This window comes from Pelobates fuscus, chromosome 13 (genome assembly GCF_036172605.1).
Source record: "Pelobates fuscus isolate aPelFus1 chromosome 13, aPelFus1.pri, whole genome shotgun sequence".
Taxonomy (NCBI): domain Eukaryota; kingdom Metazoa; phylum Chordata; class Amphibia; order Anura; family Pelobatidae; genus Pelobates; species Pelobates fuscus.
The window spans coordinates 2,919,432-3,045,489 of NC_086329.1; the positions used below are offsets into that span (position 1 = coordinate 2,919,432).

The 126,058-nt window shown below is 43.9% G+C and overlaps 3 protein-coding genes and 1 non-coding gene across 4 annotated transcripts; 1 reads left to right on the forward strand and 3 right to left on the reverse strand.

The window, feature by feature from the left end:
• Positions 1–35,902: 35,902 nt before the first annotated feature.
• On the reverse strand, positions 35,903–38,135 carry LOC134583429 (cytochrome P450 1B1-like). Its single transcript, XM_063440341.1, has one exon. It carries the CDS (start codon positions 38,054–38,056, stop codon positions 36,488–36,490), a length of 1,569 nt encoding a protein of 522 aa, XP_063296411.1. The 5' UTR covers positions 38,057–38,135; the 3' UTR covers positions 35,903–36,487.
• A 29,588-nt stretch (positions 38,136–67,723) lies between these two features.
• On the reverse strand, positions 67,724–85,355 carry RAD51 (RAD51 recombinase). Its single transcript, XM_063440196.1, has 10 exons — positions 85,168–85,355; positions 76,069–76,169; positions 74,946–75,083; positions 74,614–74,731; positions 73,875–73,966; positions 73,673–73,767; positions 72,485–72,598; positions 71,955–72,084; positions 70,214–70,335; positions 67,724–68,789 (listed from the first exon to the last, which is right to left on the reverse strand). The coding sequence occupies exons 2-10, from the start codon at positions 76,144–76,146 to the stop codon at positions 68,666–68,668; spliced, it is 1,011 nt and encodes a 336-aa protein (XP_063296266.1). The 5' UTR covers positions 76,147–76,169; positions 85,168–85,355; the 3' UTR covers positions 67,724–68,665.
• Positions 85,356–87,959: 2,604 nt separating this feature from the next.
• On the reverse strand, positions 87,960–121,374 carry KNL1 (kinetochore scaffold 1). Its single transcript, XM_063439991.1, has 24 exons — positions 121,345–121,374; positions 121,134–121,193; positions 120,340–120,401; positions 119,867–119,922; positions 119,754–119,787; positions 119,539–119,576; positions 117,347–117,399; positions 110,147–115,273; positions 108,920–108,983; positions 108,772–108,839; positions 107,645–107,743; positions 105,305–105,420; positions 104,780–104,870; positions 104,584–104,700; positions 104,417–104,504; positions 103,787–103,864; positions 95,875–95,914; positions 95,319–95,420; positions 92,466–92,566; positions 91,194–91,262; positions 90,781–90,890; positions 90,105–90,223; positions 89,213–89,335; positions 87,960–88,451 (listed from the first exon to the last, which is right to left on the reverse strand). The coding sequence occupies exons 1-24, from the start codon at positions 121,372–121,374 to the stop codon at positions 88,325–88,327; spliced, it is 6,972 nt and encodes a 2,323-aa protein (XP_063296061.1). The 3' UTR covers positions 87,960–88,324.
• Positions 121,375–125,348: 3,974 nt separating this feature from the next.
• On the forward strand, positions 125,349–125,430 carry TRNAS-GCU (transfer RNA serine (anticodon GCU)). The gene has a single exon. It is a non-coding gene; the product is annotated as a tRNA-Ser (tRNA).
• Positions 125,431–126,058: the final 628 nt, after the last annotated feature.

Sequence of the window (126,058 nt, forward strand, 5' to 3'; positions counted from 1 at the left end):
TTACTCGACAGCGCTCCATAGCACCCTGATCGCGTGCGCACTTCCAATAGTTCCTGGAAACTATTCCTGACCATATTAGGCAAATTTTCGGAAAAAGTACTCGCAAGCGCGCCAAGTCTCGCCTGATCAGCTCCCCTAAGCCCCACGCAGGCAGCGAACCTAAATCGTTCCCTCCCAGATGCACCACCAAGATATCCGGGATTCCTAATAACGTGGATAACTGCACGACCTCAGGCAACAGCTGACCCCATTTCATGCCCCGGAACCCGAACCACCGGACCTCCGCCAGTTCCCGAGGTATTCCAAGCCTTGTCCCACCCGGGCGAACCCCAGCCCGCAGGTGGGCCCAGTAGATGTAGGAATGACCGATTATCCAGATCCGTCGGCCGGGCCCTGTGGAGAAAACACAAGGGGGATACCGATCAGACGTGTGGGCCGAACATAGGACCGAAACCTCCCCGATTCCCATCTACCAATCCTTTGAATGGCCTGGTCCGAGAAACCTAAACGAGAGGCTTCCGTAGCGGCCCCAATCCGAAAAGAGTGACCCCCAAAGTCTGTGCTCGAAATACCCAGTTGGTCGAGTGCCAAACGGAAAACCCGGAGAAATTGGAAGCGAGAAAGAAAAGACCCATCCCCATGGATTAACAATGGGCCTACCACATCCGGGCGACACAGAAGGTAAGATTGAAAAGCTGCGACGGGACAGACAGCCGAGCCGGGAATGGCGCGAAGGGAAACCCATGCCCCCCTACCAAAAATGTCAGTTTTCGACTTTCGCACCAAAAAACGCACCGTATCATCCACGACAGACACATCATGGAACAACAAGCCGCCTGGAATCCGCTTGCTAGGGCTCACAAGCTCCCCAATCCGCAGAGCACCAAAGAAGGCGAAAGAGAAAGCCACCCGAAACAAACGCGCTTCGAAATCGGACAAACAGACCCTGGATAAGACCGACGCGATACCAAGTAGCAGTGCGCCAGAAACCGGTCTCCTGGAATCCCGAGGCTGCGGACCTCTACGCCAGCCACGCATTGCAAGCCGGACCATGAAGTCTTTGGTCACATCCGGCACGCGAGTCAGGTTGAACCAGAAGCTCAGACCTGACAGCTTCCCCGCTACCGTGGCTGGGGAACAACCACTAGCCTCCCAAAACCAGAGCAACCGTAAAACCCCCTGAACCCTCTCCGCAGATGAAGAAAACCCACCTTGGTCCTGCTCCAGAGCGACCCAGTCACTCCATGCCTTACCGTACCGGGCCCAAGTAGCATCCGACACTGAAGACCGAATCCATTCCCTTATTCGCTCAGGCCAAGGGACCATAGCTCTCTGGGACAGGGAAGGCCCTTCGTATCTGCTTCGGGCGCGATCAGACGAAACACCTGCCATTGGAAACGAGAAAGGGCGTCAGCCGTGGTATTCTCTACACTGGGAATATGCACAGCGCGACATGTAACGTTCAAAGACAGGCAACGCAGTACCAAGCTCCGCAGGAGCCTGACCACCGGAGGAGAGGAGGCTGTCAACCGATTAATGGCCTGGACAACGCCCAAATTGTCACAGTGGAACACGACACGCCTGTCCTTGATCTCCGGCCCCCAAAGATGGAGAGCCACCACAATGGGAAAAAGCTCCAAGAACGCCATGTTCTTGGTCAGGCCTGAGTCGAACCACGATCTTGGCCAAGGTTCTGCGCACCATTGTTTTCCCATGATAGCCCCAAAACCCGACGAACCCGCGGCATCCGTAAACAGGTGCAGCACTGAGTTCGCTACCTCGGGCTGCTGCCAGTAAGACCTACCATTGTACTCTTCCAGAAAAACCGCCCAAACCGCTAAATCCTCCCTGAGCGGCTTGGTCAAGCGGACGAAGTGGAACGGCTTCAGTATCCCTGACGTGGCAGCCGCCAGGCGTCGGTTAAATACTCTACCCATGGGCATAATCCGACAGGCAAAGTTTAATTTGCCCAACAAGGATTGAAGTCGTTGCAGCGTGATCTTCCGCAAGGAGCTCGCCTCCTGGACCACCCCACGTAGATCAGCCAACTTGTCCAACGGAAGCCGACATTCCCCGACGACCGAATCAATCTCGATCCCGAGAAAGCACAAGCACGTGGAAGGGCCAATCGTTTTGTCAGGTGCCAGCGGCACGCCGAACATACAGGCCAAATCCGACACTGCTTGTAAGATCCGGGAGCATATCGGGGAATGCGCGGGGCCCACACACAGAAAGTCATCTAAGTAGTGAAGCAGGGAATCGTAACCGGACTCCATTCTCACTACCCATTCTAGAAAAGAGCTGAAGCATTCAAAATAAAAACAGGATATTGCACAACCCATGGGGAGACACATATCCACGTAATAATGACCTTCAAATGCACAACCCAAGAGATGATGACACTCTGGGTGAACTGGTAGGAGGCGAAAAGCAGACTCGATATCAGTTTTTGCCATGAGTGCTCCGGGGCCAGCGGCCCTTACTATGCCCACAGCAGCGTCAAAGGACGCATAGGAAACGCGGCATAATTCAGCTGCAATGTCATCGTTTACCGAGCACCCATGAGGGTGCGACAGGTGATGAATCAGCCGGAACTTTCCCGGTTCCCGTTTGGGCACCACGCCCAACGGTGAAACCCTTAGATCGGGGAGTGGCGATTCCCGAAATGGGCCCGCCATGCGGCCCAGCGCTACTTCCTTCGCCAGTTTTTCCCTGACCACCCCTGGATATTCAGAAACAGATCTCAGGTTTCTGCAAAAACCGGAGACCTGCCGAGGCCGGTGAGGGATCCAAAACCCCTGCCCAAATCCCTCCAGTAATAAGGCAGCCGCCTTCTTATTCTTATAACGATTTAGCCATGGGCGCATCGCGTCGACGTCCACCGGCGTCTTCGCCCTTAGCGCCCACGGAGTCCCCTTTGTCGCCAGTTTTGGCTCGTTTGAAGCATTTTGAAGCGGGGTGGGACCCACCGCACCCCGAACATTCATGCTTGAAGCGACAACTAGACCCGAATTTGCATTGGCCATCGTTATATTGCCAACAGCAGCCTGTTTTACGTTGACCGGCCGACGCTGCGGTTGAAGAACCCGCGCCGGCCCCCCCAAGAAAGGACGACAGGCCCCCTTGATGTGAGGCTGGGCGGGTCATGATAGCTAACCACAAGCCAATGTCCATTTGATCCCAGCCCATGGAAGGCCGAACCGCTAAACGTTGGCGGAACTGCTCATCATACCGCCACCACCCTAACCCGCCGTACACCCGACAAGCGGTCCATATCACGTCCTGGTAGCAGAATAGGGAAGAACATTTGGCGGGAGTCTTCTCACCTATCACGCTGGCTAAGATCGAAAAGGCTCGGATCCAGTTTCCGAAAGTTTTCGGAATCTTCCGGTACCGAAACTTTTCTTTGTCCTTTTCGGACTCTTTAGCGTCAGCGTCAACCCGGGGAAGATCTTCCATAGGGAGGAGAGAAAAGATTTCAACAAATTCCCCCTTGTCTATTTTTGCGCGCAATTCCGGCGTTAGATGGAGGCCCAGAGGACCTGACCAGCACATGTACGCCGCACCGTGCGCGGCCGGAGCAACCCCCAAACCCGAGAGAGCAGCGGCGTCCCCGGCCGTGCCCCCTGCAGTTTCCAGCGTCACCGTCAGTAACGCCGAGGTTGAGGGGCTGGGGGCCTGTGTTATATTGGCGGGCATTGACGCAGCGACTGCTGAAAGATCAGACCCTGCGGAACCTGCCCAACCCGCCCGAAGTTGGTTATCTAAAGCCACCGGGGGGGAAGCCCCGGGGCGATATCCCCGCTCAAGGGTTAGCAAAACCTGCTTCATAGCCTGGAGTACAGAACCCCATTCTTGCACTTCCCCTGCGCCAGCGCCCCCCAAACCCGACCCCGTTATACCGGAGTACTCACCTGCAGGAGCTGAATTGGCAGGTAGCAGCGGGACTTCAACATGCCCACCAGGCTGCAACGGCCCCAAGGGAACTGCGACCGCAGGAAGCACTGCACCAGTCACAGCATCAGGGAACCGACTTGTCAGCCGACCAGGGGTGACCTGCGAAGACAGGTGAAAAAGAACCCTGCCCACCCAACCCAGGTAATTGGGGACCCGCAGAAGTGGTAAAAACTGTGTGTGAAACTGGCATGGCAGAAAGAGCCCCAGAGGGGGCAGCATGGACCGTAGTTAACGGAGGGGCAGATGCAGAGGGCATCAGACCCATAGGGAGGGGTCCAAGGGGGGTAGGATGGGCAGGAGATAGTGTTGGGAGAGCTTGATGGGCGGCTGAGGATGATGAGAATGCAGGATGGACGGATGAGGTTGATGGAAGTGCATGCTGTCCGGATGAGGTTGATGGGAGTGCATGCTGGCCGGATGAAGCTGATGGGAGTGCCTGTTGGACGGATGAGGCTGATGGGAGTGTGGTAGTGGCCGGGCCAGGGGAGACAGAGCGGGGAGGATGAGAAGGGGGGGGGCTGTGCCCACGAGTAGCCGGACCTGGCTCCATACCCCGACCCCCCGAACCCCCCAACCCCCTACTGGTTGCCCTGCCGCCTCGCGGCCTACTCACCACTCCTGAAGAAGAGCCGGCCGCCGACCTCACTTGCTCGCGCTCCGCCTGAGATCCACCATGAGCCGAGCGCCTGTCAGGTGCCCGGGTCGTCGCCAACGTTGTGCTGAAAAGTGATCTCGCGGACGACCTCCTGGAGGCCCGCGAGATCACAGGAGCAGGAACCGGCGCGGGACGGCCATCACCTCCCCGAGAAGCGGCAGCCGCACGTGTAGCTCTAGACCGCCTCGGGGAGGAGGCGACAGGCTGCACTGACTCGCTGCCGCCCGCGGCCGCGGGGGACCTGGCGCGCGGGCCGGCAACGGGGCTCCTGCTCCTACCCCTCACCCGACCCTCCCGCGAGGGGCTGTAACGGGTAGGGGGACGCGCCCGGCGGCGCGGAGTACCCTGGCTGCCGACAGAGGGAGCAGCTACCAAGGAGGCACCCTGCAGCCTTACCAGCTGGGCCTGCAGGTGCCGGCCACCGTCCTGGAGGGCCTCAGCCCGAAGAGCAGCAAGGATTCCATCGATATCCATGCTTCTGGCCGTGGGGTAAGCAAAAGCAACACAATGATAGGAAACAGGGGGAGAGATTGTCACCTTGCCGTTATTTTTAAGATGGCTGAGGTGAAGGGGACAAAATGTCCGTTATTTATACAACCCCACCCAAACCCTTAACCTAAATGCCACACCCATTTTTACACCCACACCCACCACACCCACACATGCCTCCTATCCGGCTAGCTTTCAGCCCGCCTCCTCTGGGCCTGAGCGGCTGCACTTCAGCCAAATAATGCATTGCCCAGGTGTGGGACGCTGCCGACTTTACATCCAACCCTTCCATGACTGGCCAACAAATGACACAATATGAAGAAATGTCCAGCTCGGTTTACATTTGAAATAATTTGGTCCAGTGGAACTTGGTTTAGCTCAGATAAATATTATTTAATTAGGCCAAAACCTCTCTTCATTCCTGCGCAGAATAACTTCCCTTCCACCCGCTCCATGGGTTGTACCCCTCGGGCTCTGCTTCACACAGACACATCGTATCCACACGTGGCTGGCTGGCTGGCTGATTTAATATCCAGTTTAGTTGCAGTTAATGATTTTATTGGAGTGATACTAAAAGCCTCCAGTTATTTTAATGTTCATACGGATTTGGGATAGAGCGCAGGTAACCCTCTCCTTTGGTTTTTACTGTATGTATTGGGGCTGATGTGTACTATAATCATTTCTGCCGGCCAGGAGTAGTGAGGGTTTGAGTGCAATGTTTTTATTGTTTTTTGTATCTCACAGCCATGTTACAATTAAGGGTTAATAAGTATGTAGGGGCTTAGAAAAATACCCCTCTCTGTCTCATTAGAGATTTATTAGCTGAAAACAAGGAGAATTGTTAGTGTATGACTCACCCAAGAAATTTTACCTTGACGTGGCAGGTGAGCTTACACTCTATTGGCCATTGGAGTGATATTAAAAAAACCTCCGGTTATAAAAGTACATAGGGAATTGGAAACGTGCGCAGGTAACTTTTTCCTTTTGGACGTTTTCTTACCCTATTTCTTTGGCAAACTATTCTAGAAACAAATAATGAAGAAAAACTAGATTTTTTTGTGTAAGCTAAATGCACATTTTCAATACCTGTGAGTTAGGTCCACAGAATAGCTGATTGCAGGAAACTAAACTATTTTGTGAATTAATGAGCAGTGAAAATTGCTGTTTTAGACCTGCTTTGTTTTACAGTCATTAAGTTTGGGGGATTCACATTTCACGTTTAGTCGCTGCTAGAACCCACCACGGGACTCGTTCGGACGATGTTCATTCTGCGGAGAGTCGATTGCGTGATATTCGTGCAGAGGGTATTTGGTTGCATGTTAGCCTGAACAGGACCCTCCCTGATGACTTCCGTGCTTCGTAGGAGGAGAATAAGTGTCCTGTTAGATTAATGCTGAAATTATTTCCTCACCGTCTTTTGTTTCTGAATTGTGTGACTCGAACGTTATCTTTTAGTGCGATACCGAAAATCTGGAGTTGCTGGTAAATGTAGGAATAGAATTCAGTTTGTAACGAGGTGATTAAGGTCAGAATGCATGAGAACTGAGCCTTGAAAATACAGTATTCTTTCTACGATAGTCAAAGTGTTTTATTGACCAAGAATCAACAAGGGAATTGCAAATCATGTGCAATACAGGGACCTCCGTCTCACAAGACCAAAATAGAACTTTTTAGTTTTATCTCAAAGAAAGTTCTGCTTCTGGCTATAATTGCGCCACGCTCAGGGTGACGCACACTAATGATATCATCATGCTTCTGGCTATAATTGCGCCATGCTCAGGGTGACGCACACTAATGATATCATCATGCTTCTGGCTATAATTGCGCCACGCTTGGGGTGATGAGCGCTGATGATATCATCATGTTTCTGGCTATAATTGCATCACGCTCGGGGTGACACATGTTGATGATATCATCATGTTTCTGGCTATAATTGCGCCACGCTCGGGGTGACGCACACTAATGATATCATCATGCTTCTGGCTATAATTGCATCACGCTTGGGGTGATGAGCGCTGATGAAATCATCCTGTTTCTGGCTATAATTGCATCACACTTGGGGTGATGCACGCTGATGATATCATCATGTTTCCGGCTATAATTGCGCCACGCTCGGGGTGACACAGATTGATGATATCATCATGCTTCTGGCTATAATTGCATTACGATCAGGGTGATGCGCGCTGATGATATCATCATGCTTCTGGCTATAATTGCGCCACGCTCAGGGTGACGCACGCTGATGATATCATCATGCTTCTGGCTATAATTGCGCCACGCTCAGGGTGACGCACGCTGATGATATCATCATGCTTCAGGCTATAATTGCATCACGCTTGGGGTGATGAGCGCTGATGATATCATCTCAGTTTCTGGCTATAATTGTGCCACCCTCTGGGTGATGCACGCTGATGATTTTATGGGTGGGTTCTCTTTATCCGCAGAGACTGAGAAACTGCTCCAAATTGGGGAAAGTTGGATGGAGACCCACACAGGACAATTCCAGAGGACTGGGGGTAAATAACCCTTCAAGCCGGATAATAACCCAGAGCTGTGCCAGAGGGACCCACAATATCTTAGTAGGTTAGAATGGCCAGTCCTTTATTCTATCTAGCAGGTTATAGCGATAGAACGAGAAATCACTTCCATTGTTCCATAGCCGCGATCTGTAGTGGTTATAGTGTTATCAGTGTTCCTTTAATTATGACATCCCTGCAAACGTTCCTATTTACTGCACTCATTCGGTCTACCTCCTTGGGTTAGCGATTTACTTAAAGGGACACTCCCGACCCCCAAAGCAGTTTAGCTTGCTTTATGTGTGAAACATTAGAAGAGGAGGACTTACAAGAGATCTGCAGCTTTTGCACACGGTTCCTAGATATACCAATTAAGGAAAAATGCTTAATTAACTGTATACACTATTATCTACTAACCAGTGATTGTATATTTTGGTGGTTGGGGGCCGTGGAGTGTTCTTTTAAAACCAGAAACTTTATATTAAAAAACAAATAACAGCACATCGTCTCCATTTCTAAGTTCCTGATGAGATTTCGCCTATTTTCTGTAAGTTTGTGGTTTGACAGACATTGGAATGATGTCTATTGCAGAACATTGCAGTCACCATGTGTGATAGTCCGAGGGCCAGAGGTTTAAACGATTCATTCCACAGACTAGAATGAGAGGCTTCTAATTGGTGCAGCCGCTTCCTAGTGGAGAAGGGCTCGGCCTATAGCAGCAGTTGTCTCTCTTTCAAATAATTCTTGATGACATTTTCGCATCATTTTTAAATATATCACAATAAAAATAGGGGTTCATTTTGGATCATTATTTGCGCTCGGTCTAATTCTCGATCTCTTGTTTCTGTAGTTTAAGATTTCATGAACATGACACTTTACTGACGGCCATTATTAATGACCGGTCCTGCCATTAGATGAGACATGCTGGAGCAACACACGTAAATATAGCAGAAAGCGTTAACGTTCCAAAACGAGAAATAGGGTCACCTTAAATCTTCCCATCATGCTTCAGGTGGCTACAGTCACATTAGACCAGCGATGAAGAACATTTATTTTACTTCTGAATTGTTTGTCTGAAAGGTCAATAAAAATGTAAACTTGTAGTGGGGGAGACGGGGGGGGGGGGGGGGGGGGCTAATAAAAAGGTTATAGGAGATTGGTTCTAATCAAGAAAGTTTGTCACTTATTGATTAATAAATATTAATCCATTGGTAGGACTAGAATACAACATATTGCAGGGTAGGACATGAATTCTGCATACTGCACGGTAGGACATGAATTCTGCATTCTGCAGGGTAGGACATGAATTCTGCATTCTGCAGGGTAGGACATGAATTCTGCATACTGCAGGGTAGGACTTGAATTCTACATACTGCAGGGTATGACATGAATTCTGCATACTGCAGGGTAGGACATGAATTCGGCATACTGCAGGGTAGGACATGAATGCGGCATACTGCAGAGTAGGACATGAATGCGGCATACTGCAAGGTAGGACATGAATTCTATATACTGCAGGGTAGGACATGAATTCTGCATACTGCAGGGTAGGACATGGATTCTGCATACTGCAGGGTAGGACATGAATTCTGCATACTGCAGGGTATGACATGAATTCCGCATACTGCAGGGTAGGACATGAATTCCGCATACTGCAGGGTAGGACATGAATTCGGCATACTGCAGGGTAGGACATGAATTCGGCATACTGCAGGGTAGGACATGAATTCGGCATACTGCAGGGTAGGACATGAATTCGGCATACTGCAGGGTAGGACATGAATTCTGCATACTGCAGGGTAGGACATGAATTCTGCATACTGCAGGGTAGGACATGAATTCTGCATACTGCAGGGTAGGACATGAATTCTGCATACTGCAGGGTAGGACATGAATTCGGCATACTGCAGGGTAGGACTTGAATTCTACATACTGCAGGGTAGGACATGAATTCTGCATACTGCAGGGTAGGACATGAATTCTGCATACTGCAGGGTAGGACATGAATTCTGCATACTGCAGGGTAGGACATGAATTCTGCATACTGCAGGGTAGGACATGAATTCTGCATACTGCAGGGTAGGACTTGAATTCTACATACTGCAGGGTAGGACATGAATTCTGCATACTGCAGGGTAGGACATGAATTCTGCATACTGCAGGGTAGGACATGAATTCGGCATACTGCAGGGTAGGACATGAATTCGGCATACTGCAGGGTAGGACATGAATTCGGCATACTGCAGGGTAGGACATGAATTCTGCATACTGCAGGGTAGGACATGAATTCTGCATACTGCAGGGTAGGACATGAATTCTGCATACTGCAGGGTAGGACATGAATTCTGCATACTGCAGGGTAGGACATGAATTTGGCATACTGAGGGCATTACTTTTCATTCGCTGACTATCAATGTGTTTGGTAGTTCTGTCTAGAAACGATGACTCTGTGCCAGGCTGCAGCGGTTTTATTTAATAAGTACTAGTTTGTTCTATTCCTGATCAGAAAAGGAGAACTCAGACTTTAAAATGTTCAGGGTCTCGGCCTCCCTGGACGCGAAGATAACCGGCAGATTGTTTATTCGCGCGCCCCGTGGAGAGGAAAAACATGTATGGTGCATGTTCTGCCTCTGACCGCGTCCGGCACCCACATGCGGAGACTATTTGTTCAGCTGTACGAGAGCGTGAGAATGGGCCGTATTATCTCAGATTGGGGGCTCAACGCATCCTTCCCAAATGCGAAGAACCGCACTCTGCGTTAAATGGCGTAGTTGCTGTGACACAGGGCGCAGTTGAGGAGATAAGGAGTGTCACAACAAACAGTTTGACTTTTGGCAGAGTCTGGAGTCAATCTGCAAGAATCCATCTTTATTTGCCTGAACGGTGGTTGAATCCCATTTCCTTTCCGTGAGGCTCCTATCTATCCTCAGCTGTGAACAAAAACGTTTTGTGAGCCGGACAATTCCCGGGAGGCCGCGTCTCTCGCACACATCTGCTCGACCTAATCATTCAGTACCTTTCATTCATTCTCAATGATTCGAGTCCGGAAGATAAAAGAAGAACTGCCTGGGGAGAGATACCACAGGGGGCCTATTCAATAAACAGTGAATTGAAGACTAAAATAGTCAAAATGGAAAAACTCTGCTCTAGTCGCAATTCAACTACTTTAGCCTGAATATAGAAGCTTTCAGTTCACTAGATTCCCTTTATGGTGAACGTGTTTCCATTAGAAAAGTGGACGATTGTCCTATAAACCAAGACGTGGAGAAGGGGGTTCAAAGAGGAAATTATGGGAACAAACACATTCATCAATATAAATGTTTCTTCATGAAACCTGCATCCCAGGGGCACTCACAAGGTAGATAACCACATATCTACGACTCCCATAATGCTTTGCTATTCTAAAAGATTGGCAAAGCATGATGGGAGCTGTAGTTGTAAAATATCTGGTCTTTTAGGAGCACTTGCTGTAATCGAATACGTCAAACTGCTCTCAGTCAGGAATTTCAGTTAAACCAGATTCAATTTGAAACGTTCCTATTAACATGGCTTCACACCAAAGGCAGGCAAGCTACAATACACAGTGCGTGATTATTAACTCTGCCAAGTCTGGACCTCACAAGCATGCTGAAAATATGTAACATGGTTCCTGATTAGAGCTGAGAGACTTTGTGAATGTACCCATTAAAGGACCACCATATAGTCACTCAGACCACCATCTCAATGATGTATCTGAATCAAATGGTCTGGGCGCAGTGTTCCTCAACTTCTATTTAAAATTCCAAAATGGGGACAAAGAAGGGTGAAGAGCAGGGACGTATAGTCCTAAATGAAGGATTCGTATCAGGACTATAGATTCCCTTTCAATGTATCGGTCACGTAACAGGTAGCGATCGCTCTCCAGGAACATACAGTTACTTAGCAATATGTGTCAGATATGTATCAGTGATAACATTATATTAGCCAATGACAATCAGTTCTGAATATTTTATCATGTATAAAGGACGAGTGGCCGCCCCTAGCGCTGAGTACTTTGCTGTTCTTCCAGATAATCGCAGCCAATAAGTAACATTATGAATACGGCAGTTACATTGTAATGTCCGTATCCCTTTAGTGTAAAAGATATTGGGGGGTTTGGTTAATTGCCCCCCTCCAGTGTGAGCTGCTGTGTTCCCTGAGTATTCTACAGACAGCAGTTACATTGTAATGTCCGTATCCCTTTAGTGTAAAATATATTGGGGGGTTTGGTTAATTGCCCCCTCCAGTGTGAGCTGCTGTGTTCCCTGAGTATTCTACAGACAGCAGTTACAGTGTAATGTCCGTATCCCTTTAGTGTAAAATATATTGGGGTATTTTGGTTAATTGCCCCCTCCAGTGTGAGCTGCTGGGATCCCTGAGTATTCTACAGACAGCAGTTACATTGTAATGTCCGTATCCCTTTAGTGTAAAAGATATTGGGGGGTTTTAGTTAATTGCCCCCTCCAGTGTGAGCTGCTGGGATCCCTGAGTATTCTACAGACAGCAGTTACATTGTAATGTCTGTATCCCTTTAGTGTAAAAGATATTGGGGAGTTTGGTTAATTGCCCCCCTCCAGTGTGAGCTGCTGTGTTCCCTGAGTATTCTACAGACAGCAGTTACATTGTAATGTCCGTATCCCTTTAGTGTAAAAGATATTGGGGGGTTTGGTTAATTGCCCCCTCCAGTGTGAGCTGCTGTGTTCCCTGAGTATTCTACAGACAGCAGTTACATTGTAATGTCCGTATCCCTTTAGTGTAAAAGATATTGGGGGGTTTGGTTAATTCCCCCCTCCAGTGTGAGCTGCTGCGTTCCCTGAGTATTCTACAGACAGCAGTTACATTGTAATGTCCGTATCCCTTTAGTGTAAAAGATATTGGGGGGTTTGGTTAATTGCCCCCCTCCAGTGTGAGCTGCTGGGTTCCCTGAGTATCCTACAGACAGCAGTTACATTGTAATGTCCGTATCCCTTTAGTGTAAAAGATATTGGGGGGTTTGGTTAATTTCCCCCTCCAGTGTGAGCTGCTGTGTTCCCTGAGTATTCTACAGACAGCAGTTACATTGTAATGTCCGTATCCCTTTAGTGTAAAAGATATTGGGGGGTTTGGTTAATTGCCCCCTCCAGTGTGAGCTGCTGTGTTCCCTGAGTATTCTACAGACAGCAGTTACATTGTAATGTCCGTATCCCTTTAGTGTAAAAGATATTGGGGGGGTTTGGTTAATTGCCCCCTCCAGTGTGAGCTGCTGTGTTCCCTGAGTATTCTACAGACAGCAGTTACATTGTAATGTCCGTATCCCTTTAGTGTAAACGATATTGGGGGGTTTGGTTAATTGCCCCCTCCAGTGTGAGCTGCTGTGTTCCCTGAGTATTCTACAGACAGCAGTTACATTGTAATGTCCGTATCCCTTTAGTGTAAAAGATATTGGGGGGTTTGGTTAATTGCCCCCCTCCAGTGTGAGCTGATGTGTTCCCTGAGTATTCTACAGACGGCAGTTACATTGTAATGTCCGTATCCCTTTAGTGTAAAAGATATTGGGGGGTTTGGTTAATTGCCCCCTCCGGTGTGAGCTGCTGTGTTCCCTGAGTATTCTACAGACAGCAGTTACATTGTAATGTCCGTATCCCTTTAGTGTAAAAGATATTGGGGGGTTTGGTTAATTGCCCCCTCCTGTGTGAGCTGCTGTGTTCCCTGAGTATTCTACAGACAGCAGTTACATTGTAATGGCTGTATCCCTTTAGTGTAAAAGATATTGGGGGGGTTTGGTTAATTGCCCCCTCCTGTGTGAGCTGATGTGTTCCCTGAGTATTCTACAGACAGCAGTTACATTGTAATGTCCGTATCCCTTTAGTGTAAAAGATATTGGGGGGTTTGGTTTATTGCCCCCTCCAGTGTGAGCTGCTGTGTTCCCTGAGTATTCTACAGACAGCTGTTACATTGTAATGTCCGTATCCCTTTAGTGTAAAAGATATTGGGGGGTTTGGTTAATTGCCCCCTCCAGTGTGAGCTGCTGTGTTCCCTGAGTATTCTACAGACAGCAGTTACATTGTAATGTCCGTATCCCTTTAGTGTAAAAGATATTGGGGGGTTTGGTTAATTGCCCCCTCCTGTGTGAGCTGCTGTGTTCCCTGAGTATTCTACAGACAGCAGTTACATTGTAATGGCTGTATCCCTTTAGTGTAAAAGATATTGGGGGGGTTTGGTTAATTGCCCCCTCCTGTGTGAGCTGATGTGTTCCCTGAGTATTCTACAGACAGCAGTTACATTGTAATGTCCGTATCCCTTTAGTGTAAAAGATATTGGGGGGTTTGGTTTATTGCCCCCTCCAGTGTGAGCTGCTGTGTTCCCTGAGTATTCTACAGACAGCAGTTACATTGTAATGTCCGTATCCCTTTAGTGTAAAAGATATTGGGGGGTTTGGTTAATTGCCCCCTCCTGTGTGAGCTGATGTGTTCCCTGAGTATTCTACAGACAGCAGTTACATTGTAATGTCCGTATCCCTTTAGTGTAAAAGATATTGGGGGGTTTGGTTAATTGCCCCCCTCCAGTGTGAGCTGCTGTGTTCCCTGAGTATTCTACAGACAGCAGTTACATTGTAATGTCCGTATCCCTTTAGTGTAAAAGATATTGGGGGGTTTGGTTAATTGCCCCCCTCCAGTGTGAGCTGCTGTGTTCCCTGAGTATTCTACAGACAGCAGTTACATTGTAATGTCCGTATCCCTTTAGTGTAAAAGATATTGGGGGGTTTGGTTAATTGCCCCCTCCAGTGTGAGCTGCTGTGTTCCCTGAGTATTCTACAGACAGCAGTTACATTGTAATGTCCGTATCCCTTTAGTGTAAAAGATATTGGGGGGTTTGGTTAATTGCCCCCTCCAGTGTGAGCGGCTGTGTTCCCTGAGTATTCTACAGACAGCAGTTACATTGTAATGTCCGTATCCCTTTAGTGTAAAAGATATTGGGGGTTTTTAGTTAATTGCCCCCTCCAGTGTGAGCTGCTGGGATCCCTGAGTATTCTACAGACAGCAGTTACATTGTAATGTCTGTATCCCTTTAGTGTAAAAGATATTGGGGGTTTTTAGTTAATTGCCCCCTCCAGTGTGAGCTGCTGTGTTCCCTGAGTATTCTACAGACAGCAGTTACATTGTAATGTCCGTATCCCTTTAGTGTAAAAGATATTGGGGGGTTTGGTTAATTGCCCCCTCCAGTGTGAGCTGCTGTGTTCCCTGAGTATTCTACAGACAGCAGTTACATTGTAATGTCCGTATCCCTTTAGTGTAAAAGATATTGGGGGGTTTGGTTAATTCCCCCCTCCAGTGTGAGCTGCTGCGTTCCCTGAGTATTCTACAGACAGCAGTTACATTGTAATGTCCGTATCCCTTTAGTGTAAAAGATATTGGGGGGTTTGGTTAATTGCCCCCTCCAGTGTGAGCTGCTGTGTTCCCTGAGTATTCTACAGACAGCAGTTACATTGTAATGTCCGTATCCCTTTAGTGTAAAAGATATTGGGGGGGTTGGTTAATTGCCCCCTCCTGTGTGAGCTGCTGTGTTCCCTGAGTATTCTACAGACAGCAGTTACATTGTAATGGCTGTATCCCTTTAGTGTAAAAGATATTGGGGGGGTTTGGTTAATTGCCCCCTCCTGTGTGAGCTGATGTGTTCCCTGAGTATTCTACAGACAGCAGTTACATTGTAATGTCCGTATCCCTTTAGTGTAAAAGATATTGGGGGGTTTGGTTTATTGCCCCCTCCAGTGTGAGCTGCTGTGTTCCCTGAGTATTCTACAGACAGCAGTTACATTGTAATGTCCGTATCCCTTTAGTGTAAAAGATATTGGGGGGTTTGGTTAATTCCCCCCCCTCAGTGTGAGCTGCTGTGTTCCCTGAGTATTCTACAGACAGCAGTTACATTGTAATGTCCGTATCCCTTTAGTGTAAAAGATTTTGGGGGGTTTGGTTAATTGCCCCCTCCAGTGTGAGCTGCTGTGTTCCCTGAGTATTCTACAGACAGCAGTTACATTGTAATGTCCGTATCCCTTTAGTGTAAAAGATATTGGGGGGTTTTAGTTAATTGGCCCCCTCCAGTGTGAGCTGCTGGGATCCCTGAGTATTCTACAGACAGCAGTTACATTGTAATGTCCGTATCCCTTTAGTGTAAAAGATATTGGGGGGTTTGGTTAATTGCCCCCTCCAGTGTGAGCTGCTGTGTTCCCTGAGTATTCTACAGACAGCAGTTACATTGTAATGTCCGTATCCCTTTAGTGTAAAAGATATTGGGGGGTTTGGTTAATTGCCCCCTCCAGTGTGAGCTGCTGAGTTCCCCGAGTATTCTACAGACAGCAGTTACATTGTAATGTCCGTATCCCTTTAGTGTAAAAGATATTGGGGGGTTTTAGTTAATTGGCCCCCTCCAGTGTGAGCTGCTGGGATCCCTGAGTATTCTACAGACAGCGGTTACATTGTAATGTCCGTATCCCTTTAGTGTAAAATATATTGGGGTATTTTGGTTAATTGCCCCCTCCAGTGTGAGCTGCTGGGATCCCCGAGTATTTTACAGACAGCAGTTACATTGTAATGTCCGTATCCCTTTAGTGTAAAATATATTGGGGTATTTTGGTTAATTGCCCCCTCCAGTGTGAGCTGCTGTGTTCCCTGAGTATTCTACAGACAGCAGTTACATTGTAATGTCCGTATCCCTTTAGTGTAAAAGATATTGGGGGGTTTTAGTTAATTAGCCCCCTCCAGTGTGAGCTGCTGGGATCCCTGAGTATTCTACAGACAGCAGTTACATTGTAATGTCCGTATCCCTTTAGTGTAAAAGATATTGGGGGGTTTGGTTAATTGCCCCCCTCCAGTGTGAGCTGATGTGTTCCCTGAGTATTCTACAGACGGCAGTTACATTGTAATGTCCGTATCCCTTTAGTGTAAAAGATATTGGGGGGTTTGGTTAATTGCCCCCTCCGGTGTGAGCTGCTGTGTTCCCTGAGTATTCTACAGACAGCAGTTACATTGTAATGTCCGTATCCCTTTAGTGTAAAAGATATTGGGGGGGTTGGTTAATTGCCCCCTCCTGTGTGAGCTGCTGTGTTCCCTGAGTATTCTACAGACAGCAGTTACATTGTAATGGCTGTATCCCTTTAGTGTAAAAGATATTGGGGGGGTTTGGTTAATTGCCCCCTCCTGTGTGAGCTGATGTGTTCCCTGAGTATTCTACAGACAGCAGTTACATTGTAATGTCCGTATCCCTTTAGTGTAAAAGATATTGGGGGGTTTGGTTTATTGCCCCCTCCAGTGTGAGCTGCTGTGTTCCCTGAGTATTCTACAGACAGCAGTTACATTGTAATGTCCGTATCCCTTTAGTGTAAAAGATATTGGGGGGTTTTAGTTAATTGGCCCCCTCCAGTGTGAGCTGCTGGGATCCCTGAGTATTCTACAGACAGCAGTTACATTGTAATGTCCGTATCCCTTTAGTGTAAAAGATATTGGGGGGTTTGGTTAATTGCCCCCTCCAGTGTGAGCTGCTGTGTTCCCTGAGTATTCTACAGACAGCAGTTACATTGTAATGTCCGTATCCCTTTAGTGTAAAAGATATTGGGGGGTTTGGTTAATTGCCCCCTCCAGTGTGAGCTGCTGAGTTCCCCGAGTATTCTACAGACAGCAGTTACATTGTAATGTCCGTATCCCTTTAGTGTAAAAGATATTGGGGGGTTTTAGTTAATTGGCCCCCTCCAGTGTGAGCTGCTGGGATCCCTGAGTATTCTACAGACAGCGGTTACATTGTAATGTCCGTATCCCTTTAATGTAAAATATATTGGGGTATTTTGGTTAATTGCCCCCTCCAGTGTGAGCTGCTGGGATCCCCGAGTATTTTACAGACAGCAGTTACATTGTAATGTCCGTATCCCTTTAGTGTAAAAGATATTGGGGGGTTTGGTTAATTGCCCCCTCCAGTGTGAGCTGCTGTGTTCCCTGAGTATTCTACAGACAGCAGTTACATTGTAATGTCCGTATCCCTTTAGTGTAAAATATATTGGGGGGTTTGGTTAATTGCCCCCTCCAGTGTGAGCTGCTGAGTTCCCCGAGTATTCTACAGACAGCAGTTACATTGTAATGTCCGTATCCCTTTAGTGTAAAAGATATTGGGGGGATTGGTTAATTGCCCCCTCCAGTGTGAGCTGCTGTGTTCCCTGAGTATTCTACAGACAGCAGTTACATTGTAATGTCCGTATCCCTTTAGTGTAAAAGATATTGGGGGGGGGGGGGGGTTTGGTTAATTGCCCCCTCCAGTGTGAGCTGCTGTGTTCCCTGAGTATTCTACAGACAGCAGTTACATTGTAATGTCCGTATCCCTTTAGTGTAAAAGATATTGGGGGGTTTTAGTTAATTGGCCCCCTCCAGTGTGAGCTGCTGGGATCCCTGAGTATTCTACAGACAGCAGTTACATTGTAATGTCCGTATCCCTTTAGTGTAAAATATATTGGGGGGTTTGGTTAATTGCCCCCTCCAGTGTGAGCTGCTGAGTTCCCCGAGTATTCTACAGACAGCAGTTACATTGTAATGTCCGTATCCCTTTAGTGTAAAAGATATTGGGGGGATTGGTTAATTGCCCCCTCCAGTGTGAGCTGCTGTGTTCCCTGAGTATTCTACAGACAGCAGTTACATTGTAATGTCCGTATCCCTTTAGTGTAAAAGATATTGGGGGATTTGGTTAATTGCCCCCTCCAGTGTGAGCTGCTGTGTTCCCTGAGTATTCTACAGACAGCAGTTACATTGTAATGTCCGTATCCCTTTAGTGTAAAAGATATTGGGGGGTTTTAGTTAATTGGCCCCCTCCAGTGTGAGCTGCTGGAATCCCTGAGTATTCTACAGACAGCAGTTACATTGTAATGTCCGTATCCCTTTAGTGTAAAAGATATTGGGGGGTTTGGTTAATTGCCCCCTCCAGTGTGAGCTGCTGTGTTCCCTGAGTATTCTACAGACAGCAGTTACATTGTAATGTCCGTATCCCTTTAGTGTAAAAGATATTGGGGGGTTTTAGTTAATTGGCCCCCTCCAGTGTGAGCTGCTGGGATCCCTGAGTATTCTACAGACAGCAGTTACATTGTAATGTCCGTATCCCTTTAGTGTAAAATATATTGGGGGGTTTGGTTAATTGCCCCCTCCAGTGTGAGCTGCTGAGTTCCCCGAGTATTCTACAGACAGCAGTTACATTGTAATGTCCGTATCCCTTTAGTGTAAAAGATATTGGGGGGATTGGTTAATTGCCCCCTCCAGTGTGAGCTGCTGTGTTCCCTGAGTATTCTACAGACAGCAGTTACATTGTAATGTCCGTATCCCTTTAGTGTAAAAGATATTGGGGGATTTGGTTAATTGCCCCCTCCAGTGTGAGCTGCTGTGTTCCCTGAGTATTCTACAGACAGCAGTTACATTGTAATGTCCGTATCCCTTTAGTGTAAAAGATATTGGGGGGTTTTAGTTAATTGGCCCCCTCCAGTGTGAGCTGCTGGAATCCCTGAGTATTCTACAGACAGCAGTTACATTGTAATGTCCGTATCCCTTTAGTGTAAAAGATATTGGGGGGTTTGGTTAATTGCCCCCCTCCAGTGTGAGCTGCTGGGTTCCCTGAGTATCCTACAGACAGCAGTTACATTGTAATGTCCGTATCCCTTTAGTGTAAAAGATATTGGGGGGTTTGGTTAATTTCCCCCTCCAGTGTGAGCTGCTGTGTTCCCTGAGTATTCTACAGACAGCAGTTACATTGTAATGTCCGTATCCCTTTAGTGTAAAAGATATTGGGGGGTTTGGTTAATTGCCCCCTCCAGTGTGAGCTGCTGTGTTCCCTGAGTATTCTACAGACAGCAGTTACATTGTAATGTCCGTATCCCTTTAGTGTAAAAGATATTGGGGGGTTTGGTTAATTGCCCCCCTCCAGTGTGAGCTGCTGGGTTCCCTGAGTATCCTACAGACAGCAGTTACATTGTAATGTCCGTATCCCTTTAGTGTAAAAGATATTGGGGGGTTTGGCTAATTTCCCCCTCCAGTGTGAGCTGCTGTGTTCCCTGAGTATTCTACAGACAGCAGTTACATTGTAATGTCCGTATCCCTTTAGTGTAAAAGATATTGGGGGGTTTGGTTAATTGCCCCCTCCAGTGTGAGCTGCTGTGTTCCCTGAGTATTCTACAGACAGCAGTTACATTGTAATGTCCGTATCCCTTTAGTGTAAAAGATATTGGGGGGGGTTGGTTAATTGCCCCCTCCAGTGTGAGCTGCTGTGTTCCCTGAGTATTCTACAGACAGCAGTTACATTGTAATGTCCGTATCCCTTTAGTGTAAACGATATTGGGGGGTTTGGTTAATTGCCCCCTCCAGTGTGAGCTGCTGTGTTCCCTGAGTATTCTACAGACAGCAGTTACATTGTAATGTCCGTATCCCTTTAGTGTAAAAGATATTGGGGGGTTTGGTTAATTGCCCCCCTCCAGTGTGTTCCCTGAGTATTCTACAGACGGCAGTTACATTGTAATGTCCGTATCCCTTTAGTGTAAAAGATATTGGGGGGTTTGGTTAATTGCCCCCTCCTGTGTGAGCTGCTGTGTTCCCTGAGTATTCTACAGACAGCAGTTACATTGTAATGGCTGTATCCCTTTAGTGTAAAAGATATTGGGGGGGTTTGGTTAATTGCCCCCTCCTGTGTGAGCTGATGTGTTCCCTGAGTATTCTACAGACAGCAGTTACATTGTAATGTCCGTATCCCTTTAGTGTAAAAGATATTGGGGGGTTTGGTTTATTGCCCCCTCCAGTGTGAGCTGCTGTGTTCCCTGAGTATTCTACAGACAGCTGTTACATTGTAATGTCCGTATCCCTTTAGTGTAAAAGATATTGGGGGGTTTGGTTAATTGCCCCCTCCAGTGTGAGCTGCTGTGTTCCTTGAGTATTCTACAGACAGCAGTTACATTGTAATGTCCGTATCCCTTTAGTGTAAAAGATATTGGGGGGTTTGGTTAATTGCCCCCCTCCAGTGTGAGCTGCTGTGTTCCCTGAGTATTCTACAGACAGCAGTTACATTGTAATGTCCGTATCCCTTTAGTGTAAAAGATATTGGGGGGTTTGGTTAATTGCCCCCCTCCAGTGTGAGCTGCTGTGTTCCCTGAGTATTCTACAGACAGCAGTTACATTGTAATGTCCGTATCCCTTTAGTGTAAAAGATATTGGGGGGTTTGGTTAATTGCCCCCTCCAGTGTGAGCGGCTGTGTTCCCTGAGTATTCTACAGACAGCAGTTACATTGTAATGTCCGTATCCCTTTAGTGTAAAAGATATTGGGGGTTTTTAGTTAATTGCCCCCTCCAGTGTGAGCTGCTGGGATCCCTGAGTATTCTACAGACAGCAGTTACATTGTAATGTCTGTATCCCTTTAGTGTAAAAGATATTGGGGGTTTTTAGTTAATTGCCCCCTCCAGTGTGAGCTGCTGTGTTCCCTGAGTATTCTACAGACAGCAGTTACATTGTAATGTCCGTATCCCTTTAGTGTAAAAGATATTGGGGGGTTTGGTTAATTGCCCCCTCCAGTGTGAGCTGCTGTGTTCCCTGAGTATTCTACAGACAGCAGTTACATTGTAATGTCCGTATCCCTTTAGTGTAAAAGATATTGGGGGGGTTGGTTAATTGCCCCCTCCTGTGTGAGCTGCTGTGTTCCCTGAGTATTCTACAGACAGCAGTTACATTGTAATGGCTGTATCCCTTTAGTGTAAAAGATATTGGGGGGGTTTGGTTAATTGCCCCCTCCTGTGTGAGCTGATGTGTTCCCTGAGTATTCTACAGACAGCAGTTACATTGTAATGTCCGTATCCCTTTAGTGTAAAAGATATTGGGGGGTTTGGTTTATTGCCCCCTCCAGTGTGAGCTGCTGTGTTCCCTGAGTATTCTACAGACAGCAGTTACATTGTAATGTCCGTATCCCTTTAGTGTAAAAGATATTGGGGGGTTTTAGTTAATTGGCCCCCTCCAGTGTGAGCTGCTGGGATCCCTGAGTATTCTACAGACAGCAGTTACATTGTAATGTCCGTATCCCTTTAGTGTAAAAGATATTGGGGGGTTTGGTTAATTGCCCCCTCCAGTGTGAGCTGCTGTGTTCCCTGAGTATTCTACAGACAGCAGTTACATTGTAATGTCCGTATCCCTTTAGTGTAAAATATATTGGGGTATTTTGGTTAATTGCCCCCTCCAGTGTGAGCTGCTGTGTTCCCTGAGTATTCTACAGACAGCAGTTACATTGTAATGTCCGTATCCCTTTAGTGTAAAAGATATTGGGGGGGGGGGGGGTTTGGTTAATTGCCCCCTCCAGTGTGAGCTGCTGTGTTCCCTGAGTATTCTACAGACAGCAGTTACATTGTAATGTCCGTATCCCTTTAGTGTAAAAGATATTGGGGGGTTTTAGTTAATTGGCCCCCTCCAGTGTGAGCTGCTGGGATCCCTGAGTATTCTACAGACAGCAGTTACATTGTAATGTCCGTATCCCTTTAGTGTAAAATATATTGGGGGGTTTGGTTAATTGCCCCCTCCAGTGTGAGCTGCTGAGTTCCCCGAGTATTCTACAGACAGCAGTTACATTGTAATGTCCGTATCCCTTTAGTGTAAAAGATATTGGGGGGATTGGTTAATTGCCCCCTCCAGTGTGAGCTGCTGTGTTCCCTGAGTATTCTACAGACAGCAGTTACATTGTAATGTCCGTATCCCTTTAGTGTAAAAGATATTGGGGGATTTGGTTAATTGCCCCCTCCAGTGTGAGCTGCTGTGTTCCCTGAGTATTCTACAGACAGCAGTTACATTGTAATGTCCGTATCCCTTTAGTGTAAAAGATATTGGGGGGTTTTAGTTAATTGGCCCCCTCCAGTGTGAGCTGCTGGAATCCCTGAGTATTCTACAGACAGCAGTTACATTGTAATGTCCGTATCCCTTTAGTGTAAAAGATATTGGGGGGTTTTAGTTAATTGGCCCCCTCCAGTGTGAGCTGCTGGGATCCCTGAGTATTCTACAGACAGCAGTTACATTGTAATGTCCGTATCCCTTTAGTGTAAAATATATTGGGGGGTTTGGTTAATTGCCCCCTCCAGTGTGAGCTGCTGAGTTCCCCGAGTATTCTACAGACAGCAGTTACATTGTAATGTCCGTATCCCTTTAGTGTAAAAGATATTGGGGGGATTGGTTAATTGCCCCCTCCAGTGTGAGCTGCTGTGTTCCCTGAGTATTCTACAGACAGCAGTTACATTGTAATGTCCGTATCCCTTTAGTGTAAAAGATATTGGGGGATTTGGTTAATTGCCCCCTCCAGTGTGAGCTGCTGTGTTCCCTGAGTATTCTACAGACAGCAGTTACATTGTAATGTCCGTATCCCTTTAGTGTAAAAGATATTGGGGGGTTTTAGTTAATTGGCCCCCTCCAGTGTGAGCTGCTGGAATCCCTGAGTATTCTACAGACAGCAGTTACATTGTAATGTCCGTATCCCTTTAGTGTAAAAGATATTGGGGGGTTTGGTTAATTGCCCCCCTCCAGTGTGAGCTGCTGGGTTCCCTGAGTATCCTACAGACAGCAGTTACATTGTAATGTCCGTATCCCTTTAGTGTAAAAGATATTGGGGGGTTTGGTTAATTTCCCCCTCCAGTGTGAGCTGCTGTGTTCCCTGAGTATTCTACAGACAGCAGTTACATTGTAATGTCCGTATCCCTTTAGTGTAAAAGATATTGGGGGGTTTGGTTAATTGCCCCCTCCAGTGTGAGCTGCTGTGTTCCCTGAGTATTCTACAGACAGCAGTTACATTGTAATGTCCGTATCCCTTTAGTGTAAAAGATATTGGGGGGTTTGGTTAATTGCCCCCCTCCAGTGTGAGCTGCTGGGTTCCCTGAGTATCCTACAGACAGCAGTTACATTGTAATGTCCGTATCCCTTTAGTGTAAAAGATATTGGGGGGTTTGGTTAATTTCCCCCTCCAGTGTGAGCTGCTGTGTTCCCTGAGTATTCTACAGACAGCAGTTACATTGTAATGTCCGTATCCCTTTAGTGTAAAAGATATTGGGGGGTTTGGTTAATTGCCCCCTCCAGTGTGAGCTGCTGTGTTCCCTGAGTATTCTACAGACAGCAGTTACATTGTAATGTCCGTATCCCTTTAGTGTAAAAGATATTGGGGGGGTTTGGTTAATTGCCCCCTCCAGTGTGAGCTGCTGTGTTCCCTGAGTATTCTACAGACAGCAGTTACATTGTAATGTCCGTATCCCTTTAGTGTAAACGATATTGGGGGGTTTGGTTAATTGCCCCCTCCAGTGTGAGCTGCTGTGTTCCCTGAGTATTCTACAGACAGCAGTTACATTGTAATGTCCGTATCCCTTTAGTGTAAAAGATATTGGGGGGTTTGGTTAATTGCCCCCCTCCAGTGTGAGCTGATGTGTTCCCTGAGTATTCTACAGACGGCAGTTACATTGTAATGTCCGTATCCCTTTAGTGTAAAAGATATTGGGGGGTTTGGTTAATTGCCCCCTCCGGTGTGAGCTGCTGTGTTCCCTGAGTATTCTACAGACAGCAGTTACATTGTAATGTCCGTATCCCTTTAGTGTAAAAGATATTGGGGGGTTTGGTTAATTGCCCCCTCCTGTGTGAGCTGCTGTGTTCCCTGAGTATTCTACAGACAGCAGTTACATTGTAATGGCTGTATCCCTTTAGTGTAAAAGATATTGGGGGGGTTTGGTTAATTGCCCCCTCCTGTGTGAGCTGATGTGTTCCCTGAGTATTCTACAGACAGCAGTTACATTGTAATGTCCGTATCCCTTTAGTGTAAAAGATATTGGGGGGTTTGGTTTATTGCCCCCTCCAGTGTGAGCTGCTGTGTTCCCTGAGTATTCTACAGACAGCTGTTACATTGTAATGTCCGTATCCCTTTAGTGTAAAAGATATTGGGGGGTTTGGTTAATTGCCCCCTCCAGTGTGAGCTGCTGTGTTCCCTGAGTATTCTACAGACAGCAGTTACATTGTAATGTCCGTATCCCTTTAGTGTAAAAGATATTGGGGGGTTTGGTTAATTGCCCCCCTCCAGTGTGAGCTGCTGTGTTCCCTGAGTATTCTACAGACAGCAGTTACATTGTAATGTCCGTATCCCTTTAGTGTAAAAGATATTGGGGGGTTTGGTTAATTGCCCCCCTCCAGTGTGAGCTGCTGTGTTCCCTGAGTATTCTACAGACAGCAGTTACATTGTAATGTCCGTATCCCTTTAGTGTAAAAGATATTGGGGGGTTTGGTTAATTGCCCCCTCCAGTGTGAGCTGCTGTGTTCCCTGAGTATTCTACAGACAGCAGTTACATTGTAATGTCCGTATCCCTTTAGTGTAAAAGATATTGGGGGGTTTGGTTAATTGCCCCCTCCAGTGTGAGCGGCTGTGTTCCCTGAGTATTCTACAGACAGCAGTTACATTGTAATGTCCGTATCCCTTTAGTGTAAAAGATATTGGGGGTTTTTAGTTAATTGCCCCCTCCAGTGTGAGCTGCTGGGATCCCTGAGTATTCTACAGACAGCAGTTACATTGTAATGTCTGTATCCCTTTAGTGTAAAAGATATTGGGGGTTTTTAGTTAATTGCCCCCTCCAGTGTGAGCTGCTGTGTTCCCTGAGTATTCTACAGACAGCAGTTACATTGTAATGTCCGTATCCCTTTAGTGTAAAAGATATTGGGGGGTTTGGTTAATTGCCCCCTCCAGTGTGAGCTGCTGTGTTCCCTGAGTATTCTACAGACAGCAGTTACATTGTAATGTCCGTATCCCTTTAGTGTAAAAGATATTGGGGGGTTTGGTTAATTCCCCCCTCCAGTGTGAGCTGCTGCGTTCCCTGAGTATTCTACAGACAGCAGTTACATTGTAATGTCCGTATCCCTTTAGTGTAAAAGATATTGGGGGGTTTGGTTAATTGCCCCCCTCCAGTGTGAGCTGCTGGGTTCCGTGAGTATCCTACAGACAGCAGTTACATTGTAATGTCCGTATCCCTTTAGTGTAAAAGATATTGGGGGGTTTGGTTAATTGCCCCCTCCAGTGTGAGCTGCTGTGTTCCCTGAGTATTCTACAGACAGCAGTTACATTGTAATGTCCGTATCCCTTTAGTGTAAAAGATATTGGGGGGTTTGGTTAATTGCCCCCTCCAGTGTGAGCTGCTGTGTTCCCTGAGTATTCTACAGACAGCAGTTACATTGTAATGTCCGTATCCCTTTAGTGTAAAAGATATTGGGGGGGTTGGTTAATTGCCCCCTCCAGTGTGAGCTGCTGTGTTCCCTGAGTATTCTACAGACAGCAGTTACATTGTAATGGCTGTATCCCTTTAGTGTAAAAGATATTGGGGGGGTTTGGTTAATTGCCCCCTCCTGTGTGAGCTGATGTGTTCCCTGAGTATTCTACAGACAGCAGTTACATTGTAATGTCCGTATCCCTTTAGTGTAAAAGATATTGGGGGGTTTGGTTTATTGCCCCCTCCAGTGTGAGCTGCTGTGTTCCCTGAGTATTCTACAGACAGCAGTTACATTGTAATGTCCGTATCCCTTTAGTGTAAAAGATATTGGGGGGTTTGGTTAATTCCCCCCCCTCAGTGTGAGCTGCTGTGTTCCCTGAGTATTCTACAGACAGCAGTTACATTGTAATGTCCGTATCCCTTTAGTGTAAAAGATTTTGGGGGGTTTGGTTAATTGCCCCCTCCAGTGTGAGCTGCTGTGTTCCCTGAGTATTCTACAGACAGCAGTTACATTGTAATGTCCGTATCCCTTTAGTGTAAAAGATATTGGGGGGTTTGGTTAATTGCCCCCTCCAGTGTGAGCGGCTGTGTTCCCTGAGTATTCTACAGACAGCAGTTACATTGTAATGTCCGTATCCCTTTAGTGTAAAAGATATTGGGGGTTTTTAGTTAATTGCCCCCTCCAGTGTGAGCTGCTGGGATCCCTGAGTATTCTACAGACAGCAGTTACATTGTAATGTCTGTATCCCTTTAGTGTAAAAGATATTGGGGGTTTTTAGTTAATTGCCCCCTCCAGTGTGAGCTGCTGTGTTCCCTGAGTATTCTACAGACAGCAGTTACATTGTAATGTCCGTATCCCTTTAGTGTAAAAGATATTGGGGGGTTTGGTTAATTGCCCCCTCCAGTGTGAGCTGCTGTGTTCCCTGAGTATTCTACAGACAGCAGTTACATTGTAATGTCCGTATCCCTTTAGTGTAAAAGATATTGGGGGGTTTGGTTAATTCCCCCCTCCAGTGTGAGCTGCTGCGTTCCCTGAGTATTCTACAGACAGCAGTTACATTGTAATGTCCGTATCCCTTTAGTGTAAAAGATCTTGGGGGGTTTGGTTAATTGCCCCCCTCCAGTGTGAGCTGCTGGGTTCCGTGAGTATCCTACAGACAGCAGTTACATTGTAATGTCCGTATCCCTTTAGTGTAAAAGATATTGGGGGGTTTGGTTAATTGCCCCCTCCAGTGTGAGCTGCTGTGTTCCCTGAGTATTCTACAGACAGCAGTTACATTGTAATGTCCGTATCCCTTTAGTGTAAAAGATATTGGGGGGTTTGGTTAATTGCCCCCTCCAGTGTGAGCTGCTGTGTTCCCTGAGTATTCTACAGACAGCAGTTACATTGTAATGTCCGTATCCCTTTAGTGTAAAAGATATTGGGGGGGTTGGTTAATTGCCCCCTCCTGTGTGAGCTGCTGTGTTCCCTGAGTATTCTACAGACAGCAGTTACATTGTAATGGCTGTATCCCTTTAGTGTAAAAGATATTGGGGGGGGTTTGGTTAATTGCCCCCTCCTGTGTGAGCTGATGTGTTCCCTGAGTATTCTACAGACAGCAGTTACATTGTAATGTCCGTATCCCTTTAGTGTAAAAGATATTGGGGGGTTTGGTTTATTGCCCCCTCCAGTGTGAGCTGCTGTGTTCCCTGAGTATTCTACAGACAGCAGTTACGTTGTAATGTCCGTATCCCTTTAGTGTAAAAGATATTTGGGGGTTTGGTTAATTCCCCCCCCTCAGTGTGAGCTGCTGTGTTCCCTGAGTATTCTACAGACAGCAGTTACATTGTAATGTCCGTATCCCTTTAGTGTAAAAGATTTTGGGGGGTTTGGTTAATTGCCCCCTCCAGTGTGAGCTGCTGTGTTCCCTGAGTATTCTACAGACAGCAGTTACATTGTAATGTCCGTATCCCTTTAGTGTAAAAGATATTGGGGGGTTTTAGTTAATTGGCCCCCTCCAGTGTGAGCTGCTGGGATCCCTGAGTATTCTACAGACAGCAGTTACATTGTAATGTCCGTATCCCTTTAGTGTAAAAGATATTGGGGGGTTTGGTTAATTGCCCCCTCCAGTGTGAGCTGCTGTGTTCCCTGAGTATTCTACAGACAGCAGTTACATTGTAATGTCCGTATCCCTTTAGTGTAAAAGATATTGGGGGGTTTGGTTAATTGCCCCCTCCAGTGTGAGCTGCTGAGTTCCCCGAGTATTCTACAGACAGCAGTTACATTGTAATGTCCGTATCCCTTTAGTGTAAAATATATTGGGGTATTTTGGTTAATTGCCCCCTCCAGTGTGAGCTGCTGGGATCCCCGAGTATTTTACAGACAGCAGTTACATTGTAATGTCCGTATCCCTTTAGTGTAAAATATATTGGGGTATTTTGGTTAATTGCCCCCTCCAGTGTGAGCTGCTGTGTTCCCTGAGTATTCTACAGACAGCAGTTACATTGTAATGTCCGTATCCCTTTAGTGTAAAAGATATTGGGGGGTTTTAGTTAATTGGCCCCCTCCAGTGTGAGCTGCTGGGATCCCTGAGTATTGTACAGACAGCAGTTACATTGTAATGTCCGTATCCCTTTAGTGTAAAAGATATTGGGGGGTTTGGTTAATTGCCCCCCTGCAGTGTGAGCTGATGTGTTCCCTGAGTATTCTACAGACGGCAGTTACATTGTAATGTCCGTATCCCTTTAGTGTAAAAGATATTGGGGGGTTTGGTTAATTGCCCCCCTCCAGTGTGAGCTGATGTGTTCCCTGAGTATTCTACAGACGGCAGTTACATTGTAATGTCCGTATCCCTTTAGTGTAAAAGATATTGGGGGGGTTGGTTAATTGCCCCCTCCTGTGTGAGCTGCTGTGTTCCCTGAGTATTCTACAGACAGCAGTTACATTGTAATGGCTGTATCCCTTTAGTGTAAAAGATATTGGGGGGGTTTGGTTAATTGCCCCCTCCTGTGTGAGCTGATGTGTTCCCTGAGTATTCTACAGACAGCAGTTACATTGTAATGTCCGTATCCCTTTAGTGTAAAAGATATTGGGGGGTTTGGTTTATTGCCCCCTCCAGTGTGAGCTGCTGTGTTCCCTGAGTATTCTACAGACAGCAGTTACATTGTAATGTCCGTATCCCTTTAGTGTAAAAGATATTGGGGGGTTTTAGTTAATTGGCCCCCTCCAGTGTGAGCTGCTGGGATCCCTGAGTATTCTACAGACAGCAGTTACATTGTAATGTCCGTATCCCTTTAGTGTAAAAGATATTGGGGGGTTTGGTTAATTGCCCCCTCCAGTGTGAGCTGCTGTGTTCCCTGAGTATTCTACAGACAGCAGTTACATTGTAATGTCCGTATCCCTTTAGTGTAAAAGATATTGGGGGGTTTGGTTAATTGCCCCCTCCAGTGTGAGCTGCTGAGTTCCCCGAGTATTCTACAGACAGCAGTTACATTGTAATGTCCGTATCCCTTTAGTGTAAAAGATATTGGGGGGTTTTAGTTAATTGGCCCCCTCCAGTGTGAGCTGCTGGGATCCCTGAGTATTCTACAGACAGCGGTTACATTGTAATGTCCGTATCCCTTTAGTGTAAAATATATTGGGGTATTTTGGTTAATTGCCCCCTCCAGTGTGAGCTGCTGGGATCCCCGAGTATTTTACAGACAGCAGTTACATTGTAATGTCCGTATCCCTTTAGTGTAAAATATATTGGGGTATTTTGGTTAATTGCCCCCTCCAGTGTGAGCTGCTGTGTTCCCTGAGTATTCTACAGACAGCAGTTACATTGTAATGTCCGTATCCCTTTAGTGTAAAAGATATTGGGGGGTTTTAGTTAATTGGCCCCCTCCAGTGTGAGCTGCTGGGATCCCTGAGTATTCTACAGACAGCAGTTACATTGTAATGTCCGTATCCCTTTAGTGTAAAATATATTGGGGGGTTTGGTTAATTGCCCCCTCCAGTGTGAGCTGCTGAGTTCCCCGAGTATTCTACAGACAGCAGTTACATTGTAATGTCCGTATCCCTTTAGTGTAAAAGATATTGGGGGGTTTGGTTAATTGCCCCCTCCAGTGTGAGCTGCTGTGTTCCCTGAGTATTCTACAGACAGCAGTTACATTGTAATGTCCGTATCCCTTTAGTGTAAAAGATATTGGGGGATTTGGTTAATTGCCCCCTCCAGTGTGAGCTGCTGTGTTCCCTGAGTATTCTACAGACAGCAGTTACATTGTAATGTCCGTATCCCTTTAGTGTAAAAGATATTGGGGGGTTTTAGTTAATTGGCCCCCTCCAGTGTGAGCTGCTGGGATCCCTGAGTATTCTACAGACAGCAGTTACATTGTAATGTCCGTATCCCTTTAGTGGGGTTTGGTTAATGCCCCCATTCCAGTGTGAGCTGCTGTGAGTATTCGAGTATTCTTGGGATTAATGGCTGTTTAAAAAGCTCCATTTTTGTCTGCCATCAAATACTGCTACATGCCCTCTCTCCCACTTGACGTCCATCCGTTTAGGTAGCGTTAGTGCGCTGCTCCCAGCCGGAATATATCACCATTTGCATCTAGTTGGAGAATTGTACTGACAGCTATTGCCAAGTTTGTGTAACGGGAAGTAATTGAGATTCTGGCGGTCTGCCAACGAGCGGTGCAGTGCGCGGCGAGTGGTTTTTATTAAGTGGTACATGGGACTCTGTGCTCTGCTAATGAACTGCAACAGACTCCAGTTTGCTCAAACGCAACTCAGTCAAGAAGCGTAAAATCAGGCAGATTTCATAGCAGACCACCTCTGGTTCAAAACAAACCGGCCTCATTTAAACCGGATCTCGGACTGCGTTAGTGTGCGCAATATGCAAGACGCCATCGTTTGTTTAACCACGGGAACTTTACACTAAATTGAGAATGAATTGAATTTATGCAAATTTTAGGCTAAAATTTTCCAGCTACAAAAAAGAGAGAAAGTTGTTGAATTTGTCTCGACAGTAAAAAAAAAAAAACCTCTTAATGCAAATATGAAATATCCTGAAAATCTATACACAAAAGGGCGCACACCTTCAAAAATTAAACAGCTTTATTGTACAATCAAAATATACAAAACAGAAAACAATACAATCTACAGAGATAGAGGCTATAAATAATCAGCTAAGCAAAATAAAACGGCATCAAAACAATCTCTGGATTGTCCCTTGAGAAAGGCACTATGGTAGGTGCCGAAACATTGGGGGTATTTTGATGCACGTCGAGCCCTCTTCAGGCCCTCTTCATATGGGAGTGAGTTTCGATGGTGGATTATTTATAGCCGCTGTCACTGAATATTGGACGGTTTTCGGTTTGGTAAGAGATTTGATTATTAAGGTGTGCACCCTATTGTATCTAGATTTATGGTCGTTTGGCATTAAGGGAAGAGCACCCTTTTAGGAGAGCACCCGGTTAGACTTAGTCTGACAAACGTCAGCAATTATTTTGTTATATTGATAGCCAGAACACATTACACTGGTTGCATAGATTAAAAACATTTACTTACCATAAGATCCCACAATTCCTAGTAGGTACATGTGGCATGTCACACTATCAGCCGCCCGGCTGCAGCCATTACCTCTCGGCAGATTGAAGTATAGAACAAAGTCAGGAGGTCGGAGCTATGGAAACATTCAATTTATAGATTGTGCAACCAAAGTGCTTGTAAACGGATATCATACAGATATTATAGCTCTGCCGAATCTATAATCACCTAGGGGTTCATTCACTAAACAGTAAAGTCAAAGGATATTTTTCAAATCGGTAACTTGCCGAAATGTTTCAGCTCAGTTCCCAGTTATTACAATTCATTGTTTAACAAATCAAGTGACGTTGGCCGTCAGTGATTAATCTGGGCAGATAGCGTCACCTGAATCTTCCGGAATCGGAGTAATCTACACTGTAACAGATTCCATCGGAATTCAGAGAATCGTTATTAGAACACGATGAAAGATATTTGGGAGGCAGCGGGTTCTTGTTTTAGTCTGGGCCGCACAGTTTAAAGCAAACATATATGTGTTCATTATTTCTTTCTTGCTAAAACTAGAGTGGTTACATTACTCATTCTGGGCTCCGATTAGAGAAACATGGAAGTTTAGTTTTGTATTTTGGTTTTTATATTTAGTTTTATGTTTTGTGGTATCGGTTTGTGAAAGTGTTTACTTTGTTTCAATCAGATTTTTTGCTTTCTGCTTTCCAGGAATTATGTAACGCATCTGCTGACAGTTACAGCGAGTTTATAGCTTGAAAAGGATTGTATTACAGAGCGAAAATGGAAACGTGGTCAAAACGTGACGGTGTCTGTGATTCCACGCTGGCGGGAGTGATGAGAATTCTGGGGTGTTCAACAAAAAGAAAAAAAATGTGAAAACTGGGGTAAAGAATTGTATTTGTCGAGAGAGACGTCACTGGCAAAACCAGCGAGTTATTTATCGTCAAGGGCAGTGAGGGTGCAGGATGCCAACATCTCAAAAAGGGGGATGGGGATGCCAATAGGCAGCTTTTTATATGTTCCTATGTACCAGAGGCCCTGCTCCAACTACCAATAAATGTGCATTTGTTCCTTTTTGATGTCTATGGAGATATTTCTGTAACACTCCTCCATAGTAAGATACGTCCTCCAACTCATGGAAGTCTTTCCTTGTAGACTCCCATCAAGCCATCAAAGCCAGACGTTGCAAGAAATCCTGTGACCTCTGGTCTATCAGTTACTTATGGAGCCCTGAAACAGCTGATGGTGAACCACTGCCCTCTGACCTCTCCCTAATCTATACACAATGAGCTGGTTTCAAAGGTATGAGGGAGTGTAAGCGGCAGGATGGGGTGTAAGGGGCAGGAGAGAATGTAAGAGGCAGCGGGGTGTAAGGATTGTGGGGTGTAAGAGGCAGGGGGGTTTTAAGAAACAGGAGGGTGTAGGAGGCGGGGGGTGTAAGTGGTGGATGGTCTTAGGAGCGGGAGGGGTGTAAGGGGCGGGAGGGGTGTAAGGGACGGGAGGGGTGTAAGAGGCCGGGGCTATTAGGGCCAGGAGGGGGTGTTAGAGGTGGGGGATATGAGGCAGGGGGGGTGTAAGGGGCAGGAGGCAGTGTAAGAGGCAAGAGAGGGTGTAAGAGGCGGGAGGGGTGTAAGAGACCGGGGCTATTAGGGCCAGGAGGGGGTGTTAGAGGTGGGGGGTAAGAGGCAGGGGGGGGAGTGTAAGGGGCAGGAGCCAGTGTAAGAGGCAAGAGAGGGTGTAAGAGGCGAGAGGGGTGTAAGAGGCCGGGGCTATTAGGGCCAGGAGGGGGTGTTAGAGGTGGGGGGTAAGAGGCAGTGTAAGAGGCAAGAGAGGGTGTAAGAGGCGGGAGGGGTGTAAGAGGCCGGGGCTATTAGGGCCAGGAGGGGGTGTTAGAGGTGGGATTAGAGGCAGTGTAAGAGGCAAGAGAGGGTGTAAGAGGTGGGATTGGTGCCCCTTCATAGTATCACAGGACGGTATGACAAGAGACAGCTGCACCCTGCCAAGATGATGCATTAGTTCTGAATATTTAGATTTGGGGAACCTTAACAAAACAAAAACCTTCAAATTGTCCATGTTATATGAAGTGCAAGCTCCTGTGGGCAGGATTGGGCCAGTTTAGCAGAGAATTCTACATGTAAATCAGATTCTTTAATTGTCACTACTTCTACAACTCACGGTTTAGTGAATTAGCCCCTCTGTAGATCTTATATTGGTATTGAAAATTAATTGTGAAAATGTAGAGGGTCCCCAGGGCAATAATAGGGGCAGATAGTACGGAGGCAGAAAAAAAACAAACCCCACACCGCTATTATACTTAATAATAAAGTCAGAATTCATGTTACAATATGCAGCTCGTAAGGCACACACCACTTTATATATATATATATATATATATATATATATATATACACACACACACACACACACACACACACACACACACACCTCATCATTATGACACATATTATAAACACATACACATTTTATAATTATTACACACAGTTTATATATTCATTTATTACATATTATATACACACACACACACACACACACACACACAGTTTGTATATATTTATTACATATTATACACACACACACACAGTTTGTATATATTTATTACATATTATACACACACACACACACACAGTTTGTATATATTTATTACATATTATACACACACACAGTTTGTATATATTTATTACATATTATACACACACACACACAGTTTGTATATATTTATTACATATTATACACACACACACACACAGTTTGTATATATTTATTACATATTATACACACACACACACAGTTTATATTTATTACATATTATACACACACACAGTTTGTATATATTTATTACATATTATACACGCACACACAGTTTATATTTATTACATATTATACACACACACAGTTTGTATATATTTATTACATATTATACACGCACACACAGTTTATATTTATTACATATTATACACACACACAGTTTGTATAGATTTATTACATATTACACACACACTGTTTATATTTATTACATATTATACACACATACAGTTTGTATATATTTATTACATATTACGCACACACAGTTTATATTTATTACATATTATACACACACACACAGTTTATATTTATTACATATTATACACACACACACAGTTTATATTTATTACATATTATACACACACAGTTTGTATATATTTATTACATATTACGCACACACAGTTTATATATTTATTACATATTATACACACACACACAGTTTGTATATATTTATTACATATTATACACAGACGTCCGTGAATAGATTAGGACAGAGGGCCACTGATACTGTGAACATGGAGAATTTAATTTATTCAGATTTGTAGGCAGATCTATAATCAGGAATATCTGTTGTATGGTTTTATGGGACCAGTCATTCAAAGGGATTTATTTACGAACAGTGAAACAAACACAATCTCCTAATTTAGCCTTTGCTCCGCACACCGATTCTATTTTATTACAGTTTAGTAAATAGGCCCCTCACACCATGACCTGCGCACCCTTGAGGCTGCAGTGGGTATTAAAATTACAGGAAATATTGTGCCATATGTATGGAGGGCAACTATGGGGCACAGCAAGAATTCCTTTAGATTTAACTGTGAATCACCCACAATGAATACACAGCTCTGGAGTGGAGATTACAATACTAACCCAATAATATCTGGCTTTATTTACTAAACAGCCACTGGGCTACTCACCTGCCCTTAGTAAATAGACCCGCTGAGGGGCAATTGTACAATTTGTAGGTTCCTAATATTTCCCCAAATCCAGAGCTCCCTCCAGCAATATTCCTGGGTTTAGTTAAATCCCTTTATTTACAGAGTTCAGGTAAACAGAAATAGGTTTAAATGGATTGCAGGTGTTCCTAAATTAAATAACTCACACAAAAGATTGGAATATATATATTTATTAAAATAATTCATTAATACGATTGCACATGGTTAAATCAGTACAGACACAAATTGCAGAATGTGACTATTTCCTGTGCTCTGGGTTAAAAGGCTGATAATTCACAATGTAGATTTAAGAAAAGGTTAAAATTAAACAAAGATTCATTTATTTGGGTTTATATTCACTTAAACTTACTTCTACTCTACTGCACATGTTGGTGCTATAAATGAAGTCTCACTATGTGTGTTTATATCTCAGGAATAAGACAGTTTTAACATGAACCATCTCCGTGTCATTAGGCTCAATTAACGTTAAATAGAATATAAACCATTTCAAATTCATTAACAAATATTGAGTTCAAAAACGACATTTGCATTAAAAATAAAACCATATTCAAAATACTCTTATTAATTAATAATATATATATTGTTTCCTCTAACTGACCTACAGTGAGACCACATTGTAATATTTAATGCCAATTATTTGTACTTTATAACAAAAATAGAGAAATGAGACAGGAGAAAATCTGCTCTTATTTTATATGAAAAGAATGGAGTTTTGTTCTACTCCGAGATATAAAACAGTATTTAGTAAAATACTTAATGGTAGGTAGGCTCAGTTAACCCCTTATTGCCCACCCTTCCGCAGAGCCATGAAGTAAAGCAATGTGATTGTAAAGAAAGTGTTTATTACCCTGATCAGACTGGAGTACATCCTGAGCTGCTCCAACACCATGGCCAAAGAAGGCCGGCTTAGCATCATGGGTGTTGTAGTTCATATCAGCTGGCGAACTAGTAGCTCTTACTAATGGAGCCAGGCGTCCCCCCTCATTCAGTCCTGGTTTCAGTTACTCAGAGCTGCCCAGCCTTTGTGGGTTCTCCTAGGATGCCCTCAGCCAGTCTGTACACAGAGTATTGAGGGGGGTCAGTGAGAGCAGGTAAGTTGGTATTTTCTATCTCAATGTAACCTGTTCTGCAGGAGTTAAGGGGAATCTGGTTGTTTTGTATGAAATGTTTAGGTCTTCACTCACATGCACCAAATCCAGTCCCTCCCTCTGCGGCTGTGTAGATTGTGATCCAGGGTTAGTTCAATACTCTACTTTACAGGGCTAAGATAAGGACACCCCTGATTGTCCCCAAGTGAACTTGTTCCTCTGAGCTCAGTTTTGGCTGAAGCGACCCTCGCCATGTCTTGCTATTACAGAGATCCTGTATGGCAGTGGTTTGAGAGACAGGCCATTGATACAGTCCATGCTGAGCTGGTCTCCTGGGTGGGACAGAACCGAACACTGGTGAAGTATAATGGAGGCGAAGAGGAAGATCTGCAGCATGGACAGCTGGTCTCCAATGCATCGCCTCTTGCCCACTGAGAATATCATTACCCCATAAGTCAGGTCTCGGTCAATCTGTCCATTCCCATCGAGAAACCTGCTAGGATCGAAGACCTCTGGGTTGGTCCATTTGTCCGGATCATGGTTCACAGACCACTGGTTGACAAACACCACCGTGTCATTGGGAATGTAGAAGCCATTGATGAGGACATCACTGGTGGTGGAGTGAGGAATAGTTATAGGGACAAAGCTGGTGAAACGCAGGGTTTCATAGATAAATGCTTGGAGATAGGGGAGCCTTGGCTTGTCCTCTACTTTGGGAAGTCTCTCCCGTCCCACCACCAGGTCTACCTCTTCTTGCAGTCTCACCTGGATGTGAGGGTACTTGACGAGGAGGAGAAGGATCCAAGTAAGAGCTGTGGAATTTGTGTCCTGTCCTGCTCCCAGCAGATCTGTCACTGTTCCTTCAACATAGTCCTTGCTCAGTCCATCTCCGGCCCCAGACCCATGCTCTATGTGTCCTATGAAAGCATCACTCATGTCCCTGGTTATGTTGGGACAGTACGTTTGGCGATGTTGAGTTATTTTATCTTTCACAAAATCAAAAAACTCCTGGTTGAGGTCCTTGAAGCTCTTGTAGAGACTGCGGACAGGGTTTGGAAATGCTTGAAGCCAGGGCATGATATCCACAAGGCTCCCAGCTCCAACAGTCTGACCAAATTTGTCATTTCTGCCAACCAGAGCTCTGAACTCCTGATCATCATGGCTATAGCGCTGGCCAAAGCACAGGGCACAGATAACATTGGCCACGGCTACAGTGCACTCATGGTATGGGTCAAAGAATTGGCCATTGGAGCTCAGTTTAAAGAAGATTCTAATCAAGTCCTGGACCTCTGCAGACACATGCTGCTCGAAGAGCCTAGTGGTGTCTGTATTTATGGTGGAGAAAGCTCGAAGGGTTGAGTGTGCTATTCTCTTGTGAGCCTTCCATAGGTTGGTGTACCTACCAAAAGCCATGCTCTTACCCCCAGAGACTACCTGGAAAGAGGTGAAGTTAGGTCTACCTGCAAATTCTGCTCCATACTTGATCAGGGCTTGTTTGATGGTGGACTCTCCATTCAGGACAATGATGTCATGCCTGCCTAGCCGGATCTGGAAGACATTGCCATACTTTTGTGCCATCTTACAGAAAGTGAGGTGTGGCATTTGGCCAAGTTGCATGACATTACCCATCAAAGGCCAGGGAAAAGGTCCAGGGGGAGTATTTTTCTGTCCATGGCTCCTCACCCACATACACGCTTCCAGGCAGATCAGAAATGCAAAGGAGAATATGAGAGCAGGTTGGATCTTCTCCTTCCAGTCCATCCATGGTTCTGAAACCTGGTCAATAGCTTCCATTGGAGTCCACTTTATTTATCCAATGTCTCTGAATGAGTCTTTCAGGAGTCGGGTCGCCCAAATGTCCACACAGGTTGTCTTCACAGAATGTACTTCATCCAGCAACGCAGAGATACTTGTTACTGCTGTTGAAGGCTGCAGACTCTGGGTATTGTTCCTGATTTTTTCCAAGTCTGTAACTGTGTGTGTGCAGGGCTCCTCTGCTTTCTTTATAGCATCCATCAGGGAAGGAGCAGACCTTCTCCCCTCCCATCATAGTAGCCACAGGACCCCCCCTCAGCCCCATCCCACTCAGGATATGGGATACAAAAACACAATTTGCAGCTTCACCAACCTCTCTCAGCCAGTCAGCTAAGGTTGATGGGAATAAGAGTCACCCCAACAGCAGAGAGTGACAGCTTTAAAAAAAAAAAAAAAATGTTTTTATTAAAACTGGAGACTGTCATTCCACGGTTGCTGAAGCAGAATTCTAAAGGTGTTTAATTAAGGAGCAATCGAGGGGTCAGACATCATGAAACATTAATATGTGGGATGATACTATGTATTGCTGGAGGGGAGGGCAGTGGGGTACCCGGCATTAACCCTTCCTGCCTGCTCGAGATTACTGTGCACCGACCCCAGACTGAGCTCTCCATTCCACAAGGGCCTGATTGTAAGCTCTTGGGTACAGAGGTAATGTGGACTGGTTCTCTTGTCCGTATGCAAACAGAGGCATTCATAGAATGAATGGGTGTGTAACATCAATGTCTGATGTGATCCCTGGGCAAACCATTACTATCATAACATTATACACAAATATCTCAACTTTATACACAAACATTACACAAATCTATCACAACTTTATACACAAACATTACACAAATCTATCACAACTTTATACACAAACATTACACAAATATCTCACAACTTTATACACAAACATTACACAAACATCTCAACTTTATACACAAACATTACACAAACATCTCAACTTTATACACAAACATTACACAAATATCTCACAACTTTATACACAAAAAGTTGCGTTAAATGGACACAAATCATTTCCACATATGATGAGAGCAATAACCAGGATTACCATATGGAGCGAGTATCGCTCGGGACCTATGGATTCTGCTTATTGAGGAGCAAGCTTTGCTCCCTGCGACATAAAGTCTGCAGTCGTCCCTGTTTTATAAACTAAATATATAGTTAACAAAAACAGTTGAAAATACAAATTAAAAACAATTTAGGACATTCGCACAACATTTATCCAAAATCCCTGGCTGTACAGCTTCTGCAAAGAATCCTCATCAAACCAAGTATGCCCTTAAAGAAACACTATAACCACAACAACACAGAGTGCCCAATGTAAGTAATCAAAGCCTTTAAAACAGCTTGATGTCTTACCTGGGGTCCCCTGGGGTGCTGCTCCCCAGCTCCTCTCTGCTAGAAGGTCTTCATTGAGCTAGCCGGTGGCACAGGGCTTCGTTCACTGGCTAAGAGTGATTACCCAACACTCTTCAGGGATGGCGCCGACCACAGGTAAGAGATCAAAACGCTTTGACTACTTATACTAAGGTCACCGATGCACTATAACCACTACTGTGTGCTATAGTGGTTATGGTGATTGGAGTGTCCCTTTTACGGTATGTGGCATTACTGAACTTATCCTACAAATATTGATTTATTGGCACAGAAATGGACTCTACTCTATAAACCTGAACTATAACTCCCAGCAGCCATTTATCTACCTCAGTAATATTGTACAGAAAGGCGAAAAACTGGAAAAAACTAATAAACAAACCCACAACATTACAAAATGCTCAGTACAACCTAACCTACACAGTACATCTAACGTGTGTGGGAGCATAGGGTGTCCCTTTAATAATATAAACCCACCCAGTATAACTAACTGTAACCTAACCTGCACAGTGCATCTAACGTGTGTGGGCGCCTGGCGTGTCCCTTTAATAATATAAACCCACCCACCCAGTATAACTGTAACCTAACCTACACAGTGCATCTAACGTGTGTGGGAGCCTGGAGTGTCCCTTTAATAATATAAACCCACCCAGTATAACTAACTGTAACCTAACCTACACAGTGCACCTAACGTGTGTGGGAGCCTGGAGTGTCCCTTTAATAATATAAACCCACCCAGTATAACTGTAACCTAACCTACACAGTGCACCTAACGTGTGTGGGAGCCTGGAGTGTCCCTTTAATAATATAAACCCACCCAGTATAACTAACTGTAACCTAACCTACACAGTGCATCTAATGTGTGTGGGAGCCAGGAGTGTCCCTTTAATAATATAAACCCACCCAGTATAACTAACTGTAACCTAACCTACACAGTGCATCTAACGTGTGTGGGAGCCTGGAGTGTCCCTTTAATAATATAAACCCACCCAGTATAACTAACTGTAACCTAACCTACACAGTGCATCTAACGTGTGTGGGAGCCTGGGGTGTCCCTTTAATAATATAAACCCACCCAGTATAACTAACTGTAACCTAACCTGCACAGTGCATCTAACGTGTGTGGGCGCCTGGCGTGTCCCTTTAATAATATAAACCCACCCACCCAGTATAACTGTAACCTAACCTACACAGTGCATCTAACGTGTGTGGGAGCCTGGAGTGTCCCTTTAATAATATAAACCCACCCAGTATAACTAACTGTAACCTAACCTACACAGTGCATCTAACGTGTGTGGGAGCCTGGAGTGTCCCTTTAATAATATAAACCCACCCAGTATAACTAACTGTAACCTAACCTACACAGTGCACCTAACGTGTGTGGGAGCCTGGAGTGTCCCTTTAATAATATAAACCCACCCAGTATAACTAACTGTAACCTAACCTACACAGTGCATCTAACGTGTGTGGGAGCCTGGGGTGTCCCTTTAATAATATAAACCCACCCAGTATAACTAACTGTAACCTAACCTGCACAGTGCATCTAACGTGTGTGGGAGCCTGGAGTGTCCCTTTAATAATATAAACCCACCCAGTATAACTAACTGTAACCTAACCTACACAGTGCATCTAACGTGTGTGGGAGCCTGGAGTGTCCCTTTAATAATATAAACCCACCCAGTATAACTAACTGTAACCTAACCTACACAGTGCACCTAACGTGTGTGGGAGCCTGGAGTGTCCCTTTAATAATATAAACCCACCCAATATACCTAACTGTAACCTAACCTACACAGTGCATCTAACGTGTGTGGGAGCCTGGAGTATCCCTTTAATAATATAAACCCACCCAGTATAACTAACTGTAACCTAACCTACACAGTGCACCTAACGTGTGTGGGAGCCTGGAGTGTCCCTTTAATAATATAAACCCACCCAGTATAACTGTAACCTAACCTACACAGTGCATCTAACGTGTGTGGGAGCCTGGAGTGTCCCTTTAATAATATAAACCCACCCAGTATAACTAACTGTAACCTAACCTACACAGTGCATCTAACGTGTGTGGGAGCCTGGAGTGTCCCTTTAATAATATAAACCCACCCACGTAGTATAACTGTAACCTAACCTACACAGTGCACCTAACGTGTGTGGGAGCCTGGAGTGTCCCTTTAATAATATAAACCCACCCAGTATAACTGTAACCTAACCTACACAGTGCATCTAACGTGTGTGGGAGCCTGGAGTGTCCCTTTAATAATATAATCCCACCCAGTATAACTAACTGTAACCTAACCTGCACAGTGCATCTAACGTGTGTGGGCGCCTGGCGTGTCCCTTTAATAATATAAACCCACCCACCCAGTATAACTGTAACCTAACCTACACAGTGCATCTAACGTGTGTGGGAGCCTGGAGTGTCCCTTTAATAATATAAACCCACCCAGTATAACTAACTGTAACCTAACCTACACAGTGCATCTAACGTGTGTGGGAGCCTGGAGTGTCCCTTTAATAATATAAACCCACCCAGTATAACTAACTGTAACCTAACCTACACAGTGCACCTAACGTGTGTGGGAGCCTGGAGTGTCCCTTTAATAATATAAACCCACCCAGTATAACTAACTGTAACCTAACCTACACAGTGCATCTAACGTGTGTGGGAGCCTGGGGTGTCCCTTTAATAATATAAACCCACCCAGTATAACTAACTGTAACCTAACCTGCACAGTGCATCTAACGTGTGTGGGAGCCTGGAGTGTCCCTTTAATAATATAAACCCACCCAGTATACCTAACTGTAACCTAACCTACACAGTGCATCTAACGTGTGTGGGAGCCTGGAGTATCCCTTTAATAATATAAACCCACCCAGTATAACTAACTGTAACCTAACCTACACAGTGCACCTAACGTGTGTGGGAGCCTGGAGTGTCCCTTTAATAATATAAACCCACCCAGTATACCTAACTGTAACCTAACCTACACAGTGCATCTAACGTGTGTGGGAGCCTGGAGTATCCCTTTAATAATATAAACCCACCCAGTATAACTAACTGTAACCTAACCTACACAGTGCACCTAACGTGTGTGGGAGCCTGGAGTGTCCCTTTAATAATATAAACCCACCCAGTATAACTGTAACCTAACCTACACAGTGCATCTAACGTGTGTGGGAGCCTGGAGTGTCCCTTCAATAATATAAACCCACCCAGTATAACTAACTGTAACCTAACCTACACAGTGCATCTAACGTGTGTGGGAGCCTGGAGTGTCCCTTTAATAATATAAACCCACCCAGTATAACTAACTGTAACCTAACCTACACAGTGCACCTAACGTGTGTGGGCGCCTGGAGTGTCCCTTTAATAATATAAACCCACCCAGTATAACTAACTGTAACCTAACCTACACAGTGCACCTAACGTGTGTGGGCGCCTGGAGTGTCCCTTTAATAATATAAACCCACCCACGTAGTATAACTGTAACCTAACCTACACAGTGCACCTAACGTGTGTGGGAGCCTGGAGTGTCCCTTTAATAATATAAACCCACCCAGTATAACTGTAACCTAACCTACACAGTGCACCTAACGTGTGTGGGAGCCTGGAGTGTCCCTTTAATAATATAAATCCACCCAGTATAACTGTAACCTAACCTACACAGTGCACCTAACATGTGTGGGAGCCTGGAGTGTCCCTTTAATAATATAAACCCACCCAGTATAACTGTAACCTAACCTACACAGTGCACCTAACGTGTGTGGCAGCCTGGAGTGTCCCTTTAATAATATAAACCCACCCAGTATAGCTAACTGTAACCTAACCTACACAGTGCATCTAACGTGTGTGGGAGCCTGGAGTGTCCCTTTAATAATATACAGAAATCCCACTGGAGTTGGTTTGATTGATATTTTCTGTAGATAGCTGCTCACCAGGATTTGTGTCCAGGAAACGTCAATCTTGGAATCGCCACTGTCAGTTAGCGCCCCCCCCTCTCCCCCCTGACTGCCATCAATTAACCCATTTAATCTGATTGTTAAAGAGACTCTGCTTTTTGTCAGAGTTAATAATAGCTACAGTCAACTCCCAAGATCCCAACATTAATCAACTTTAGCTGAAAAACAGAAAGTGAAATTCAGTGTAAAGCACATTAATAGCTCCAGGGTTATTTATTAAAGAACTGACAAGGACAAATTGCCCACTTTACGCCATGACACATTAAATGCAAAACCTCTGCAACTCAGCCATTTTTTCAGCTCAGGTATTTTGCCCCAAAATCTTAAAATGTATATCTTAATCTGCATGGAACGAGCGCAGGGTCTGCATGGAACGAGCGCAGGGTCTGCATGAAACGAGCGCAGGGTGTGCACGGAACGAGCGCAGGGTGTGCACGGAACGAGCGCAGGGTCTGCACGAAACGAGCGCAGGGTCTGCACGAAACGAGCGCAGGGTCTGCACGAAACGAGCGCAGGGTCTGCACGAAACGAGCGCAGGGTCTGCACGAAACGAGCGCCCGGTCTGCACGAAACGAGCGCAGGGTCTGCACGAAACGAGCGCAGGGTCTGCATGGAACGAGCTTGTCAGCACACTTTTTCTATTCGATGAATTTATATTCCGGAGACGGGTTTCTTCTGCAGTTTTTTTCCCCTTAAATATTATATAAAATGACAAAAGCAGTCGCAGCTTGTCACTATTGAAAAAAATATTCCACAAACTCTTGTAGAGCTGTGTTTAAAAACCCCTTTTCCCTCTCCAATCTGAGCTTTGTCCCAGCGGAGAACAGTCACCAAAACCTGATATTCCAGCTGTGTGTCACGAGAACGTGTGGGAACGTGGGCTGAATAAAATCCTTAGCAAAAGTTTTTATTTATTGTTTGAAATAACACTAGAAGGCGGTTTGCAGCAGAGATTCCCCCAAGTGGACGTTTCAGCTCAGCAGAGTAAATCATTTTTAAATTACTCACACATTTCTGTAAAACATGGCAAGTCTAACTCCAAACAGCCAGTCTCACTGTGCGGCAGCCCAGGGCTTCTTGTTGGGTTCCATATAAATCACAAAGTGTAAAAAGAAAGCATCGTAGACATAAATAATCCCCAACTCCCCGTAAATCGGATAGATTTTACACACACTCGGGGGGGGATAAAAACAAAACACCGTAATAAATCTACCCCAGAGTTTCCACCAATCAGAAATAAGCGGTGTATTATATTATTCACAATATCGCGATTTTACTTTGTGGATATTTTAAACCGTTATCGTTATATTCCATCTCTATCACTTCTTTCTAACATTTCCAAAGTTGGATCTCGCCAGTTACAAGTTTCATTGTTACGTTAAAGACTGAGGTTTGTACCCACACTGTCAGTTGTGAAGGGGGCCAATATTTATTTCAAACAAGTGGAATCCTTAACGAGCCAATAATGACCCCGCTTTAAGCGTATTCTTACGAGACACTTGGCTGAACGTTGGTTTTGAGTCCGATATCCTTTAAACAGTATTACGGCTTGAATGCACGGTTTGCTCCTTTAACATTAATGCTTTTGGGTTTTTTCTTGTAGATCTGATCAGAAAGCGCTAAGTCTGTGATTGTTGTATCTGTTTAAAAAAACACGTTGAGCGTCGGTTTATTTTGGGAACGTTCTGCAGTGTAAACCATACGGCAGTGATTCTTTATTTACATTTTCAATCTGTTTAATCCGATTCATACACAATAAGGCCGCACGCACCCAGTCCGCGCAGAGAAACATGTGTAAGTTGGCAGCGGTAACATGAATCTACAACCTGGTTCTTAGCCAGAGCGATCTACATCGAATAGCAATCAGATTATTGAACAGGTTACAGGAAGCTAGAGAATAGAAAGTGAGCATGGTCAGCCACATATCAGGTCAAAGCTAGATCACGGACTGAAAAGAAATAAAATGAATTCAGAGAACGCCGTGTGATCCTTTAAACAATATTTAATCCACTAGAATAGGAAAAATAAAGACCTTCAATGAAATACCCCCATCCCCTTGTGTAATGAGAGCTCACAAGTCCTTTGCTGTCAAGATCTGCTGCCCACACAGCAATATCAGCTTAATTCACCCACAAATCTGAGGATTCAACTCCCAAGAGCTTACAATCTACAAGACCACAAGGAACAGGACATTATTTGCGGGGTTATAGTGATTTGTCATTAGTATAAAATCATTCAGAATTATTTCAATCTGTGAATATATCACTGTTTATGTTCCGTGTTTGACTCTGTAAGAACTCGCTGACAGATGGACCATGAATTACGTTTAAATACACAGACAGTGATAATGTCATTTTATAGGGATTTATTTAATCTATGCACACTGCTCACAGACAGCCAGCGTACGTACAGTGCACAGTTATTACTAGAAAAGTTTGTTTTGTCACCATCGTGGTAGTTACTGCGATCCCATCCGCAGAGACCCACATGTGGCTGTGACCGTAAGTGTCCTGAGCCAAATAATGTGTCGGCTTATTATAAAACTTACTGTGCACCCCTAGGAATTGTGGGAAGGTGCATTCATTATTTGGATCCGAGCTACTACATGTGCAGCGCCCCCGCGTGTCCCAGTGAGATGCTCAGGATAAGTTCTGTATAACCATTACGTTTATACCAGCACAAAGATGGACTCCTCAATGGCACCGTTCGTAATGATAGAGCCAACCGCAGTAAAAAGCCACTTACTGATATTTTGAGTAAAAACATATGGACTTTATTCACTAAATAGCCAACTACAACGCACTAAAAAGGAATTTTAAAATCAAATTGAAAACTGGTCAGACACAAAAAAAATAAATTTATATTCACACATAACAATAAAATAAGCAGTTTTTGCACAGATTTTCATTCAGTAATGAATTCACCATTCAGTGAGAGACCCGGATCCCAAAACCACGAGCTGGTACGTGACGTCCGAGACCGCCTGCGCGGGTGCAGACTGTCGGGTAAAAGATCAGATGTGTCACTGTTAAACTGTATTCTGCTTCTATTTATCCAGTCTATAATAAATAGCCAAGATACTCGTGAGATCTGTTGTCATCATTCCAGGACCCCCGTCTCCATTATATTATTATTATTTCATCGTTCCACACGGCTACAATTCATTGAGAAAAAGCACCATGCGATGTGAGCTCGCACAGGATACCAAGTTACTACGAAATAACTTTGCGTAACTTAATCCAACTAAAGAGTCCATTCATAATCACTGCCAGTGTGTGTTTGCCATTATATATACTTTTTGTGTAATGTAACACAAAGCTCCCCCAGCCGCCCGTACTCGTGTATTTTGGGAATTGCTAGCCAGTTCTGACAGTTTGTATCCCCCCTCCCTATCCCCCCATTGAAGCAGGCCAGGTTCTCAAATGATATTTGCGTGTTAGAGTATTGGCAGTTTAAGAGAAGAGGGTCTCGCAGTCACGAAGAGCTTGGCCGTGTGCTCTCTGTTTATTGCACTCACTTCCCCTCACTCAGCTCCTGTCACGCACAGCGAGGGTGGGTAGCAAACGGGGCTTCGATGGGGGGGACTCGCAGGATGGCAAAGAGTTGGGGCTTCAGGAAGGAAATTATCCGGACTATAATCAACTCATTTCCACCCAACTGGGTCACAGGCAGATTCTATACGTGTTTTACATTCTACCAGGACTGCTCGCTTAACCCTTTAGCATGATTTGAGCAATATAAAATAATCACAGACTGTCCCAGGTCTCTCGAAATATAGAAATAATCAGTAACAGCCTGACAGTACGAGAACACAGAGAATTCACAAAACACTACTGGGGTAGAATGAAAACAAGTCAAACTGTAGCAACAACTGGTTGGGAAAAATCCCTCAATTCAGCTAAATTTATAGTTGGACTATTTAACCCTTTACAAGGATAGAAGCTGTTTTTTTGCTATGTTTTTGTTTGGCCAGAATGTCCCCCTTTTTCATGTAATTTACCCGCTTCTTATTGTAAGGCAGTTTAGATACCCCCCCAGCGTTATTTAGTCTGAGTATTATAGACACACTTGGCAGCTTTATATTCAGTTATACACAACACAGGCAGCTAAAGAAAAATCAAAATCATGTTTTTACAATTACAAATAAGATGGCGACGCAAAACGCATCTCATAGCGTGCATGTAGGTTTAATGACTGCTGCGTAAACACTGTGTAATCCGAGAATTGGCGCAGAATACTTGGTTACACTAAGGTATCACACCTTTCAGGCAATCAGTATTTGGTCTTGCAGAGGAGACACACAATATGCAGAATATCCCCCATGTCTGATAGACGTCTTCACACAAAGTATAGGCCTGGCTTTCTCCACTTTCTGGGGAGGTCAGATACACAGATTTGGCAACTAACTAGAAAATGTACTACGGTTCAATGAATGTTAGCACATACAGAATGGATACAGAACTGGTCCTTCGGTACTTCCTCTGCCCTTGTTTATGGTAACAGGCACCAAGGGGTTAATATGCTCTATATTCAGCTTTTACATGAATCCAGTTTGCTGTTGGAAAGGGGAGGGAGGTGGGACCAGATAAACCAATTTCTACGTTAAAAAGAATTGGAACAAATTGCCATTTTATGTCATTTTCTTTAAGGACTATTTTAATAATTTTAACCATTTCTGGACACAAATGCCTCTCACACGCTGGGAATATGCAGAGCTGGGGTTACATCAATAAATATTAAAATAATCTCTCAAGACAATATGAATCAGCATGGAGATAGCATTGCCATGACGCTAAATCTCTCAAATCTACAATTTGTCAACTGGATTCAACAATAAACGAAAGGAAAGGTCTGGTTATCCTTTCATTATATGAATAAAATGCTGCACTTGTACTGACCACGTACCCGGCACATGGTGAAGGTGGTCTCAGCCCCCCTTACTTATACGGGACCTCTCGTGGTTTCCTAGGGAGATACACAGCAGGTTACAGTGTATCTTATCTAATCACCATTAATGCTCGTCTTTACAAGCTCTTCCCAGTCTCGCTGTCAGAATCATTTATTCAGCACAGGATTGTGAGGAGGTCCCTCTCGTGACTATTGCCCCCACTGTGAACATTTTACGCTCCATTGAGAGTCAGATTGTTCAGAACTTGCAGCAAAGTGAGACGCGCGAGGGTTCACTGAGAGGTTGCGGACTTTCCCTTCACCTTTTTACCTTCGGTTCTAAGGTGCGTGTCTAGAGTTTCTCAACCAGCGCTGGAGAAACTGATCTAATACCAAGGCAGCCACCATCAAACAAGCACGTCACCAACGTTCCCCATATTAACACGACTGGAGGGATCTGGGGAAGACACCACAAGGGATTGAAGACAAAGAGAAATACTGAACAAAGTAGAGACATTGCACGCCATAAACACCAATAAAAGTCTTAGATTATCCATCTGGTGATTCCCAACTCACTGAATACTCAGACAAGGGTCAAGATTGGTATGAAGACGGTAGGTTACCGAGACACACTGCAGGTCGATATTGGACTTCGAAAGATATCAGAGCTATTAGTAGGGAGTGAAATGTGGTGATGGTCACTATGGCACGGGTCCCACCAGTGGCACTCCGATAAAAGGACAGAACGGTCTCCCCAGCAGGACCCACAGTAAACAGGTCCACGCTCATTCTATTGGATTGTAAGCTTGTATGATCAGGGCATTGTCAGCTCGTGCCTGTGAATTACGTATTGTTAACTGACAAGGCCCGCTTACTGACGAGGCCCAAAGAAGGCTGAAACGATTGTCTGGGGATGCCGAATCTCTCATGCAGATGGAACATGATGATATTTCAGTTTTGAGGATGAGAATTGCCATTAATTCCGAGTGAATCCAGATTTAAAGCAGTTACAGAATTGGAAGGACAGACTTGTAGAATGTTACCAGTTCGGTTATTTTGTTGTTAAATTTGAAATTCACTTTGACTTCCTGACAATTCTCCCTTTAGTGAAGAGCCCTGACACAGATCCTCTGTTTGCTGTTGGATCCCGTTTTTTCAGGATTCTCCATCACAATGCGTGTTCGGGTCAGGCACAGTCACACTCCTCGCTGCCTCTGATTGCTGGAAGTGGCCATCAGACGTGCCCTCTGCAATGCTGTAAGCAGATTGTCTGAGCTCTTTACCAGAACCCAACGGCTTGAGGCTCCCACACGGGAAGGGTACCAGCGCAGACTCCTTGCTGGGCTCCATCACACTCCTTAATGACACACGATAGGCCCAAGGAACAGCAATGATTGTTGGGAACGGCCACACGTACTGCTCCATTATCAGATTATTTAGATTGGGAGCAGAGAATATTCCATTACCCCTTACCTGGCACAGGTTTGAAGGGTTTGTATTTAAAAGCTTTGCAACATTTTCATTCAACACATTTGTGAAGAAAAGAGACCCCAGCTACCTTTTTCTTCTATGTTTTGTGTTTAATTCCCTTTTTCTGCCAACAATAGCTTATCCGTTCGGCAGTTTGCATCACCGACAATTGAGTGTTCCCTGGGTGGCCGTTGTTTGTATAGCCGCCCGCCACGAGGAAAAGAAAACGGCGGCCATCTTGTCCACACGAGGCGAGTCAGCGGGACTTGGTCGTCGAGTGTCCGGAACTAAAATCGGACACTCGACCGTGCGAGGTACCGCTGAAAACTACCGGACGGCCGGTTCTCCAACTTGCCGAACACCCAGAAGAGCGGCATTCGGTAGTTATCCCCGTATGGACCAGGGGAACAATCGCTCCTATGAGCCAGGAGAGTATTTTCGGGACTTTTGACAGTTTGCGCCCTTTTTCCCAAGCGACCGACCCCACACACGGAATTCGTGGAACCATTTTGGGCAGGAGCCTCGTGTGTGGTCGGTAAACTAAGACTTCCACACTTTTTAAAAACCCCTGAACCGATCTGGGCGAAATTTGGATATGTTTGCCTCCCAGATCGGGGCTATCAGGGGATATGTATTTTGTGGGGATACCTTGTGGGGAAAGGGGTGTTCCAATGTTGGGGTAAAATGTGTGCCCTCTGCCTGGAGATAATTGATTTAACCTTTAACTTATCTCACTATCTTCCAGGCAGAGGAAGGGGCGTGTAGTACGAAAATACTGTACAGTGATTGGTAATATGTTTGTTTGTTTTGGGAGGTCCTCTTGCATGAGGACCCCCATAAAAGCCAGCCTGTTTCAATAAAGCTTTAGTTCTGTTACACCCTTCATGAAGTCTTGGCTCATGTTTGGGGAAAGGATACTCTAACTACTGGGAAGGATTGTCGTGAAGCTGTATTCATCTCTACCCCCTTCTGGAGTTATGGTCACTTATACTCAGCAGCTGGAAAAGGAACAAGGGACTGCAGTAACATCTTCCCTGCAGGTCCTAACAACTGGTGGCAGCGGTGGGATTGAATGGAACGCAGAAAGACAACTGATGAATGGCCCAGCAGTACGAGAAACTAAAAAAGACAACGCTACAAGATCTACTGGAAGCCCGAGGCCAGGTGGCAAGCAACAAAAGAAAAGCTACCCTCATAGCCGAACTAATGGAGGGCGACCAAACCAGCAGCGTGACGGACGTCAGCCGAGAGGAAGCGGAGTTCCAGCGGAAGGTGATGTGGAGGCTAAATTTATATGGGCCGAACCCACCACCGGAGGCAATAACGCAAATCCTGGCACAGGTGAATGCGGAACGCAGTGCCCTACAGGCCAGCTTGATCCAAGCAGACAACGCATCACTAACAGGATCTATAAATGGAGGACAGCGAAAGAAAATTAACTATGCTGCATTTAAAAGCTTTGCGGACGGAGAAACAGAGATTGACGCATATCTGCAGGATTTCGAACGTCAATGCGCTTTGGAGGGTCTGGAATCAGAGCAATGGGCATCGATCCTAAGCAGCAAGCTCACGGGCCGTGCAGCCGAGGCCTACAGAGCAGTTCCTGACACAGCCATACATGACTATGCCAAGGTAAAGGAAATTTTGCTTGCTAGATATGCTGTGACCCCAGAGACTTACAGAAAGAAATTTCGGGCCTTACGGAAAGGTGGCCGAGACTCCTACACTGAGTGGGCTTTTAGGCTATATCGAGCGGCCCAAAACTGGATACAAGGCTGCCTAGCCACCACATTGGAAGAGGTACTACAGCTCTTCTTACTTGAACATTTTTTCGAGCACACCCCGGCAGACACCAGGGATTGGGTCAGAGACCGAAAGCCGGCTACCATCGAAGCCGCAGCCAAGCTGGCGGACGAGCATCACGAAGGCCGAAAGGGGGAAGCTAGTGGGAACCGTCCTCTGGTAAAGTCCAGTGCTCCACCACCAGGACCTGTGACCAACCCCAGACCACCCACACCCCAACCTGGTTTTGTACGGAAACCTCCACCGGTATGTCACCAGTGCAATCAGCCCGGGCACTTCAAGATCCACTGTCCTCAGCGGAGCCGAACCAGCTGGGAACGGCCCCCACAAACGCCGAGGGCGGCCGCTCACCACTATCAGCACACCCCGGTGGGCGAGCCAACACCCGACTCCGAACAGTGGGCTGTCCTACATGAGGTAGACCTAGCCCAAGCTGAAATAGACAATCGAGTCCACCACCGACAGTTGGTCACCGTAGACGGTCAAGAAGCCGAGGGGCTCCGAGACACGGGCGCCACCCTTACGCTGGTACAGCCGCATACCGTAGCTGCCAAGGCTCGCACCAACAAGACTGTAGCAGTACGGGTGGCCGGGGGCGCCATCCACAAGATACCCACTGCTCGGGTACAGCTGAATTGGGGACATGGTGACAGGCCGATGGAAGTAGGCATTATGGCGGGACTACCAGCCGACGTTTTGTTGGGGAATGATTTAGGCTGCCTAACTTCAAAGCTGATACAATCCGAACCTGCCGGAGCCTGCGCAGTGACCACTAGGGCGCAAGCCCGCCGAGCTGGACCAACACACTCCGAGGAACCACAGGTAGGAACCGAAAACCCCCTAGTCGCCCCTAACCCTATCCCCTTCTGGGGTACCCCCCAAGATTTTGGCCAAACCCAACAAACAGACCCCACCTTAGCCGGTTACAGGAAGGCAGTAGGGACACCCAGAGAAGGGAATAACCACGAGGGATTCCAATGGGATAAGGGGTTGCTGTACAGGGTTACCGGGGGAGTGGGGAGGGGGGCAGCACAAGTGATAAAGAGGCAGCTGGTAGTACCCCGGAAATACAGGGCGGAGCTTCTAAGGCTCAGCCATGATATCCCGCTAGCCGGACATCTGGGTATCAAGAAAACTAAGGACCGCCTTACCCAGACGTTCTTCTGGCCAGGAATATCCACCGATGTGCAGTCTTACTGTAGAACCTGTGATACCTGTCAACGAGTAGGAAAAAGGGGGGATCACCCTAGGGCCAAATTAAGACCCCTACCTATCATTGACGAGCCATTCTACCGGGTAGCAGTAGACCTGGTGGGGCCTCTCAACAAACCCAGCTCCTCCGGAAAACGCTACATACTCACGGTGGTGGACTATGCCACCAGATACCCTGAGGCGGTGGCGCTCTCCAACATTGAGGCGGAGACGGTGGCAGAGGCCCTAGTTAAGATCTTTTCCCGAGTAGGGTTTCCCCGGGAAATACTTTCCGACCAAGGGACCCAGTTCACGGCAACTGTAACGCAACAGTTGTGGCAGAGCTGTGGGGTTAAACCTTTATTCAGCTCCCCCTATCACCCACAGACCAATGGCCTCTGTGAACGATTTAACGGCACGCTTAAGCAAATGCTCACGGCGTTCACAGAGTCCTACGGTCAATGGGAGAAGTTTCTACCTCACCTCCTGTTTGCCTACCGGGAAGTGCCTCAGGCGTCCACTGGGTTCTCCCCCTTCGAACTCCTCTACGGGAGAAAAGTCCGGGGACCCCTGAACCTCATACGAGAGCACTGGGAGGGCAACACAGGAGAGGAGGGAGTCCCAGTCCTGCCATACGTGCTGGAGTTTCGGGACCGCCTACAAGCTCTCACCGAGTCCGTTCGGGAGAACTTGCGGGCGGCCCAGAAACGCCAGAAACAATGGTATGACCACGGGGCCAGAGATAGGAACCTGGACATAGGGCAAAGGGTGTTAGCCCTCAGACCATCCAAAAAGAACAAGCTCCAGGCAGCCTGGCAAGGGCTATTTAAAATAGTCGAGCGGATTAGTGACACCACGTATATCGTGGCCAAATGTTCAGATGAAAGAGTAAGACGGGCCTTTCATGTCAACATGTTGAAGCCCTATCACGGACGCTCGGAAGATGTGGCTGCCATATGCGCCCCATCTACAGACGATAGTGAGGGACTCCCCTTACCAGACCTACTAGCGGCTAACCCCGGGACGGTAGAACAAGTGGGATTAGGAGACAAGCTAGACCCCCCTCAACAGGCCGACGCTAAGCACCTGCTCCAGGAATACGGTGGGCTGTTCTCCTCTCTACCCGGATACACGTCCGCCGCAGTACACCGAGTAGAGACCCAGGGGGAAAACCCCTTGAGACAACAGCCCTATCGTATACCAGCAGCAGTACGCACGAGCATGTGGAAGGAACTCCAGGAAATGCTCGAACTAGGGGTTATTGAGGCTTCCCAGAGTCCCTGGGCGTCTCCGGTAGTGTTAGTACCGAAGCGAGACGGCACCACTCGCTTCTGTATTGACTATCGGAAACTAAATGACAGGACAATCACAGATGCCTACCCTATGCCGCGGATCGACGAATTGCTCGATCGCATGGCTAGTGGACACTTCCTGACTACTTTAGATCTGTGTAAAGGCTATTGGCAAATTCCCCTAGACCCGGCTGCCATCCCTAAGTCAGCCTTCGTCACCCCATTCGGGCTATACCAATTTAAGGTTATGCCGTTTGGGATGAAGAATGCCCCGGCTACATTTCAGCGGATGGCGGACCGACTTCTGGAAGGAATGCAGGACTTCGCATGTGCTTACTTGGATGACATCGCCATCTACAGCGGCACATGGGAAGCTCACCTGGGGCACTTGGCTTTGGTATTCCACAAATTACAGGAAGCCGGCCTTACCCTGAAACCCGAGAAGTGCCATGTGGGCATGGCAGAAGTCCAGTATTTGGGGCATCGGGTAGGTTCGGGTAAACAGAGGCCCGAGCCCGCCAAAATAGAGGCCATAGCAAATTGGCCCCAACCCCGCACTAAGACTCAGGTCCTAGCTTTCTTAGGCACAGCAGGGTACTATCGCAAGTTTGTCCCCGAGTATAGCACCCTAGCCAAGCCCCTCACCGATCTAACCAAAAAAGCCCTACCCAAGCAGGTATCGTGGTCCCCGGAGTGTGCAGCAGCGTTTCAAAGTCTCAAAGCAGCTCTGAGCAAAGCTCCAGTATTGGCGGCCCCAGACCCTAATAAGACCTTTCTCGTTCACACAGATGCCTCCATGTTTGGGCTGGGAGCCGTGCTGAGCCAGGTGGGGGAAGATGGCATGGAACACCCGGTGGCATACCTCAGTCGGAAGTTACTACCTCGGGAGGTTAGCTATGCCACCGTAGAAAAGGAATGCTTGGCGTTGGTATGGGCCTTAAAGAAGCTTCAACCCTACCTCTACGGCCGAGCTTTTACGCTACTAACTGATCACAACCCTCTTATTTGGCTCAACCGAGTCTCGGGAGACAATCCCCGGTTGTTACGCTGGAGTTTAGCGTTGCAACCATACAATTTTACACTGCAGTACCGTCCGGGCAAACAGAACGGTAATGCGGATGGACTTTCCCGTCAGACAGACTCGGACTCTTAATGCTACCACCCGGACATCCCCTAGCCAACCCGGCAGGGTCTAGGCGGGTATGCCGACCCATGGAACTAAGGGGGAGTAATGTGAAGAAAAGAGACCCCAGCTACCTTTTTCTTCTATGTTTTGTGTTTAATTCCCTTTTTCTGCCAACAATAGCTTATCCGTTCGGCAGTTTGCATCACCGACAATTGAGTGTTCCCTGGGTGGCCGTTGTTTGTATAGCCGCCCGCCACGAGGAAAAGAAAACGGCGGCCATCTTGTCCACACGAGGCGAGTCAGCGGGACTTGGTCGTCGAGTGTCCGGAACTAAAATCGGACACTCGACCGTGCGAGGTACCGCTGAAAACTACCGGACGGCCGGTTCTCCAACTTGCCGAACACCCAGAAGAGCGGCATTCGGTAGTTATCCCCGTATGGACCAGGGGAACAATCGCTCCTATGAGCCAGGAGAGTATTTTCGGGACTTTTGACAGTTTGCGCCCTTTTTCCCAAGCGACCGACCCCACACACGGAATTCGTGGAACCATTTTGGGCAGGAGCCTCGTGTGTGGTCGGTAAACTAAGACTTCCACACTTTTTAAAAACCCCTGAACCGATCTGGGCGAAATTTGGATATGTTTGCCTCCCAGATCGGGGCTATCAGGGGATATGTATTTTGTGGGGATACCTTGTGGGGAAAGGGGTGTTCCAATGTTGGGGTAAAATGTGTGCCCTCTGCCTGGAGATAATTGATTTAACCTTTAACTTATCTCACTATCTTCCAGGCAGAGGAAGGGGCGTGTAGTACGAAAATACTGTACAGTGATTGGTAATATGTTTGTTTGTTTTGGGAGGTCCTCTTGCATGAGGACCCCCATAAAAGCCAGCCTGTTTCAATAAAGCTTTAGTTCTGTTACACCCTTCATGAAGTCTTGGCTCATGTTTGGGGAAAGGATACTCTAACTACTGGGAAGGATTGTCGTGAAGCTGTATTCATCTCTACCCCCTTCTGGAGTTATGGTCACTTATACTCAGCAGCTGGAAAAGGAACAAGGGACTGCAGTAACATCTTCCCTGCAGGTCCTAACAACATTATAAAAAACTTCTGCCTAAACTGTAAGCAGCCGCCATCAGCTCCAGTCAGTTTATGTATGGAGACCTCAGATGCAATTGTGCGACTGCTAAGTAGTATAGGAGGTAGAGTAGATTGGGACTTTTATATCCCACCCTGAAAGGTGCATGGACAGGCAAGTATAACTAGTATAATATCTGTGATTTCTCTTGGAGAGGAGTGCGGTACTAGTTGTGTTTGTTTGTTAACTGCAGCCATTATAATACACTGTGTGCAGGGAGACAGGGGACCTCCTTACACCATAACCTTATAGCTGCAGTTATAATACACTGTGTGGGGGGAGACAGGGGACCTCCTTACACCATAACCTTATAGCTGCAGTTATAATACACTGTGTGCGGGGAGACAGGGGGCCTCCTTACACCATAACCTTATAGCTGCAGTTATAATACACTGTGTGCAGGGAGACAGGGGACCTCCTTACACCATAACCTTATAGCTGCAGTTATAATACACTGTGTGCGGGGAGACAGGGGACCTCCTTACACCATAACCTTATAGCTGCAGTTATAATACACTGTGTGCAGGGAGACAGGGGACCTCCTTACACCATAACCTTATAGCTGCAGTTATAATACACTGTGTGCAGGGAGACAGGGGACCTCCTTACACCATAACCTTATAGCTGCAGTTATAATACACTGTGTACGGGGAGACAGGGGACCTCCTTACACCATAACCTTATAGCTGCAGTTATAATACACTGTGTGCGGGGAGACAGGGGACCTCCTTACACCATAACCTTATAGCTGCAGTTATAATACACTGTGTGCGGGGAGACAGGGGACCTCCTTACACCATAACCTTATAGCTGCAGTTATAATACACTGTGTGCGGGGAGACAGGGGGCCTCCTTACACCATAACCTTATAGCTGCAGTTATAATACACTGTGTGCGGGGAGACAGGGGACCTCCTTACACCATAACCTTATAGCTGCAGTTATAATACACTGTGTGCGGGGAGACAGGAGACCTCCTTACACCATAACCTTATAGCTGCAGTTATAATACACTGTGTGCGGGGAGACAGGGGACCTCCTTACACCATAACCTTATAGCTGCAGTTATAATACACTGTGTGCAGGGAGACAGGGGACCTCCTTACACCATAACCTTATAGCTGCAGTTATAATACACTGTGTGCAGGGAGACAGGGGACCTCCTTACACCATAACCTTATAGCTGCAGTTATAACACACTGTGTGCGGGGAGACAGGGGACCTCCTTACACCATAACCTTATAGCTGCAGTTATAATACACTGTGTGCAGGGAGACAGGGATCTCCTTACACCATAACCTTATAGCTGCAGTTATAATACACTGTGTGCAGGGAGACAGGGAACTCCTTACACCATAACCTTATAGCTGCAGTTATAATACACTGTGTGCGGGGAGACAGGGGACCTCCTTACACCATAACCTTATAGCTGCAGTTATAATACACTGTGTGCGGGGAGACAGGGGACCTCCTTACACCATAACCTTATAGCTGCAGTTATAATACACTGTGTGCGGGGAGACAGGGGACCTCCTTACACCATAACCTTATAGCTGCAGTTATAATACACTGTGTGCGGGGAGACACCATAATAATAATACATTATATTATTGCATGGAGGATGAAAAAACACCACAAAAAATAAACACTATTTCAATTCTTATATTTGGTTAGATGTATATAAACAGCCAAACTTATTTTAAAAGGAGGTAAAAAGGAAGCCAGTTATATTTTGGTTTTTGCGTGTGGCTCCCCTGGAATAAAGATTGGGTTGGGTCACACAGAAGCGGTTTCCCAGGCTGGCTCAGGTTGGTATCGGGGTTCTGGAGGTCCAGGACTGATAGAAATGAGAGATGGCTGGAGCTGGTGGCAGATTCTGGCCGCCCATTGCCGGTGCGTGAGGATGTTGGACGAGCTCTGTTTTTGTTGCGTGACTGCAGCTTCCTCCTCCAAACAGGCAATTCTTATCTCAAGTAACCCCTTTCCTTCCAACAATCCCAATCAGCGCAGACCCTTACAGTTAACCTGTCGGTGGCCGCTGGCCAGCAGGCAATTACAAGCAGTGCACCAAGTCAGTGGTTTTGGAGGTAGAAGTTTAAAATAAAAAAGTAAATACATAACATCCATAGACACATTCAGAATAATTAGAAAGCAGTTGATTACTGAATCCAAGGTGCGCATTTGAGTAGAATCCCAGCTTCTCTGTTGGATTCAGAAATTGTTAAACACACAGAACCAAAGATGCCGTCACGGCTGCGTAACGTGCTGACATCACATACTGTGTCATATAGGAATGGTGATATAATTCATGTTATATAACAGAATTTATTACAGTTTTTAAAAGATACATTTAAGCCAGTTGTCAGATTTCTGAATATCTCAGTAATGTACGCGATCGTTTTTTTGATTTATTAGAGCAATACATGGGATAATCTGTTTATATTCTGAGAGGCAATAAACAGAGGAGATATTTAAACACAGGGACTGTGTGTGTGTCTCGTTCCCCTGCTCCCCGAATTTGGGCTACCGTACAATCCATGTGTATCGACATGATGTAAATGCTTTGTACTGTAACTAGAGTTCACAACATCTAAAACACAAACAATAGCCACTGCTTGGCCGCAACCATAATGAACCCGTACATATAAAGCATAGAATGCCGTAAATGGAAGTTTTAATGCAGCGCGTGGTATTCCCAGCCCTGAGATCCACTCTAGGCAGTCTCATTGTATCCAGTGATTGTCTAGGAGAAGCACCTGAGGACGTTCGATGTCTTTGTGTAACAGAATGAGAACGTCAAAAGGTCTCATAGCGGAGTCTGACTGTTATAGCAGCAGGGGCGCCCTCTAGTGGCAAAATAACAAAACAAAAAACCCTCAGTCTCAAGAGCTGTGTTTAACCCCGTAAGGACCAAACTTCTGGAATAAAAGGAAATCATGACATATCACACATGCCATGTGTCCTTAAGGGGTTAACCCCGCAATGTGAGCTTCGCTGACAGAAAGGAAATGTTGTACATTGAATGGTTAAAATGACAGGACCACGGCATTGGGGTAAGGTGTTCTGGCTGCCTATCAGTCCCTTAAAGAAGGGATTTCTCTTGTGCGGCATGTGAAAGCTCCACGGCAGCACTTTTCATGTGGAAACAAAACACAGAAGCACAACACTAGCAGAGAATACAGTTTGTATTATCTATCTCGCGTTAAAACAGCAGCAGGGGCCGGGTCGGACTGCCATGTGACTCCGTATTCCAGCTAGATTGCAGCCATCTGCCCTCCTATTGAGATCCAGTGCCGCCCCCATTAATCTGCTATCCCAATAGATTGTCAGCATGGTTCTCTATATACGCTGAAATGTTGCTATTGGACTAACTGTACATAACAAATAACAGCAAAACATAGAGAAATAGAACGAACCAGCAATACAGCACCAATCCAACGCTGCAGCTAAAACACTGCGATCCTCCTGAACCACTCACTAGTAAACAATCTGTATTTAGTGAGATTTACACACAGAGCCGCAGCAAGCAATACAGGTGGGAGAGCAGATACACGGCGAAGACAGACCCCCAACATTTCCAACATTCCTTCCTCTGGGGTCCACTAGGCATTGCCCAGCTACAAACTACAAAATAGGGGTGACAGGCGTGAACAAGGCCAGAACCCAGAGTACAAAACCCAGTACAGATCCAGGAACCCAGAGTACAGAACCCAGTACAGATCCAGGACCACCATGTACAAAACCCAGTACAGATCCAGGACCCCCAAGTGCAGACCCAGGACCCCGAGTACAAAACCCAGCACAGATCCAGGACCCCCAAGTGCAGACCCAGGACCCCGAGTACAAAACCCAGTACAGATCCAGGACCCCCAAGTGCAGACCCAGGACCCCGAGTACAGAACCCAGTACAGATCCAGGACCCTGAGTACAAAACCCAGCACAGATCCAGGACCCCCGAGTACAGAACCCAGTACAGATCCAGGACCACCATGTACAAAACCCAGTACAGATCCAGGACCCCTAAGTGCAGACCCAGGACCCCGAGTACAAAACCCAGCACAGATCCAGGACCCCCGAGTACAAAACCCAGTACAGAACCCAGTACAGATCCAGAACCCCCAAGTGCAGACCCAGGACCCCGAGTACAAAACCCAGCACAGATCCAGGACCCCCGAGTACAGAACCCAGTACAGATCCAGGACCCCCATGTACAAAACCCAGTACAGATCCAGGACCCACAAGTGCAGACCCAGGACCCCCGAGTACAGATCCAGGACCCCCGAGTACAGAACCCAGTACAGATCCAGGACCCTGAGTACAAAACCCAGTACAGATCCAGGACCCCCGAGTACAGAACCCAGTACAGATCCAGGACCCCCGAGTACAAAACCGAGTACAGATCCAGGACCCCCGAGTGCAGAACCCAGTACCCCCAAGTACAGAACCCAGTACAGATCCAGGACCCCCAAGTACAGAACCCAGTGCAGATCCAGGACCCCCGAGTACAGAACCCAGTGCAGACCCAGGACCCTGAGTACAGAACCCAGTACAAAACCCAGTACAGATCCAGGACCCTCGAGTACAAAACCCAGTACAGATCCAGGACCCCCGAGTACAGAACCCAGTACAGATCCAGGACCCCCGAGTACAGAACCCAGTACAGATCCAGGACCCCCGAGTACAGAACCCAGTACAGATCCAGGACCCCCGAGTACAGAACCCAGTACAGATCCAGGACCCCCGAGTACAGAACCCAGTACAGATCCAGGACCCCCGAGTACAGAACCCAGTACAGATCCAGGACCCCCGAGTGCAGAACCCAGTACCCCCAAGTACAGAACCCAGTACAGATCCAGGACCCCCGAGTACAGAACCCAGTACAGATCGAGGACCCCCGAGTATAGAACCCAGTACAGATCCAGTACCCCCGAGTACAGAACCCAGTACCCCCAAGTACAGAACCCAGCACAGATCCAGGACCCCCGAGTACAGAACCCAGTACAGATCCAGGACCCCCGAGTACAGAACCCAGTACAGATCCAGGACCCCCGAGTACAGAACCCAGTACAGATCCAGGACCCCCGAGTGCAGAACCCAGTACCCCCAAGTACAGAACCCAGTACAGATCCAGGACCCCCAAGTACAGAACCCAGTACAGATCCAGGACCCCCGAGTACAGAACCCAGTACAGATCGAGGACCCCTGAGTATAGAACCCAGTACAGATCCAGTACCCCCAAGTACAGAACCCAGTACCCCCAAGTACAGAACCCAGCACAGATCCAGGACCCCCGAGTACAGAACCCAGTACAGATCCAGGACCCCCGAGTACAGAACCCAAGTTATTGATAGATTTTTTTCTTTTAAAGAAATTTTATTTGAAACTTATTTTAGCTCTGTTTTATTTTAATAAATAATTAATCTACGTTCAAGCTTTGTTTAGATTTCAAAAAATACCTTTTCCTGTGTTCCCCTGTGATATTAGCCCGGCCATATTACCCTGCAGGTAAGAAACATTGAGAGTCGAGTGCCTTCACACCGCTCTAACCGATTATTATTCACAGTTATTATAAAAAGCAGTAACTGTGAAATCACCCAGTACATGGCTACATACCAGCATTCCAATACATGAATAGTGCTGCCCTGTGTATGGTTTGTGGGAGGCTCTCTCTGGGGGCCCTGTTTGAATAAGCAAGCATCTGAATGCTGCATACACTTTTCATGTACTGCCCCACAGGATGCAGAATGTTAGAGGGCCCAGGGTAATCAGACATTGTACTGTGTAGGCAGGTAATATGGTAATCATCAAGTCCAGTTAGAAGCCATGATTGCCCTAATTAAACTAATGTGTAATAAAGATCAGGGAATGCAAGGAGGGAGATGGAAGGTTTAAAACTGACCTTTTCATTGCGTCACAGGCTCTGCTTCCCATTTCCAGGTCTCCTATTGGCTGTCCTTGTCTAAGCTGCTCCGCAGGGGCTGGCACCCAGCACTGACTTTCTGTTACTGTTTCTTACAGAGCTGTGAAAAATGGAGTAAACATCAGCCAATCACAGAGCAGCAGGAAGTGTGACATTGTAGCAGTTTCAGTTTGGTATGAGACAGCCAATGAAAGTGTGCAACTCAATGACTGATTGACAACCCAACCAATAGTAGGCCAGGGGGAGGGGGTAGACGTATGATTGACCAGGTGAGGTCAAACATGGTAAAATAGACATATTGAGATCAGTGATGTAAACAGAACCTGTGACATCATGCGTAATGTCGGTAACCTTGAATTCCTGACAAGTCGCACTTTGCTGAATAACGCGGTTACCTTGAATTCCTGACAAGTCGCACTTTGCTGAATAACGCGGTTACCTTGAATTCCTGACAAGTCGCACTTTGCTGAATAACGCGGTAACCTTGAATTCCCGACAAGTCGCAATTTGCTGAATAACGCGGTTACCTTGAATTCCCGACAAGTCGCACTTTGCTGAATAACGCGGTTACCTTGAATTCCCAACGAGTCGCACTTTGCTGAATAACGCGGTTACCTTGAATTCCGACAAGTCGCACTTTGCTGAATAACGCGGTTACCTTGAATTCCTGACAAGTCGCACTTTGCTGAATAACGCGGTTACCTTGAATTCCTGACAAGTCGCACTTTGCTGAATAACGCGGTTACCTTGAATTCCTGACAAGTCGCACTTTGCTGAATAACGCGGTAACCTTGAATTCCCGACAAGTCGCAATTTGCTGAATAACGCGGTTACCTTGAATTCCCGACAAGTCGCACTTTGCTGAATAACGCGGTTACCTTGAATTCCCAACGAGTCGCACTTTGCTGAATAACGCGGTTACCTTGAATTCCGACAAGTCGCACTTTGCTGAATAACGCGGTTACCTTGTATTCCTGACAAGTCGCACTTTGCTGAATAACGCGGTTACCTTGAATTCCTGACAAGTCGCACTTTGCTGAATAACGCGGTTACCTTAAATTCCCATCAAGTCGCACTTTGCTGAATAACGCGGTTACCTTGAATTCCTGACAAGTCGCACTTTGCTGAACAACGCGGTTACCTTGAATTCCCAACAAGTCGCAATTTGCTGAATAACGCGGTTACCTTGAATTCCTGACAAGTCGCACTTTGCTGAATAACGCGGTTACCTTGAATTCCTGACAAGTCGCACTTTGCTGAATAACGCGGTTACCTTGAATTCCTGACAAGTCGCAATTTGCTGAATAACGCGGTTACCTTGAATTCCTGACAAGTCGCACTTTGCTGAATAACGCGGTTACCTTGAATTCCCAACAAGTCGCAATTTGCTGAATAACGCGGTTACCTTGAATTCCCAACGAGTCGCACTTTGCTGAATAACGCGGTTACCTTGAATTCCGACAAGTCGCACTTTGCTGAATAACGCGGTTACCTTGAATTCCCAACGAGTCGCACTTTGCTGAATAACGCGGTTACCTTGAATTCCGACAAGTCGCACTTTGCTGAATAACGCGGTTACCTTGAATTCCTGACAAGTCGCACTTTGCTGAATAACGCGGTTACCTTAAATTCCCAACAAGTCGCACTTTGCTGAATAACGCGGTTACCTTGAATTCCTGACAAGTCGCACTTTGCTGAATAACGCGGTTACCTTGAATTCCCAACAAGTCGCAATTTGCTGAATAACGCGGTTACCTTGAATTCCTGACAAGTCGCAATTTGCTGAATAACGCGGTTACCTTGAATTCCCAACAAGTCGCACTTTGCTGAATAACGCGGTTACCTTGAATTCCCAACAAGTCGCAATTTGCTGAATAACGCGGTTACCTTGAATTCCCAACGAGTCGCACTTTGCTGAATAACGCGGTTACCTTGAATTCCTGACAAGTCGCACTTTGCTGAATAACGCGGTTACCTTGAATTCCCAACAAGTCGCACTTTGCTGAATAACGCGGTTACCTTGAATTCCTGACAAGTCGCACTTTGCTGAATAACGCGGTTACCTTGAATTCCCAACAAGTCGTAATTTGCTGAATAACGCGGTTACCTTGAATTCCTGACAAGTTGCACTTTGCTGAATAACGCGGTTACCTTGAATTCCTGACAAGTCACACTTTGCTGAATAACGCGGTTACCTTGAATTCCCAACAAGTCGCACTTTGCTGAATAACGCGGTTACCTTGAATTCCCAACAAGTCGCAATTTGCTGAATAACGCGGTTACCTTGAATTCCTGACAAGTCGCAATTTGCTGAATAACGCGGTTACCTTGAATTCCTGACAAGTCGCACTTTGCTGAATAACGCGGTTACCTTGAATTCCCAACAAGTCGTAATTTGCTGAATAACGCGGTTACCTTGAATTCCTGACAAGTTGCACTTTGCTGAATAACGCGGTTACCTTGAATTCCTGACAAGTCACACTTTGCTGAATAACGCGGTTACCTTGAATTCCCAACAAGTCGCACTTTGCTGAATAACGCGGTTACCTTGAATTCCCAACAAGTCGCAATTTGCTGAATAACGCGGTTACCTTGAATTCCTGACAAGTCGTAATTTGCTGAATAACGCGGTTACCTTGAATTCCTGACAAGTCGTAATTTGCTGAATAACGCGGTTACCTTGAATTCCTGACAAGTCGCACTTTGCTGAATAACGCGGTTACCTTGAATTCCTGACAAGTCGCACTTTGCTGAATAACGCGGTTACCTTGAATTCCTGACAAGTTGTACTTTGGTGAATAACTCGTCTTAGAACAGGAAATTATAGAAGGAGCTTTGCTGATGGGCGTCTTTATACTTGACATCTCTTACGTAACGAAATGAACCCATTTCTTTAAATAAATAAATAAAAAGACGGTCCTAGTTTTGCGGTTTTATAATGGGCTAACCGTTACCCACAGGGTGAATTCCACGTTTAAGACCAAAACAGGCAAAATGAAAGCATAGCTGACCAACTTGGCCCTAAATTTCAATCCAGTAGAAATTCCTGACAATACTCACTTTAACAAATAATCTAGGTTGCAATAAAACAAAACTATTCTCTAGAAACCTTCATACATTTGTGCCCGTCTTTCATTTAAAAAAAAAAAATAAAAAAAAAATGCAATCCCTTGTCTGTCTGCAGGTTCCTAAAGGGACACTCCACTGCCCAAATCCAAAATAAATAACCATTTAGTATATATACCCCAAATTAAAACTTCCAAACATTTAATTATGCATGTTTTCATTAGAGTATCTAAAAACAGCTTGTAAAACCTGTAGATCTCTTGTCCCCTCCCCCCCCCCCCCTACTTTGTGTCTGTCCAATCACAGGCTTCCCAATGCAGCTCAATGAGAAGTCTCTGGGCAATTGCTGTCTCTTGAGTTGATCTCCACCGAGCAAAACGAACCAGGAAGTAACAGGACTGTGTGTCTGATTGACAGCCAGAGGGGTGTAAAAAGGGTAAATTATAAAAGTACCAATTTATATCAAAATCTGTACTTTTTGTAAAATGAAGTAAAGAGGACATTTCACACAAGGCTTTTCGGTAAGTTAAAGAGATTTACCGGTCTGTAGTGTCCCTTTAAAGGAAAACCCCACCTCCATATAACTTGAGCTCATTTAAAAGAGAAACTGTCACTGCTGTTTTAACATAACCGAATAGCTCACTATACTATAGATCATGCAATTTATTCTAAAATGATCTGTTGTTTATTTTCATTACCTCTCACAGAGAACGTGTTTGTAGATCACTGCTGGAGTGAATGAAAGGTGTGCATGAACCTGTCAGATATTTCTCATAGAGATGCCCAGGGCACGATGTGATGGTGATCTCACCACATTAGTGCAGCACAGTTTAAACGTACCTATTCACCGCAGTAAATGCTGAAAGTGTTTTTCTGATCAGTTCTCTAGATGTAACCGCCTGTAAGTTATACAGGTGCCTTCTTACCTTCAGGGCAACGGTTTAACTCCGAAGTTGGGGCTCGGGTGTCGAGTGAATGCTCCCAGGTGAATTCAGACTTTACAATGATGTAGTGCTAATATTTTCCCAGATATAAGGACTATTTCGTCCCTGTGGGGGACATCAGGCACGATCTGTAAGCCATTACCCGAGTTATGGGCGTATTGCTAAATAATGACATCTGAGATTACATTTATTTTGAAAGATTTTCTATTTTCTGTGCGGACATCGAATAAAGAACTAAAACGCCTCTTCCTGAGCAGGAATTCTGTAATGATTTGTTTTCTAAGCTGGGTAACATTAGAAACCAGTTAGCAGGTTGGAATATAGTGACAAGGATTGAATAAATTCCCTACACACAATAGATATTTACTGAGCTCTTACACGCTAGATTTATTACAATGAGCTGTCCGGATAAATCAGAGCCTCACCATCCTTTAGATTAATGCATATGAGCTATTTATCGGCCCAGATTCATTCAAAGTAATGTTGTGCCGTTGTGGATATGGTGCCAGGAGCATTCACCCCCCATTTAAGTAATCAAACTGCTTTAGAATTGTTTGAGGTCTTACCTGACCACCAGGCGCAGTTGCCCACCTCCATTACGTCTGTGAGAGAGTCAGAAGGTCCCAAGCAGGAGCATCATCAGATCGCACTTAGCCAATGATCCTATCCCTGCAGTATCACCAGGCTTGGCTCAGACAGAGCTTTGGGTTCTCCGGCAGAGACCAAGTCCGATCAGACACAGGTAAGTGGGAACATTCTAAAATGGTTTGATCACTTATAATGGGTGGAACTCGGCACTCCTGGCATCAGAACTATGGCAGCTGTAGTGTGTATGGTGCTTGGAGTGTTCCTTTAACCCCTTAAGGACACATGACATGTGTGACATGTCATGATTCCCTTTTATTCCAGAAGTTTGGTCCTTAAGGGGTTAAGATGATCCCAAAGAGTAAATGGCAACAGACTGAATGGCAGGGCATTTAAAGCCATTTCCAAAGCTGAATGAACAGGCCATGGTACCCAGCAACCCCTGGGGTATGGTACCAGTGTATCTCAGTCACTGCATCTTATGGACTGAGGAGGAAAATAAAGCGTAATTTGGTGGGAAGAAATGCATCTAACAGCTTCTGCTCCCTTGATAAGAGTATTGTTTTTAAGGGGATGGAATGCTGCAAGACAGCTGTCACTACTACGACCACAAACAGAATGCATTGGGTTAAACTATAGATCTAACCTTCCAGTTCTCCTACCTCAGGTAGACATGGACTAATCAGGAGTAGGTTTCATCTAATCAACTGTTTGTAGCTCAATGTCTGTTTAACTTGTACCAATGATCAAAAAGAACAATTTTAATCTCCAAGGAAATGAACGAAGAAAAAAGAAATAAATCCCATGGTAAAAGATTTCAAGTGATTATACAATTTATTTAAACATTTAAATCTATACATTTATATACATGAAAGTGTTAACTAAAATGAAAACCATAACAGCCTGTTATAGAGCAAAATAAATCATTTAACACGGACTAGCAGGGTGTGAAATGTACGACACACACAGCATTATATAGGCTGGGTCTCCCCGTCACGCCGTTTCTCAGAAGTTCAAGTTCTCACAACTGTTAACAGCATTCACGTAAAGGGAACTCTAAGCACCATAACCACTACAACTGACACTCCGCTAATTAGTGTCAACTAAATTTGGATGAAATGGGAATTCTACGAGTTATCCGATGAGTAAGGGGCCGGCGTTTGTAGCCTGCAGCAGTCTTCCTTCCATGTACTTGGATACTTGTTTTGAGGCTGACTAGGGAGGTAATGCTGTCATTTCCCAATTCCTGAGTGAGCAGTCAGCACGGGCCTTTAAAGCTGGGAAACCAGCCACACGTGTATTCCTGTATTCACAGGCAGGAAACTAAAGCTTTGAGGTTAGAAGAATCTTTATCGTACCCACTCCCGGACAGAAAAAGGGCAAAAATGTTTTAGGCGAAGATATCAGAAAGACAACAACTATTTATTCTGCTGCTGTCAGTTGGTAAACAAAAAAAATTAAATCTACAAAATACATGAACGTTTGTGTATTTAGCATTAAAGATAAATTTAATAAAATATTTTTTAGCTACCCCTTGTGGAAGGGGAGGGAGGGAGGATCAGCTGTAGAAATTCTTTCACAGGAACATGTATTGCTTGCAGTGGGAGAAACCGGGTTTAAATCCTGGTTCACAGCCTTAACGGTGTTATAACTAGTCTTCATGTTTCCATTACTGGCAATCTGAAGGAACTCCAGCTTCAGTATCCGCATGCTGTCTATAAAGTGACAGAGCCTCCACAGCTCCAGCATGGGAGTTTGTCACCCCCGAGAGGAACAATTCAGTAGTCTTTACCGCAGCATTTCACGTGAGAACAAATAGATCACGTTCAGTCTTTGGCATCTCCAACTCCATCTGCATTTATAGCGAACATAGCCTCCGCCTCCGGAAGGCAAGGAGAGTCATAGATTTTACAGATTCGGGTTTCACCCCGTCCCTTTCTTAAGTACAACCTGAAAGAGAAGAAGACATTATTTAATTCACAGTAATGCTGAAAATGACCTTAATTGGATAGCAATAACACTAGTTAAAAAAAACAAAACCAAAAAAAACCAACACAACCCACAAACATTGGTAAATACAGCATTCTGATGCCAGAAGTACCCGGCAGCCTCCCAGAGTTAGTAACATTACCCGTGTCCTACCACTGCACCTGGAAAGTCCTGTAGAAGCGGCACTGCAGTGGTGGCTTAGTGACTGACAGCATTTCAGAGGCAATGGCGGCAGAATTCAAGTAATTTGACTACGTACTCTGAGAGGATGCCAGGACCATGTAATGGGTTAGACATTCCCTCTCAGATGGAAAGCACATCCTACAAAGTTTCTTTAGCACTAGATTAATTCCAACACAGGAAGCTTTACACACTACCTATGGGGGAATGGTGGGGGCCCTAATAGGTTTCCCTAAATAATTAGAAAAAGGGGGGGTGGATATGCCATTGTCCGCCCTCCCCCCCTCCGGCAGCTAGGTGTCCTCTATCCCCTAGTCACCCCCTAAAATACTTGCCTCCTCCATTTTGAAGACAGTCAGTCCCATAAAAGGCAAAATAAATACATAAACAGACACCACGAAGTAAAATAAAAGACCCAATGACAAATAAAATAAAAGTGCTGCAATAAAATAATCCATTTTGGCGCAAAGAGGGCTCGCTGCACAATCAGCACGGAATGTCCATACATCAGCTTTCTAAAACTATACCAGCTATCTCAAAGCTGGGAGTGTTTTCTACACTTTGCAGTATGACCAAGAGTGCTCTGATTGGTTGGCTAGTAAACCAACCAGAGAGCTCCGACATCCAAGTCTCGAGAGAAGTGAGACATCTGGCTGGGGGCCAGGGGAGGTGACAATCGCCCCCCCCCCCCCCCCCCCCTCCATTTATATATTAGGGACCCCACTCATGGGTAAAGGGCCTATAGGCAAGTCACCCACTTTTTACAACCTCCACCCATAGCCCAAGGCCAGGAGGACACTAGGTCCTCCACCATTAATAGTTAAATTAGCTCCTGGTGCCCACAGGTGGGGGCAATGTCCTCACTCGTATTCTCACAGGCCCAATCCCTATATGATGAGCCTTCTCTGGCCACTCAGCAGCAATGGCTGGCTAGTCGCGCAATGTTTACAATCTCCATTATAGTAATATCCTAATGAACCCCATAGATGTGGAGGCGGGTTTGCACGGCCAACAGGCAAATAGTTCTTCAAACTAGCAATTCACTTTAAAAAAACAACTGAATGATAAACTGCAAACATGGATTCCTGCTGGATGCATCCAGTTATCGATGAATCACAGATTCCTGTGCTGTATATTCATTTATTTTATCAATATGCATTTTCTTTCCTGAATTTTGTAAAACAAACACTGTGGTAGCAGCTCACCTTGTAGTGGATGCATGAGCGATGATATTTCCTCCAATCGGTTTCTTGGGATCAGCAGCAAACATGGCCGCTCCATCTACTTGCGCCACCACCTGGTTTGTGATCACAACCGCTACACCGAACTACAAGATAACAGTTTATTTGGGTATATATCTCAGACTTATCCCTTTACTTTCTGCCAGACACAATCAGGAGAGTTGTAACAACATAATTTGGACGGGATTAGGAAGACTGCCGCTATAGAGGAATACATCACTAGTCGTTATGAAGAGGATGAAACTGAAGAGGGGAAGCCTGCAGTCCTTAAGGTGTCCTAATTGTTTGCCATTTCTTTTCGATTAACGTCTAGTGGTTATTGTTTAAGTTGTCTGAATACACAATGCAAGCAGTCTTACAGCTGTAACAATCTGTTTAGCGGTAATCACCTGCTTTAATACAAATGCGTGGTCATAACTTTCCAATGCTGCAGGACACCCCTGCTGTAAGACCAATCCTTTGATAATCACTTAAAGGACCACTCTAGGCACCCAGACCACTTCAGCTTAATGAAGTGTTCTGGGTGCCAGGTCCAGCTAGGGTTAACCCATTTTTTATATAAACATAGCAGTTTCTGAGAAACAGGTTAATCCAGACTCCAAATCCTCTAGTGGCTGTCTCACTGACAGCCGCTAGAGGCGCTTGCGTGATTCTCACTGTGAAAAATCACAGTGAGAGCACGCAAGCGTCCATAGGAAAGCATTGTAAATGCTTTCCTATGCGACCGGCTGAATGCGCGCGCAGCTCTTGCCGCGCGTGCGCATTCAGCCGAATGGGAAGAGAGAAGGAGGATCGGAGGAGGAGAGCTCCCCGCCCGGCGCAGGAGAAAGATACGTTTTAACCCTTTACTCTCCCCAGAGCCCAGCGGGAGAGGGTCCCTGAGAGTGGGGGCACCCTCAGGGCACTATAGTGCCAGGAAAACGAGTATGTTTTCCTGGCACTATAGTAGTCCTTTAAATATAAAACCAACTAATTGGGAAAAATATAAAGAGTTTGAAACACGCAAGAGTTAGAAGCCAAGAAAGCCCCTCTATTGAATGTGAAATCGAGGGTTATTACAAAACCGCGAGGAAGAACCTGTCATGGTATTGGACATTTTAAACCGGGGAGAGCGGGGGGGAGGTGGCAGAAATGTCAGCGATAGATATTTTGAACAAAGGATTAAAAATAAAGACCCTCTCCCTCACATATTGGTATGCGAGTTACAGTGGAGAGCCCTCCTATAGTCTGTCTGAAACGGTGAGTACAGCACGTGAACTTTTAGTATCTGTGAATCATGGAGTATAGGAATAGAGTAACCAATGTCACTATGTAGTGAAGCCAGCACAGCGATGTCAAGGGGTAAGGATTGCACTAACGGAGTAAAAAGGGGGGTTTGGAGGTACAAGGATCCCTCTGTCACGGCAGCACTAACAATGCTGGGGGGAGGTATTAATAGAACTGCTCTTCCATTTTGATAAATGATGTATTTACTCTCCTTGGCGCCGTTATCAGTTAATGAGAACTTGCCGTGATATCATGATGGCTTCACTTCAAACAGCCCCTTGTGTGATGGAGCCGTTATTACATTTGCTTGTAAGGTTTAATCTCTGGCTGGATTTCCACAGACATCAATCTGAATTTAAAGCAAAGTTTAGTATCCAGGGAAATTAGCTGATAGAGCAACTTCTGTTAATTACATTTCATGAAGTCACTAAGCTTTTACCTCATCTGCGAGCCGCAGCAACATACGCAAAAAGCGAGCCAAGTGCATCTGTCGCGCGGAGAGTTCCCCTCTTCCAGAGTAATCTGTCCTGTAAAGCGCTGTTGCACTGTCCACGATGAGAAGTGCGTACCTGTAAGAAGTGGCATCTTTAATGGAGTAGACAGTCAGCTTTAAACATGACATGTCATACAGATTGGAGGAAAAAATGCTGCAAAGTTATTCCAGGCTCACTTTGAAGTAATTTAAATACAAACATTAATATTTAAAGGATGGTGGGTACAAGTTCTCAAATGATCTCAGAACAAACCAAGTGCAGTGCACGCAGATAGTTTCTATAATATTCTCCCCCTTCGAGAGATCACACGGGTAGAAATATTAGTAGGTAACTAGCTCAACCCCCGAGGAGCACGCAGTATTACCATTTCCTGTTGCGCCAATGACCGTAAAGGTATCAGGGCCGTTACTGACACGCTACGACAGACTTTAAATATAAACAGCAAGAATTGAAAGGCACTGCGCATTATCTATACCTTGACTCCGCCATCATGGCTGACGCCTGGTACAGAAGTTGGGTCTGATGGTCCGTGTTGAAGGCTCGAGCGTATGCTACATTGTCTAGAACATCACTACCAGATAAGCCATACCTAGAAAATAAACAGCTGGTCAGAAGATTACAGGTTTATAGTAAATCGTGTTAGAACCTGGAAAGGAGTCACATGGCATGTCTGGGTGGGGTCCATCTAACGCAGCGCCCGTGGCGGGTCTGGGAGGGGATCCTTCACTTACAGATAGACAAGGTATATAAAGGGCTGCTGAATCTCTACCTGGCATTTCTAGCTGTGCGACCTTTAAAGGGCAGGTGTAGGCCAATCCACCTTTTAAACATTCCCGGTAATTGCAGAGTATTGAGCAGGTAATCCTGTCTGCTCACTACTGTCACAGGAGGGCTCTAGGCACCATAACCACTTTTCCTTATTGTATTCAAACATCGTCCCTTCAAAGCCAGACCTCAATCCTGTGTGAATAGAAAGATGTGCTTCCAAACCTGGCAGAGAACTCACTGTAACACAGTCTGAGTCTGTCGACAATCGACACACAGGCTGCTTCTTCGGTAGATCTCATCACTGATCAGTAGAGATGTCCCAAACAGTTCGCTGGGAACTATTCGCCAGTGAACGTAGCTTGTTCGCGGTCGCCGCGGCAGGCGAACATATGCGATGTTCGGTCCGCCCCCTATTCGTCATCATTGAGTAAACTTTGACCCTGTACCTCACAGTCAGCAGACACATTCCAGCCAATCAGCAGCAGACCCTCCCACCTCCATGACGAATAGGGGGCGGACCGAACATCGCATATGTTCGCCCGCCGCCGCGACCAAGCAATGTTCGCCGGCGAACTGTTTGATTTTAATGGACAAATGGGCTAAGAGGAGCTGTGTTGGTACTAGATCACAGGTATGTAGTAACAAAAAAGGTCTAACAATTACGAGAAAATGATAACGGCACATGTTTTCATAGAAAGTACCCCTAAAAGTGCCAGAATGATCCCCCTGTAATCTGAGATTCAAGCGATCAAGTTCAATAAAACGGTTATGCATTTAGTCTAGGGTGCAGTAAAATCTATAACTTAATGTTATAATACTGAATGGAAGGTAGTTTGTCATGACAAGTTTAAGATGCAAAAATTGCTCTGTGACAAACACTCCTTGCAATATATACCTTTCAGCGACTGCAAGAAGACGTTCTGGGCGAAACGTGCCTTCGGTATCGATGTACATGGCTTTTCCTTCACCACCGCCTCGGTCAATGGGGAGCTGCAACAGTGAGAAGATTTAACAGATGTACAATGTCTAAAGAAAGCAGGGGGGAAACGCACTAAAGGTAATCCTTAAGGACCAGTGCAAGGTAAGAATAGCCTTACCTGACATGTAACTGCTAGAGTGTGACACAGCTGTGTCTTGCCGGTACGGAACTCTCCAAACATCTCCGTTATAGACCCCGTTTCAATACCACCTGGTGTGGGAGCACAAAATAAAGAAATATAAACACTGGCACACCAATGTTCAAGGGATGGGAAAGGAGAAGAAAAAAATAAATAAAAACATTCAAAACCTTGTGAGAGAAGTTACGGATAAAACAAAATGTACTTTCAAAACCATTTATTGCCAAAATTAAAAAAATAATACATACATATATATATATATATATATATATATATATATATATATATATATATATGTACACACACACACACACACTACTATTTTCAGTGTTTGAAAAGGGCTGTATTTGCCAGATGAGGATTGCTTGGGTTGTCATGCAGTCCCCCCGATGCAGATTGCCAGGTAGGTAAATATCCTCTGGCTCAGGGGAAAACATCTCCCCTTTTTACACGATAACTTTTTCCCTTCTTTATCTTTAACGTGCTTTAGTTATATAGGTGTGCCAACCTACACAGGGTACCCTTACTACCATTTCGTACATCAGGTTAAAAATAAAAAAATAATTAGCTGCAGTTATTGCTGATTTTACGAATAAAGTTTAAACCCTAAAATCTGCAACGGGAATTCTTCTCTTTCATGCCTCCAGTTTTTTAGATCTTGATACAACCAGAAACAATGTATGAGAAATTAAGATGTAAATAGAAATACTGCTTGTACCTTGCAAGAGTTTGTCCAGCTCTTTGGAACCGGTTGTTATCTGTATGATTTCGGACCGTCGCTGGTGAAACTCTGTTGCTGTAGTAAAGCCCATTGGAACCAGTTTAGCAGCTTCTGCCTTCAAGACAGAGGGCAAACTTTCTTAAATGAATAAAATATACAAAGCCCAGCGGTAAACACGCCTTGTAAACATGCCAAAGGACAAAAACTGCAACGTAATCAGAACCAGTCTAAAGGATCTGAGCGAGAATAGGAATGAGATAAATGGTCTCTACAAACTCTGCAGTTCTTTGGAACAGATTTTATTTGAAAATATATGCAGACGATCTTACCAATATTTTATCAGCTTTCGCTTCACTGATTCCTTTTATATTAAGCAATTCCTTCTTTGGTGCGTATGCGACTGCCTCAACCGTATGAAATCCAGCCTCCTCCAGTTTCTTGACATCATTAGCGTTTATTCCACATTGCTTTGGGAAGATGAAAATGTAATGTTACAATGCTTTTATACATGCCCCATAAAGGGAAGCATTCAGAGAAATAAAACTCAAGAAACAGAAAAAACACTCCGAAAACTATAGAAAGGTTTGGAGAAACTTGTTAAAAAAAAACAAAAACAAAAAAAGCTTTTAAAATGCAAAGGGAATCATTTCTGAAAAAAAAAACAACAAAAAAAGCACAAGAGTGTAGAATAGACCTGGTGGATATTCAGAATGTTCAGCAATATCAGTGTTGGCCTATAAAGATAATGCAGACCAGGGCCGCCATCAGGGTCCTGGGGGGCCCAGCACACTCTTACTTACCTTCCCAGCAGCTCCCCTGTCTAAATCTTGCGAGTCCCACAGCAGTCAGAGCATTGCCATGGGTTACCGTGGCAGGCAGGCTGCAAGAGCTAGACAGGGGAGCTGCTGGGAAGGGAAGTAAGAGTGTGCTGGGCCCCCACAGGGAATGCCATATCCCCCCTTCCTGGCCAGAGAGGAGCAGAGAAGAATTTTAAGTTAAAAATAAAATGCCTCCCTCATAATTTTACACTACACTATTACTCCTATAGGGAAGCATTGAGATTGGATCAGGCTGCCACTTCTGGTGATGTCAGCAGACAACTTGTTTTTCTGAGGCAAACAGCATGCAAATCTACAGCTTTAGGCTTGCTATATTTATGGAGGCATGATGGGCCAAGGGGGGCTAGTTTGTCAGGAATAAATGTTTGTGTTCCTGACCCTTTAGTGATCCTTCAAAAATGGTAAATGTACAGAATATCGGTAAGTTATCAGCCATCGCCAGAAATTTCAGATCATCAGTATCGGCTCGAAAAAAAAAACACAATATCGGTCGACACCTACAAGAGTGTCGACCAAACTTTTTTTTTTTTATATATATATATTTTTACAAACATACCACACATTTCTCGGAAGAAAAAATAAAAATGTATGTTTCTTTCTATTTATACAATACCTCCAGACGGGATATGGCTTGGGGCCCAAAGTTCTCCTCCTCGGTTGCCCCAGCTTCATACTGCATTTGCATGGCCATTGTAGGTACACTTCACAATAATGCTACAAAACATAATTTAATAGAACCGTCAGCCACCTAAAACACTTCCAGAATGTTGGTTTGTAGAACAATGGATTTCAGTGAAACATTAAATACAAGACAGCAAATTACAAGAGTGAAAAACCTTGATAAGTAAAAATGATCCTGTTCTTTAGTTCCGGCAAGACTCCAGCAGTAGGATTAGGGCTAGGAGAATATATTAGGCATCACTGAAAGGTGCAGGGGTTAAATTTAAGTATGTTATATAACTCAGTCTAGTACGGGGGGGGGGAGGGAGGGAGAGATAGACATCGGTTATATATATATGGGGGGGTATCGGACATATATATATATGGGGGGTATCGGCCATACGGCCATATATATATATATATATATATATATATATATATGGGGGGGGGTATCGGCCATACGGCCATATATATATATGGGGGGGTATCGGCCATATATATATATATATATATGGGGGGGGTATCGGCCATATATATATATATATATGGGGGGGTATCGGCCATATATATATATATATATGGGGGGGTATCGGCCATATATATATATATATATATGGGGGTGTATCGGCCATATATATATATATATATATATATGGGGGTGTATCGGCCATATATATATATATATATGGGGGGGTATCGGCCATATATATATATATATGGGGGGGTATCGGCCATATATATATATATATGGGGGGGTATCGGCCATATATATATATATATGGGGGGGTATCGGCCATATATATATGGGGGGGTATCGGCCATATATATATATGGGGGGGTATCGGCCATATATATATATATATGGGGGGGTATCGGCCATATATATATATATATGGGGGGGTATCGGCCATATATATATATATATGGGGGGGTATCGGCCATATATATATATATGGGGGGGGTATCGGCCATATATATATATGGGGGGGTATCGGCCATATATATATATGGGGGGGTATCGGCCATATATATATGGGGGGGTATCGGCCATATATATATATATGGGGGGGTATCGGCCATATATATATATATGGGGGGGTATCGGCCATATATATATATATGGGGGGGTATCGGCCATATATATATATATGGGGGGGTATCGGCCATATATATATATATGGGGGGGTATCGGCCATATATATATATATGGGGGGGTATCGGCCATATATATATATATGGGGGGGTATCGGCCATATATATATATATGGGGGGGTATCGGCCATATATATATATATGGGGGGGTATCGGCCATATATATATATATGGGGGGGTATCGGCCATATATATATATATGGGGGGGTATCGGCCATATATATATATATGGGGGGGTATCGGCCATATATATATATATGGGGGGGTATCGGCCATATATATATATATGGGGGGGTATCGGCCATATATATATATATGGGGGGGTATCGGCCATATATATATATATATATATATGGGGGGGTATCGGCCATATATATATATGGGGGGGTATCGGCCATATATATATATATATATATATATATATATATGGGGGGGGTATCGGCCATATATATATATGGGGGGGTATCGGCCATATATATATATATATATATATATATATATATATATATGGGGGGGTATCGGCCATATATATATATGGGGGGGTATCGGCCATATATATATATGGGGGGGTATCGGCCATATATATATATGGGGGGGTATCGGCCATATATATATATATATATATGGGGGGGTATCGGCCATATATATATATATATGGGGGGGTATCGGCCATATATATATATATATATATGGGGGGGTATCGGCCATATATATATATGGGGGGGTATCGGCCATATATATATATATATGGGGGGGTATCGGCCATATATATATATATATGGGGGGGTATCGGCCATATATATATATATATATGGGGGGGTATCGGCTATATATATATATATATATGGGGGGTATCGGCCATATATATATATATATATGGGGGGTATCGGCCATATATATATATATATATGGGGGGGTATCGGCCATATATATATATATATGGGGGGGTATCGGCCATATATATATATATATATGGGGGGGTATCGGCCATATATATATATATGGGGGGGTATCGGCCATATATATATATATATGGGGGGGTATCGGCCATATATATATATATATGGGGGGGTATCGGCCATATATATATATATATATGGGGGGGTATCGGCCATATATATATATATATGGGGGGGTATCGGCCATATATATATATATATATGGGGGGGTATCGGCCATATATATATATATATATGGGGGGGTATCGGCCATATATATATATATATATATGGGGGGGTATCGGCCATATATATATATATATATGGGGGGGTATCGGCCATATATATATATGGGGGGGTATCGGCCATATATATATATGGGGGGGTATCGGCCATATATATATATGGGGGGGTATCGGCCATATATATATATGGGGGGGGTATCGGCCATATATATATATGGGGGGGGTATCGGCTATTATATGGGGGGTGCCGGTTATTATATGGGGGGGGGGGGTGCCGGTTATTATATGGGGGGGGGGGGTGCCGGTTATTATATGGGGGGGGGGGTGTGCCGGTTATTATATGGGGGGGTGTGCCGGTTATTATATGGGGGGGTGCCGGTTATTATATGGGGGGGTGCCGGTTATTATATGGGGGGTGTGCCGGTTATTATATGGGGGGGTGTGCCGGTTATTATATGGGGGGGGTGTGCCGGTTATTATATGGGGGGGCTGTGCCGGTTATTATATGGGGGGGGTGTGCCGGTTATTATATGGGGGGGTGCCGGTTATTATATGGGGGGGTGCCGGTTATTATATGGGGGGGGTGTCGGTTATTATATGGGGGGGGTGTCGGTTATTATATGGGGGGGGTGTCGGTTATTATATGGGGGGGGTGTCGGTTATTATATGGGGGGGGTGTCGGTTATTATATGGGGGGGGGTGTCGGTTATTATATGGGGGGGGTGTCGGTTATTATATGGGGGGGGTGTCGGTTATTATATGGGGGGGTGTCGGTTATTATATGGGGGGGTGTCGGTTATTATATGGGGGGGTGTCGGTTATTATATGGGGGGGGTGTCGGTTATTATATGGGGGGGGTGTCGGTTATTATATGGGGGGGGTGTCGGTTATTATATGGGGGGGGTGTCGGTTATTATATGGGGGGGTGTCGGTTATTATATGGGGGGGGTGTCGGTTATTATATGGGGGGGTGTCGGTTATTATATGGGGGGGTGTCGGTTATTATATGGGGGGGGTGTCGGTTATTATATGGGGGGGGTGTCGGTTATTATATGGGGGGGGTGTCGGTTATTATATGGGGGGGTGTCGGTTATTATATGGGGGGGTGTCGGTTATTATATGGGGGGTGTCGGTTATTATATGGGGGGGTGTCGGTTATTATATGGGGGGTGTCGGTTATTATATGGGGGGTGTCGGTTATTATATGGGGGGTGTCGGTTATTATATGGGGGGTGTCGGTTATTATATGGGGGGTGTCGGTTATTATATGGGGGGTGTCGGTTATTATATGGGGGGTGTCGGTTATTATATGGGGGGTGCCGGTTATTATATGGGGGGTGCCGGTTATTATATGGGGGGTGCCGGTTATTATATGGGGGGTGCCGGTTATTATATGGGGGGTGCCGGTTATTATATGGGGGGTGCCGGTTATTATATGGGGGGTGCCGGTTATTATATGGGGGGTGCCGGTTATTATATGGGGGGTGCCGGTTATTATATGGGGGGTGCCGGTTATTATATGGGGGGTGCCGGTTATTATATGGGGGGTGCCGGTTATTATATGGGGGGTGCCGGTTATTATATGGGGGGTGTCGGTTATTATATGGGGGGTGCCGGTTATTATATGGGGGGTGTCGGTTATTATATGGGGGGTGCCGGTTATTATATGGGGGGTGCCGGTTATTATATGGGGGGTATCGGTTATTATATGGGGGGTGCCGGTTATTATATGGGGGGTGCCGGTTATTATATGGGGGGTGTCGGTTATTATATGGGGGGTGTCGGTTATTATATGGGGGGTGTCGGTTATTATATGGGGGGTGCCGGTTATTATATGGGGGGTGCCGGTTATTATATGGGGGGTGCCGGTTATTATATGGGGGGTGCCGGTTATTATATGGGGGGTGTCGGTTATTATATGGGGGGTGTCGGTTATTATATGGGGGGTGCCGGTTATTATATGGGGGGTGCCGGTTATTATATGGGGGGTGTCGGTTATTATATGGGGGGTGCCGGTTATTATATGGGGGGTGCCGGATATTATAGGGGGGTGCCGGATATTATAGGGGGGTGCCGGTTATTATATGGGGGGTGCCGGTTATTATATGGGGGGTGTCGGTTATTATATGGGGGGTGTCGGTTATTATATGGGGGGTGCCGGTTATTATATGGGGGTACCGGTTATTATATGGGGGTACCGGTTATTATATGGGGGGTACCGGTTATTATATGGGGGGTACCGGTTATTATATGGGGGGTGCCGGATATTATAGGGGGGTGCCGGTTATTATAAGGGGGGTATCGGTTATTATATGGGGGGGTGTCGGTTATTATATGGGGGGTGTCGGTTATTATATGGGGGGTGTCGGTTATTATATGGGGGGTGTCGGTTATTATATGGGGGGTGTCGGTTATTATATGGGGGGTGTCGGTTATTATATGGGGGGTGTCGGTTATTATATGGGGGGTGTCGGTTATTATATGGGGGGTGTCGGTTATTATATGGGGGGTGTCGGTTATTATATGGGGGGTGTCGGTTATTATATGGGGGGTGTCGGTTATTATATGGGGGGTGTCGGTTATTATATGGGGGGTGTCGGTTATTATATGGGGGGTGTCGGTTATTATATGGGGGGTGTCGGTTATTATATGGGGGGTGTCGGTTATTATATGGGGGGTGTCGGTTATTATATGGGGGGTGTCGGTTATTATATGGGGGGTGTCGGTTATTATATGGGGGGTGTCGGTTATTATATGGGGGGTGTCGGTTATTATATGGGGGGTGTCGGTTATTATATGGGGGGGTATCAGTTATTATATGGGGGGGGGTGTCGGTTATTATAGGGGGGGTGCCGGTTATTATAGGGGGGGTGCCGGTTATTATATGGGGGGTGTCGGTTATTATATGGGGGGTGTCGGTTATTATATGGGGGGTGTCGGTTATTATATGGGGGGTGTAGGTTATTATATGGGGGGGTATCAGTTATTATATGGGGGGGTATCAGTTATTATATGGGGGGGTATCAGTTATTATATGGGGGGGTATCAGTTATTATATGGGGGGGGGTGTCGGTTATTATAGGGGGGGTGCCGGTTATTATATGGGGGGTGCCGGTTATTATATGGGGGGTGCCGGTTATTATATGGGGGGTGCCGGTTATTATATGGGGGGTGCCGGTTATTATATGGGGGGTGCCGGTTATTATATGGGGGGTGCCGGTTATTATATGGGAGGTGCCGGTTATTATATGGGGGGTGCCGGTTATTATATGGGGGGTGCCGGTTATTATATGGGGGGTGCCGGTTATTATATGGGGGGTGCCGGTTATTATATGGGGGGTGCCGGTTATTATATGGGGGGTGTCGGTTATTATATGGGGGGTGCCGGTTATTATATGGGGGGTATCGGTTATTATATGGGGGGGTATCGGTTATTATATGGGGGGTGTCGGTTATTATATGGGGGGTGTCGGTTATTATATGGGGGGTGTCGGTTATTATATGGGGGGTGTCGGTTATTATATGGGGGGTGTCGGTTATTATATGGGGGGTGTCGGTTATTATATGGGGGGTGTCGGTTATTATATGGGGGGGTATCGGTTATTATATGGGGGGGTGTCGGTTATTATATGGGGGGGTGTCGGTTATTATATGGGGGGGTGTCGGTTATTATATGGGGGGGTGTCGGTTATTATATGGGGGGTGTCGGTTATTATATGGGGGGTGTCGGTTATTATATGGGGGGTGCCGGATATTATATGGGGGGTGCCGGATATTATATGGGGGGTATCGGTTATTATATGGGGGGTGCCGGTTATTATATGGGGGGTGCCGGTTATTATATGGGGGGTGTCGGTTATTATATGGGGGGTGTCGGTTATTATATGGGGGGTGTCGGTTATTATATGGGGGGTGTCGGTTATTATATGGGGGGTGTCGGTTATTATATGGGGGGTGTCGGTTATTATATGGGGGGTGTCGGTTATTATATGGGGGGTGTCGGTTATTATATGGGGGGTGTCGGTTATTATATGGGGGGTGTCGGTTATTATATGGGGGGTGCCGGTTATTATATGGGGGGTGCCGGTTATTATATGGGGGGTGCCGGTTATTATATGGGGGGTGCCGGTTATTATATGGGGGGTGCCGGTTATTATATGGGGGGTGCCGGTTATTATATGGGGGGTGCCGGTTATTATATGGGGGGTGCCGGTTATTATATGGGGGGTGCCGGTTATTATATGGGGGGTGCCGGTTATTATATGGGGGGTGCCGGTTATTATATGGGGGGTGCCGGTTATTATATGGGGGGTGCCGGTTATTATATGGGGGGTGCCGGTTATTATATGGGGGGTGCCGGTTATTATATGGGGGGTGCCGGTTATTATATGGGGGGTGTCGGTTATTATATGGGGGGTGCCGGTTATTATATGGGGGGTATCGGTTATTATATGGGGGGGTATCGGTTATTATATGGGGGGTGTCGGTTATTATATGGGGGGTGTCGGTTATTATATGGGGGGTGTCGGTTATTATATGGGGGGTGTCGGTTATTATATGGGGGGTGTCGGTTATTATATGGGGGGTGTCGGTTATTATATGGGGGGTGTCGGTTATTATATGGGGGGTGTCGGTTATTATATGGGGGGGTATCGGTTATTATATGGGGGGGTGTCGGTTATTATATGGGGGGGTGTCGGTTATTATATGGGGGGGTGTCGGTTATTATATGGGGGGGTGTCGGTTATTATATGGGGGGTGTCGGTTATTATATGGGGGGTGTCGGTTATTATATGGGGGGTGCCGGATATTATATGGGGGGTATCGGTTATTATATGGGGGGTGCCGGTTATTATATGGGGGGTGCCGGTTATTATATGGGGGGTGTCGGTTATTATATGGGGGGTGTCGGTTATTATATGGGGGGTGCCGGTTATTATATGGGGGGTGCCGGTTATTATATGGGGGGTGCCGGTTATTATATGGGGGGTGCCGGTTATTATATGGGGGGTGTCGGTTATTATATGGGGGGTGCCGGTTATTATATGGGGGGTGCCGGTTATTATATGGGGGGTGTCGGTTATTATATGGGGGGTGCCGGTTATTATATGGGGGGTGCCGGATATTATAGGGGGGTGCCGGATATTATAGGGGGGTGCCGGTTATTATATGGGGGGTGCCGGTTATTATATGGGGGGTGTCGGTTATTATATGGGGGGTGTCGGTTATTATATGGGGGGTGCCGGTTATTATATGGGGGTACCGGTTATTATATGGGGGTACCGGTTATTATATGGGGGGTACCGGTTATTATATGGGGGGTACCGGTTATTATATGGGGGGTGCCGGATATTATAGGGGGGTGCCGGTTATTATAAGGGGGGTATCGGTTATTATATGGGGGGGTGTCGGTTATTATATGGGGGGTGTCGGTTATTATATGGGGGGTGTCGGTTATTATATGGGGGGTGTCGGTTATTATATGGGGGGTGTCGGTTATTATATGGGGGGTGTCGGTTATTATATGGGGGGTGTCGGTTATTATATGGGGGGTGTCGGTTATTATATGGGGGGTGTCGGTTATTATATGGGGGGTGTCGGTTATTATATGGGGGGTGTCGGTTATTATATGGGGGGTGTCGGTTATTATATGGGGGGTGTCGGTTATTATATGGGGGGTGTCGGTTATTATATGGGGGGTGTCGGTTATTATATGGGGGGTGTCGGTTATTATATGGGGGGTGTCGGTTATTATATGGGGGGTGTCGGTTATTATATGGGGGGTGTCGGTTATTATATGGGGGGTGTCGGTTATTATATGGGGGGTGTCGGTTATTATATGGGGGGTGTCGGTTATTATATGGGGGGTGTCAGTTATTATATGGGGGGTGTCGGTTATTATATGGGGGGGTATCAGTTATTATATGGGGGGGGGTGTCGGTTATTATAGGGGGGGTGCCGGTTATTATAGGGGGGGTGCCGGTTATTATATGGGGGGTGTCGGTTATTATATGGGGGGTGTCGGTTATTATATGGGGGGTGTCGGTTATTATATGGGGGGTGTAGGTTATTATATGGGGGGGTATCAGTTATTATATGGGGGGGGGTGTCGGTTATTATAGGGGGGGTGCCGGTTATTATAGGGGGGGTGCCGGTTATTATATGGGGGGTGTCGGTTATTATATGGGGGGTGTCGGTTATTATAGGGGGGGTGCCGGTTATTATAGGGGGGGTGCCGGTTATTATATGGGGGGTATCGGTTATTATATGGGGGGTATCGGTTATTATATGGGGGTGCCGGTTATTATATGGGGGGTGTCGGTTATTATATGGGGGGGTGCCGGTTATTATATGGGGGGTGTCGGTTATTATAGGGGGGGTGCCGGTTATTATAGGGGGGGTGCCGGTTATTATATGGGGGGTATCGGTTATTATATGGGGGGTATCGGTTATTATATGGGGGTGCCGGTTATTATATGGGGGGTGTCGGTTATTATATGGGGGGGTGCCGGTTATTATATGGGGGTGCCGGTTATTATAGGGGGGGTGTCGGTTATTATATGGGGGTGCCGGTTATTATAGGGGGGGTGCCGGTTATTATATGGGGGTGCCGGTTATTATAGGGGGGGTGCCGGTTATTATATGGGGGGTATCGGTTATTATATGGGGGGTATCGGTTATTATATGGGGGGTGTCGGTTATATCGGTTTCTCTCACCGTTCTCGGCCTCTCGCTCTCTGTCTGTCTGTCTGTCTGTCGGGTTTGTTTCCAGTTTCCTGGTTTCTATCCGAATATCCCGCCAACAACAAGAACGTATTACGTCATGACGTTCGGGTCACGCCCTCTGACACGAACGTTCCACGTCGTAATCTGCGCGCGGTGAGTCCAGACTACATCTCCCGTGATGCCGCGCGGGGACTCGGATGATGTATTTCCGGTGACATTTCCGTATAACGCTCTAATGGTCACCATGGAAACCACTTACCGACGGTCTCTTTATCTGACTGTCTCACTGTCTCATTATCTGTCTGACTGTCTCATTAACTTTCTGACTGTCTCCTTAACTGCCTGTCTGTCTCCTTATCTGTCTGTCTGACTGTCTCCTTAACTGCCTGTCTGTCTCATTATCTGACTGTCTCATTATCTGACTGACTGTCTCATTATCTGCCTGTCTGTCTCATTATCTGCCTGTCTGTCTCATTATCTGACTATCTGCCTGTCTGATTATCTGACTCTCATTATCTGTCTGTCTGTCTCATTATCTGTCTGTCTCCTTAACTGCCTGTGTCTCATTATCTGACTGACTGTCTGATTATCTGACTCTCATTATCTGTCTGTCTGTCTCCTTAACTGCCTGTCTGTCTCGTTATCTGTCTGACTGACTCGTTATCTGTCTGACTGTCTCCTTAACTGCCTGCCTGTCTCATTATCTGTCTGTCTCATTATCTGTCTGTCTCCTTAACTGCCTGTGTCTCATTATCTGACTCTCATTATCTGTCTGTCTGTCTGTCTCCTTAACTGCCTGTCTGTCTGTCTCCTTAACTGCCTGTCTGTCTCGTTATCTGTCTGACTGACTCCTTATCTGTCTGACTGACTCCTTATCTGTCTGACTGACTCCTTATCTGTCTGACTGACTCCTTATCTGTCTGACTGACTCCTTATCTGTCTGACTGACTCCTTATCTGCCTGTCTGACTGACTCCTTATCTGCCTGTCTGTCTGATTATCTGCCTGTCTGTCTGATTATCTGTCTGTCTGTCTCATTATCTGTCTGTCTGTCTCATTATCTGTCTGTCTGTCTCATTATCTGTCTGTCTGTCTCATTATCTGTCTGTCTGTCTCATTATCTGTCTGTCTGTCTCATTATCTGTCTGTCTGTCTCATTATCTGTCTGTCTGTCTCATTATCTGTCTGTCTGTCTCATTATCTGTCTGTCTGTCTCATTATCTGTCTGTCTGTCTCATTATCTGTCTGTCTGTCTCATTATCTGTCTGTCTGTCTCATTATCTGTCTGTCTGTCTCATTATCTGTCTGTCTGTCTCATTATCTGTCTGTCTGTCTCATTATCTGTCTGTCTGTCTCATTATCTGTCTGTCTGTCTCATTATCTGTCTGTCTGTCTCATTATCTGTCTGTCTGTCTCATTATCTGTCTGTCTCATTATCTGTCTGTCTCATTATCTGTCTGTCTGTCTGTCTCATTATCTGTCTGACTGTCTCATTATCTGTCTGACTGTCTCATTATCTGAGACATTATATGTCTGACTGTCTTATTCACAGACATATCTAAATAGAAACATTACCCATTACAAATTATATCCCTGTATGTTATATTTTTGCAAGTATTTATCCAATAGCAGTTTAACCCCTTAAGGACACGACGGAAATATTCCGTCACGATTCCCTTTTATTCGAGAAGTTGTGTTGTGTAAGGGTTTAAACGTCTGTATAGACTCTGATAAAACCACCTCTTCAGGCAGAGAATTCCAAATCCTTATTGCTCTTACTGTAAAAAAAACCCTTTCTTTGCCTTAGATGAAATCTCCTTTCTTCCAGCCTAAATGTGTGACCTCGTGTCCTATGTATAGCCCTGTTTATGAATAGATTTCCAGATAATGGTTTGTACTGGCCCCGAATATATTTGTATAATGTTATCATATCCCCTCTGAGGCGCTGTTTTTTCCAAACTAAAGTGTTTGGAACTATAGTGCTAGGAATAACTATACTATGGTTAAGTGACAGAAGGGTGGGGGGGGGGATTAACCCTGCTATGTAAAGATAGCAGTTTCTCTGAAACTGCTATGTTTACATGTGAAGGGTTAAACCTGAGAGACCTGGCACCCAGACCACTTCATTGGTCAGTGTGACTATAGTGTCCCTTTAACTTTTAGTTGCTGCAGCACCTTGTCTTGAGTCATTCAATCACGATTTTGTAACTTTTTTGCAGCAATCATTTGCATATCTCTAGCCATAGATTCTTCCTTAAAGGGATACTAGTCACCAGAACAACTACAGCTTATTGTATTTGTTCTGGTGAGTAGAATCATTCCCGTTTTGCAGTAAACACTACATCCTGGGGCAAGGCTGCAGTGTCTCCACCCTCTGCATGGAGACACTAAACTTTCCTCATAGAGAGGCATTGATCCACTGCATCTCTAGGAGGAAATGCCGATTGGCCAGGGTGGCATTTGGCTTCACTCCCCACCCCCCTCCTTGGCAATCTCAGCCAATCAAATGATTGCTGAACAATATGAAAGTATTGCGATTGGCTGAGATCACCACTTCTGATATCAGACTGAGGCTGACCAGGGGCAGAGCCAGCAGACTGGATTAAAAGGTAAGATTTTACTATAATTAGGGGGCCAGATAGTGATAGTAATATTTGTGTTCCTTTAATATATACTGAGGAGAAATGGGCATTTAAAATGTCTGCCTTTTTTCCTGGTTTTCATCACCCGTGTGAACAGCTTCTTCAGAAGTGCAAGCCATAATAAACCAAGCACATTAACTAGTTGCAAAAACCACAAACATTTTATTTAGCAACATTCTGAAATAGAAATGTATCTTTCTGGCAGGAGATTCATAAAGAGGAGAAGAGTGAACTATATAGACATGTTCACAAAGCTTTATAACAGCAAAATGTGTGTGAGTAGAAACAGACAAGGTAAAGATTTAAACATTATAAATACAAACAAGTATCTGTACAATACACAAAAGGCAAAATCACAACACGGTCCAATTTACAGAAGACAATTTTAAAATGGGATTAATCACTTTAAGTGACGGACTGGTCTAATAACCACAACTTATTCATGAAATTTTAACTCTGCTTTGAAATGAAGTGCAGTCTTCGAGAGCTGGACAATTACACTAGAAATCAAATCTTTTCCTTGGACTGTGGGATGGGAGATGTCAAAAGACTGTTATATAATTCAATCACTGTCCTCTTCAGGTACCAGGCACCCACAGGAACCTTCGACAAAACAGTAGATATTAAACTGCATCTGAAAATTAGGAAAACAAGCTTCATGTTAGAAACCAGGCTTAATATACACTCACTAATGCAACGCAGAATTATATCTGGGAAATTTTAGATATACAGACACTTTTTTGTTGCAAACTGAAGCATTAACCTCCGGTGAAGGGTTAAAGGAATATGCTTAAAAACAGAGTCAATACCAAAGTGAATTCACCCCAACTCTCACCGTATAAAATAACCCTGTGCTTTCCAACTCTTCTATATCAGAAGGTAGCCATTAATAGATTTCAAATTTGTATTTAAATGCATTATTTGTACAGTGCACAAAAAAGGGGCCCAGAGATAAAACGCAATATATCAGACTGTTTCCACATGCACAAAATAACACATTACACCATTTACTATTACGGAAGCTGCTGCCTATTTTAGATTCATATTTTGCCTATAAATCAGGCTGGTCCGTCCCTTGGGAACAGCTACACAACCCTCTTGTTTTACTGCCGCTATCCGTTTTTTTTTTTTTTTGAGGGGGGTGGGGGGTGGTTATCTACCTTAAAGTAGCTCTATCACACCTCCCTTTCAAAAAAGCAGCAGGTGATGGCTGCAGTAATTAAACTCACCTTTCCATATGGGGTATTTGAAAAATCTGCAGAGATCCCAGAAGGAGACAGAGCCACTTTAAGACATCCGTTTCCTTTAACTACTAGATGCCTGTGGGTTGGCCTCCAACAGGGAATGTTTCATTAAATAAGTTTGTACAATGGAATAATATTAAGTGGTACTTACTCCATGTTTCCAATGTGATTCTGGAAGGTGAACATCAGGGGAGAGATTGGGTAGGAATCAGAGAGTTTTATTATTACATCAAACTTTACCATGGCAGCCACGCTGGAGAACATCAGCTTAATGCTGGAAAATTAAGAGATAAACGAGACAGTGTTTAGAAAAGAATTTGTTAAAAGCAGCAAAAACAACTAAAACTATAGAGAATAAAAAAAATAAAAAGGGGACACTTATGGGTGTGAACCGGTTGTAGAGAGTACACATGGAGACCAAAGCCAATCTAATAAAGATGCAGACACATGGGAAATAATAATGACCCTAATGGAAACTGATGGATTTACAGAAAGTAGCAGTCTGAAAGTCTCCTGGGGAGCTAGATCCGATGTATTGACATGGGCACATTGTTGTGCAGGTGGGTATGCTATAACAGACATAACTTCTGGATCCATGGTAGGAACACTCCAAGCACCAGAACCACTAAAGACCACTCGAGTAGTTATGATGCCAGGACTGTCCTGGTGTCACAACTTACCTGGGCCCTGGCAGGGTACCTGTGGCTGCAAGCCTCCTGTTCTAAAAATCAGTTTGACAAATTACTCTGGGAGTGCTCCAGGGCTGTCCTGGCACTACACGTATTATATTGCTTGGAGTGTTCCCTACAGTATATGAATGCTACATACTGCTAGACTGCCCACTACATCTGCATGAAGCAGCAACGTGATCATAAAAAAAAAATAAAAAAGGGTTTAGGTGTCACAAACTAAACACTCCAATGTTTGAAAACGGACTATATTCTGGGGGAGAATTCACCACATTTCATGGTGCTTAAATTGCTGCTGCAATCACCCTATTCTGAAAGCCATACAGATTACACTGGAATTAGAACACTACTCACTCTGTGCCATTTATTGCCGTCTTCATGACGCAGTACCTTGGTCCCCATTTTGTTAAGTACTCCACTTCCTCTCCTAGTAGCTTGCATCGGCTTACAACCAGAGATATATCAAAAAGCAGCTGCAGGAAGAGAGAAAAAAAAAAAAACAAAAAAAACATTACTTTAAAAAAGGAGGAAATTAATTAATTGTATTCTCCTAGGAAAATATTTTACCAATAAATCAAAGCTGCACAAAAACTACAATGATTCACGCCCACACCAGCCAGCCATACACATACCAAACGCTCATTTCAGATTTACCAGCAGAGCACATCACACTCACTGTGTAACGTTTAGCACTGTATGGGCAGCCAGGATTGCGGTTTTCATGGCGCTGGCCAATATTTGCTGCCATATCACGCCAACAGCAATATATTCCTCTGTCCAGCTGCTGGGATCCATACTAGAAAAGTGGCTAATCTACTTGTGCAAGGCAGTGCAAGCTACTTGCACACACAGAATGCCAACACTCCAACAGGCGGTCTTGGGGACAAATGGTGGACCTGTTAGGGTCTTCATGGGAGATGTTGAAGGTTGCTTTAGTGTTAGAAAAACCTGTGTTACACGCTAGTTACATATAATAGCACTACCATTAGCTGCACATCACCCTAAACAAAACAAAACCGTAAAACTGTACCCTCGGAAGATCTTGCTGAGTCTTGTAATGCTCAGGAGAACACTGTTTTCTTCTAATAAATTGTGTAACAAGTCTATGGACCAGGCAAGTAGATGGGGGGGCTGCATCATCTGAAAATAAACAGGAAAAAAAACATTTTAACAAATAAGCTTGACCAGGGCCTGGGAGTTCAATCTGCAATATAAGCTATGGTAATTAACCTGTATAGCACCAAACACACCGGTTAATGCTATAGGGGAAAAAAACACCACACTTGCGCTGTACATTACAGTAGAGGGAGGAACAGTAGGTAAGGTGCCAAGTACACACACAATATATAAATACATATACACACACAAACACACTGTATAACGATTTAACCAACTGGAATTTTAGTTAAAATCTTAAAGTCCAGTAATGCATTTGAAGCTTACCATCCAACAGGCTATAAAATGTGATGTCAGATATATGACGACAAGATTTATTCACAAAATTGACACCATCTGCAAAAGAGAAATAATAAGCGTATGAGTACAATTACTAACCCCCTCCCCCCAAAAAAAACAAAAACAACATTTTGTACACAAAATGGTAATTCTTTCATTGACAATCCTGCAAAAATTTTAGACTTTATGTCAAAGTTTTTGCATTTTGAAATAACAGATTAGCATTACAAAACACGTATTTATAACGCTAGAGTGTTAGGACTTAGACCTTAACTGAAAGAACATTATAGAATTATTCAAGTGGTCTGGGTGCCTTTGTCATTTTAATTCAAAGGAACAATATAGGATCAGGAACACAAACATGTATTAAATCTAACACAAACATGTATACCTGAACCTATAGTGTTAAAAATACCATCTAGAATCACCGGTCCACCACCCGCCTACTAAATATTGTAAAATCGTACCTTTATTACAGTCTGCTGCTGCTGGCTCTGCCCCTGATCCGTCTGCTTGCCTGACATCATCGGAAGTGGTTCTCTGAGCCAAACACAATGCTTCCCCATAGGATTGGCTGACTGTCAAGGAGGCAGATCAGGGGCAGAGCCAGCATTATTTAAACACAGCCCTGGCCAATCAGTATCTCCTCAGAGATACATGAATCCATGCATCCATGCATCTCTATGAGGAAAGTTCAGTGTCTGCATACAGAGGGTGGAGACACTGAATGTCAGTCACACTGTGCAGCACTGCCCCAGGAAGCACCTCTAGCAGACATCTGAGGAGTGGCCAGTGGAGGTATCACTAGGCTGTAATGTAAACACTGCGTTATCTCTGAAAGAAAAACAAAACAGTGTTTACTGCAAAAAGCCAGAAGGGAATGATTCTACTCACCAGAATACATTAAGCTGTAGTTGTTCTGGTGACTATAGTGTCCCTTTAAAGATTTTTACTCCCTTAGAGCCCGCTGATATTGACGTGTCCCCCCCTACCCCCTTGCTGAGACCATCCTCACTGATTAGCTCAGATCATCCAATGCTGCTTCGGGAGTTTAGTGGGTAAGCATGGCAATCACCACAGGTCACCAATCAGCATCTTATTGGTTCAAAGGATCTCTATGGGGAACGTTCAATGCCGCCATGTAGAGCGTGGAGACGCCTGTCCTACAATCTTTGTATCACGAAGATCAAATCATAAATATACACAAAGTGCTTTATAAGCACCAACCATGGGGACCGTATGAAAGCATGCTGTACCAACCTATTAAGTCTCCGAATGTGATGTGAAGTTCAAGAGAGTCGTAGAGAAAAGAGAAAAACGCCTTTTCATCAGTCCACTCATTTAGATCCCACTCTGCGAAACTGGAAAATATAAAAACAAAGAGGTTCCAGTTACAGGACTGTATGAGTAGCAGCACGTTATATAATGTATGGAATTATAAAGTGCCAACAAGTTCTGTAGCGCTGTACAATAGGTACATCATTATCCACATGCTTTAAATGAAGTTCATGCAGCACAGATTATGTGGAAGGAGAATGCTCGGGGTTCCAGCTCTCACCAATGGCAGATCAGACTCTTAAAGTGAAGGCAGACATTGTTTCTATTCCTACACTGCTCACATGACGCTTTGTTCCTAGTACCAGAGGGGGAGGTAACGCTTCTGCAATTTATTGTGGGTTGATTAAAATGCACCTTTCCAACCATTGGAAAACCAGTGGAATAGCACATGGAGCTAATCAATGATCTAGATCCACGTCATGTGTGTTGCCACAGCAACGCAGGAATGAACTAGGCACCAAGAGTGGGAGTGAAGGAAAGATCAGAAAACTATTGCAGAGAGACTTCCAGACCTGAACCCCAACTGCAATAAAATAGGGACATTGTGATTATACAACTGCTGTATTATAGACTAGCCAGCCCTACGATACAAAGACAGACAGCAAGAACCAAATCCCACAAAAGGCACAGAGCTAAACAAACCGACCCAGACTTAGATTAGGCTTATCCACACTCAGAACCAAAGCAGCTGGACTCCAATATTGCCTATGTAATAGATGGCCAGTATATAGTAAGCAGGGTACCAAGGAGTGTTCCTTACGCAATACAAACAAGGACTATAGAGGCAGGCAGAACACTTATTATAAGGCGACTTAAAATACCAACTCAGCAAACAAATACGGGGATTCAGTTCCACCATACAGCAATATCATGTTAATAAGCCCACCACCATTACGTGACAGTATCCCAATATCGGTGGGTCATACACCAATTATGCCACAGTACCCCAATATCTGAGGGTTCTACGCTAATTATGTCACAGTACCCCAATATCCAAGGGTTCTACACTAATTATGCCACAGTACCCCAATATCTGAGGGTTCTACGCTAATGATGTCACAGTACTCCAATATCTGAGGGTTCTACGCTAATGATGTCACAGTACTCCAATATCTGAGGGTTCTACGTCAATAATGCCACAGTACACCAATATCTGAGGGTTCTACGCTAATTATGCCACAGTACCCCAATATATGAGGGTTCTACGCTAATTATGCCACAGTACCCCAATATCGGGTGGTCCATCACCAATTATATCACAGCACCCCAAAATCTGAGGGTTCTACACTAATTACGCCACAGTACCCCAATATGGGTGGGTCCTACACTAATTATATCACAGCAGCCCAAAATCTGAGGGTTCTACACTAATTAGGTCACAGTACCCCAATATTGGTGGGTCCTACACTAATTATGCCACAGTACCCCAATATCGGGTGTTCCTACACTAATTACGTCACAGTACCCCAATATCAGTGGGTCCTCCACCAATTCCAATGTGAGAGACAAAATAAATAATGCTTGCTGTAAATGCCACGTGTATTTTAATAGTCTCTTGTAAGAGCATTGTGATGGAATATCTCTCAAAATTGATGAGATAAAAAAATTTCAATTCAAAGAAATACAGTGTCAAAACTAAGCAAACTGATGAGTTGATGTATAAACTCAAAATAAAGAGCATATCTGCTCTATAGCAAAATAAGATTAGAATTAAAGTGACTATTCAAAACCACCTCAAATTTATACCTTCCTTTGGTCACCTCCAAAAAGGGATCTGAAGCTGGGGGTGGGGATACTTAACCCAAAAGGAAATCTGGTCTGGATTCCAAACTTACACAATAAAGACAAAAAATGAATTTGCACCCCATGAACAGGCATTTGAAAGGATTGGTGCTGCCGTTAATCTCTTTCATGTATACATTTTGGTCTTTACGGCAGAACAATTCCAGCAAAATGCATGTTCCAGGTTTGCCCCCGATTCCCTTTCAGTGTATACTAGGTAGAACCAGTGAGAAATCAGGATAACATGGTTTGCAGAATGTTGATTGTGTATACCCCCATTCTGATCTACACTGACAAACCAGACTATGCAAGGTTTCCCAGCAGAGATGGCTGGAGCAGTGACCTGCTCCAACACATTGTTTCAGTAATTAAAGTTATTTTAAACTTTATATGGATAGTGGTATAAATGGATTCTTAATTTAAAGCAGTCAGAGAACAGAAATGCAATCCTGGATATTGGGATTTAGAAGGTTATTTGGAGTTTTGTTTGAATAGGGGATTCATGTAGTTTGACTTTTTTTTATCATCAGATTTTGTTGTGTATGAACAATGAGGAGACAGAAAATGCAGTGATATTAAATCTAAAACAAAATAAATAAGCAGAATGTCCTCCCAAACTGGTATAGATAAAGCTGGTGATTAAAAGTGTAAAATGGGCATTTTCAATAATAAAATAATGTCTGACCTTGTTCTAAGAGTATAAATCACTAGCTCTGTGTATCTTGCTACAAACATAGCAGGCTCCACGTCTGTTTACAGATCATTGAATTCTCTGCCGCCACATTGACATTTAAAGGATTTTTTGAACAAGTGCCAGAAATCTCCCATCCATAAGTGACGCCAAATGAACCCTCTGCGTAGCTATCTGGTATCCGATATTCGTAGCGATAGAACAGCCATCGCTTTGTACAGATATAGATCTGTCTACCGGCTGTGGCCTAAAATCAGAATCATTATCGGCCACATGCCAATAACTGCAATCAAAGCACTCACTTCTCATCCTCAATGCGCTTTTTCAGGACTTTTGATTCTTCTTGCAGACTGGCTATTTTCATTAAAAGCTGCTCTTTCTGGTCTTCCATCTGAGAACAAGCTCTGCAGAAAGTCAGTAAGAAATACACAGAGAATATTAAAAAAAAAAAAAAAAATTATATTGGCAGCATGATTACCTAAATATCTAGAAATAGACACAAACTAGCAGAGCTACCCTGGAGAAGAACCTCCCATCATACAAAAGCTTTGCTCATTGCAGAAAATAAGGTTTCATCCAGTGTGGGATATAGAGGAAGAAAACACATCACTCCCAGGATGTCATCATAACAAAAGGGGAAAAACTATTAAATGAAACCAACATATCCAAAAATGGGAAGTGGGTGCTCACTCAAAACCCTGATCCCTACAAAATCTATACATTTTGCAGAACAAAAATTAAAGGAGAAAATGGACAAGCTAAACAATACAAGTGAGAGGATACCGAAGTGAAGCCCCCCCCCCCCCCCCCCAATGTTTTGGCTATAATAAAGGCTTGAAAGTTTGAGTAACTGCATACCTGTCACGGTTTTCTTCCTCGACTTTCAGGTTTTCAATTTCTGTAAGCAAATATTCACACACATTACATACAAGTTTAAAGATTAAACGGAAATTTAAGAAGAATAACTGCTCTCCGAATTAAGGAAGAAAAAAAACCCAAAAAGGGATGTCTTATATAAAGACCGCCCAGAGGGTAAATACCCAGTCCAATCTCAACAGTAGTGTAGTTGCCAAAAAAATAAAAAAGCCTTTATTGAAATCTATTAAAAACCTGGGTTATCAGTGATGGACAGAATAATATAGGGAGAAATATGTATGGTAGGAACAGGGCTAGTCAGGAGCCTAATAGCCAAAAGGAACCCTCACAAAAAACGGAGAGGGGATAGAAGGCAATATGTACCCCCATACATAACTCCGGTAACAAAGCAGTAGGAGAGAACAGGGAAAGGGAGAAACACACACTCCCAACCAAACAGTAGTGCTATGCTAATACCCTATCTCCTATAAAACACCTTCGTGGGTGTTCTAATCTAAATGCTGTCATAACATCTGAATCCCCAGGTTACACACACATGCTAGAAAAACATAAATGAAAAAGGTGCTCAGAGCAAAGTGCTCAAAGAGTATTAAAAACACAGTTGCTCTCCGAATTAACACTTGTTAACCTAATTTATGCTGGTTCGTATTGCAAGCCATGATTTACCTCCATCACATTTAAAGAGCCAATGGAAATGGCATTAGTTGTGAATATTTACAATTTTATCCCCCTTGCTTCCTTTCTTGTTTTCATCTTACGTTATTTATTTTATTATCCATAATGATCCAGTTTGTTCAAAGAAACCACAGCATCGGTTGTAGCATTTGTTCACCATTTTGTGAAAGATATGAAATTACTCCTGCAGTTCAGGAAGGAATGATCCAGATTCCAGATAGCAGGCAATGTGATAAGAAGCGTTCTTCGTTGTAATTAATAGCGTAATAAGAGCGTGCACAATCGAAGATCCATGCAGTAACATGGATTTATGGGGCTTTATAACCATCATATCATGTACATCTGCTCCTGGAATGTGATCAGAAAATGTATCTTAGCTTGAGGATACACACAGAGCACTTTACCTGGATTGTATTCCTCCTTATGGACAAGACTGAAAACAACTGGAATTTAAAGGATACTGTAAATATTGAGTAGAGGCATGTATTAGGAATGCAGGTGGAAACTTTTATTTATTTATGCAAACAACCTGGGAAGGAGTTTTTGGCTCTATAGCTATATACAGATTTATTTTCTCATTATGCAGCACTGCAAAATCAGCTGTAACTGATATACAACGCTGTCCCTAAATACATAAAGTGACACCAAGCACAAAAAACACTACATCTTAATGAAGTGGTGTTGGTGCACAGACTATCCCTTTTCGCTGAAAAGTAAAGCATGGCTTCCATGAGCAATGTTTACATCTCAGACTGACCACCACTAGAGGCTCTTCATCCTTAAAGCCTTCCGTTTACAAAGGTTGTCACATTTGGCTTCAACATGCCTGGCATGACGACAAACATCGCCAAGTCTAAATTCAATGCTTCATGAAAGCACTGGCAGAGTGCAGAGACAGTCACGCATGCATTGCGTTCCAATATACATTTTAAAATAGAAAATAATGATGGAATATTCCTTTTATGGTCCTTGATAAAAGATAAGATACTGGCCACGGTTATAACCAGGATCCCAGATTGCTGTGTGGACACAAGTTATTTCAGCTGGTCTCTGGTGCCCACTACCGCCAGGAAGGGTTGAGCTCTCTGGGCGGACCTGGATTTGGTCCAGTACAGCATCGGCGTGTGAGCATCTTTACAGCCTACTTTTATCATTATCAGAATCCGTAGTGGTGCCCCCACGGTCAGAAATATTAGGTTGGATTAATATCGCTCACATAGTTTCATGGACATTTTTATATACATTTTTTTCTGTTCGTTTATCCATGTACTTTTCAGAATCTGTTTTATGTTTATAATGGTCTTTATTTTTATATACTGTACCTACCTTGGCCTTTGACCATCTGGGCCATTTTGACGTTAACCCCTTAACGACGAGTGACGGACGAGGTCAGTCACTCAGGGGATTGCCTTAACGACGAGTGACGGACCTCGTCCGTCACCCGTTAAAATTAACCCCAGATCGCCGCAATCGCGGCGATCGTGGGGTTAATGGTGCTCCGGTCTGCCTCTGCATTAGAGGCAGACCGGGAGCACCGGATCCGGCTGCCCAAGTACACGTGCCCGCTCTGACAGCATGCCAGAGCGGGCACATGTGCTCTCTATACTCACCTCCGCCTCCCTGCACTTCCGGGTTCAGTGTGAAGTGCAGGGAGACGGATCTTCAGTGATCCTGCCCCCTGGTGTAAAAAAAAAAAAAAAGTAAAATTAAAATCCCACCCCCCGTTACCCATTTTAATAAAAATTAACCCATTCCCTGCCAATTGATCACTGACTACAGTGATCAATTGATCACTGACTACAGTGATCAATTGACAGGGATTACATTTTAATATGATCTGTTTTTTGTTTTTTTAACCCCTGAGGGTTAATTATTTTTTTTTTTTTAACCCTCAGGGGTTAAATTTATTGTATTAATTAATTAAAATATTTTAAAATTATAAATTTAGCTAGCTGGGGAGGGTGGAAGGTAGTGGGGAATTGGGGGATTTAGTGTTAGGCTAACTAGGGGTTAACGTTAAAAAAAGTTTTAAAATAAGCTTTAAAAAGTTAAAAAATTAAGTTAAAAAAAAGTTTTAATAACGTTTAAGTAAAAAATGTAAAAAAATAAACCCTTTACCCAGTCCAAATAAAAATTAACCCCTTCCCTGCCAGTCGATCACTGCCTACAGTGATCAAAATACAGATCACAGTATTATACTGTGATCTAATTTTTTTTTAACCCCTGACGATTAACTTTTATTTTTTAACCCTCAGGGGTTACATTTATTTAATTAACTAATTTAAATATTGTATAATTAAATATTTTGCTAGCTGGGGTGGGTGGGAGTTATGGGAAAATGGGGAATTTACTGTTAGTGCTGCTTACTGCTAGTTAGGGGTTAACGTAAAAAAAAAGCTTAGAAAAATGTTAAATCTGTAAAAAAAAAGTTTTACGAAAGTTTAGGAAACTTTAAAAAAAATTAATAAGCAAAACAAAAGTTTAAAAAATAGTTTTAAAGTAAAAAATAGTTTTAAAAAGTAAAAAAAGTTTTAAAAAGTAAAAAAATACATTTAATAACGCTCATTACCACTACACCTGGTACAAGCTAGCGGAAAAATGATCCCACGCTAAGGTTCAAAATATGCCATTTAAAATACCCTGGGATGTCTTCTTTAAGAAATGGTATGGCTTTATGGGGTATTTGGTTTATATAGCCTGGTAAAATACTCTAAAATGGGACATGGGCACAGCGTAAAAATTTAAAGTTTGAAAAAAAATGGAATGGCTGTGTCCCAAATGTGCCCCTCCGATGTCCACATATACCTGGCAAAGGTACATACGGGGGTATTTTTGTACTCAGCAGACATAGCTGAGCAACATATGAAGTATTATACAGTGGTAGTACACATATGGTTTGCAAAATATACTGTGCAAACTCACTTTGTGTGTCAAAAAGGCAGAAAAAAACCGATTACCACTACACCTGGTACACGCTAGCGGAAAAATGATCCCACGCTAAGGTTCAAAATATGCCTTTTGAAATACCCTGGGGTGTCTACTTTAAGAAATGGTAGGCCTTTGTGGGGTAGTTTGAATTTAAAACCTGCGAAGATGCTTGGAAATTGCACTTAGGCCCGGCGTCAAAATTCAAAGTTCGGTAAAAACTGATATGGCTTGGTCTCCAATATGCCACTGTAGCTTCACAAAATAGTGCCATAGACATACAATGGGGGTGTCCTTTTACTCAGAAGACTTAGCTGAGCATAATTTGGGGGGTTTGAACTTAGTGGCACATATGAAATATACAAAATGCAATCCGTATGTAAAAAATGCACAAAATTATTTTTTACCACATACTTTGGCATGTAATGGTAAAAAAATGGGGGCATGTTAAGGCACAATATGCATCTTATGAGATACCCTGGGGTGTCTACTTTTACAAACGGTAGGCCTTTGTGGGGGTTTTTGAACAGTCAAACTGTTATAATACCCCAAATGGAAGCATAGGCTCATTAAATCCGTCTCTCAAAATTCTACTGTGAATACTGAAAAGGACAGGTCTCCTGTATGGCACTGTAGCTTCACGAAATAGTGCCATAGACATACAATGGGGGTGTCCTTTTACTCAGAAGACTTAGCGGAGCATAATTTGGGGGGTTTGAACTTAGTGGCACATATGAAATATACAAAATGCCCAGCAAAAATGCAATCCGCATGTAAAAAATGCACAAAATTATTTTTTACCACATACTTTGGCATGTAATGGTAAAAAAATGGGGGCATGTTAAGGCACAATATGCACCTTATGAGATACCCTGGAGTGTCTACTTTTACAAATGGTAGGCCTTTGTGGGGGTTTTTGAACAGTCAAACTGTTATAATACCCCAAATGGAAGCATAGGCTCATTAAATCCGTCTCTCAAAATTCTACTGTGAATACTGAAAAGGACAGGTCTCCTATATGGCACTGTAGCTTCACGAAATAGTGCCAAAGACATACAATGGGGGTACCGTTGTACTCAGCAGAAGTAACTGAACACATAATAAAACTTTGTACAGGAATAGCACACACCAACTTTACAAAATACACATGAGAAGTTCTTTGTTATAAGTTTGTGTGCGAAAACCCCCCAAAAACACAATTTTACTCCAATATTTAGCAGAGGTTGGCGGTAAAATGGCTACGTAGAAAGTGTCAAAACAACCTTAGGTAAATAGCCTGTGGTGTCTACTTTATATAAATATATACTTTTGTGTGGCAATTTTGTTTTCTTTTATGGCTATAAAGCTTACAAGACAAACATACCAAATTCTAAAATCGCTCCATATTAAAAGTTTATTTTACTCCTTGTGCTTTGTGACCTGTAACTACCAAAAAAAACTGAAAATCCCAGACACATTATATATTCTGTAAATCAGAACAACTAAATGAATTTATTTTTAATTACTTTCCTTAACCTGCACTAATTAGGCACACATAATTAGGCACACATATAATAAATAAGCATATATATATATATATATATATATATATATATGTTACATCAAATGAAAGCCCTTTCTGTCCTTTAAAAAACGGTATATAATATGCGTTGGTGCAATAAATTAGTCAAATGCAAATTGCAGTTGAACGCAAACAGCAAAAAATGCAAAAAATGCCGTTGTCACAAAGTGAAAGACAAGCTTCCGAAGCTCTGTCCTTAAGGGGTTAAACATTTTTCCTGATTGCACCGCTTAGTGAATTATCCCTTTGGGTTTTCACTAACACAGATCTAAAGTGTGTTTATATTTTGTGAAAATTTTCTGATACTTTTTGTAGCAGATTTACAACATTCTTGCAACTTGGGTAGCATTCATACAGGTTCTGATTGTTACATACTTTTAATTTGATTTCATAAGCACTCCTTTTTATATTGTGGGATTCCTTAACCCCTTAAGGACGCAAGACGGTTCAGGACCGTCATCGGCATTTTTGCGTTGCCGACCGACGACGGTCCTGAACCGTCCTAAATTTAAAATGTACTTACCCGATCGCCGTCGTTCCCCCGGCGGCGATCGGCGTTGCTCCCGTTGTGGGGAGACTGCCTGCAGCCCAGACAGTCTCCCCATGGCGGATTAGGACCCCTGGGGCCATGTGATCGCCCAACAGGGCGACCACATGGTCACAATAGGTGTCCTAGACTCTGCCTGCAGGGGGACTGTCTGTGCTGACAGGCAGTCTCCCTGCAACTGTAAAATCATAAAAAAATTTAAAGTGAAAGGTAATAAAAAAAAAATATTATTATATATGTGTATATATATATGATATATAGACATATATTATACCTATATAATATATGTCTATATATCATATATATAATGCCATGCTAAGTGTATTTTTATATTAATATGTACATATATTAATATAAAAATACACTTATAATTAATTTACACACGTATATATATAATATATATAATAACTATATATATTGTATATATTATTATAAAATACGAATAATAAATAATTTAAATTAAATTAAAAAAATTAAAAATAATAATAAAAATTAAAAAAAATTATATATCTATACGAAATGTTATTCTAACTGTATTTTGATATTAATATATATATATATTTATATCAAAATACACTTAGAATGAAATTGTATATATATCTATGTATATATAAATAAATAAAAAGAATACGAACTATTCATATGTCCATATACAAAATGACATAAATAATTATATAAATATACACGTAGACTTCAAATATATACATATGCATATATATTTAAATTCTACGTGCGTATTTATGTAATATTTTTACATAATTAAGTTATTTTATTGATTGCAATTTAAGGGACCTGCCTGCCAACCCAGGCCAAAAGTCTAGAGAATTTAATTTGCTAGCACTGTATTTTACCCTGTAACGTTCTACGACACCCTAAAACCTGTACATGGGGGGTACTGTTTTACTCGGGAGACTTTGCTGAACACAAATATTAGTGATTCAAAACAGTAAAACATATCACAGCGATGATATTGTCAGTGAAAGTGACTTTTTTTGCATTTTTCACACATAAACAGCACGTTTACTGATGATATAATTGTTGTGATACATTTTCCAGTTTTGAAACACTAATATTTGTGTTCAGCAAAGTCTCCTGAGTATAACAGTACCCCCCATGTACAGGTTTTATAGCGTTTTTGAAAGTTACAGGGTCAAATATATGGGTCAAATATTTTTACATTGAAAATGACCAGGTTGGTTACGTTGCCTTTGAGAGCGTATGGTAGCCCAGGAATGAGAATTACCCCCATGATGGCATACCATTTGCGAAAGAAGACAACCCAAGGTATTGCAAATGGGGTATGACCAGTCTTTTTTAGTAACCACTTGGTCACAAACACTGGCCAAAATTAGCGTTCAATTTAGTTTTTTACTTTTTTCACACACAAACAAATATGAACGCTAACTTTGGCCAGTGTTTGCGACGAAGTGGCTACTAAAAAAGTCTGGACATACCCCATATTGAATACCCTGGGTTGTCTACTTTAAAAAAAATATGTACATGTGGGGTGTTATTCAGCGATTTATGACAGATAATAGTGTTACAATGTCACTATTGATAAATTTTAAAAATATATGTTTTGAAACCGCAATATCCTACTTGTACTTATAGCCCTATAACATGCAAAAAAATAGCAAAAAGCATGTAAACACTGGGTATTTTTAAACTCAGGACAAAATTTTGAATCTATTTAGCAGTTTTTTTCATTCGCTTTTGTAGATGAATAAAAGATTTTTCACATAAAAGTCAAAAAACATGTATTTTTTTCAATTTTTCATCATATTTTTTCATTTTTTAAAAATTAAATTACATGAGATTATATAAATAATGGTATGTAAAGAAAGCCCCTTTTGTCCTGAAAAAAACAATATATAATTTGTATATGAACAGTAAATGAGAGAGCGGAAAATTACAGCTAAACACAAACACCACAAAAGTGTAAAAAGATGCCTGGTCGCAAATGTACAACATCGCAAAAAAAAGTCCAGTCCTTAAGGGGTTAAAAGAGTATTTTTCTCATGCTTTATTCTATTTTATAATTTATGAAGGAGCGCTCACACTGGTTTAGTTTTTATATTTATCGTTCGTTATATAGTGTGAAGTAGCCCAATTTATAGTTCCTACCCTGTGCGGGGTAATTTTATTTCTACCACACACCATTGGAATATTCCTTTAAGTGAACTTACCAATCTCCAACTCCTGCACCTTGGGATCTTTACAGATAAACCTTCCACTCTCACACTGGCTTCTCAGCTCAGCAGTTTCTGTGAAGACGAAGGAGGATCAGTAAGCAGCAAGCCTCCCATCAATGGAAAATTCTACACAAGCTGTAAGAACTCAACAGGGCACATGAACCGGTTTGACTTACTGAGGAGGTCAGACAATGACTAGTTTAATCTGTAGCCCACGTAATCCCACTGTTCCAAACTGGAGAAGTTTAGCTTAATGGTACGAGATCTCCTTAGTACATTTACCGTGATGAAGAGCGCTTTATCTACACAACTCATTTCCAGAGTTGAATTAGCAGGTTTTTACCAAGTGTGAAAAGGGGATGAAAAGTCTTAGCTAGCAGTGGGGTTTTAGTAAATATGTCAGCAGTGGTGGGATAAAGCGGGGCTTCTGCGATGGACTACTGATATGAAATACATAAGAGATGGTCACATCTATTCAATAAGTTCTCCATTTATTCCATGATAAATTATTTATGTAAACAGGCTGTCTCGCTGTATGTTGTGCAAACAAAAAGGGCAGTAATATGGAGCTTGACATAGAAAAATAAAATAGATTATAATAGAAACAAGAATTAGAAGACGAACCCCTTTCCAAATCAGAGATCATCTTTTCCACCTCTTCAATCAGCTCGTCAGCATCACTGATGATAGACTGCAGCTGCTGCTTCTCACCCTACACAGCAAAACCCAGATTGAAAGCAGTTAGTCACGGAACCACAATTAGGAGCAGGTTTCATTGTTACACCAAATACCTCAGCGGTGTTCAGGAGCTTGCTGTACATCTCAACTTTATCCTTGTGGCCTATACATTTACTTTTCTTGGCATACGATGCCTTCAGACTCTTCAGTTGGACTCCAAAGTATAGAACCTAAAATAAAAGGCACCCATGAATAAAGCAACGGATCCCATACAGAGCTAGGCAGTAAGTTGGGGGGGGTTATCAATACCTCTTCCTCTGAGCACATTCTCATGGCTTCCCAGAGAAGGCTATTCACAGCAATTAAAGGTTTCTCCTGCGTCTCTGCACACACTTTAAGCCTAAACAAGGAAGAGATGGAGATTTTGGAATAGGGCACTTTTTATACAAAGGAAAATGTGATGATGCAATATGTGTGACTATGACACAGGGCGGCTGGTATAGTGCAAGGATTCCAAAAGGTGGATTGCCTGTTCTAGAATACAAACACTAAAAGCTGGCAAGACAACATTCGTTTCAGCTGTACCAGAGCTGTAGATTGTAAGCTCCTTTGGACAGGGCCCTCTTCTTCACCTACTGACCACTCACAATGAACACGTTTTGTTAGAATGGTTTGTCTAGTTTTACATATTGTTCACCACTGGAATATCTTGGCAAGTTATAAACGGTAAGCCTACCTTATGTCCGCTCCGGTAAATAGCATTTCTGTCCTTAATGAAAAAGGTATAGAATAATATTTTGAAAATATGTTCAAGAGGAATAAAGTAAGTCTTACTCTTCTATTGTCTGATACAGCCTATTGCACTCCTCCTCGTACACCTGCAATCTGTGCTGGTAGATATGGTGGTCTAATAAAACGTCTAAAGGATTTTGGCCTTCGCTCGGTCTGCTCTGTAGGGGGGGAGGAGGAAAATCGCAAAAATACAATATAAAACATGAATGCAGTGACAAGTCAGAGTGTAAACCATTAACTAACATGGGGGTGCAGAAAACTGTGTGTGAATTAAATCTGAACGGTAAAAGTGAACGTAAAATAGCTCATCTGGAAACATTCTTCAAATCAGTCTAGTCATAGCGGTGACTACAGAGCTGGAGAATTACTCCAGAGCAGCTAATTTTGCTTCAGTATTTCTATTCGGATTTAATTTGTGAATATTTGGAGTTTATATTCCATAATATGAGCTAATGATACGATTTACCTACTTCATCCAACATGTCCCTCTGCTTTGTTAAGATTAAATACAATCTACAAATTTAAGTCAAGTAAAACAGAAATGTTAAGGTTTTGTTTCGGGAATGCCAGAAGTGTGTGAGCAACTGACATATGTACGTTGTACAGCATAACCATTAGGAGCCGTTAGTGCTGAGCGGCTACTGGAGCTGCCCCAAGTTCTGTGTCCGCCAGGACTCCAGCATCTTGTCTGTTTATGGATGGTGCTGATCAGCTAAATGCATCACCAGACCGTGCCCAGAGCCTCCCATTACCAGAATGAAAAAAAAATAATAAAAAAAAAAATGATGCAGTAGATACAGCACTTAAAGGGCCCCTTTAAGGAGGATGCACTGGACGAGGCAGAGTTTCCAACTAATAGCAATAATATTTAAAGGGACACTATAGTAACCAGAACAACTACAGCTTATTGAACGGTAAACAGCTTAATGTAATTGTTCTAGTGAGTAATAGAGCAGCAGGACATGCTAGCAGAATGCTTGGTTGTATAGGGAGAGGTATTAGCAGTAGAAAGAGGGAAGTGCTCATGCCATTGTACAGAACACTGTTGAGACCTCACTTGGAGTATTGTACGCAGCACTGGAGACCGTATCTTCAGAAGGATATTGATACTTTAGAGAGAGTTCAGAGAAGGGCTACTAAACTGGTTCATGGATAGCAGGATAAAACTTACCAGGAAAGGTTAAAGGAACTTAACATGTATAGCTTGGAGGAAAGACGAGACAGGGGCGATATGATAGAAACATTTAAATACATAAAGGGAATCAACACAGTAAATTAGGAGACTACCAGAACAAGAGGACATGGTCTTAAATTAGAGGGGCAAAGGTTTAAAAATAATATAAGTATTTAGAAAATTGGGCAGACTAGATGGGCCGAATGGTTCTTATCTGCCATCACATTTTATACATCTATGAATATTATCATTCCCTTCAGGCTTTTTGCTGTAAACACTGTCTTTTCAGAGAAAATGCAGTGTTTATATTACAGCCTAGTGGTACCTCCACTGGCCACTCCACAGATGGCTGCTAGAGGTGCTTCACAGTGTGACTGACATTTAGTGTCTCCACCCTCTGTATGCAGACACTGAACTTTCCTCATAGAGATGCATGGATTCATGTATCTCTATAAGGAGATACTTCTTGGCCAGGGCTGTTTGAATCATGCTGGCTCTGCCCCTGATCTGCCTCCTTGACAGTCTCAGCCAATCCTATGGGGAAGCATTGTGATTGGCTCAGCCTACCACGTGTGATGAGGTCAGCCAAGGAGGCGGATTGCCGGCAGACTGGAAATTAGGGATATTTGACTATATTTAGTTTATTGAGCAGACTAGATGGGCCAATTGGTTCTTATCTGCGTCACATTTTAGGTTTCTATTTAGGGGGGCTGAATAGTGATTTTTATACTATATAGAGTCAGGAATACAGGTTTGTGTTCCAGATTCCATAGGTTTCTTTTTAGTTTCACAGGAAAAAACAAAAAGCCATCTTGAAGAAAAACATGGAAATAGCCATTAACATGATCTGTTCCCCCAAACCCGCAGTGAGAGGAAGAGGAAGAGGCAGACGCTACAAGAGCTAGGAGCTGTATCTGGCACAGCGATCAACCAGGACGAGTACAATTCATCTAATGTTTTCACAAACATGAATACATTCTTCCCACTACTGCCAGCTGGAAATCAATGTGGAAAATGTTGGGATAGGCTTCTGGTTCTGCCTGGAGGATCCATGGCACACTTACCAACGGCTAGTGGAAGTGGAGTCCTGGCTTGCTGAAATGCAGCCAGTGATGGTTCAGCTGAGACCATTTCCATCATATCCACGTGAAAGATGAAGTAACTGACTGGAGAGACTCTAGCCAGCACGTCCATTAAATAATACTCACATTGGCCGGAAGCTCACTATATCGCGGCTTTTGAATTAGAATCGGAATTCTAAGCAGAGTAAAGAACTCCTTTACAGTAATCGAGCCGTCCTGGAATTTCTAAAAGACAAATGATCAAGTAAGGACCTGTGTTTAGCATCAACATTACATAGCGCAGGGGCAGGCAACCTTCGACTACATCGCCCACAATGCTCTTACAGACAAAGCATCTTGGAAACGTAGTCAATATCTGGAGTGGGTTGCCTATTCCTGCTTTCAGTATCTCACAGAATGAGCAAATAAGACCCCAGGCAGAAATTGAATCATGGCAACACAGTGTTTAGTCTGAATATAATCCAGTATGCCGGCATTAAATGTATTTAGTGTAAAGTCAGCCAGTATGCCGGCATTAAATGTATTTAGTGTAAAGACAGCCGGTATGCCGGCATTAAATGTATTTAGTGTAAAGTCAGCCGGTATGTCGGCATTAAATGTATTTAGTGTAAAGTCAGCCAGTATGTCGGCATTAAATGTATTTAGTGTAAAGTCAGCCAGTATGTCGGCATTAAATGTATTTAGTGTAAAGTCAGCCAGTATGTCGCCATTAAATGTATTTAGTGTAAAGTCAGCCAGTATTAAATGTATTTAGTGTAAAGTCAGCCAGTATGCCGGCATTAAATGTATTTAGTGTAAAGTCAGCCAGTATGCCGGCATTAAATGTATTTAGTGTAAAGTCAGCCAGTATGCCGGCATTAAATGTATTTAGTGTAAAGTCAGCCAGTATGTCGGCATTAAATGTATTTAGTGTAAAGTCAGCCAGTATGTCGGCATTAAATGTATTTAGTGTAAAGTCAGCCAGTATGTCGGCATTAAATGTATTTAGTGTAAAGTCAGCCAGTATGTCGGCATTAAATGTATTTAGTGTAAAGTCAGCCAGTATGTCGGCATTAAATGTATTTAGTGTAAAGTCAGCCAGTATGTCGGCATTAAATGTATTTAGTGTAAAGTCAGCCAGTATGCCGGCATTAAATGTATTTAGTGTAAAGTCAGCCAGTATGCCGGCATTAAATGTATTTAGGGTAAAGTCAGCCAGGATCCCGGCATTACATTTATTCACTGTAAGGTTTTCCCAGCCATTACCTACGTACCTGCCACAGACTCTTATCACATTCTGCGTCCCATTGTGATGGAGAATCCATTTGACTAAACTGCTGGCCTGTAGGTGGTAAACAAAGCCTTGAATTACAGAAGTTCTGGGACACAGATGGTTATTTAGTAAATAGAAATATTACTTACTGCTTAGTTCTATGCGAGAGTCCACATAGCTGGCGGAGTATGTCGGCTCTACAGAAGCCAAAGTCTTTACAAAATAAATAAACAATGAAGAATATGGATTAACATAAATAGCAGCGTTCCTTTAATACACAAAGTATCAGAATAACCTTTTTAATTTCATCGTACGCCAGAATGCAAAGTTTTCGTTACTCCCCATGATGCCAGAGAGCGATAATGGGGTGCGTACAAATTGTACTAAAACATGCAGATACTCTAATGTACCCAAGCATCATGGGAAATGTGTTTTATACTTTTCTTCACTGCACGCCTAATTCCAATAAAAGGTACAAACAAGTTTAAGCGGGCAAAAGAAAAGTAACTGTATATCCCATTAAACACCAGGCTTTCCATATAACACTATGGTTGGCACAGTCATTAATGACCATGGCACTGCATGGATACTTTGAAACTACATTTACCATGATGCTAAGCCAGCCCTTTTCAAAGATCTGCAGCAACAGAGCAGGCCATTATTGTATGTTAAACATGTATCCACAATAATAGTAGCAGTGACCATCTAAGTTGCATATATCCTTAATACACTGCTTTTACAACGTGAATCCATGAAAGTAAAGCTTCCCATTTGTTATAAATATTATTTTACTTCTTTAAAGTCAGACAATTGTGTCTTATTCTACCACAAGTATGTGATTTACATTGGATCTTGTTTTGTGTGCAGTAAATGTAAATGACTCGCGGTTTACATACAATAGCTAGGTCTATGAAAGATTTTAGCAAAGAAAATGCAGCTCCAGAGCAGCAGAACTAGAATACACTAATAATGCAGAAGATTGCAGTAGGTTTGCGGAATGCTGCACCCTGAATCTGCCTCTTTAGCCACACACCCTGACTATAAAAACGGCAATAATTACATGCTCAGGGTTAAGGGTGGTGGGAGATGCACCCAGACCACTTCAATGGGCTGAAGTGGTCTGGGTGTGCACAGTGCCCCTTTAATTAAAATCTACTTCCCCAAGTATGGTTGGGACTGAAACTGTGTGCAGCATTCTCCAAAACATTTATTGGTGCCCCAAGTGCTCCTTTAAAACAGAACGGAAAGTGATCCTGATACATGTTTTAAAAGCATTAGAGAGGTAAAGACAGAATGAGAGGTTTAAACAATGGCAACTATTAAAGGCAAAGCTTAAACTAGTGCAGCACACATGAAAGCCCCCCCCCCCCCCTCACCTTTGGAACGGTCGTGCAAGCTGTGTCGTCATTCTGTCGGACTCTCTTCACGCTAGCATTATCTGCTACTTCTTCAGTCTTCCGAGCTCGCTTCCGACAAGTCTTTGTTTCTCCAGGTTCAGACAAACAGCTGTCTGTATCTCTATGGGGTTCCTTTTCACACAATGATTCCCAGGCACCTTCAGGTACCTCAAAACCAAGTACGTCATCATTTGGATCACCTGGATAAGCAGGCAGCATCTCCTTATCGATGTATGTGGAATCATCAATATCAGTCAGAGCCTTGAGGCGTATCAGAGAGGTCCGGTCACGTTTCCCACGGCTTTCAGAAGATGAACGTGTCTCTGGGATTTTATCCACGCCAGAACTCCTTTTATGGGGCAATTTAGGCTGCACAATCTTTACAGAAAGTCTATTTGGCAAGAATCTGTCTTTCGGAAGGGTTTCCTCCACTTCACAGTGTTCATCCCTTTCTATAGTGGCTGCTTCCCCAGGCTGTAATTCCTGATCTGCAGGGGGAGACGCGTGAACAATGTGACCAGTTGAAGTGCTTCTAGACTTTCTAGTCAAGCTTTTTATCTTTAAATGAATGTCATTAATACTGCGGCGTATAGGGTTACTTTTTAGGATCTCTACATTACCAGGATCCACCCTGTCACTCACCTTTGGAACAGAATGCAAGTTATTGGATGCTCTGTTAAGAGAGCCATCCCAATCTCTTAAAATTGCATTTTCTACTGGTTTAAAGCAAACCAATTGTGAAGCAGTAGAACCAGACACTGGGCCATAACCTGGAGATAAAGTTTCAGTCTTGCTCTCCCTTTCACGTTCAGGGCTCCCAATTTCTGATGTGAAAGGAATTTGGGGTAACACGGGGGAGCAGTTTGGGGGAGCAGTTATTACATCTGACATTTCGATCTTGCTCTGAGGAAGCACAAATGACACCCTCTTTGATTTCAGTTTCTCTTTCTTGGCTGCCTGGTCATTAACGGTCATCACATTTTTATTTGGAATGGCAGCTTCATCTTCCACTGAGGTACCATCGCATTCATTGTGGAATACAACGCAGGCAACATTATCTGTTTTGGCTTCTTGAGGATTGTCAAAACTGCTATTACTATTATCACAGATCTCCACATGTTTCATTGAAAGGTTTGTGAAAACTTGTGGATCGTTTTCAGCCTTATCACAGGGATTGAGAGGTAAAACCCCCTCAGAGGAAGCTTTTCCAGTAGTGAAGCCATGCACATCCACCTTCTCAGAATGATCACCATGCGTCGCTGGAAGAATGCCCTTGAAATTAGCAAACACATTTCCATGGTTTGTCATGTCTACTTCCATTGTAAGATCTTTTGTTTTAACGAAGTTACTATCACTAGCTTGTGTGACACACAAAGTTACATTATAGTCATTTTGTGTCACTTCAGTAAAATCATTCACGTCTTTTATATCGGGACTTTGGATTTTAGGTACCTCACTAGAGACTCTCTCAATGGCAACAGTGTGCGATCGTGTTATCTCCATATGATCTGGGTCACAGGAGAACATCAGAGTCTTATCCTGGGATGGATTACATACTGTATGTCTCCTTTCTATGCTTCGGTTCTCTACATGGCTCATTATCAGAGCAGAGTTTGAGCCGATCATATGCTCATCACCCACTAAATTATCAGTCTTTCTAGAAGATATTGAATGTTTGACAGGGACACCTGATTTAAAGCTCCCTGAAGTAGTTCCTTCACTTAAAAGAACAGCAGTTGACATTGTGACATCCTGCTTTTGTTGTGAATCAGCTGCACAAAGAGGACTTTCGCCAACTGAAAGATTCTGGCCACGAGACTTTGATGGATCTTTCAAATCAATAATCATTGTGTGGCTTTTTGTAAGTTCCATTTCATCTTCACATACAAGTGTCTTTTCAGGAAGAACAGATTGCAAGCCAGCCCCAACAGATTTTTGTGGTATTTTAGCAGTGCTCACATTTGTATACAAGAGTTTTGTTTCAATATTAGCAGTACGCAGTTGTGTAATATCCATATCGTTCTCACCAGATGGAAATAAAATGGTCTTGTCACGCAGTGTGTTATTAAGAGATATTTCCTTTGTTTTGCTTACTGGCAAACATTTGTTGTCTAGATTTTCTGTAACAGGTCTTTCAATATAAACAGTGTGTGACTTGGTAAAATCCATGCCCTCTTCATTTGGTAAAGCAATACAGATTTCTCTGTTACAGGGAGTCCCCCGGACAGGTGATGTGCACAGTTCCCTTCCATAATCCTTTATATCTGTAGCAAATATGTGGCTTTTAAACTTTGAAGGAGACACCACCTTTCTGTGTGTTAGAATAGACCTACATTCTTTCCCATCAGTCACTTGGATTTCAGATCTGATCTGGTGATCGATGGCAACGGTATGTGATCGACTAATGTCCATGTCTTTCTGGTCAGGTGAAAAAAATACGGTCTTTTCTTTGAAAGAAGTATTTGTAATAACCTTTACCGGAAACAAAATGTCTTCATGTATGTCGTTCCTGCCAGTGTCCGTTATCTCCATGTCATCCTGCAGATGCTGTGTTTTGTTATGTACACTAGGCATGTTTAAAGCTCCAACACCGTTCCCATTGTTGACTGGGTTGTCCAAGTCGTTACTCATTGAAAATAATGTCTCAATATTAACCAATGACGACAGTCTTAAACCACCACGTGAATTATCACTACGTTTATTATTTCTGATATTCTTCGGTTTATCAGGGATTGCTGGCTCTTGGCTGTTCTTGGAGTCTATTGAAACGGTATGTGATTTTGTAAAATCCATATCATGGTCACAAGAAAATAAAACCGTTCTGTCAGGCAACGTGTGCGGCATATCTAGGTTAGCGTGCATTTCGTGATTTGTACCAGGTTCTGGGATATCTGTGACCTTGCCATCTACTAGAAGTGTAGAACACTTGTCTAAATCCGTGTTAATTCCAGTAAAGTCCATTTCTTTTGAATCTTTGAAAATTATTGTCCTATCAGGTGCGAGTGAACCAACCCCAGTCGATTTACGAATTTTAACAAAGGGATGAGCATCATGTTGAATATCTTCTATGTTAACAGTGTTGCTACGCGTCATATCCATATCTTCCTCAAAAAGTTTTGTTTTGTCCTTCAACTTAGACCTTGAAGATTTATAAAGGAGGTCCTCAGGTACAGGTGGATTAGCGGACAATGGAATAAAGGAGGTAATACTGGTTGTGTGACATTGCGTTAAATCCAGACCTTCGTGCTCTCTGAAAATCTGCGTCACATTACCCGTCATTTCGTACGTTCGAGCAAATGGAGGCATCATCCGGCAATCTGAAGGTGGATTTACTGCAGAACTAGAAGGCAAATTATCAGGAAAAATTTTCTCATTATTTCCCAAGCATTTGGTGGTCAGTTCTGTTGTTGAACTAGTCTTAAAATCAAACTTGATTTTTGGCCACTGTAAAGATCCCGTGTTTGACTGGGAAGTGGATGGCTTTTGAGAAGATGTTAAAGATTTAAAATCTGTGTTTTTGCACAGATCCCCACTTTGTGATTTCAAACTTGCCAACAATGTTGTTTCTGGTATATTCTGGTGGTTTTCTTTATCCAGCTGATCTATAAACACTGTGTTACTTGCAGTCATGTCCATATCGTTTTCACAGGAGAACACCATTGTCCTGTCTCTAAGCCCACCTCCGTGGCTTTTTAAACTAGCCCCAAAGTCATCACATTTTACCTTTGGCAGTGACTGGGAAGTGGATGGCTTTTGAAAAGATTTAAAATCTGTGTTTTTGCACAGATCCCCACTTTGCGATTTAAAACTTGCTAACAATGTTGTTTCTGGTATATTCTGGTGGTTTTCTTTATCCAGCTGATCTATAAACACTGTGTTACTTGCAGTCATGTCCATATCATTTTCACAGGAGAACACCATTGTCCTGTCTCTAAGCCCACCTCCGTGGCTTTTTAAACTAGCCCCAAAGTCATCACATTTTACCTTTGGCAGTGACTGGGAAGTGGATGGCTTTTGAAAAGATTTAAAATCTGCGTTTTTGCACAGATCCCCACTTTGCGATTTCAAACTTGCCAACAATGTTGTTTCTGGTATATTCTGCTGGTTTTCTTTATTCAGCTGATCTATAAACACTGTGTTACTTGCAGTCATATCCATATCATTTTCACAGGAGAACACCATTGTCCTGTCTCTAAGCCCACCTCTGTGGCTTTTTAAGCTAGCCATGAAGTCATCGCACTTTACCTTCGGCAGGAAAGAATCCATTTGTGACTGGGAAGTGGAGGGTTTTTGAGGAGATGTTGAAAATGTTAATTCTGTCTTTTTGCACAGACCTCTATTTTGTGAAGTTTGCACCATAGTCGGATGGTTTTCTTTATCCAGCTGATCTATAAACACTGTGTTACTTGCAGTCATGTCCATATCATTTTCACAGGAGAAAACCATTGTTCTGTCCCTAGTTCCATTGTTTTTTAAGCTAGCCATGAAGTCATCAAATGTTTCCTTTGGAAGCAAAGCATTTACTTGTGACTGGGAAGTGGATGGCTTTTGAAAAGATTTAAAATCCACAGTTTTGCACAGATCGCCACTTTGTGATTTCAAACTTGCCAACAATGTTGTTTCTGGTATATTCTGGTGGTTTTCTTTATCCAGCTGATCTATAAATACTGTGTTACTTGCAGTCATATCCATATCGTTTTCACAGGAGAACACCATTGTCCTGTCTCTAAGCCCACCTCCGTGGCTTTTTAAGCTAGCCATGAAGTCATCGCACTTTACCTTCGGCAGGAAAGAATCCATTTGTGACTGGGAAGTAGAGGTTTTTTGAGATGTTGAAAATTTAAATTCTGTCTTTTTGCACAGACCTCTATTTTGTGAAGTTTGCACCATATTCTGGTGGTTTTCTTTATCCAGCTGATCTATAAACACCGTGTTACTTGCAGTCATGTCCATATCATTTTCACAGGAGAAAACCATTGTTCTGTCTCTAAGCCCATCTCCGTTGCTTTTTAAACTAGCCAGGAAATCATCGAATTTTACTTTTAGCGGTGCAGTATCTGCATTTAATGGCGAACTCAATGGTTTGATTGCCCATTCATCATTGCACTGTATAACAAAAGAAATAAAAATATATATTAGATTTTAATGAAACAGTTAAAAGGTGTTCCATGTTTACTTTCCAGTGGTAATATGTTGGAAGACACTTTCCAGGACCAAATCACTACATGTAAAGAGCTGCCATGCAAGGGATCACGTAGGGGAAAAGTGTGATTAAAGGGTTCCTTCCTGCCACACCAATACTGCACCTTTCAGGCCAAGAGTTTAGCCAATCAGCACCCAGGTAAACATGGCACATCTGTTAGCATTAAAGCGGCACGGTCATGCTGAACTTACCTTTCTTTTTTCCTCTTCTCTCTCTCTCTGACAGGATCTGTTAATTTCTTCCTGTCTGCTCTAGTTTTCTTTAAAACATAGAATAAAGTAGGGACTACTTTGTCTTCTGGAGGTTTCCTACGCCTGACCAGCAGAGGAGCAAAGTGTGCTTCATTTCCGGTGGTCAGAGCAATTTCCCCACAATTCTTACCTTTTCTCCGTGATCTTGCGATGCTTTCTGTCCGTATTCCCGAACGTCCTGTCACTTAAGACAGAACGCCGGCGAAACTTTTGAATTTCTTCCTAACAGAATGAGAACAGTTTCTCCATTCGTGTTAGGACGCATTCAGGACTTTGTTCGTATCGGAATTTCATTCTAATGAAGGAAACTCCGATCCTATTTCCACAGTATTAGGGAGCCATCTACCAAAAGGCTGAAAGACCTAAACTGGTCTTTCAGCCAAATCTACAAATACTAAGTAAATATTACTGAGCGGCGGGTGGGGGCCCTAAATTCAAATGGGGGTGGACCTATTGTAGTGGGGGCTTGGGGATCACTAGTCACCTAGGGGAGGATTAACATTTTCATTTAGGGCCCCCTCCCGCTGCTCAGGGGTGAGGGCCCCCCCCACCGGCCCTCACCCCTGAGCAGCGGGAGGGGGCCCTAAATGAAAATATTAATCCTCCCCCAGGTGACTAGTGGTCCCCAAGCCCCTAATCACAGCCCCCCACTACCCACCAAAAAAAAAAAAAAAAAATGAACAAACCCCTACCTACCCCGGTAGTGAGGGGGGGGGAGGAAGAAAACTAAACACATGTTAAAAAAAAAAAAAAAAAAAATTCCTTTTGAGGTCTTTTTTCCTAAAATCTTTTTTGGTGATGGAAAAAAATAAAAATGCAAAAAATAAACCATCTTCACCCATGGAGCACACCGTGCAAAATGAGCTCTGCAGGGAGGGGAAATGCTTATAAAGCCTTCCCACACCCTGCAATTAGGCTCAAAACGCTGATTGGTCCCTAAATTTACCTGTCACAGCACTCTGATTGGTTGGCTTGAAATCCAACCAGAGTGCTCTGTGTCACTTTACACAGCGTGGGAAAGTTCTTTGGAATTTTCCCATGCTGTGTAATTTGACTCATAACTATGATTTCAATCAACCAGAGAGTTATGATCACGGAGGAATGGTAAGAATTGTGGGAAAATTGCTCTGACCACTGGAAACGAAGCACATTTTGCTCCTTCGCTGGTCAGGCGTAGGAAACCTCCATAAGACAAAGTAGCCTACTTTGTCTTTGTTTTAAAGAAAACTTGGACAGGAAGAAATTAACAGATTCTGACAGAGGGAGAGAAGAGGAATCGATTGGGGCATGACAGTGCCGCTTTAATAGCTAGAACCAGCATGGCTGAAAACAAATGTTATTTTAAGCACCCATTTTATGCAACTACTTGCCCTTTTGAAGAAAATCTTGAAACTAGAGATTTTAAAGCCTCCTAAATATTCAACTTTTGCTTCTTTGTTAGAAGGAAACATTAATTTGTATGAAACAAGCATATGCCCTTGGTGGCACTAATTTACACACAAAATGGCAGAGTGATGGTAAAGCCTGGGAAAAAGCAGCCCGAAAAGCGGATTTTTCTTCCTTTTTAGCAGATCAGCTATATGAAAAACGGTCACTAATTCTGTCTTAGAAACGCAAAACAATCTACTCGAACCATGTTTAAATTCTGAGTTAGACAGCTGTGACTTTCCATACTACACCCCAAGTAACAAAACGATTTACTGAAAAACAGCCAGACTCACTTACCTCTGACAGACGAAGACTAGTTTGAATAGGGGCTTTCAGCAATCTGTCCATTCCTGAAAGAGAAAATCATGTTAGACCTTGTGCTAAAGAAGAAGAGAAAAAAAATAAAAAATCAATAGACACATTAGCTGAAACATTAGTATGTTGGTTTGCCTCAATCCTTGGAAAACAAGAAGACATTGGAGGGGGCCACGACTAGCCAGCATAGAGAGTGTGTGTGTGTGTGTGTGTGTGAGTGAAAGAGAAGGAAGGCAGTGAGCAATCAATCTGCATTGTTTTGGCAAGTCATTTGCATTATAAGCTTAGGGGGCGAATCACAGGATTATTCACCATAATAAGAATTCAAAGTATTTCATAACTGAAAGCATGATTAGAGAGTTTTCCTAGTTTAGCTATTTATCTTACATCTTAATTCACCTTGATTTCTCCCTTTAGTGAATAACCCGGCTTGTATTTATTTTTAACACACATTATGAATCATTGTGGAAGATACAATCGTTAACATTTAGTAATGTATTATATTACCATTAAATAAGCCCAAGTGTAACGTTGGTTAGAACCAAATGATACAGAAGTGGGAATGGTTTCTTTCCTTGCATTCTCACAGTAAAGAGTTTGCCAAATAAACTTTAGGCTATTTAAGAAGTGTATTGATAAAGGAGAGCTTTTATTCCCCCATAAGAATGATGTGAAGGTTGCCAGCATATGCAGGCCTGTTGAGGATGTGAACCTACTTGTGTACAAATGTAGGTATTTGCACACTTAAGTGCCTTGATCTACAAAAGGACCACAGGCTTGGAAGATCGGTGAAGAGGACTAAGAATTGTACATCCGGTTTCAGTAAGATGCTGACATGACACATTGTATGTCACTAGTTTTACAGTACAAGTTATTGTCACCAGTTAAAGTCTGACTTTTGTTAGGCATGCAAGAAGTCATCTCTTGACCAGTCTTACTACTGTCCCATATCTCTGCTCCCATTCTCCTCAAAGCTTCTGGAACGACACGTCTTTGCCAATCAAGCATGCTTCAACTCAAATTCTCTCCTTGACCCTCTATTCTACTGAGACTGCTCTCATTAAAGTAACTAATGATCCAATTGTAGCTGAATCCAAAGGTCACTACTTCATACGGATTCATGGAGACTTCTCTGCTGCCTTTCACACTGTGGATCATGCTCACATTCTGCAAACTCCTTAATCCACCAGTTTCAGACGCCGTCCTTTCGTGGTTCTCGCCCTCTCTTCCAACATTTATTCAGCGTCTCCTTTTCTAATGACACCTCCTCCTGTCTCGATAGAGTACTCCAAGGCTCTGTTCTTGGTGTCTCTATACTGCCTCTATTGGCAAACATTAATTCCTTTGGATACCGCTACCACCTGTTTGCCAATGACAACCAGACATAGCTCCTCCCATGCTGTTCTAGGACATGTCACCGATTGCCTCTCTTCCATCTGTGATTGAATGTCCTCACATTTTCTAAAACCATGCTTCTCCTCTTTCCTCCTTGTAAGACTAATCTTCCTCCTACACTCTACCTGCAAGTTGATGGCAATAGCCTGTCTTTGAGAGTTCACCGTCTTGGGGTGGTTTTGACCTTACATCCAATCTGCTGCCCAATCCTGCTTGCATTCACCCCTTCCTTACACAAGCTTCTATTAAAAGGAATGTTAATGCCCTGGTAATTTTGTGCATTGGTTACTGGAATTCTCTCCTAATTGGACTCCCCAGAAACCGCACTGCCCCCTACAGCCTGAAATGAATGCTGCAGTCGGTCCTCTGACACTTCGCCCCTCTTTCATTCCTTAAATTGGGTCCCTGTACAATACATTTCACACTACTAACCCTTCCCGATTAAACGCTAAGCAAGTATTTCTTCTCTCTCCCATAATACTCTTACAGTTGTTATGCTGTCAAAGCATCATGGGAGATACAGTCTGCAACATTGGAGTGCCAAAGATGGTCTATCCCTGAATTAGTATTTCACAAACCTCTCTCTTAAAGGGACATTTCAATTCTGCTACGTCCTGTTTGGTTGCTACCCCCACGCTGCCCTTCCTATTGCGTTTTTATACATCCATCATCAAGCGATTGTTCATGTAATGGTCTCATTTAGTGTAATATATCGGCGGTATTAGAATTCTGTCTCTGCAATGTTATACCGTGTTCTGCTGGCAATCAGAGGCACTTACCAGAAATATTGCACACAGTGCTAGTTTGCTCTTCATTACTACAAAAGAAAAGAAAAAAAAAATTGTTCTTAAAACAGATTTTGAAATGTCTTTTTAAAGATCACATTCGTTAAAGATAAAATGTAATGCACCAATAAGATTTCAGCATTAAAAGCTTGTTTTCTGTTATAATAATGTAAAAAAAAAAAAAAAAAAAAAAAAAAAAAAGGATTTACCCGCATTCCTCATTCTCTGCAGCTCCTCCGTCACCTTAAATGACAATATACAATATAAATTACAATATAAAAACACATGCCAGTAACAGTGTAAATAAACCTAGAATTTGTACCATGATTATCATCCAATGACACTCCTCCCACAGCTTGCTGCTCTGGTGTAAAGACTCTATAATAAAAACATACATAAGTTAATGGATATCTTTCAGTCAAAAAAAGACAGAAATATGCAGAATACACACAGTGTTTAGTGATTTCTATAAAGAGATTACCCCCAGGGTACTAGAAACATTGCGGTTTGCACACTTATCCTATACTACATGTTTGGAGGGCATAGAATATCATACAATAAGGTGCAATTTCTGGCTCCCTCTCAGAACACTCTATCCAATGTTAACGGAGTTAAAAGGTCTATGAACTGAGAAGTAAACTATAAACCAGATTGCTAAATTCAGGCCAAATAACAGTTTTTTTTGTTTTTTTTAACATTCTGCAAAATTAAGTTTAGTTCACTTCGATCCAGTGTTCAGCATTTCCTTTACCTTTACAAAATGCTTACAAACTGCACATGTCCATTAACTAGTACCTTATGGTCTTTGCAAAGCTCACTCTTCGTAAACTTTTTTGCCTCTTGTCAATTTCAGAATCCTGCAAATAATCATCAATTAATGTTAGAGGAAATGAGGAGTGCAAGGCATTGCAAAACTTACCGAGGTTCCCTGCAACTACAGTGACAGCAGGTTAAGGAACACAAAATGCAGGGGCAGGCAACATCTCCAATCATGCTCTTACAGATATTGTAGACTACATCTTATATAAAGCTGGCAAAGCTTCATGTGATATGTAGTCCACAATATCTGAAGTGCCAGAGCTTCCCTAAACCAGCTATAGCATTAAAGCAGCAAAGTTACCTGCAAAATGAGTATTTCCTGAAGATATAATACGGATTGTTAGGATTTCACTGATGTTCCAACACATTTAAGAGAAAGACTAAAACTTTGTATGTTTTCCTACGCCTCACACTTGACACCTGGCAGTGCTACCGCCGTCAAGAACTGTTAAACACTCAGCCAAAAATCCATAGTGGTCACGATGGTTGGAGTAAACCTTTAAAGATTTAGCAAACGCCATCAGAATTCAGTCACTGGCAAGTTATTACAGGGGTAGGCAACCTTCGGCACTCCAGATATTGTGAACCACATATCCCCTGATTGTCAGCATTAGGGCTGCAAAAGCATTATGTGAGATGTAGACCACAACATCTGGAGTGCTTATCCCTGGCTTCTAAGGAGGATTGACAGGAAACCAAGATGGAGGCACACAAGCTTTAATAGGAATGTAAGGTCCTATCTCTGCGGATGTAAAACATTGAACACTGACCTGGTAAAGTTCATTTCCACTTCCTAAGTCTTTCAGGTGACTGCGTGACATCTTCAGAATCTATGGGAAGCAGCCATATTTAACAAAATGAGTCATTAGTGAGTTCTGGTGTCACACAGAATTTACATTAGTCTGGAACGTTATTTTGGGCTGGCTAATGACATGGCATTGAAGTGTTCATGGTGCTTGGAGTAACCCTTTAATGTCTTACCGAGGAAATGTGTCTCTGTTGACTGGTCATCTGGTCACTGGCATTTACAAATAAAAAACAAAATAAATTATAATAAGTTAGAAATAAATGCAACAACATATACCGTAATGCATAAAATATCATACCAGACAAAAAAGGCCCAGTCTCCTGTCATCCATCCTCTATACCACAACCCTGTGTATCTGAGTACTAGAAGCTTTTTATAGAGCATTTCATTAATAAATAAGAAAGTTAAGCAAACGGTTACTTTAAAGGGGGAACAGATAAGAGTGAGCACCCTTTAAAGTGGCAACTCTAAGCAAGATGGCAAGAAACAATGTCACTTGAAGAAAGAAGTCACACTTGGCAAAACGCATGCATCAACAGCCAGAGATTAAACTTACTCATCGCACTGCAAACTCTTTTCATCCATTTCTCAAAGCTAATCTGCAAAACACAAAGACATAGCAACTAATGAAACACCCTGCTAGCTACAAAATGTGACTCAAGTTGTGCTAGAATGGCAGTGAGAAACCCCGCAGTGACCCTGCTCTCAAGCAGCACACACACCCCCGCCCTCTCAGTCAGTCAGTCAGTCAGTCAGTCTCTCTCTCAGTCAGTCAGTCAGTCAGTCAGTCAGTCTCTCTCTCAGTCAGTCAGTCAGTCAGTCAGTCAGTCAGTCAGTCTCTCTCTCAGTCAGTCAGTCAGTCAGTCAGTCAGTCAGTCTCTCTCTCAGTCAGTCAGTCAGTCAGTCAGTCAGTCAGTCAGTCAGTCAGTCAGTCTCTCTCTCAGTCAGTCAGTCAGTCAGTCAGTCAGTCTCTCTCTCAGTCAGTCAGTCAGTCAGTCAGTCAGTCTCTCTCTCAGTCAGTCAGTCAGTCAGTCAGTCAGTCAGTCAGTCTCTCTCTCAGTCAGTCAGTCAGTCAGTCAGTCAGTCAGTCTCTCTCTCAGTCAGTCAGTCAGTCAGTCAGTCAGTCAGTCTCTCTCTCAGTCAGTCAGTCAGTCAGTCAGTCAGTCTCTCTCTCAGTCAGTCAGTCAGTCAGTCAGTCTCTCTCTCAGTCAGTCAGTCAGTCAGTCAGTCTCTCTCTCAGTCAGTCAGTCAGTCAGTCAGTCAGTCAGTCAGTCAGTCAGTCTCTCTCTCAGTCAGTCAGTCAGTCAGTCAGTCAGTCAGTCAGTCTCTCTCTCAGTCAGTCAGTCAGTCAGTCAGTCAGTCAGTCAGTCAGTCAGTCAGTCTCTCTCTCAGTCAGTCAGTCAGTCAGTCAGTCAGTCAGTCAGTCAGTCTCTCTCTCAGTCAGTCAGTCAGTCAGTCAGTCTCTCTCTCAGTCAGTCAGTCAGTCAGTCAGTCAGTCAGTCTCTCTCTCAGTCAGTCAGTCAGTCAGTCAGTCAGTCAGTCTCTCTCTCAGTCAGTCAGTCAGTCAGTCAGTCAGTCAGTCTCTCTCTCAGTCAGTCAGTCAGTCAGTCAGTCAGTCAGTCTCTCTCTCAGTCAGTCAGTCAGTCAGTCAGTCAGTCTCTCTCTCAGTCAGTCAGTCAGTCAGTCAGTCAGTCAGTCTCTCTCTCAGTCAGTCAGTCAGTCAGTCAGTCAGTCAGTCAGTCTCTCTCTCAGTCAGTCAGTCAGTCAGTCAGTCAGTCAGTCTCTCTCTCAGTCAGTCAGTCAGTCAGTCAGTCTCTCTCTCTCAGTCAGTCAGTCAGTCAGTCTCTCTCTCTCAGTCAGTCAGTCAGTCTCTCTCTCTCAGTCAGTCAGTCAGTCAGTCTCTCTCTCTCAGTCAGTCAGTCAGTCAGTCTCTCTCTCTCAGTCAGTCAGTCAGTCAGTCTCTCTCTCTCAGTCAGTCAGTCAGTCAGTCTCTCTCTCTCAGTCAGTCAGTCAGTCAGTCTCTCTCTCTCAGTCAGTCAGTCAGTCAGTCTCTCTCTCTCAGTCAGTCAGTCAGTCAGTCAGTCTCTCTCTCAGTCAGTCAGTCAGTCAGTCAGTCAGTCAGTCAGTCAGTCAGTCTCTCTCTCAGTCAGTCAGTCAGTCAGTCAGTCTCTCTCTCAGTCAGTCAGTCAGTCAGTCTCTCTCTCAGTCAGTCAGTCAGTCAGTCAGTCTCTCTCTCAGTCAGTCAGTCAGTCTCTCTCTCAGTCAGTCAGTCAGTCTCTCTCTCAGTCAGTCAGTCAGTCTCTCTCTCAGTCAGTCAGTCAGTCTCTCTCTCAGTCAGTCAGTCAGTCTCTCTCTCAGTCAGTCAGTCAGTCTCTCTCTCAGTCAGTCAGTCAGTCTCTCTCTCAGTCAGTCAGTCAGTCTCTCTCTCAGTCAGTCAGTCAGTCTCTCTCTCAGTCAGTCAGTCAGTCTCTCTCTCAGTCAGTCAGTCAGTCTCTCTCTCAGTCAGTCAGTCAGTCAGTCAGTCAGTCAGTCAGTCTCTCTCTCAGTCAGTCAGTCAGTCAGTCAGTCAGTCAGTCAGTCTCTCTCTCAGTCAGTCAGTCAGTCAGTCAGTCAGTCAGTCAGTCTCTCTCTCAGTCAGTCAGTCAGTCAGTCAGTCAGTCAGTCAGTCTCTCTCTCAGTCAGTCAGTCAGTCAGTCAGTCAGTCAGTCTCTCAGTCAGTCAGTCAGTCAGTCAGTCTCTCTCTCAGTCAGTCAGTCAGTCAGTCTCTCTCTCAGTCAGTCAGTCAGTCAGTCAGTCTCTCTCTCAGTCAGTCAGTCAGTCTCTCTCTCAGTCAGTCAGTCAGTCTCTCAGTCAGTCTCTCTCTCAGTCAGTCAGTCAGTCACTCTCTCAGTCAGTCAGTCAGTCTCTCAGTCAGTCTCTCTCTCAGTCAGTCAGTCAGTCAGTCAGTCAGTCAGTCAGTCAGTCAGTCAGTCAGTCAGTCAGTCAGTCAGTCAGTCTCTCTCTCAGTCAGTCAGTCAGTCTCTCTCTCAGTCAGTCAGTCAGTCAGTCTCTCTCTCTCAGTCAGTCAGTCTCTCTCTCAGTCAGTCAGTCAGTCAGTCTCTCTCTCTCAGTCAGTCAGTCTCTCTCTCAGTCAGTCAGTCAGCCAGTCTCTCTCTCAGTCAGCCAGTCTCTCTCTCAGTCAGTCAGTCAGTCAGTCAGTCAGTCAGTCAGTCTCTCTCTCAGTCAGTCAGTCAGTCAGTCAGTCAGTCAGTCTCTCTCTCAGTCAGTCAGTCAGTCAGTCAGTCAGTCTCTCTCTCAGTCAGTCAGTCAGTCTCTCTCTCAGTCAGTCAGTCAGTCAGTCTCTCTCTCTCAGTCAGTCAGTCTCTCTCTCAGTCAGTCAGTCAGCCAGTCTCTCTCTCAGTCAGCCAGTCTCTCTCTCAGTCAGCCAGTCTCTCTCTCAGTCAGTCAGTCAGTCTCTCTCTCAGTCAGTCAGTCAGTCAGTCTCTCTCTCTCAGTCAGTCAGTCTCTCTCTCAGTCAGTCAGTCAGCCAGTCTCTCTCTCAGTCAGCCAGTCTCTCTCTCAGTCAGTCAGTCTCTCTCTCAGTCAGCCAGTCAGTCAGTCAGTCAGTCAGTCAGTCAGTCAGTCAGTCAGTCAGTCAGTCTCTCTCTCTCAGTCAGTCTCCCGGTGTCGGTCAGAGAGTGACGGTGTGTCCGGTATAATATCCGGGGGGTGTCTCTCTCCCGGTCTCAGTCCCGGTGAGGGTGTCGGTCAGAGAGTGACGGTGTGTCCGGTGTATATAATATCCGTTACCGGCAGACCGATCAATGTGGCGGTTGATGGGAGGAGCCCCGCTGTGTCCGCGCTCTCTCGGTGTCTCCCGCTGTCACAGATCTAACCCCGCGCGGCCGCCATTTCAAACACAACCGCTGCGCCCGCCGGCCCCGCCCCCTGCGCGCTCATTGGCTTACACCCGCTACACGCTGATTGGTCGGCACACAGCACGTTTACGGTGTGGTTCGCGCACTTTTAGTTCCCGCCCAGCCTTCGTGCTCCCTGGCCGCTGATTGGTTAGTGTGCAGCACTAGTACACTACACTCAGTGTAGCCCCACTCCTGATGCGGCACAGAGAGAGGCATGCTGGGAAAGCGTGATCTGGGCGTCTCCTTGTGTATTCGCTCTGCGCAATTCTTGTTACCATGACGAGGTGGCCGAGTGGTTAAGGCGATGGACTGCTAATCCATTGTGCTCTGCACGCGTGGGTTCGAATCCCATCCTCGTCGGAGCTGACTTTTACTGAGACATATATATCACATAATATATATATATTACAATTCTATAGCTCAGATAATATTTCATAATATATTATTATACCTCATACTATATATATTATAATTCTATATCTCATCTAATGTTGTTATACCTCATACTATATATATTATTCTATATCTCATAATATATAATGTTGTTATACCTCATACTATATATATTATTCTATATCTCATATAATGTTATTATACCTCATACTATATATATTATTCTATATCTCATATAATGTTATTATACCTCATACTATATATATTATTCTATATCTCATATAATGTTATTATACCTCATACTATATATATTATTCTATATCTCATATAATGTTATTATACCTCATACTATATATATTATTCTATATCTCATATAATGTTATTATACCTCATACTATATATATTATTCTATATCTCATATAATGTTATTATACCTCATACTATATATATTATTCTATATCTCATATAATGTTATTATACCTCATACTATATATATTATTCTATATCTCATATAATGTTATTATACCTCATACTATATATATTATTCTATATCTCATATAATGTTATTATACCTCATACTATATATATTATTCTA

Bases quoted from the DNA above. Each gene is read 5' to 3' on its own strand.
- LOC134583429 (XM_063440341.1), bottom strand. From the start codon at position 38,056: ATGGAAGCTATTGACCAGGTTTCAGAACCATGGATGGACTGGAAGGAG.
- RAD51 (XM_063440196.1), bottom strand. From the start codon at position 76,146: ATGGCCATGCAAATGCAGTATGAAGCTGGGGCAACCGAGGAGGAGAAC. The intron at 74,732-74,945 runs GTAAGATCGTCT...TCTGTCTTGAAG, and splicing joins CGAAAGCTGATAAAATATTG to GCAGAAGCTGCTAAACTGGT. The intron at 70,336-71,954 runs GTAAAAGCTTAG...GTTATCTTGTAG, and splicing joins TGCTGCGGCTCGCAGATGAG to TTCGGTGTAGCGGTTGTGAT.
- KNL1 (XM_063439991.1), bottom strand. From the start codon at position 121,374: ATGACCAGTCAACAGAGACACATTTCCTCG. The intron at 104,701-104,779 runs GTATTGATAACC...CTTTTATTTTAG, and splicing joins GAATGTGCTCAGAGGAAGAG to GTTCTATACTTTGGAGTCCA. The intron at 90,224-90,780 runs GTACAGTTTTAC...CTCTTCCTGCAG, and splicing joins CTCAGCAAGATCTTCCGAGG to CTGCTTTTTGATATATCTCT.